At 42.3% G+C, this 119,111-nt stretch overlaps 1 protein-coding gene across 4 annotated transcripts; it reads right to left on the reverse strand.

Annotated features, from left to right (window-relative positions):
• Positions 1–4,527: 4,527 nt before the first annotated feature.
• On the reverse strand, positions 4,528–95,222 carry pcloa (piccolo presynaptic cytomatrix protein a). 4 transcript variants are annotated; one of them, XM_033615012.2, is made up of 26 exons: positions 94,743–95,222; positions 90,304–91,408; positions 86,063–87,094; positions 62,732–62,941; positions 54,252–58,356; positions 52,370–53,910; positions 48,484–50,551; positions 45,305–45,352; positions 44,666–44,748; positions 44,364–44,439; positions 42,760–42,885; positions 36,082–36,190; positions 33,808–33,872; positions 33,291–33,475; positions 31,461–31,511; positions 31,104–31,234; positions 25,987–26,013; positions 24,858–24,951; positions 22,669–22,740; positions 22,334–22,580; positions 21,503–21,763; positions 16,380–16,521; positions 16,207–16,268; positions 14,237–14,371; positions 9,413–9,558; positions 4,528–8,881 (listed from the first exon to the last, which is right to left on the reverse strand). In XM_033615012.2, exons 1-26 carry the CDS (start codon positions 94,952–94,954, stop codon positions 8,738–8,740), a joined length of 12,477 nt encoding a protein of 4,158 aa, XP_033470903.1. In that variant the 5' UTR covers positions 94,955–95,222; the 3' UTR covers positions 4,528–8,737. The 4 variants fall into 4 exon arrangements, with proteins under 4 accessions (XP_033470903.1, XP_033470907.1, XP_078021274.1 ...); XM_033615016.2 differs by lacking the exon at positions 45,305–45,352; XM_078165148.1 differs by lacking the exon at positions 25,987–26,013.
• Positions 95,223–119,111: the final 23,889 nt, after the last annotated feature.

Genomic DNA, 119,111 nt, shown 5'->3' on the forward strand with positions numbered 1-119,111 from the left:
TATGAGTTCAGGAGTGTGAAATGAGCACTTGGCTGTTAATACTTAGCTCCCATTAAACAATCAGCTTTTAAGAAAAAAAATCTGCTCAAAATGTGAAACATTTTAAGATCAATATAAGATGTTAGTATTGAAAATGCGCAATGTTTTTAAACTTGTGCAATATGATGACAGCCGAGAAGCCAGAGGGAATGAGAGTAGAATAAGCAAATTATTGAGAAACACAAAATTGTAACGTTGAGAAAAAAATACACAAATGTTCTCAGTGTACTGTGCAAAATTGTATTTTAAGCCAACAGATCATTATCAGGCATAAAACAATCCAAAAATACTTCATTTAAACACACGACAAACTCATGAAGTAAACAACACATGTCCAGTCTTTCAAGCAACTGGCTGCAATTCAAAGTAATTAATTCCTTTTCATCAGCGTCATCGTATTTCACCAGCGTTCATCAGCTGCTGCTGCTGCACCCCGGCTACAGGCACATTCTTCAAGTCTTTATGATTTGACACAACTGTAAGCTGCCCACGGCTCCATCTCTGATAAAGTCCTGATCACACACTGCGAGCCAGCACTCTACAACTGCTGTTTATCTTTCAGAGCCCTCTCTACCCAATGAAAGCTGGCTCTCAAAATAAAGATTGACCTCTAAGATTTGAACAGAGGACAGGACAGTACTCAGCTGCTCCTTTCTACAAACTTTGAAAGATCCCTTCGTACCAACTCACAGCACACAAATCAGCCCTGCCATGTTCAGACTGCCAGCGACCAATAACACTCAGGATTTATGAGATCACTTAAAAAGTACACACAAGGAGGCGGATATATATATTCTCTGGCTCATTGTTCCTGTGATTTACTGGAGCAACAAAGAGGGCATTTTTCATTAGTACTGAGTGGTCGAGAGGCATATGATCTTATGCCTTTGGAAACAAGCACGGAAGAATAGTGTCACTGTTGTTTTAACCAAGCTCAAGGAAAGAAGACAAGGAAGAAGAGGAGGAGACCACCCGTGAGTTGTATCCACGAAAACAAAGAAATGATGCTTTTTTTTACCTAGCTAAAACAGGAAATTAGAAAACTATCAAAAGTGGAAACATGTTGAATGGACTGATGGAACATTTAGGGGATTTTTTCGGTGATGCATGAATGAGTAGCAAATGTGTTGTGGTGTTGCCAAAGGAGTGAAAAGAAGACTGTTACTTGACCAGCTGAATTGCGTCTCCCTGATTAATTGATTCTGCCCTTCATTCTTTAGCAAAGAGAGATCGTAGATGGAAGGCTGTCCACAGAATGTGTCAAAAGACTCACGTCACAGGAAAGCACAACACTGGCTGAATTCCAGTTACCTTCAGTTTCAGGGTCCTGGTGGCTCACTTGTCACTCTCTCATGGCTCATACTGAGACACCTGAACACAACAGAGCCTTTGTTAATATTATTAGGAACACCTGTGCTCTCCCTTTATGAGAAATAACTGAGGGCATCTAAAGCCAACCCAGTCGCCAGAATAGATTTTGGCATTGTATGTTTCTGCAAACCTTTAGTACCTTACATTGGTGTTATTATGCAGTGAATATGCTGAAACTTTACATTTAAACAAGGCAGTGGTTAATGAGTGGTTAGGTTCGGGGACAAAACCTTAGGGTTTAGTAAAGAAAAGATAACGTTTGGTGTAAAATAGCCTGTTTTTCTAAAAAAAATTCACTTCCGACCTCGTCACATATCGACGTTTGGTCATGGACTTTCCACGTCAAGATACAACGTGAAAGGTACCCTGGGTGCATTGCTTGTTGACGCTCTGGGACACTGTGTCAAGTTCTGCCTGTTACATGCATTGTCTTCCTTCAAAATACACATCTGTTTTCACAGGAAATTTATCGTTTACATACAGCATCTTTCAAAATAAATGCACTATGTCAGTACAACAATGTGAATTGAAGTTTTTCTTCCTCCAATTTACAGGAATGTGGTTAGGGTTAGGAAAAAGAACAGGGTTTGGCTTTAGAATCTTATGGGACACCAACACTGCTTTCCCAGTTGGAAGTTGATGTTTGTTGGACCCATCCACTGCCACTCCACCCTACTTGGACTTTCGCCACCTCAACTTTTGTTCTCATCCCGCTGTGTTTCCCCCTGACACCGCCTGCTCCATTAAACTATAACAGTGACTGGCAGGGAGGTTTGTGCTCTCTGCCTCAAAATTTCCCTGTTTGCGCATGGAAGGGCAGAGAGGTTTTTTTTTTTTTTTAAACTAGCCAAGTAGGCCTACTTTTGAAGTGCGACGTCAGACAAGTCACTGCCTAAGCGCCGGATTTTAATGACTTCGGAGTGAGACTGGGTTGCTTTTACTGGCACAGTTCCTGCTGGAAATGCAGTTATATCGCTGTAAAAAAAAAAAGGTGCTTTTCCTGGTGCTTTTAGTGATAGGTCACTAAATACACCTATGTTTGGTGGCTAAAAACACTGCGATGATTTACTTAAAAAACACCTGGTTTTGTTTTAGTGTTGGTCCTACACATTGCTCTGCAGCTTGGCATGCATCTGGCCCAGTCGTTACCCCATCCACCATGCCCTCCACCACCTGCATACAAAGTTAGTTCATGGTATTCTATGTCACTTTAGAAACACTGATATAATACTATAAAACCAAGTGGCAACCTCTGGCTGAAGGTAAAACCAATGCAGAAGTGCCAAAAAACTGCAGTTCCTTGAATGTCCACTTGAGGCTGGATCCAAGAGTGAGTCGGTCCTTGTTGACCCCCATGTTAAAATGCCCAACTTTACAGCAGAAATAAACATGTTGACAGCCTGGTACAAAAAACAAACAAACATGATGTTTTTCCAAGCAACGTTGATGTCGGGGCTTCAGAACACTTGGATCACTACAGATGAGCAGTATGGAGATATTTTGTGGTTTCAGTTATGTGTTTTTGGATGTTTTAATCTGGGGCACTGTAAGCCTCCATTAGGTGGAGTCGTGTTGCTACCCACTCTCCCCTGGGATCTCCGCAAGGGATGTGAGGACTCTAAAACTTCACCTGAGCCTCCCTCGGCATATGGGTGAGTAGATAATGGCTGAATTTTTTGGGTGCACTATCCCTTTAAAGTTACACATAATTAAGGGCGTGGTGGCTTTGAATGGCAGATGGTTGCCATCCCTGAACAAGTTGCTCCCACAGTGACAGCATTGGTGAGGGATATGTTACGGCTTTATTTATTATTATTATCATTAGTATTGGTCAAAATTGACTCTTGATAGTAAAGGTTGATGACCCCTGCTTTAGGGAGTTTGCTGTTCAGATTTTCTGTTAAGTACATTTAGCTTGAATAGTTTTATGCCTGATTATTTTGCTAGCCAAAATCTGCATTAGCATTGTCTCGCAGGTTCCCTTGAATCACGGCTGCACCTCGATTGTGGGTCTTGGTACTACTGCTATTACAGTATCATACTTCTACTATTATTGTACACGTAGGATTATTAGTGTCACATAGATATAATGTTATATACTAATATATGCTACCAAAATATTAATATTACTATTTTTATATTATAGCTATTGTTATTGCTGTCTGCCCTGCAGCTCTATCTGTCTCATTTTTTCATACGGATTACTGCAAATTTATTATGTTGCTGTGTTCTGTATGACATCTATTGCACGTCTGTCTGTCCTGGAAGAGGGATCCCTCCTCAGTTGCTCTTCCTGAGGTTTCTACCATTTTTTCCCGTTAAAGGTTTTTTTTGAGGGTCCAAGAACAGAGGGATATCGTATGTTGTAAAGCCATCTCAGGCAAATTTTACTGAATTATCAGTTAATCGTAGCTTTAAATGCTAATACTAACCAAGCTAGTAGATAGGGTCAGTGTTAGCTCCACCCACTTGTCCAAATATGGACACTTCTGGCCCCAAATATCCAAGATGGCGATGGCCAAAATGCCAAATTTCAGGTTTACAAACCAATGGGTGATGTCACAGTAGCTATGTACATTATTTTATACAGTCTAATATGTACAAATGTAATGTATCCTTGTAAAAACTTACAAGGCCAACAATTTCTTTTGGCAACTGGGCTGTTAAAACACTGTGAGCAGCAGCAAAAACAACCATGTATGATGTCATAGAAATCACATATTACCCATTTCATCAATGGAAACATTTGGTCTGCCTTTGCAAACAAATCATGGACTAACATATGGGTGTGCAAAGGCCCTGCACACACACCAGGTGCTAATTAAACCTCGTCTCACCTTGAAGTTGGAGACATACCACGGGAGAGAGGAGCTGTCGGTCAGACACACCTGCACACACCATCACAGCCTTAACTTATCAACCGGTAAGTGAAAACACCTGTGTGGATGAACCACAGCTGTGCAGGCTCCATGAGGCTTCTTGGTCAAAATGAAAGCAAATGGCGCCATCTTGTGGTTGAATTCTGGTACTGCACATCCCTGGTCACACATCATCTGCAAAAATAACCCCGTTTTCCCAAATAAAACTGTGTTAAGGTCAATAATGCAGCGCACAAGGTTTAATTTGTACTGATATTTAATATTTAGACATGGGGCAACAGCCATTTTTACAGCACAATTTGCATAATTTATCAATACCTCCTGTATACAATCACAAAACCATGACAGTATATTTTTTTTCAGTTTACTTACAAGTGAAAAACCAGACGGGTTTTACAAGCATAATCTTTGTACAGTCAGCATACATCATCAATAATTTTAATAGGTTTTTATTCATAATTTCCCCCTCTATAACATTTTGTACTATATCTTCCTCTACCTCATTCTTTTTTTTTTGTTTACTTTAATAATATCTGGACACAAAAATAGTATGAACCACCAACAAAACATGCAACATCCAGTGTGAGCACATTTAAATTCTCCTGCGACTGCTCCGAGTTGTTACGATAGACTTCTGTGTAGTTAGACTCTGGTAAACCTTTAGTGTTTGGTGCGAAGGGGGTTGGGGTAAATCTGGGTCCCTACAGACAGACATAAGGTCGTTTCTCAGTCTATCCGCTGTACATTGATCGAGAGAAAAACAACGTCCTTTAACTTCTATCATCACACACCTTTTTTTTTTTTATGTCTACTAAAAGACCTATTGCTCCCCAAATCCCAGTATAAAAAGCGATGTATTTACAAGGTTGGAAATAGAGAGATGGCATCTGTGTGTGTGTGTGTGTGTGTGTGTGTGTGTGTGTGTGTGTGTGTGTGTGTGTGCGTGTGTGTGAGAGAATGCATGTATTTCTGTGTGTTATTTTAAAGTTTTCGACAGACAACACTTAAAAGAAGAGATATGCATTAGAGCCAATGACATGCATGGACTTGATGTGAAGATGCTACACACAAGCACGTGGGTATAAAAAGAAGGAAAACCAAAAAACACACACCGACTTTAAATCTCAGGCAAATGTCCAGTGATTATAATGAAGTCTTTTTTGGTAATTTCTCATACACAACTGTTCAAACAAGGGGTGCAGAAAAAGAATAGGAATGTTATTTTTTCTTCTCTCGACTCATAACTATGTGAAATTTGGGATCTATGTGAGTGTGTTTGTGCACAAGGACGATGAGAAAGTTGGTTCTCTGAGTTTCAGGCTCTCTACACCTTGTAAACAAGCTACTACATTGTGTATAAAAACAAAAAAGTTCTCCACTTTTTTTATGTACACCTGATATGTACTGTAAACAAATATAATACAACGTGTGAAATAGTCTCACAGGCAATAAATAAAAAGTACAAAATAACACACAAAAGTCACATTAAAGCAGTCGTCGTTTCATGGAGGACATGAAAACACAGCAGTGCAAAGAAAAAAGTCGATATAAATGCTTCCTTTCGTCTCATGTTTCCGGCGAGTCAAGATGCAGTTACCACCTTTATATGGTAGATGTTGCATAGAAATCACTCAGATATTAAGTTTCACTGCTAAGTTGGACTGGAAATGTTGAATGGACCAGCTGTTCTGCTTCTTGACCCCCGTACAAGTGCACGTGATGACCTTTATCAAGACGTAACGGACAGATTCTTAAAGACGTTGATGATTTGGATTAGAAGAGGTAAATGACAACACATATGTCAAAACAAAACATAAGCATGCTACTATAATAGCATTGTCATGTCTTAGAATGGTAACAGTCAGTGGTGTAGTGGAGGATATATACGCCATAGGGTGTACCTGCCTCTTTTTCTGGCTGTTTACTGCAGTGGTTCCCAACCTTTTCCTTGGGTAAACTGACGACTCCTGACTAAGTGAAATCAGCAAGGCGTTCTCATCCCCATTGGTCGAATACTGCTGTTTTGTCAGTGGACCTGAAAGTCAAAGTAAGACATGCTAGCTAGCTCCCTGCATCAGTTTTGGACGTTCTTGGAAGGCTTGTCTTTTCAAAATACACTTCAGTTTTCACAGGAAATGTGCAGTTTCTGCTCCTTAGATGAATACAGCCTTTTTCAAAATAGACTTAAAGTGCAGGCGAAACGCTTCATTTTTACATTGATGTCTTTAAGGGTGCTTTCAGACCTAGAGTTGTCTTGCTTTGGTCTGAATCAGGGACTAATTTGGTCACCAAGTTGTACAATTACCTAGAGTGTGTTCGTGTTCTCACGGCAGCATTTACAAGTGGACCAGATCAAATGTCTTGCACGAGAAATCTGCTCTTGATAGGTCAGAATTTCCATGTGGGAAAAATCCAGGAAGTAAACAAAACACTGAAGAAGAGTACACTTGCAAGATAAATGTGACACTTTCTAATGTCACAATGGAGGGACAACTACGCAGGTTGATTTTAGCGCTGCTCATCGTGGACTATATTGCTGTCATTGTTCATTTTAGTCAAACCATACAGTTTGAAAACGAGGCGCGGCTCCAACTAGAAAACAATGTTTTGATGCATTGGATGTGCTGAATGTGCATATTAAGGCAGTACAGGAGGAGGTGCACATTAATAATCCTCCAGGACTGTAACATGCTCATGTTTAACCCAAACAATGTGTCATGTGACTGCAGTTGGTTCAGATCCAGGTCAGAACACGTTCTCACCACAAACGAAAAGCACCAGAGTTTGTTTGTAACCGGACAAAGGGCACCTGCCCGAATTAACTGCACTTAGGGGGCAAACAAACTTGAGTTTGATTGAACCAAACCAAACAGGGCAGGCATCTACTTTAAATTGTCTTACACCTTTTCAAATCAAGAAGGCCTTGTGACCTCCGTGAAGCTTTATTAACCTCTAGTGAGGGTTGAGAACCAGTGCGTTACAGCATACCCACCAGTATAAATCCCGCTTACATTGTACACCCAACTCATCATCTACCACTACACCACTGATAACAGTTTTCATGGATAGTTTCCGACACCTTTGTCTCTTGTTCGCTGCAAAATCTCCTGATATTGTCGTCCTTCTACTTCACCTCTCTACTCCCTCCCCTAGGAAAGAAAAAAAATCTCTCGCTGTCTCATTTTTAGCAGGATGATGACGTCAGTTTTACATTCTATGCAGAAAAAGTGCAAAATACCACAAAAGCGTGCTCCTATGAACAAAAGCAGGACTGATATGGGATTCGTCATGTGCCTGGATCTCACAAAAGAAAAACAAGAAATACTTAAATCTCATCTGGTTAACGTGTCACATTCTAAAGGGGCATCGTGGGTAAATAAAACCTCTATGTCACAATCATCAAGACTCGATTGTCCGTGATAAAGATATCTATATATCTATCTATATATGTTATAATTAATTTCCAGCTATGACACTTCACTATATACAAAGTGAACCTTGGAGGTGATTTTTTTTTCTGTGCTGAACATGTGGCACTGCATACCAAATAGATAAACTCATGCGCACAATATATAGTGTCCAATTTGATATATATCAATATCGATCCATTATCAAACAATGATAATCATTTGATAGTTTACACGTATGGAGAGAAAAGATGTCAACGAGGAGATGTTTTTAATAAATTCATGCTTGCTGAGGTTCCTTTTTTCCTCTGGAACTGGAATGCTAGGTAGTGTGTTAGAAAATATACTATGCTTTCTTCCCAGGATAGATTTTTAAATAATCGAGGAGGAGACAAATGATAGAACTCTACGCTAGTATAATAATACAAAAATAAATAGGAGGTCTCCGTAGCGGAGTCTTCAATATTTCATTCCCAAAATGCTTTGTAAATCAATAAAACTCTGCGCTCATAATAAAGCAATGAGGAAAATCTTTCATGGATAAAACATCTTAATAAATAAATTTGAATCCACAAGTGTGTCCATTCCCTGTAGAATTAAAATGTCTCTTCTGCGTGAATGAGTGTGCAAAGTTGTCTTGGATAATCGTGTGTGTGTGCATGTGTGTGTGTGTGTTGTGATTTGAAGTGTGTAATACCTGGTTGACTCCGTGTCTGACCTCTGAACTCAGCACCTGTGTTCTCCTCAGCCCCGGCTTCACTACTGTACACTGTACGTCCTGTAAACTTGTGTTCGTTTCCTGTAAACGCAAAACTACTTCCTCAAAACCTCCTGCACGACAGAAATCATCGTCACAGCTGCTCTTACGAACGAAAGCGTCCTCCAAAACTCTGAGCCCTGAAATAAAGATTGAAGAAAGAGATATTTTCGCCCCCTCCCGTACCCACACCACCCTCTCCCCCACCCGTCAAGAGTGGATCGATGACAGACACCTCTTTGTGCCCTCTCAGGCTTAGTTTGTTTTTTAGATTGAGTCTCCTTCTATGAGTGGATCTGGGCGGTGCTGGTGAGCAGCTTGTGCCAGCTCACCACTCGCTTGCGTAGGTCGACTTTGTCCAGCCACACGTAGGCCTCCCCGATCAGGGTCTTCTTCATGAACTTTCCACCGTTGGACACCAGGAAGAGCTTATGTGGAAAGAACAGAGAGCAGTATGTTATATGACTGAATCTTTAAAGTAATCTACCAGGTGTACAACAGATTGATATCCATAGTTTAACAGGGGGAGGTGTGCGTGAGGGGCTGAGGAGTCAAGAGGAAGAATCTGAATGAGGGAGGACACTTTTGCACAGGCAGTGAACAGTATTGGAGTACATCAAAATACTCTAGTTTAACAGCAATAAAAATATATTTTTATGGATTCACATAATCTGTTTTTTCATGCCTAAAGAGGAATAAAAACACTTGACTGAAATAGTCCTAATTCATGCATGGAAGGGTTAGATGTTTTCCCTGTTTCCAGGCTTTATGCTAAGCTAAGCTAACCATGTCAAGGTTCTAGCATCATATTTAGAAGACATACACAAGTGGTACCCAGCTTCTCATCTAACTCTTGGCAAGAAAACAACAAACAACAACATATTCAAATAAGAAGCATTACTTGATACGTTAGTGTCCGAATGATTACAGAATGAATTCAACGACCGGATTAGGATTACCTGTAGAGAGTGTCCTGCGGGGTTCATACAGAAGCGGAAGGTTTCATTAAAAGATGGCTCGCGGTCATGACGACACACTCTGGTCTTCTTCTTGATGATCCTTTTCTGGGTGGCGATGTTCACCACATAGAGCTTCACATATAGATCTGTGGACACACACACACACACACACACACACACAAATCAGTGTAAAGCTGACATCACACTGAATAAATGTGATTCTGGGTGAAGCCCAGAGGCAAGAAGAGCTGTCCCTGTTGTAGCTGTTAGTGTCCTTATTCAAAGTATTGTATTTCAACTCGAGTCATACAAGAGATGTAAATAGATTGTGATTGTTTCATGTTTCTTTCCCGATCCTGTATATTGTTTGTGTATGAATTTTACCAACTTTGTCAAATCTGTGTGGATGCTTTTGCTATTATATGTCACACCCAGACGCTAATGTTCACCACCTTTTCACAGATTAAGTATGAAATCAGTTAACCATGGAGGGAAACACGAGTGACCGAATTTGAAATTGGGCCTACGCATAAAAAAAAAAAAAAAAAAAGATTCTGAGAAAAATCTCAGGATTTCCATGATTTAAGTTGTAAATCTGCAAAAAAATAAAAACAAACAAATAAAAAAACATATTACTACTACTGCTATGACTACTACTACTACTACTAGTAATAATAATGATAATAATAGATACAGAGTCGCTGGGAGATGGGGGTAATATTCAAAGAAAACAAATGTCATTTTCTGTAAAAAACAAAAACAAAAAAACAAACAAAAAACACAACAACTATTTTCCTGATTTTTTTTTTCAGTAATTTGTGGCTTTCATCTCTGAATATTATAGTTATATATAAGTTTTATTTTTTCTTGCAAATTTGTAATTATTTGCTCATAAATTTACCACTTAAATCTCAGAGAGTGCTTACTTTTTTGTGTCTGTAAATTTACAACTTAAATCAAGGAAATCCTGAGATATTTCTAAGAATATAACCCCTTCAATTCAGTTCAGGTCAATTAAATTGAACATTTTTTTTTTTTATCCCAAAGGAAATTCTTGTGCCAGAGATTGCTTCAAACTACAGTTACACTAAGTACAGTTACCAGTGGGTTCCCCAGGTCAGGGTCACTAACTGGGCCCAGTTTTATTACAATAGAGTATTAAATATCTGGCAAAATATACAAATATACAAGATAGAAGTGTTTTCAAGGAGCAAAACCAAAAGCCAGTGCCTAATAGAGTAACAATAGGAGTATGATAAATACAAGAGTTACTAAAAATGAACTAAAATGGTGGAAAAAAACAGACTGCGCCTGATAATCATTGTTATAATGAATATGATGCAATTTGATGGCCACAGGTAGAAAAGATCTCCTGTGACATTGTGTGATCCTCCCTCACCCTGCTCAGTATTTCTTTCTTTTATCTACAATGGCTCTAATATGCCAGTCTGGGTCAGTCATACTTGTTGGGTGAGTGGAGTTGGGTGGAGTTTATTTTTCTCCTGCAGACAGCCACTAGAGGGCAGTAAGAAGGCTGTAACTCCAAAGATGTCGAGGCCACTTAACATGTAGAGAAGAAACGCTTCAGAAATAGTCACAGATGCATTCTGTGCTTTCTACATAAACCTTTGTGTGCACGTTCCATCTGGAAGCAAAAGCACATCAAACAAGTGGCCGGCAGCTTGGGTTTTAGGATGTAAATATGACTGGAGGAGGCGCGGTGGGTGGCAAGCTGCGGTCTGTCGAGGGAAGATAAGTCTGATTTTACTGTGTGCACCAGCGACAGGACTGTGCAGTGTTAATAGAGTCACATGTAATCTAAATACTGTTATACATACTGTGGATACCACTGGTTAGATTACACAGTAGTACTTGTTACTCAGGGTGCTGCTGATTTTCTAAACTATAAGATTAGAGTAACAGTAATAAGATTAAGTTTTCATCCTGGGTGCCAGAGGCCTCTTCCTCCTCTGCTGCAGCACAGGAGCTCTTAAGCACCTCCTCCATGCCAGGTGTGATGCACCTTGTTAAGTAATGCAGCACACCTGGGGAGATCTACAAGGGAGGGAAAGGGACAGCAGTACAGAACACATGAACACAGTCACAACAGACTTGACCGCTGCCTTAGATACAGTCAATCACTCGATTTCTTTATCTCATCTTAAAGAGTGTGTGGGTATTAAGGGTATGGCCCTTGAATGGTTCAAGGCTCATCTGTTAAAAAGGAGTTTCTCTGTCCAACTTGGTGAATTTTCTCCTGTGGGGTACCCCAGGGGTCCATTTTGGGCCCCTTACTGTTTTCCCTATATATACTGCCCCTGGGTTCCATTTTCAAAAAATATGCTATCTCCTTCCATTGTTTTGTGGACAATGTGCAGATTTATTTGCCGTTTAAAATCAATAATACAGACTCACTGCAAGCCCTGTTAAACTGTTTGAGAGATCTAAAAACTTGGCTGGATTTGAACTTTCAGTGCTTGAATGAAAATAAGACTGAAGTTATTGTGGTTGGTTGTTCTGATCAGGCAAACTCACTCCGAAGTCGTCGAAATCCTGCACTTGGGCAATAAAGGCATCCTTTAACGTCGGCATGATACTCGGCTGGTTGCCGTTATAGTTTAACGGTGCCTGGACGAAAGTTAAGGTGGCGGGCGGGAGTGGTGGTGGGTGGGTCCAACAGTAACACACCCAGGGTACCTTGCACGTTGTATTTAGATGTGGAGAGTCCATGACCAAACATGTCAATATGTGACGAGGTCAGATTGAGAATGTGTTGCTGTGGCAAGGACAGTGCCTTTACATGTATACATGGGGTGCCTGCTCTACCCCCTGAGCCACTGGGCGACCCTAATACTGTGAGATAATATTGGAAGGTTAGATATTCAGATATCTAGATATTCACTGCTGCTGATAGTCAGTGTTGCAGTTCTTGTCCAAGTGCACACACAGTGACACGTCAAACCTCTGCTACTGTACAGTATGTCCACAGTGTGCCCCTTTTTTATGTGTCACTTACGAGGTAGAGTGCAAGATTAGCGGTTCGATCCCCGGCTCCTCCAGTATCCTTGGGCGAGATACTGAACCCCAAATTGCTCCCAGTGGCTGTTACATCAGTGTGTGAGTGCGTGTGAATGGTTACTGAGTAGCAGGTGGCACCAGGTATGCTAGCCTTGGCCACCAGTGTGTGACTGGGTCAATGTGACATGTAGTGTAGAAGCACTAGAAAAGCGCTACACAAGTGCAGCCCATTACTCCTGTCTCTGTGGTGTTTTTAACCCTGCGCCGATACATTACTGCAGACTGGGTTAAGTGAATGTCTAATGCTGCTTTCCAAGGGACTGTTGGCTGGAAAACACTATCTCAACACCTGTGGTTCTGCACTGAGACAAACTGGCAAGGATTTTGTGGTTATGTCAGATGCCAGTTTTTCTAAACAGTGTGGGCTGTGTGGGCCTCCCAGCTGTCAAATATTAAAATTATGAAAATGATATGTATTGCATATTATTGTTTCTGAAGGCTGTGAAGGGATTGTGAAGAGTTCTGACAGAAGTGTGAACAAAAGTGGAAATAACTTTTTGAAAAGTCCTGCATGTTGAGCTGTAAAGTTTTTTTTTAATGAAGTTATTATAAATAAGGTTCAGGAACAATATCACACTGCTATCACTCATGATTAACTAAATTCCTTTTCTGTCAGTCCTGTCATCCTTCAGTCTTTTATTGAGAGCCTCCTGTGTTTTTCATTTATCTGCTGGTTTCACAGCCTCACACTGAAAGACAGAAACAGTCTAAATAGCACTGTTAAAATCTGCTCTGAGATCACAGGAGTGACACAACAGGACTTGTCCGTTTTTTACAATCAACAAATCCTCCTGAAAGCCAAAACTACTTGTATTTTATCTTCTTCTGGAACGTGTTCTTGCAGGCGAATTTTCCCTGTTGCCGTCAGGGAGTCGTTACACTTTACCTGCTTGTAAAACTATCCGGTATTGAAAATTTTTTGCACATATTGACGTTTAGTCATATACAGCATGCGAGGTATCCTGGGTGCGTTGGTTGTTGACCATCTGGGACGCCTTGTGAAGTTTTCTCCTTTCAAGATACATTTCCGTTTTCACAGGAAATTTGCCGTTTACATACAGTCTCTTTCAAAATAAAAGCACTACGTCAGTACAACAACACACTAAAAATTGACTTTTTTTCCCTCCAACAACAAACACACATGGTTAGGTTTTGGAAAAAAGAACAGGTTTTGGCTTTAGAATCTTACGGGATGCAAACTCTGCTCTCTTGGGTGAAAGTCTGCAGTTGTTGGACCCATCTACCACCACTCCTGCCCGCCCTACTGCCTTAACTTTTGTCCCTATTCCACTTCGTTTCCCCCTGATGCTGCCGGACACCGTTAAACTATAACAGCTACTGGCCACGTATCATGCCGACATTCAAGGACGCCTTTTCTCGTTGGTTTCTGACGCGGCAAGTCTCTGCCCAAGCATGGTGGCCCAGCTGCACTGGAGGGGAGATGGCGAAGCCTGAAACTCAACGACACCCTCCAGCCACACCACAACTCAGTCCAAACCCCTTTTTATCCCTCTCCTCGACCCCCACCCACATCATCCAATCATACGTGACCCCAACCAACCTTGTCCACCAGTAAACAACCCCCTTCTCATCCCTCCCCTAGACCCTGATCATCCCATCGAACACTCTCCTCACCCCATCTTTCCCTTATCCTGTAGACACCCTACATAAAACTACTTGCATAATATACACGTCATGGACACATGGAAAGGTGTGCGTGCTGTGTGTGCACTTATATTAAATTACCAGGCAGGTGGTCTGGAGTCTTGAACTTGTAGGTGATGTTGCGACATTGAAGAATCTCAAGGACCAGTTGCTCACCCTCCGTCTTCACCTCCTTCTTCAGAGCGATCTTGATCTCCCCCATCACCTGGGACTTACCTGAACACACACACACACAAATTCAATCAGCACAGTTAGATACACACCACACATGAGTTTGAGTATCTCAGCTGCACATATTCAATGCCATCAATGTGCGTCTCTCACTGCCTCTTGTGTTTGTGAATGCCCTCCGCTGGAGACAAAGTGTACTGCAGTGATGAGTAATATCAAACATGGCCTGCGAGCAATCACATTTATTTGTTTAACAAGGATGGTGAGAAGTTATGAGGAGCTCTGCCTGGCTTTTGGTTGCCGTGGAAACTGAATGGAAATTACAGTTTTGAAAGCTGGGTCAACAAGACCCTGGCAAACGGTGAGGGTAGCCTCTGTGTGTGTGTGTGTGTGTGTGTGTGTGTGTGTGTGTGTGTGTGTATGATACCAGAGGACAGACACATTGACAAAAAGAGTCAGAGTCAGAGGGAAGAGAGAGCAAATGATAAAGAGATTAAAAGCCATGTGGATAAGAATAACTGCATTAATGTGATCATCAGTGTGTGTGTGTGTGTGTGTGTGTGTTTTAAGCTACCGTCTCACACTTTGTCGGAAATGTGAAAGTGAGATAACAAACCTCCTTCTAGCTTTTAAAGGTCATCTTTGCACATTTGCATTAGTCAGAACTACTTGACTCAAACTTCACAGGCAGGAGAGAGAAGTTAGGAAGGAAAATTGATAAAAAAATAATCTGTAAATTAGTTAGTTAATAAATCTACATATGATGTGAATGATGCATATGAACATTTTAATACCAGCGATGGAAAGAGTCAAGTAAACATACAAAGAGACTAGATTTTCAAGCTAAAAAAACATGACACAGGTAAAATAGTAATCTGTGAACAGCATTACTAATCTTGAAACCTATTTTTTTTAAATTTGAATCCATGCCATAATAATCTGGGCTGCTCTAACCTGCTCTGACCCTTCACTATGTACTGCCCCTGGACGCAGAGCGGCCAATCATAACGTAACATCGGGCCGGCTCAGACCAGGGTCCAACAACAACACAGCTGTGCTCCACTGACTCTAATGCAGTCATTCCTTCATTTTCAGGCTGGTTTTGTGGATTTGGAGCTAAATGTTGTGCCTGGGGCACGTCATGTATTAATGATACTCGTTACCTGGAGAGGTTGGAGAAAGATATACGCTTCTTCCCTGTTCCGAAGCCAAAACCGACCCTGCTGTACAGGAACCAGTGAAGAGAAGCAGGGAAAGTTTGCTGATATTCAACCAGCTCTGTGTCATCACAGTGTGTGCAGATGAATGTTGTTTGGCTTACCCCGGAGATCCTTGCCCGTCCTGTGGCAGAGGTCCTAGTGCTGGCAGCGGCACGGTGGCAAAGCCAAACACGGTCCATCTGCACACACTGCGATGCCACACAGCTGGTTCAATATCAGCAAAGTTTCCCTTTATATTCATTGTCTTGTGTGGCGATCAGCAGTGATGTGGTGGTTCACTTTTACACTGTGATCTGTAGCCTATAGTTCGGCTTTAGCTTCTAACTATCTTTGTCTTTTTAACCTGTTGTTGCTGCTGAGTCAGTTTGACGTCCTGGATATATCCTTCAAACACAGACTGTAGACCCCTCTGTCTGCTTCTCTCTGGAATCACTCTTTCATTTCTATATGTGTATTTCTGAAGTGGCAATCTGAATCTGTTACAAGAGCCTGTTCTCTGGCCAACATGCTGTTGGAGGGCCTGCTCTCTCTACAAGCCCCCCATCCCATGGGCCCCAGTGCAACTGCACTGCCTGCACTGCAAACAATGTATGTGTGAGTGTGTGTGTGTGTGTGTGTGTATGAATGTATCAACACCCATGCATGTATAGTATGTCTAACCTTCAGCGTCACCAAGTCCCATTGATGATTTCATCGCGTCTGTGCCGTTGGGAATCTTTCCACTAAAGAGAGGGAAAACAAAATCCTGGAAATTTACAGAACTATACAAGAGTTTATATCACACTCTATGTCTTCTGTTTTTTAAGATAAAGGAATTAAGAAAGCTGACTCACAATCGGGGCACCTGGAAGATGGCACTGTCCACCTCGTTCGTCTCTCCTTCTTCGTCCAGCAGGCTGTAGGCGCTGCCGCTCAGGCCGCTGTCCAACGAGGCTGCTGTGACCGGGGCATCGCTGGATCTGTAGCTCGACCGAGCTGTGCAGAGATACGACCACACCCATCACGACAAAGAGACAGGAAGAAAAATTGCACCTCTGCCGGATTCAAGATTGTAAAAACTAGGGCCAAGAAGCATGAGTTAATATCTGCAGCGACTAACATCCATCATAATCAACTTCATCCTTCATTTATGTTGCAGTCAGAAGAGGAGCTTTATCGGAGCACAGAAGACTGGATTGTAATGAATAGCACACAAACACTGCGGACTAGTGAGAAGCACATTAACAAACAGAGTACTTAGAGTCTTTCTCTCAGACAGAGACAGGACGGTAATATCTGACATGTAAAGCTAGAACATGAAACAGACAAATAAATCCAGAGAACATCACATATATATGTTTATGCAAAAGTAGACCAAACAAGAGGCACATAGACCCTGCTGACATTGTTAGTCATCTGTATGAACTATTGATAATCTCAATCTCAGCATTAGTTTAATTTAAAATTACATGAATATAGTTCCTGTTTAAAGTCTGTTTATGAGTGTAGCTTTTCTTTTAATAAATATATTTAAAAACCTGTTTATATGCAACATATTTTAAAAGTATTCCTTTAAAAAAAGTCTTTAAATGTCAACATTTAATTGTCAAACAGCTGATCAGGCAGTGTGATAGAGTATGAATGATGTGAGATGCGTGGATGTGGTGCAGAACAGGATCCATGCCGACACGTTTTTCTCTCAGGCCACTCAACACGTCATCACTGGCTGACTACTAAAGCTCACTAATACCATTTCAATGAAGCACTGGGCGAGTCGTGACCACGGGCGGATTATGAGACAACGTCTCCCTGGGCACTGTTATGCAAAAGGCCCCACCACCTCTCCTACACAGAATCAAGACACATAGACTCTGTGGTGGTTTTGCTTCTTTTATTGTTGTTTGTGTCTCTTTGTAGTTGTTTTGCTCCTTTTTTAGGTTATTTTATTCTATTTATAGTTAGTTTGTTTTTCATTGTAGTCGCTTTGCATATCTCTGCGGTTGCTTTGCCTGTTTTTTTTGTAGTTCGTTTGTGTCTCTGTGTCACCAATTTATGTCTCTCCGTAGTTGTTTTGCCTATTTCTTAGTTATTTTGTGTCTCTTTGTAGTTGTTTTGTGTCCCTCTGTAGTCATTTTCCGTCTCTCTGTAGTCATTTTCCGTCTCTCTGTAGTTGTTTTGTGTCTCTCTGTAGTTACTTTGTGTCTCTCTGTAGTTATTTTGCGTCTCTATATAGTGATTTTGTGTCTCTCTCTGTAGCTGTTTGTGTTTCTCTGTAGTTGTTTTGTGTCTCTATGTAGTCATTTTGTGTCTCTCTCTGTAGCTGTTTGTGTCTCTCTGTAGTTGTTTTGTGTCTCGATGTAGTCATTTTGTGTCTCTTTGTAGTTGTTTTGTGTCTCTATGTAGTCATTTTGTGTCTCTCTCTGTAGCTGTTTGTGTCTCTCTGTAGCTGTTTGTGTCTCTCTGTAGTTGTTTTGTGTCTCTATGTTGTCATTTTGTGTCTCTCTCTGTAGCTGTTTGTGTCTCTCTGTAGTTGTTTTGTGTCTCTCTGTAGTTACTTTGTGTCTCTCTGTAGTTATTTTGCGTCTCTATGTAGTCATTTTGTGTCTCTCTCTGTAGCTGTTTGTGTCTCTCTGTAGTTGTTTTGTGTCTCTCTGTAGTTATTTTGCATCTCTATGTAGTCATTTTGTGTCTCTCTCTGTAGCTGTTTGTCTTTGTAGTTGTTTTGTGTATCTTTGTAGTTATTTTGTGTCTCTTTGTAGTTGTTATGTGTATCTTTGTATTTATTTTGTGTCTCTATGTAGTCATTTTGTGTCTCTTTATAGTCATTTTGTGTCTCTATGTAGTTGTTTTGTGTCTCTATGTAGTTGTTTTGTGTCTCTTTATAGTCATTTTGTGTCTCTATGTAGTTGTTTTGTGTCTCTATGTAGTCATTTTGTATCTCTGTAGTTATTCTGTGTCTATGTAGTTGTTTTGTGTCTCTGTAGTTTTTTTGTGTCTCTATGTAGTCATTTTGTATCTCTGTAGTTATTCTGTCTCTATGTAGTTGTTTTGTGTCTCTATGTAGTCATTTTGTATCTCTGTAGTTATTCTGTGTCTATGTAGTTGTTTTGTGTCTCTGTAGTTTTTTTGTGTCTCTCTGTAGTTGTTTTGTGTCTCTGTAGTTGTTTTGTGTCTCTCTGTAGTTGTTTTGTGTCTCTTTGTAGTTGTTTTGCCTATTTCTTAGTTATTTTGTGTCTCTGTGTCCCCAATTTGTGTCTTTTTGTAGTTGTTTAGTGTCTCTCTGTGCTTGGTATGCCCAGTCCTGTAATTCTTTTGTCTCTTTGTAATCAGTTTGTTTCACTTTGTAGTTGTTTTGTGTCTCTTTGTAGTTGTTTTGCCCATTTTTTTGTTCTTTTGTGTCTCTGTGTCATCAATTTGTCTCTTCGTAGTCGTTTTGTGTCTCTCTGTAGTTGTTTTGTGTCTCTTTGTAGTTGTTTTGTGTCTCTCTGTAGTTATTTTGTGTCTCTATGTAGTTGTTTTGTGTCTCTCTGTAGTTGTTTTGTGTCTCTTTGTAGTTGTTTTGCCTATTTCTTAGTTATTTTGTGTCTCTGTGTCCCCAATTTGTGTCTTTTTGTAGTTGTTTAGTGTCTCTCTGTGCTTGGTATGCCCAGTCCTGTAATTCTTTTATGTCTCTTTGTAATCAGTTTGTTTCACTTTGTAGTTGTTTTGTGTCTCTTTGTAGTTGTTTTGCCCATTTTTTTGTTCTTTTGTGTCTCTGTGTCATCAATTTGTCTCTTCGTAGTTGTTTTGTGTCTCTCTGTAGTTATTTTGTGTCTCTATGTAGTCATTTTGTGTCTCTTTGTAGTTGTTATGTGTCTCTCTGTAGTCATTTTGTGTCTCTATGTAGTCATTTTGTATCTCTTTGTAGTTGTTTTGTGTCTCTCTGTAGTTATTTTGTGTCTCTATATAGTTGTTTTGTGTCTCTGTAGTTGTTTTGTATCTCTTTGTAGTTGTTTTGCCTATTTCTTAGTTATTTTGTGTCTCTGTGTCCCAAATTTGTGTCTTGTTGTAGTTGTGTAGTGTCTCTCTGTGCTTGGTATGCCCATTCCTGTAATTCTTTTATGTCTCTTTGTAATCAGTTTGTTTCACTTTGTTGTCTCGTTGTAGTTGTTTTGTGTCTGTAGTTGTTTTGTGTCTCTTCCTGGTCACTACCTGTTAATTTAAGTTACATTTTGCCAATGAAAGGCCGAAGGCCGGGGTAGGCCCATTCAGTAATCCATCCATGGTCATGACGCAGCAGATGTGGCAGCAGCACTGTGTTAACTCTCAGTGACTCACACGACAGTTTGAGACATTTATTTCCTGGTATTAGCGAGCTGTGTTGGGGGCCGTTAAGAAAAGCGTGTCTCGCTGCATGAATCTCTGGTGATGTGGTGCAACTTTCTCTCTGTCTTCCTGGCTCTTTTTTTTTTTTTTTAGCTTGTAAGACTCCCCTCTCTCTTTCTGCAGGTGTGCGTTAGTAGCATCGCATCCTCTCTTTCTTTCACTCTCTCTCTCTCTCTCTCCGTGCTCCATCTGTGCGTCAGTCACACGACAGAGAGGAGACTCTTGGGCAAACTCTCACCTCCAATGCTCTGCGGCCTCTCTTCTGACACAGCCTTCCTGAGGGTCAGGTGTCGGCCGTCTGCTCTGCTCCCTTTGGCCGACACAACCGATGGCAGGGCCGGCAGCCAATCAGACTGGGCTCTCTGTATGGTGAGCACGCCCACTACGCTGTGTCTCTGGTGCCTCAGCGAGAGGCGGCCTCTTTGGCCTGGTTTGTTTGCGCAGGGTCAGGTGTCAGAGGGGTCAACGCCAGGAAACAAAGGTCATGGGGGTCGAAGTTTTTTTAAGATGGAAGGAGGGAGGAGCGAGATGGAGATTCAGAGAGCGGTTTATCTTCACCATGGCAACCAGCTTGACTGTCAATCACATGCAGCCACAGTGTGCAGTGCACATTCGCCCCCCTCCTGCATGTCACTAAGAGGCGGGCTGTGCAGCATTGACTGAGGTGCATCGTGAGTCCGATAGTTGTTCAAACAAAAAAGGGGGGTGTTAGCGGACTGCATGCACAGCCATCTCAGTGGAGGAGCTTCAGAAAAGCTGGTCGTTGTTTGTTAACAAAAAAAGGAAATAAAACAGAAGTCCAAAAAATAAAATGAAAAGAAAACTACCAAAAGAGGTTAATGATATTTCGGGGAGGTGGGGGTGGGATTGCAACTTTCTTCTGTTTCACTGTTTGGATCAATCAGTCCAAAATGTGTAACTGCTACCTGGTGGCAGAAACCTCTCGAGTAGGCAGAAACTTCTTTCCGGCGAACTCGGCTTCATTAACTGAACTTGTAGCAACAAAATTTGCTAGTCTTGTCATTTGAGAGAGCTGGAGCTGACAGTTACTGACAGATTTTGCTGATTTGTTCCATCAGAATATGTCGTGTAACTCTGCTGTCACTGTTCCAGATATGACCTTTTTTTCCCATACTGTCATCATATGTAAGGCTACTATATTTAAAACAGAAAGGAAATACTTCAACGTAGGTAAAAGCGATTATTTCTGTTTAACCTTATATTAAAGTAATATTAGAGAATACATTTTTGCCTGTTTAGTTGGTTTTAAAGTGGTTAAACTGGCCTTCATAAGCAACCATTACGCCTCTTTGGGTTCTTTAAAAAAGGAAAACTTAAGAAGGTCAAAGACAGTGTGCTACAGTACAGGTGAGGGCTCTACACACTTGTGAGTACATACAGAAGAGAAGCGGTGAGAGGTCGACACACTGTGAATACAACGGGGGGGGAGGGGGGGGGGGGGAGGGGGGGTACCAGAGGGTGTAAAAGGGTGAAGGGAAACCAAGAATAGAAGAAAGGAAACTAAAGGAACAGAAAAAAAAAATAACAGAAGGTAGAACAGATGAGTGCGAGGAGGCCATGCTGCGTGGGCTTTATTTGCGTCTTGGTTTACTTGGTTGGAGGCGTTGCGGCGGCGGCTGCTGCTGTGACTGCTGTGGGGCATCGCCCGTCGCTACGGCAGCGCCTCCGCTGCTTCCCGCGCTGCCGTCCTGATGGTGTTGCCGCGCGGCACTTTTGCTGGAGCGTGAAGCGCCGTGCGAGCGAGAGTGTTGGCTGTGTCCGTGGCTGTGGCTTTGGCTCTGGCCCTCGGACGGGGAAGGCTTCGATGTGCCAGGGCTACTGTGAGATTTCTCGATAGTGGGCACCTGCGTGTCTAAAACAACCAGATTCACCAAATTACCAAAAAAAGCTGCTTTAACTTTACTTAACTTGTGTAACCATCAGTGGCTAATTCAGCCATGGTAACTGCCTTATATACGTCTATGATCTCAAAGCATCCTCATTAAATTTGAAGGTTATTTTTGCTACATTAGGGGTGCATTCAAAGCCTTCCACGGCCCTGTTACCCTCTGTGTTAGAAGAAAGATAGAGGGAAGCTAAGGCTAGGCCTCTGAGCTGGGTGACATCATGGCAACCAAGAAAACAGACCATGAGAAAGCAAAAAGCATGAAGCTGAAGCTACGATGGGGGCGCAAAAATGGGCATAGGAAGGTGCTGGTAGAAGGAAAAGACTGTGAGAGAGAAACAGGCGCACAGACACCGAGATAGTGGGGAGAAACAGACGAGAGAAGCAGTGACAGAGTAAGTGAGAGTGCGAGGAGGAGAGAAAAACAAGAAGACAAGGAGAGAAGAGGGAAACAGCAGAAGCAGCAGAGTACAGACGGTTTGTTAGGGGATGATGGTGAGAAAGTCGAGCAGGTGAGGGAAGTTCATCGTGTCCTACCCTTGGCCGGATCTGGAAAGATCCCGTGGCTTCGGCTCTTGATGACAGATGATTTTGGGGAATCCTGATTGTCATGTGCGGAGCCGGCGGTTTTAGGGGAGGAATGCTGTGACGAGGGTTTGGAGGAACCGTGTCGGCTCTGTCCTGAGTGGGAGCGCCGGTGGTGGTCCCCCTCGCTCTGCTCCTTCAGGGGGAGCCACCGCGGGACATTGTCCAGCTGGGTTGTGTTGGACAGGTCAATAAGAACCTGGGAACAAACACAATTCTTTAATAGGCATATGCATAAAACATGTATCTGTACACCAGTGAGCTGAACATATTGTCAGTGCTTTTACCTCCCCTAAGAAATCATTCGAGGAGCCCTTGTCGTAGTCCCACACGCTCACTTCCAGGGTCTTCTTCCTCAGCTGACACACACACACACACACACACACACACACACAAACACAGTCAAAGAGTTCGTCTTTATAATGACTAACTATCTTGGCTGGGCGCATAATGAAAAAACAAAAATAAACCTTAAAGACGGAAACATATGATCGGGGCTTAAAGTGGGAGCAGACATCCAGCAGCTTAAAACAACAGAAGTCCACAGATTTGCTCCGACTGATATGGGTCCAATGCATCTAAAATGGGATCTAAAATGATATAATTAAATCCCAATGGCATATCCATCTGCTCCGCTAAAACCAATGGCCACAATGCTAGAAGGCATGCCAGCAGAGACGAGGCAATATCATCGCTTTAACATGGACACTGTGAGCTCTCTTGCCTGACATACCCTGACTATTGGGGAGTTATAGAAAGTACACTGCACAATATTCACATTCCTTTGTCAGGTTATTAATACACAGTCATTTAAAGTTCCTCTCCTGGCATCCCTTCGTGACTTAAAATGGCTTAGATGTAACTCATTAAAACTCATTAAATTGTCGTGTAAATATCTTGCCTTTTATTTTACTTCCTGTTTGCTTTACCGTCAGCCAGCCAGCTAGCCATTTTAATTTGTGAAACAGTGACCACTACCCACCCTCGGGTCTCCACTGGTTAGCTAATGTTAGCCTTGGCCTCTCCACACTTTGCACCACCCTGGTTAGATGAGAGCTAAGTTAGCTAGTGGCGCAGCTCATGGGAACTGCCCATTGGTCCGACAGCCCATTGGTTCAACATCCCATTGTTCCAACCATATTAAACCCATTGTTCCGAAGTCCGTTCCGAAATCATCATGATGCCCTGTGGTTAAGGTCTGGTTAGGTTTAGGCACAAAAACCACTTGGTTAGGGTCAGGAAAAGATCATGGTGTGGGTTAAAATGAAAAAGAAAGTGACAAACACATAAGCCGTGAGCCTGCTCCGCCTCAAGTCTTTCCCAGCTGACCCAGAGCCGGTCGCGGCGCACCATACGCCTGCCGTGAGCCGTTCAGCACCGCAGACAGTCGGACTAATGGGATGTCGAACCAATGGGCTGTCGGACCAATGACATGGACCCCAGCTCATTCGCGATTACCACTGCTAACACTATCCAAGTGGTGGGATGATGCTGGTGCAGCAACATGGTGGCCACCCTCAAGTCTCCCCCTGGTAGCCCTGGTAAGTCAGTGGCATTATTTTGAGATGCGAAAACCCTTTAGCACTGTTAACTATTTCAGCACCACAAGGATACTGACGCTGCTAACAGTGCTAACAGTGCTAGTTAGCAATGCTAAAGGGGGATTGCAGATCAAAATTGAGCTACTTACTCACCGGGCGACCTAGGGGAAGGCTGGAGGGTGGGCACAATGTTTCCCCGGCAACATTTTTGGGCCAGGATGGCATTGGTAGTAGCAGTTATAACCAAATGAGCAATACTGCTAATTAGCACCCGCCTGACCCAGGGAAGCGCAACTGCAGCCAAGGCTAGCTATCCAGTGGAGAGCTAGCCAGCTGTCTGTCCCCCACCAGCCCCGGATGGTGCACCATGTAGTACATATGAGTAGCGGAATTAACCCATAGACCAACATGTGTAACTGGTCAAAAACACTTCCAGTGGTTAACCGATTAGCTTGACTATGGTATCAAACAGCTAATAACGTGTTGCTAATGTACAATAAACCTCGTTCCTGATCACCAGCTCTGACAAGTTGAAGAAAAAGTAGAACTTATTTGGCAACATACAGATACATAGCGTGGCTTCTCCTCTGATAACTATTGTTTCGCAGTAACTTGATGCTAATATGGAAAGCTCCACCCTGCAAATTGACAGGATTGGCTCCTTAGGTGTGTGATGTCACAAACCCTGGCTTTCAGAGTCTGTGTTGTTAAGACTGTCATGGATACACTGCAGTTCCAAGGCAGAAATGCTCAGCCATGGCGTTGACAGCTTATTTCGCTCATGATATATCTAATGGCATACACAAAACCCCATATGCACAAGTCTGGTTAAGAACTTGATTTTCACTAGAGGGGGTCTTTAAGATAATACAACCCAGGTCTGTGACATTGGACGTGTGTCTGTGCCTGCAAGAAATTTGTGTATGACCACATACTTGCTCCAGGTGGATGTTTTTATAGATGACAGTCTGGTTCCACTCCGGGTTGAGACTCTTTCCTGCGTGTTTGGACCTCCTCTTGTTCTCAGCACTGGGGGAACACATCACAACAAGACACACTTGGTAACAGACACGCGAAAGCCCTGGAGGAAAGCGGACCACCACAATGCAGTGAGCACAATATATTGGGCACAATGTAAGACAGTAGAAGGGAGAGAATGAATGTGATGCACATTGTTCGAACGGCAACAATGTATGGGCCTACGTGCATGGACGGCAGGGTACGATGTCAGGGCGGGCTGCAAAAAAGTCCACTTTGATGTCCATCAAGTCATTTAGTCTCAGAAAAATTTGACGTCCTAAAACAGGTGAAAGTGTTGCCCTAATTCTTGTTTTGTTAAGCACCAATACAAAACCCTTGAAGATGTAAATTTGCAGTCTGACTTCACCTGTTTTAGGAGAAAGTATTTTACATCACAGCAGACTGACTGGAACATAATGACTTGTTAAGGTGGATGTTTTTTGCAGTGTGTGGGGTTAGAGTTAAGATCGTAGGATATGGGTAAGTCTGTCAGAGTTAGTTTGGTAAAGACAAGGACAATCTACTGTATATTGGAAAATAATGGGATGGATAAGGACTGCATAGCAAAATAATGGGAGTGTGTACTGAATGTGACGGGGCATCGAAGGTACGGTATGATGTCAGGGCACGATGTAGGACATTACTGAGGGGTTTTAAATCACAAAACAGGGACAAACTAAAGGGTGTCAGATTCAATGTTGGGATATCAAATTACAATGGGAACAAAAACAGACCATCTACCAGGAAAACACAACAGTCAGCCGGGAAAATGTTAATCATCAGCACAGGGGAATATACGTTTATTAATGTTATATTAAGGAGATGAGAAGATATTTAGGTATTCTACTAGGCCTAAAGGTGGGTGGAACATCATGAGAATATGGGGACCGGGGGAAAATGCACAGTTTAAGGGAGTTAGTGGAACTAAACAAACTGATTTGTATCAACAAGCTTCCGAAAACAAATTTAGGACGTTTTGTTACCTCCACCAAACTGTCCACCAAATTTCAACCAAAACAGAACCAAAGTGGTCAAGTCACATACCTGGCATTCTGGACAACCATGACCTGACTGAGGGGGTCCAGCATGCATTAAATATAGAGAACAACATACAGAAACAATCGTCAGAGGGAGGGAGGGGGGTCAAAGAGTGTCTGTGGACTGTGAGTGTGTGTGTGTGGGAAGGGGAGATTATTGTAGGTTTAGGTTCAGAGTGTGATTCATTGAGTGCGTGTTCAGGACAAGGGCAAGAGCGGGGGACTGTAGTGTGCTGCAGCGGTGGATTGAATCTGTGCTTGAGTGTCTCATGAGTTGTGTTGAGAGGGCTTTCAGGTGATGTAACGCATCCATTGGCAACCGTGGTGGAGATCTGCTGCTCGTGGAACAGCTGTGGACAGCTGGTTGCATTTATAAATCTTCCCTGGTGCTACGACTGGGGCTGCATCCTTCTGTGTGCAAACACAAAATCCCATCTAATTTGTGTTTACATAGTTTGTTAGCTGTAAAATCATCATTTCTTTACATAGCACGACTGTGTAGAGCTGAAAGACTGTTTTTCAAAATGTGAAAATCACAGCAATTAACACTATCTTGGCTGATACCACATGTTACAGTGCGACAGATTCCTGCAGAACAAGCCAAATTTGGACACTAATGTACGATAATTTATCAAACTTTGCACTTTCAGCAGGAGTTATGCTTCTGTAGAAATTTGCGTAAAGGCTTAAAGCGAAGGTAGTTACGCTCCGACAGAAAGTGTGACCATCGCCATAGGAGTGTGCATGCATTCAGTGAAGATCAATCTACATTACCTTACTTCAATTTCACCTAAGTAAATGAAAAACAGCAACATGTGGATTGTTTCATTCATCGTTTTAGTACCGTTGTTTTATCTCCGAGGCTTTGTAAAGTAACTTAGCTCATCTATAATAATGGATGCTTTTTATTCTTCTGTCCAGTGTAGTTTTTTAATCCACAAAACTCGTTCGGGGTATCGGAGGATAACAGCTAGCCGGGAATAACAGCAACACTTGAAGTGCACGGAACCCACATTTTGAAAATGTATTAAAACTCTGCTAATATATTTCAGAAACGTCAGAACGGCTCATCCGTCGTAATCCAAGTGCCCTGAAGCCTTGAAAAGACATGACTTGAAAAGACGTAATTTACTCCACTTTTGTAGCATCATGATGGCTGATGGCTAGTGGTGGTGCTAGTTCTCGAGTCTCGCGCGAGTTGCCATGTAAACACAGTACGCCCGCAGGCTAACTGACCACGGTGAGAAATTATGCTATAAAAGTGGAGTAAATTACGTCTTTTCAAGTCAGTTTTGCATGCCGCGGCTTCAGGGCACTTGGATTACGATGGGCGAGCTGATCTGACGTTTTTGAAATGCAGTAGCAGAGTTTTATTACATTTTCAAAATGTGGGTTCTGTGCACTTCAAGTGTATGGAAAAATCTGGCTAGCTGTTATCTCCGATACCCCGAACGAGTTTTGTGGATTAAAAAACTACACTGGACTTCTTGTCGGCATGAGGGTGAGCAAGTACTGCCTACATTTTCATTCTAAAGTGGCCATTTCCTTTAACTAACTTTGTCTACCGAAAAAACCAAGGCAATCATATATTTTCCTCATAAAGCAAATGTGTTTAATGTTATAATTTACCATGCGGTTGATTACTTGGCTATCTTATGTTACTGTTTGGGAGCCAGACCCAGACATGCTGTCAATCAGCCTACTGAAAGGAATTTCCCAACTGACATCTGTGTGTGGAGCCAATGTGGGTACAAAATGGGCTGAAAAATGCATCCTATATAGGACTGTTCACAGTGGTGTAGTGGTAATTGATGAGGTGGGTGTACTACTAGGTAGATGTTACTAATGAGGAAGTGGGCATACTCTCCTATATATTACAATGGCTTTTTAGCTGATAGGTGGGTATACTGTAACTGGATAGAAAATGAAGTGGGTATACCCTGTATACCTGGGTATACCCTCCACTAAACCACTGACTGTTCACAGGTTCCATATTGACCCCATGTTAATTACCCACATGAGTGGGTTTACCCAAGTGAGCCCCAGATAAGGTACCCATTTTGGGCCCATCACAGTTGTTACCCAGGTTAGCCCTAGCATATCTGGTGTGGAGCTCACTTGGGTGAACCGACCCATGTGGGCAATTGACCTATGGCTAAGCTCCGCCCTCAAATGCGATGCGCCAGTCACAGTGTGTATAGCCATTCCCATACACTCGGACATTCTCTGCCTGGATGTCCACTGAATTAGAAAGTCAGTTTCGTTCGGTTTTATGAGCTTTTTCTGAGATTTGAAGTTTAAAAATGTTCAAACGGTGTGCATGGGGTACATGCAACTCCGACACAAGGTATCCTGAGAGGCTGGGTGACGAGGTGTATTTTTTACCCTTTAAACCACATCTCAACCGAGAAAAGTGTCTCCTTTGGATAAAGTTGTGCTGTAATATTACACCACAACATCAACTCAACGTGAATAAGATTAACAATGATGTCTACATCTGTTCTAAGGTAAGTCAACATTGTGTTTGAGACAACATATTGTCACTTTGCTGGAAAGAAATATAAAGTTATCTTTAACATCTCTAGCTAACGTTAGCTAAAGTTAGCCTAATATTAGCTCCTGCGTTGTTCATCATGTCACCTTGTTTGCTGGGAGTTCATTTTGTTCTAGTTTTTGTACTTTGGTGATCGTACATCATTGTTAGCTGTTGTCCAAAGGGCTATAGTTAAGCTAGCGTTAACTTCTGGAGCTTAGCTTCATTAACTTATCTGTAATTGCAGAGATAACAAAGGTTGGCAATCGTTATGCTGAATGATTCAATGTAAATACTGTAGCACCAAACTAACAGAGAGACACTCTTGGTAAAGATGGTAAAAAGGCCGTTATCCTTTTCTCATATTCTGAGCCAAAAACCTTAACTTCAGTGGCACTGTGATGCACCAAAATTTGATCGTTATGTCTCCAAAAATCATCAGTTGCCTCCTGCGAAATGCCGTGTACTGTGACACCTGCCATAGCGCCGGTCACTGAATGTTGATAGTTTGTCCGAGTGAGTGGAGGGGGCGTGGCTTAGCCATAGGTCAATTTGCACGGGATCAATATAGAACCCATGGACAATGCCATATGGGACCCAGTTTTCAGCCCATTTTGTACCCACTTGGGCCCGGGTCCATGTCATTGGTTCGACAGCCCATTGGTTCGACATCCCATTAGTCCGACTGTCCGCGGTGCTGAACGGCTCACGGTGGGCGTATGGTGCGCCGTGACTGGCTTGAGGCGGAGCAGGCTCACAGCTTATGTGTTTGCCACTTTCTTTTTCATTTTAACCCACACCATGATCTTTTCCTGACCCTAACCAAGTGGTTTTTGTGCCTAAACCTAACCAGACCTTAACCACAGGGCATCATGATGATTTCGGAACGGACTTAGGAACAATGAGTTTAATATGGTCGGAACAATGGGATGTCGAACCAATGGGCAGTTCCCCTTGGGCCCCACATACAAATGTTGGTTGGGTTGTTCATTCAATGTGTGGTTGATTCTGTAAATTCAATGTCTCTAATCAGTTTAAGACATTACTCACCTCAATTATGTCTATTTTACTCGAAATGTACATTTAACTGAATGCAGAATTATGAACAAAATTTTCTTCTTGTGATCCACATTTCCATCACAAATGATAATCTACCTTTGGATATTCAGGTAAATTACATGCATTGCATTTTGACTTCAGATCATGTTCAATAACCTGAGAAATGTCTTCTTTCCTATAGGGTGATACAGATTCTTTCATGTTTGTCTCACAGATAAAGACATTTGTTTACACTGTCTCCAAGATGTATTGATTTCCTGATTCCTCCTATGTTTTCTTCTATGTTGTTGTTTGCTAAACCTGATAATCCGTACAGGTATGACAGAAACACACACGCAAACGTGTCCCCTGCTGAGACCCACGTCACTTAGGTGCAGCCTGGAGAAGCATAACTCCGCTTTATGCATGCTGACATGTATTACTTTTGCTAAATCACGACATTTCCCCTTTTGTCCCAGTTCCTATGTATTAAAATCTTATTTATAACCACCCGTTTCACTGCAGCAGCTCCATGTGGTTGCCAGGAGATCTGTGATGCAACTGAAAAGCCTCTGTATGGATTGCAGTCGGTGCTCTGACAGCTGTGAGCATGTCCATGTATACACACATGTAGCATATACACGGGTATTTGCACGCATGTGCTTGTAAGTGTGCATGTCTCCGTAACCACTTCCACTATGGCGGCTGCGGGGCTTGTGGGTGCCGCTCTCCCAGAACCTTTAGCATAACCCTTTGCCTGTCTAAAAACCCCACAGTGGTGTTTGCATCTGCACATGTCAGACTGAAGGCCTGTGAGAGTGGCGGCTGCAAAGCCCACAGACGTATATTACTGCTTTTATCTGAAACAATCCCAGGAAAAAAATAAAAACACTCTCTCAAGGGACCTCAAACAGAAGAAGAGGTGGGAGTCAATTACATTACAGTGCTATCACAGTGGGAAAGGGAGCTCTGGACTTATGAGAGAGTGTGGATCGTATTGCAGGTAAATATGAGAGCTATTGATTTTGACTGCACTCACACCTACAGTAGAGCTCCCATCAACGGGGGCGACATCAACACAAGTACACCAGCAACTTCATATCATTTACATAATGTTTGTGTCATTCAGGGGCTGATGAGTCCCGTAACAGGAAGTTCATATCACATACTGCTGGAACTACATTATAAAACATAGCATACGATGGACCTGATGTAGGTGCTATGGAACTGATACCAAAGACAGGCCATGTGCTGCACATTGAAAGATGTCATGGTAAGCCAAAATCAATCGTAAATCGATTTTAAAATGAATGGAAATTAGGTTTGAGCTTAACGAACTGGCTACCTTTGTAGCCTGGATGTAAAATGGGGATATCTAAGCAGGTGTATCACTCAAACTCCTTCTCTAAAAGTGGCTGAAAAAGACAGTAAACTATAAGAACAGTCACATTTTACACACTCTTTTCTTATTCTGTATCATTCATCCTAAAATGGCCTTGCTCCTGTTCTGAACTACTTAAGGTGTGCTCGCAGGCTCTAGGCCCTTGACTCACCCTCTCCCTGGCAGAAGATACACTTTAACAAACGGGTCAGAGTAGCCATTGTTGTCCCGCGGGGAGAGGTTTCTAGCCTGCAGGACGTGGACGATCAAGTTGCCAAGCTGCTTGTCGTAGTGGATTTGAAGCTGTGGAAAGAAACACATTGAATTACAATGGATTCCAATGCATCCGTGGAGAGAAACAGTGTGAGAGAACTGTGTGAAACTCACTTTACTCCGTATATTTATTCAATGTAATGTTTTTTGAAATGCGGAAAGACACAGTAAAACTAACAGTGATCACATTCTGTACTACATCTAAAATATCAACTAAATTTAAACGTGGCAGAGCTCATCCTTTTGTTTCACAGACCTGGATCTCTCCGGAGACGGGGTGGGACTGGGTTTTCGTTCCCTCTGCAGTCTGTAAGAAATAAAAGCAACATGCTTAGATACCGCTGTAGGTGGATCTGGTGGGTGTTCATACTGTACACTATGTACTATATCTACTTTGCTGTGCTTCCTGCAGTGCTTGAGGCTAATCAAGTTAAACTCTTGATGCATGTTTTACTTTTTATTTTAGGTAAATTATAAGTGGTGAATTCTAACATAACAATTCTTCGCTAAATGTTATATTGATAATAAAAGAAGAGCTGTCCTATGAGGCAGATTTTAAAGGAGCTCTATGTGATTTTCAGAGCGTATTTATGATTCAGAGGTTGTCTGCACATGGTTCTCATCATGGAGGTGGCTAAGCCGGCAGCTAACGGTGCAAACAGCACTAACAATAGCAAAAGTGCTGACAGAGCTAACGGTGTTAACAGGTGGGGAACCAGAGGACAATTTTTTTTTGCTTGGATGGTAAAGGCATGACCCTCCCTCAAACCATTTCCCTCTGTGGAAACGAAGCTTTTATTTCCTTTAATTTCACAGATAAGAAACAATAAATTGTGAAGACAATAAAGCCTCCACAAAAACAGCATTTTAATTCTTGTGTGTGATTTATCCTGGCTTCATATGAGCAGAGGAAATCTCCGCTTGTTGCTAAGCTAATTTATACAATGTAAAATGCCATAGGCTTGTGCTAATAACGCTAGCATGTTATATTTGTTTGGAAAACATGTATAATGTATAAGACAGTTGTTTTGTAGGTGAACCTTGTGAGTTGTAATGGAGACGAATTTTGTAACGTTACCTTTGTTAAATGTTGCTGTTGTCCCTGGTTTTATATGAGTAGAGGAAATGTCTGCTAGCCACTAGGCTAATTTATACAATGTAAATTGCCATAGGCTTGTGCTAAAAACATTAGCATGTTGTATTTGTGGGGAAAATGTGTCCAGATAAAGACAAGTGTTTGTCTGAGTTATAGTGAAGCTGATTTGTGTACTTGCGTTTGAAATTGTCTCTGTTAAGCCATGTTTAATGTGTGTTTTGAATCAACTAAACTTTACAGCACTTCACAGAAACCCCGCCACACTAGTGTTTTGGAGGTGTAACTGCAGAGTGACAAAGAGACACTCCACCGCACAAGTATAAATGCTCACAACAGTGTAGGCCATATGCGTCGGCTACGGTGTAGGCTCTGCTTAGCACTGACACGCAAGTATAAATCCTGCATAAAGGGGCTAAAATTCATGCGTTCAACCGGGTGTTGTGTTTCCATCAACGCTGATCAGAGCTGGAGCTGATAAATACTTGTGACTCCTGCAGTGTCATTTGACCAAGGTTTGAATGCTGATTGTAACCTTTCACATGACATAAAGAAGCCACATGTTAGCCGGTGTTAGCAGGTTTTTTGTACAGATGAAAAGCTGCTAGATTGGTAAAATGTCATGTGACAATCTGACATCTCAGACTGTTCATCAGCCTCTGATATAAAGCTCCTTTATCAAACCCTGTGTAATGTGTAAACAAATATGTTCCCCAGCTTTTATGTTTGAACTGGGAAAACAGGAAACTATAAATAGGAAATGAGTTTAAACAGTGATAATGGCTGCCAAAGCTCCCTGGGAACTGGGAAGTTAACAGTGTTGTAAGGACTAAATGGAAACTGCAGATGTATGAATAATGAGAAAGCAATTTGTCCAGCAATTCATAATGATACTGCACTTCAGGGATGTACTGTAAGGCGTGACGAAAACTACAAATTCTTAAAATGTTCATGCTCAATCTATTCTCAGCTGAACATGACAAACGGACTCGCCTTGCTGCTGTGGCGTTTCTTGCTTACGGACGGTGATCCTGGCTGACCGGGGCTGGAGGTCGCTGAGGTGGTGGGGGGCAGACCGGAGGAAGAGGTGGAGGTGGGAGCCTGCTGCTGGGACACCTTCTGCAGCTCAGCCGCCAGCTGCTTGGGGTCAACACCTGGAGACCTGGGAGGTCTGTCACCTAGAGGGAGTCACACCAGACACACAAGATCACCATTACGCATCCACAGGGAGAGGGCGACAGGAAACCTTTACAGGGTGGGAGCTCTTTTTAAAACAATCTAATAGTCCTAGTGTAATGCAGACAGAAAGAGGAAATAGGCCACCAGTAATACATGTCTGAGCTGGAGAAAAGAGAGAATTGTAGATGAAAGCATTATGACAAGAGAATCTAAAAATTGCAAGAGACAAAAGTTAATTGGGAAATACTGAGAAGGCAGAGACGGCAGTGGGGAGGAAGTGAGAAGCAGCATCACATGCTGGGATTGGAGTTATAAAAATACTTGAGCTTACTTTTGCTGTGCTCCTGGAAATCTAGGTGCTCTGAACTGTCTGACTCAGCCAGCATGTTGAGATCACTGAAACACAGGAAGTTAATGTGCCATATTATTATTCAAAGGAGAAAAAAAATAAGTAGAGGAAAACCGAAGGACATGCACTGTTCTTATGTTTTGATATGAAAAGTAAATGCACAACAAGTCGTATATAACCCAGTTAATCATGAGCAAGTAATTCCTGTACAACCCATGTTATCAGGAAGGCTGCGATCATGTAAACCTCTGCCACCCGGGACTTTCCCCAGGAGACTGGTGTTCGGATTCATCTGAAATCTCTTGAGTGCTTTCAAACCTCCTACAAAGTTGCCTAGAGTCGGTTCGTGTTCTCACGGCAGCATTTACAAGCGGACCAGATCAAATGTCTTGCGCGAGAAAGCTGCTCTTGATTGGTCAGAATTTCCATGCAGGAAAAATCCAGGAAGTAAACAAAACGTTGAAGAAGAGTACACTTGCAAGATAAATGTGACAATTTCTAATGTCACAATGGAGGGACAACTACGCAGGTTGATTTTAGCGCTGCTCATCGTGGACTATATTGCTGTCATTGTTCATTTTAGTCAAACCATACAGTTTGAAAACGAGGCGCGGCTCCAACTAGAAAACAATGTTTTGATGCATTGGATGTGCTGAATGTGCATATTAAGGCAGTACAGGAGGAGGTGCACATTAATAATCCTCCAGGACTGTAACATGCTCATGTTTAACCCAAACAATGTGTCATGTGACAGCAGTTGGTTCAGATCCAGGTCGGAACACGTTCTCACCACAAACGAACCGCACCAGAGTTCATTTGTAACCGGACTGAGACCACCTCTTCAAGAAAGTCTCAATCCGGTTGTTTTGGCGGAGTGTGATTGCTGTGTTCACACCTGCCCAAATGAACCGCACTTAGGGGGCAAATGAACCTGAATTCAACTGAACCGAACCAAACAGGGCAGGTGTGAAAGCACCCTTAGGGTACGTTATCACCATGTTTCTTTCTCCTATGTGACTTTACTTGCCGAAAGCCTGGTTTACAGTTTTGTTGTGTGTCCATATTTCCGTACAGTATACAGTGTGCAACCATAGTGTTCAGAGAAGGGAAATGCATCTCTTTTTGGACGTATAGAAACGAAGAATAAACGAGACATAAACCAAACCTACACGACTTTACCGTAAGTAGCCTGAGTGACTTTAAGTTAAGTATGTAACGTCATTCAAGGGGCGTTAATTAATTTGCGATCATAGGAACCATTAAAGGCGCTGTATGTAAGAATGTGGCCAAAACGGTTACTGCACTCAAATTCAAAATACTGCCGTGAGCCGTGTCCGCCCCCCCCTCCCCTACAGATTCGAGGTTGCTGGACAGCGTCACGCTGGAGACTGATTTGTTTGCCCACGGGCGGCTGCCGTGGCAGGGCTGCGTCGCCGCGTCCTTGATCTTCGGTTTTCCAGCGGACCGTTCGAGCAAGTCCAGCTTCTCTGCTGCTAACGCTGCTGCCAGGATACAGCTGAGGAGGAGCCGGCTGCTAATGCTATGTACCGGGACACTGCTAACGCTGCTTGCCGTGCTGCTGTAGCTCAGTCATAACTGTAACTGATTCTGAGACTCTACTGACTGCATGACTGGTAGACGGCGGTGGGTGGCGCAACAGGCCAAAACACAAATTCAAAACATAAACATGATTTGCGGACCGTAAAAACGTTTTTTAAATGCAAATATTCTGGCTGTACTATTGTTGTCGGTGAGATCAGTATGTTATATGAACATTATTCCTTAGTCTCTGTGACATATTAGGATGATTTTATGACTACTTGCTTTAGATTTCTTACATATAGCTCCTTTAAGATAAGATAAGGATACAATGGATGAAGATGAAGACAAGGAAAACAGGACTGATTAGTTAACTCAATCAGGGTGGGCAGAGTTAGCAATCATGACCTTACTTTGAAATATTGAAAATGAGAAATCAGATTATATTTTAAAGGTGGATGTTTTGTAGAATTGAATGTGTAATTTGGAATATTAAGCTTTTGCAAGTCATGATAATGAATGGAAAAAAGAAAAAAATAGTACAGGGAGACATCAGGGAGATAACGAGACAGGAAATGTAAGAGATGCAATAATGGGTGATGATTACAGTGAAAGAGTGATGCTGAAGGAAATAAAGAAATAACAGGAGGATGAGTACGACAAACTAAAAATAGAACGCAGGAGAGAAAGATAGAAAGTGACAAAGATTATACTCACAGTCTGACACACACTTCTGCTTCATTGCACGGCTGCCCAACGAGCCCTTGCACCTCTTCGTAGGTTTTCCCCGTCAGAAGAACACCATTCCACTCCAGGACTTGCATTCCTGTACACAAGTATTTACACACACAAGGAAACAATCAAAAATACAGTACACTGAATGTCTGAAGCAAATGTTTCACCTCAAACCAAAACCAAAATCTTGAAGTGAGCAGACAAAGATCAATTCATAAGGATGGGGAACAGATCAGGGTCTAACATCCATCCCTTGATTAGATTCACAGGGAAAAAACAAGCTTCTTGTACTCAAACGTCGTATGCATCAGACTGCAAGCCAAAACTGGAGCAATAAATGCTGCTGACAGCCCAAACAGCAGCTGTGTGACAAAGCTGCTCGTGGAGCGTTCGGGCGCAGAACTGGGTTAAAAGGAATGTGAAATTGACCTCATGTTATTTCAGCTAAAAAACTATCATTAACAGGACAACATTTTAAATATGATGCATTATGGCCTGGGAAAAACACAGAAAACCAATAAGATGCTAGTTTCAAGTCAAGCAAAAGACAAACGGGCCATTTATTTATATTTAATACAGCAGTGAGAGCTCATATGAATCCACACGGCACTGCAAACACACGGCATCCTCCAAAACACACCCTGCCCACTGGCAGGACTTACACGGATTGAAACAGCTCATCAGGAGGGTCCGTTTGCGACGATACTCTCGAGCTGCATGTGTGAATGACAAGAGAAGCTACTGTAGTTTCTCCATGATATCATTCATGCCAACTCAATCGCCAGAAAAAAATGTTGGCATTGTATGTTTCTGCATATGCATATGTTACATCTGCATGTTAATATGTACAGTTAACAACCCTGTGGTTCAACACATTCTCACTCCCACCTCGTCACATATCAACATTTGGTCATGGATGTTCCACGTCCAGATACGACATGGAAGGTACCCTGGGCGCGTTGGTTGTTGATGTTCTGGGACGCTGTATCAAGTTCTGCCTGTTACATGCATTGTCTTCTTTCAAGATACACTTTCGTTAATAAATGCACTACGTCAGTACAACAACGCAAATTGATGTTTTTTTCCCCCCCAACATCTAACGCACGTGGTTAGGTTTAGGCAACAAAAACATGTGGTTAGGTTTAGGAAAAAAAAAACAGGGTTTGGCGTTATGATCTTACAGGACACAAACACCGCTCTCCTGGGTGAAAGTTGCTGCTGGACCCACCCACCACCACTCCAGCCCGCCCTTCTCAGACTTTCGCCGCCTTAACTTTCATTCTTGTCTCACTGTGTTCCCCCCGATGCTGCCAAGTGCCGTTAAACCCCTGGCATCTGGTCGCGTATGATGCTGACGTTTAAGGACGGCTTCTTTTGTCAGTGTCTGACTCAAGTCACTGCAAAGATGCCAGATTTTGACGACTCTGGGGTGAGTCCAGGCTCTGTGGTTTATGTGTGGTAGGTTTAGGCACATAAACCACTTGGTTATGGTTCAGAAAAGATGTTTTGGCTTAAAACACCCAGCAACATCTATGCAAAAGCAATCACTTTTAGAAGCTGCTGGAACAAGTGATGGGTCGCTACAAAACCCCCACCTTTGGCACCTAAAAAGCTGCTGGGAATAAAGCAATGACTCGCTAAATCACAACCTGTTTTGTTGTTGGTCTCGAACAGTGTTCTGCAGTGGTCTACAGCTTGATCGGCATCTTGTCTAGGTGTCATTCCATCGACCATCCCCTCCACCTCCACGTGAATAAGACAGCTTATATATTATGTAATGTACAGAACATAATGTAATGTTTCATGGTTTGGAGAAACATACAATGCCAGTATTTTCTTCTGCCGACTGAATTGTCACACTTTATTGTTGAATGTGAGTTACAGTTTGCACAAATTTAAAGAGACTTGAACTCTGGTGATCAGAAAAACAGGCATGTATTCATACACTTAGCGTCCCTCTGTGACAGTAAGCCTCTGACAACATTTCTCCATATTCACACCACGGAGGGTGAGGCGCCGTGTTCCCACTGGCGGAACCAAAGTACTTTGCAGCCATTCTGCTCAGTGTTGATGACAGGGTTACGGCTGTTATCATGGTTGAGCTGTCCTCGCAGCTAACAACACCGCAGATGCATCTTGACTCTTGGACTGCGGCGATCATGAACAGCCTCGGCCTATACCTTTGACTTGTGTCTGTACATGGAATGACAATGTGTGAGACAAGCACAGAGAGGGCTGGACGACAACTGCAGAGACAGAATAAGATGACAGTGAGACGTAGCAAAGGATTATAGCAAGAAGCAGGGTAGAGATGCATATGAAACTTTACTGACCCAAATGTTTCCTTGAGTTTATTAGAAGGAAATTATGCTTAATTATGGGTGGGCTGCTTTGAGTGACAGGCTGTCTGTCAATAGTGTCCTTGGCTTCTTAGTCAGATCCACCCCTAGCCCCTCCACTGCGACCGTCTCTTGTCCAAATATGGTCACTTCTGGCTCAAAAAAAAAACAAGACAGCGACAGCCAAAATGCCTTTTTGGTCCACAAACCAATGGATGACGTCTCGGTAGCTATGTATATTAGTTTTATGGTCTGTGGTCAAGAAACTAAGTGTTGATGATAGTAAAAAATCTCTTGCTCTTAAAGGATAGGGCAAGTAGTTAAATAAAACCAATGACAGTCTAGCTTACTTAATGGAGAAGTCCATGGTATAGGTTGGCAGTCTGAAAAGAATCCGAGGCACTCTGCTTTTTCCTCATGTTTAATTCCTTGGTTTTTCACTCTGCTTGGATTGATGGGCTTTTCTGTGTTTTCCCTGAATGGATTTATCTGCCTTTGCCAACGTGTACGACCCCTGACCTCCTCAGTTAAGATTTGGATTCGAGAAACGGTTCTTGACGTTCGTGTTTCTCTCTGCATATGGGTACCAGTTATGTACTAAATCGTTACATACAGGGCCTGGAAAGTGAACATTCCTATAAAGGGTGAGGAAGGTGTACTTTCAAAGGCTAATGAGGAATCACCCTAGATAATAAATGTCCAAAGCCATATCAACAACAGTACTGAACACTGAGAGGAAGGTATAATGTAAAAATACACAGAATAAATCACCCTCAGTAGAGTCAGCACCTCCAAGATGAGACCATGGTCCTCTGTCGGAAACTGGTGGTTTGCCCTGTCCAGGTTGGGAGAGAGTTACTGCCTCAAGCGAGGGAGTTCAAGTATCTTGGGGTCTTGCTCACGAGTGAGGGTAGAAGGATTAGCGGGATGGTGTGGCTTCTGCAGTGATGCGGGCACTGCGCCGCTCTGTCGTGGTGAAGAAGGAGCTGAGCCAGAAGGCAAAGCTTTCAATTTACTGGTCCATCTACATCCCAACCCTCACCTATGGTCATGAACTCTGGGTAGTGACCGAAAGAATGAGATTGTGGATACAAGCGGTGGAAATGACTTTCCTCCGTGGGGTGGCTGGGCTCAGCCTTAGAGACAGGGTGAGGAACTCGGACATCCGGAGGGAGTTCGGAGTGGAGCCGCTGCTCCTTTGAGTCGAAAAGGGTCAGTTGAGGTGGTTCGGGCATCTGATCAGGATGCTTCCTGGGCGCCTCCTGTTAGAGGTGTTCTGGGCACGTCCCACTGGTAGGAGGCCCCGGGACAGACCCAGAACACGCTGGAGGGATTACATATCTCATCTGGCCGGGAACACCTTGGGGTCTCCCAGGAGGAGCTGGGAAGTGTTGCCAGGGAGAGGGACATCTGAGGTGCTTTGCTTGGCCTTGGTCGCCCCCGCGACCCAGCCCCAGATAAGCGGATGAAAATGGATGGATGGATGGATGGATGGATGGAATACTTATCCATAACCATAACAGCAACAAGAATATGAGATGCAGAGGAAGAAAGACAAAACTACTGATGTTATTTCATATTGAACCAGGAGTGATTAATCCTCATTAAGCGATAGAAAGCTAATTTTTCATACTCATTTTAAAAGATTTGTTCTGTATTGGGTTTTGTTGACACTCCGGCAGCGTGGCTCCTGGGATGGTAATGTTGAACAGGTGTGGATTGCTGTGAAATTTGCTACAGATTGCTGTGAAACCTATTGCACATATTGGAGGTCCTCAGAGAAGAAATTCTAATAACTTTTGGGATCCTCAGACTGTTCATCTGGCACCATCACGATGCCCGAATTTGAATCTGCAATACCTGCAAAACTAATAACGTTCCTGCCAGCCTCAGCTGCGCTTTGTGTTCGGTGCTAATTAGCAAATGGCAAATGTTAATATGACGAACGCAGTGAACAACGCCTGCAAAACATCTGCATGTTAAAACATTGCTCGTGTTAGCATTTAGCTCAAAGCACTGCCGTGTTTAATTAGTAGATGTATCATTTTACAACAGGGATCTCGTAACTTCCACTATGTTGTAAAAAGCCCCAATATTTCACAATGGTTCCCAACTGGATTTGTTTTATTTGTATTTTTTCATTAAGAAGTTTTTACTGGAAACATTTTAGAATGTCCTGATACAGACGTAGAGGGAGGAAAAGAAGAGAAAAGGCAATGTGAAAGGAAAAAAAGGAAACAGAGGGAGAGACAAACAAGAACAGAAAGTGCGAGGAGATTTGCCCACGCTCACACACACACACACACACACACACACACAGACAGATGGATAGCACACTACCCAGGTCCAAACCGAGCCATAATTCTCCCTCTCCCTATCTCACCGTCCATAGATCACCAGCGTGGCGGCCTCAAAAAAGCGCAGGGCACAGCTTTACTGATTGTCTGACGCACTTGATGTGGCTCAACATGGAGATTAAAGGGGACTGTGAGCAGACAGATGGACTGGGAGGGTGAGAGAGGGTTAACTGTTCCCAGACTCCCCCATGTGAAATCAATACCACCTCATGAAATGTGTTCCCGTTAATATACCACACAGCAATTTATCCTGAGGTGGCGTCAGTGAGAGGTGTGTAAGGGTGAACTCACAGGTCATACATCTGTGGGTTAGTGCGCAATGGGCACATGGTGAAATAGCTAACTGTGGCAGCTGGAGTTTCGATCGTCTGTATATGAAACAGAAGTAGAAAGTCCGAGAACAGTCTAGGACATAAGCTCTTGTAAAACCACATTGTGATGTTTTTAAACTTTGGTATTTGTATGAATCAAATAAAGGAGATATACCACACTGCATGGCAGGTTTTGATATGTTTCCTTAGACAGATCAAGGTTAGTATCCCCTGTTTACAGTCTGTGTTAAGCTAAGCTCATCTTCATATTTAACGTCACCCAGTCGTCAGAATAAATTTTGGCATTGTACATTTTTGCAAACCACAGATACACATTTGTACGTTTCATTTGTTGAATTTGTATGTTTCATATCTAGCAGATACCTGTTGCAGCTCATTCCCTCTTCCAACTCTTCAAATACTGACGCTTGGTCTATGACCCTCGCCTGTAGACACCAATGCACAGAGACAGTCTTAGTGGTATTATGACACGCCAAGGAGCAGCAGCACTTTCTGGTGCAACTACTGTAGTATAAAGAGTGAGAAAGTTTGCATAAGGTGGAGAGAGCACACCTCTCTGCCCTTCCACGCGCTTGCATGAAAAGACATAAGGCAAAGAGAGCACACCTCTCTGACCTTCTGTATGCTTATGTGGAAAGCCTGAGGCAGAGAGATCAAACCTCTCTGCCCTTCCATGCGCAAACAAGGAAAGCCAAAGGCAAAGAGAGCACACCTCCCTGCCCTTCCATGCGCCTACATGTAAAGCCTATGGGAGGAAGAGCAGCAGCAAAGACCCCCCAGGAACAGAACAGAGCAGCATCAATGACAAACAGAAATGACATTGATAAGTCAGACACAGCGTGAAAAGGAGGAGCTGGGGTGGAGGCGGGTTGCAAAGCAGCTTGCAGAGGAAGCAGCAACAGTAGGCAGGCCAGAGCAGTTTAAATAGGGCGCCCTGAATGAGATTCACTGGTTGGTTGCATAGAAAGGAATCATGTGATCTATCAGCTGACTCCCTTCCATCAATCAGCTGCTCCATCAGTTGATAGGGCAGTTTGAGATCAGCTGATGTAGCTGGGATGTGAGCTGAGTTTGTCCTGCCTGAACTAACGCTATGCTCAATGTGTTTTAGGTAAATTCATTTTGAAAAAGACTGCATGCATTTATGCATTTGTGTCCCTTAACATCCAACACTGACACAGGAGGCTACCTAGCGTGTCATATTTTGACGTGTCAGGCCGCTGACCATGCGCTGTTATCATCATCATTAAAAAACAGCCTGTTTTGTCAGCTTTTTTTGTTTGTTGGTCTCATCTGCTGCCATGTGCTGCCATTTTGCCGAGGTGTCACATCAAAAATCCCTCCTCCCTCTTACTTGGCTCATACACATGTAACCTGAACTATCTCACTTTTGAAATGTCGACATGATTGATATGAAACGTACAAATTTAACTGTGGTTTACAAAAACATTCAATGTCAAGATTTTATTTTGGTGACTGGGTGGCATAAAACCTTGCAAAAGAAAATCCTTTCTGGTTGATTTTCTTTATATCTAGCCAACAAATTATGCTGATTTTTAATTTATTGTAATTTATTTATTCATTCATTTATTTATTGCACAAGGGGAAGTTTAATTTGGCAACAGAGCTTACCTTCGAGAATCTTCCCTGTTTGTTCTGCAGCTCCTCCTGGTAGCACTTTGGCAACGTAGGCTCCGATGTCTCCATTACTGCCTGGGACCTCTTTCCCTCCAACTACACGGATACCCAGACCATTTCCTGCTTAGGACCAACAACAAAGAAGCGGCATCATTAATTAGTCTATAGCATCATTGGCATTTAGAAAGAATTATAAAGTATAGACACATATATAGTCTACCCTATGAAGCCAAAACACATTGACTACAATGGGGCTAATGAAAGGTGTACAGTTGACCTTAAGAGTACAACAGTTAATACACGTTATATGTATTTACATGAAAAATAAATGTATTTTTATAGTTGTTGTAGTTCAATGTGCCATCTGATACCAACCCCACTAACCAACCCCTGCTAAATGTGCTAAGTTTTGGCGACGGAATAAGGAACGCTGCCATTTAAAAAAAAAAAAAATGCTGTATTCAAATATTTCTGCATACTGGGGTCCCTATACTGTCTTTAAATTACATAACTTGTGTATGACTGGAAAACGGAGTTGACAGCCTTATACTCTTTATACTATTTCAGATCTGCACACAGTTTGACCAGTATTTAATTTAAGTAGCCTCAAAATAAAATTAATAAATTAAGAAAACAATTAATTGTTCACCCCTAAATTGAACTATTGATTAAATACCATGCAGTCAATATTTAATTTTTCTTTTTTGTGACTACCTCTGCTTTCTAAAAAAGAAAATAAGGCCTTAACACAGAGTAGATACAAAATACATGTGGAAATATGATTAATTGGATTATATTTGCAGCCACTGGGTGTGGATGAGGGGCCCACTTCTGAAAATGTTGTCCCCCTGCCCATATTTCCTAACACTAGCCTGCCGATTATTCACAAATCCCTCGACAGGTCACACATAAAGAACTTCACCTACACAGAGGCACAACCCCCCCTTCACTTTTTACACTATTTAACACGGTTGTGGAAGCAAGAACAAAATGACTGAGGCAAAATGACTCAGTTCAGCAGCGGGTCCTCGTAAACAAAACGCTTCCTTTGTGGGCTGTCTGTTAATTGCGTAAGATAATCCTGAGTGTGAGGGATACGCCATTTTGAGCATTTGCAATGACTGATGAGCGTGGAAAAGAGCCAAATCAAAAGGGAAGCCAGGAAATGAAATGTCTGCCTGCTTTGAGCCTGGAGGAATGGTGTGATGGAACGTAATGGCAGGGGAAGTGACTCGCCAGTTTGTTGAGATCTGGCATGAATATCAAGCAAACAGAATGCATGATGCACACTTGTCATGCTCTGCGGAGCTAATGGGACGTCATGATCCATATTAATGTGTACTTTTTACTGTCTTCATCTTTATTTTGAATCTATTTCACGATCATTTAAATTCAATCGGGGGAAACAATGCGCATGCTGTAAACAGTGCATATTTGATGCAGTCAGTAAGCAACGGGGTCAATAAAATCTGATGCATGCATCACTGTCAATAATGCATTAGCTTGTAATACATGCCTCTTTAAATCCACATTATCCCACTCTTTGCATGCTGCTTTTGTTGTTAGTGGATGAAACGTAGTAAAGTGTGGTACTGTACCTGAGACACTGCGATCTTTGGGATCCCTCTGCAGTTTGACCCTGAGGTGAGGGAAGGGGTAGTACGGGCCTTTTCCCTGTGGCCCATACACAATGGTGAGATGTCATGTATGTACAAGGTAAATGGGAAACAGTTCAGTATGGAAGCTTTGCAACATGGACATATATGCGGCATTTAAGTGCCTCGCGTTATCATGAGCGTACATACCACATATAGATATCCACGTGAGTGTGGATGCATGCAACAGTACATGTGAGAACTTGACATCAGTATATGCTTGTGTTTTTCCCCCCCTCTTTCACCTGTCTCTTCTCTTGTCCGTTCTCTGGCCGTCCGTCTCTTGGCTTGTCAAACCAGTCTGTCTCCTCTCGTCTAAGATGGTAGGCTTCAGGGATAAAAACAAGCACGACTTTAGAGCCAATCTGAGGAGACAATCCATCACACTCTATAGGATGGGTGTCTTCACTTCATATAAAGGCTAATAATTGCCGTTAAGCAAAATTATAGTCATAAAAAGTGTAGTATACTAATCAAATAATAAAAACAAAAATAAAAAAGAGGAAAAAAGGGGCATAAAAAGAAGTATTTAATTTTCTTGTGAAAAGGGGAAAGGATGCCAAGCAACACATTTTTCACAGATATTATAAAATAAGCAGAAAAATATGCAGTTCAAGAGTAAATAAAAACAGTATTAGTACAGTAGCATAATCTAAACCTTTGGTGCAGTAATTTTCTCTAAATGTAAATGTTAGCTATGTCTTTTAATAAATTGTTAGTAAAATTAGTGTTTATTCATTGAAAGTTGTTTTAACCGTTGCAAATTAAGGTGGTATTTATTCCTTATTTGGTCATCATTTCATGGTGATTATGGTGCATTTGTGTGGTGCAGGTTAATGTGTTAATAGCTAATACATGACTAGAGAACTGAACTAATACTCTACCATTGGTCGCATCGTCTCTGTTCAAAGCCACCAGGGAATCACTTAGGGCTGGAATCAAGGCAAATGGGTTTATATTGCAAAATGATGGGTTCCAAATTTCTTAACAAATAGTTATGTTGCATTCAAGACTCCTCATATCACTTTATTAAACAATGGTTCCTCTATTAGAATCTGAACTTACTAACACTGTCACATTTTGCATCCCTTTTCAGGACTGAAATGCTCTCAGCTCGGAGACTAATCAAGTCGTTGCTGCGTAAGTGCCCCATAAAACACATTAAATAATGTGATAAAGTGGTTTTAGTAATAACTGGAGTACGCATCAACAATATATTGCATGTAAATTAAATTGATGGTTTATGGTTTTTACGAGGCAAAACAGCAGTAAACTGAGATCTACCCAAAATTCATGTTCTTGCTTAATTAAAAAAAAATTCAAAAATATATATTTTATATAAAAACAGTGTCCTCTGGGGGAAAAAGAGAAAAAAATGGAAAAATCTAAGTACATGTTTGCTCAGCAAATTATCATTTCAATAGTGTTCTTGTAATATTATCATTATTGTTTTTTTATCAAATTGTTTCCTTTTAAAACCAAATATACAGAAAATGCAATACAACCTTTAGGAAATTCAGTTCAAGGATGTTTTCACACTTGGTCCTTTTCAGCCCTCTAAGCAGACTCAGACACATTTTTTAAGGCATATGTAAACACTCCAAGAGAACTCAGACCCCTTTGAAGTGAACCAAACTCAGACCACCCCCTTCAAGTTCATGGGGAGGTTCACTTAATCTGTGCCATGTGAACACAAAGCGCTCCAGGTTCACTTCACACTGCTCTTTGCCATTGTATTTAGCCCTCTAGATCACAATCTACTGCACTGGGACGCTTGGAAAAACAGACAAAACCATGTTGGCTTGTAATGCTTGCAAGGACGCAGGACAAGGAGTAGTTTGGTCCACAGAAGAAAGTCTCCAGATGTGGAATGTACAACACGTCAAACGGCAACAGTGTACAGCAGAGAAACGCTAAGGTTTTCCTCCAATTTTAAGTTCAACTAAAGGGGAGGGGCGTCATAACTGCAATGCAGTGCTACGTCAAAGTAAAAAAAAAAAACTACTGCTGTGTCTCAAATCACATACTTCCATTAGCACACTTCCATGTAGTATACTATGTGCACTATGTACTTATTGGCGTAGAGTGCAAATTTCGACAGGGTAGTGTTGTCTCAAACCAAACAAGGCTGTTGTGCACTCACTGGAATGTGACGACTGCAAATTAGCGAGTTAGCAAACTAGCATTAGCATTCGCGTTATCGTTCGTGGTGCCAAATCATTACAGACTGCTAAATTAACCCAATAAACACTGCTGGCTCATACCCGACAACAGTATAGTGGTGCTTAGTGCAAAAAAACACATGTATTTGTACAATGCAGCGACGTTCACGGTTGCACAGTCCTCGGCCCCCATTTCCAGTTTGAAAAGTGGTCCCTCCCCTTCTACTACGTAGCTAAAATGGCGACCATTGGGGGCGAGAAGTGTCCATAGTTCCACAATCAACTTCTTGACCGTTTTGAGTGCACCATCCGGGTACTCATAGTGCACTGCATTTTTCCGTACTCCTCAGTGTGAACGCACTTATGCACTCAAAATACTAAGTGTAAGTACAGAAGTGCGCGATTTGAGACACAGCATATGTCAATATATAGTGGAAACAGAAAGAGGACTGAGGCCCCATTAGAGCTGAAGTTGACCAGAAAGAGAACAGAGTCCTCTGAACTGAGTCCCTTTTCTGTTGGTCCACTTTTTGCGCCACTGTAATTGGACTGAGTTTGGTTCATTTAAAAAGGACTATATGTGAAAACACCCTAAATAAACTGTTCAAAAAGGTTAATATGGCATAAATGTATTCCATGCAACATAAAGACATGGATGTATCACAATACATACAAGCAAGTATTCACGACAAGACATGCAAGTTAAAGTTGTATATTTATTACACACATATAACTGTTGCAAACAGATACCATGCATTTCAATAAAGTATGACAGCATCCTGATTTAAAGGTCCATTGTGTAAGATTAAGGGGGATACATTGACAAATATGGGATATAATATTCATATCAATGTTTTCATTAGTGTATAATCACCCAAATCTAAGAAATATTGTATTTTTCGTTGCCTCAGAATGATTTGCTTATATCTGCATAGGAAGGGGGTCCTCCTCCATGGAGTCCACCATGTTGTTTCTACAGTAACCCAGAAAGGACAAACCAAACACTTGCTCAAGATAGGGCCGTATTGTTTTTTTTGCATTAGCCACAGTAGTTCTCCACATGCATGGCACACAGGAGAAATTTCAGTTGGACACTAGATGGCACTAAATCCGACACGCTAGCCCTTTAAATTATTGTCTTTTAGTAAGGGTCATCTTGCCTATCGTTTAGTATCATAACAGTTTAACCCCTAGATATATTTATACACTTTAATATTATGTAAGTAAAGCAACACTAACCACCAGTAAAAGAACTGGTTTAACTGAGAGATATCTGTACCAATTATGTAAATTGTGTAACTGGGGGAGGCACTTTTTCAGTTTATCATTTGTGTGGGGGAGAAAGTTTCCAAAATCTGACCTGAATTGTGAAGGATTTTTTAAGCCTTATATGCTTAACAAGCAGAAAATGAAAGACCGTGAAAATCTTTAAGTGTTGAAAGAGCTACAAATGACAGCATGCAGACTACCACAAGTGAGCAATTGCTATTTGAGGAGGGGAACCTCCCACACAATGTAGCTGTAACAGAAAGTTAGACTGTGCGGTGTCATGCAGTGCACTAATATAGGAAAGTGTTACACAATATCTGGAATGCAGATGGAAACACAGTACATGCATTAAAATACATTCAAGCAAACCCTATAAGACATAGAAGTGTACAAAGGCATGCATGCACACTATATCTCAACTAAGTGACCACAAGTACTGACACCAGAAAACAAAAAGAGGATACATTCACCAGAGTTAAGGTTAGACACATGCAGACTTTGAATAAACACACAAAACCTAAGTATTACACACATTAGTACTGAATGCAAGCAAGACAAACCATAACCAGACACTCTCAAGGATGAGATATTAAAAAGGAAAAGAGCGACAGTGTGACAAGTCTGTTTTTTACCTTCACTATCTGACATGGTGCCCTGAAGGTCATCCAGTAGCACATAACCCCTACCCCTGGTTGGCTCTTCCCTGATATGTTGCTGCTGGGAGTCCTGCAACGATAAGCAGGAACCAAACTGGTCCCTTGAATCAGCTGAGATGGGTGGCAGAGGTCCCGCTGACGCACGGGCCATGCCCATAGGCTGCCCTACAGGGCTCAATGGACTCTCCTCCTCCGAGTTTTGGGCCACTATGGGTATTCGACCACGACCACTTTGCACAATGGGAAGGCTGGTGGGTTTGGTGCGACCAGATGGGGTTTGATAGCTGGGTACATCTCCGGATGTTTCGCCGTCCCCTTTAAGCCTCAGTGAGGAGCTTGAGGGGTCTCTTTTGATAGACAGGTCCAAGCCATAGCAGGATGTGGGCCTGGATGAGGGTCTTGAGCGACTACCGCTAGGATAGGCAGAGTCCAAACCCAAGCTCTGGCCCAAGTTCAGTGACCCAGCCAAGTTGGCACCCAAGGTGGACCCTAGGTATTTTTGTTGCTCAGCAATATTCTTACGAAGGCCGAAGGTAATCTCATCTTGCGAGAGCCGGCTAGATCTTGCCGATGCACTGGTTGACCCAAGATAGCTGGTATAGTCTGTCTCCAAAGCTCTGCTGTCTGTCATAGAAGAATACTTTGAAGAGATCTTAGGATCTAATAATGGAGTCTTGTGTTTTTGGTACAACATGGATGCTGGGAGTTGTTTAGCTGCTTGTTTCTCAAGAGTAAGTCGACTGATGCTGTACTTGTCTGTCTTTGGATAGTGTCTTTGGGAGTAACCAGAGATGCTCGAGCTTGGGGTATAGTAGTGCTGGGAGAGGCCTGTCAGTTGTTCTAAGTTTTCTGTCCCACCTGTACTTCTCCTAAACTCTTGCTTGAGCTGCTGCTTCAGGAGTTTCAGTTCATACGGCTCCTCCATTGTATCCTCTTCATCAGGGGTCTTTCCAAAAGTATGGAGTCTAGAGGTGGATCCCAGATAGTCAGTAGACCCCAGATCTGCAGCACTCCTGCGCAGCAGCTTCTCTGCCTTGGCCAACTCCCTCTCAGCCAGACTGTAAGATGAAGACAGACCTGTGGAGCCCTTAGCCAGTTCTGCAGCATCTTCCAGCAGCATGTAACTCCGAGGTGTATGGTGATCTACATCTGTGTAATAGGAATCGGAGACAGCTGACATGGGGCTACGTGCTATACTTCCCACTTCCAAGGCTCTGAGGTCAAGGTGGTTGCCATATTTGTCATACTTGACTCCCAGGTAAGCTGATGATGTGGGATCAGGTTGGCGGCTAATGACATCATACTTGGTTGCATCCAGCTCTGAGAGGAGGGCGGCTTGTCTGGCGGCTTTCTGCTGCAACAGGAGCATCTGGTGGTAACTCTGCTGCTGGGAGCTAGTGAGCGATGGGACAGAGGAGTAAAGAGAATGAGATTGGTAGGACTGGGTAGGTTGGTAGAGAGACTGCTGGTATTGGCTTTGATTGTATTGGTACTGGGAGTATTTTCCATACTCATGCTTGGTTTGAGGTGGGACAAAGTCATCCAGTTCTGACTGGGGAGCTGTCCTGGGACGTTCAAGACCATGACCTTCAATCTCTTCATCTTCACCAGCTCCAAGCCCACCTCTTGTCTCTCGGATGTTACTAACCTCACTGTCCGACATGTAGTCTCTGTCCTCTGCAACACTCTGTAAATAGGCCCTTTCCCTCTTCTCTCTTTCCTTCAGCAGCACATCTTTTCTACGATTAATACCCATCTCCAAGTACCTAAGCTTGGCATCAATCTCTTTCTCTTCCTCATCTAACTCTGCTTGTCTTTTGCGGAGCTTGGAAGACTCACGCTCCACCAGATCTAGCTCACGATCAATGTCTTGCAGGATCTTGGCACGTGCCATGTTGGAATTGCGGCACATTCTTCTGCGGGCCGAGCCAGTGCTGTATGCCGTCTGGCCAGTCGTTGTTGACTCATCCTCTGATGGTGGATTGGGGAGAGTTCTCTTCACCTTCTTTTGAGTGCCTGTTGGTGTGCCACCTGAGCTTTTCCCCTGTAGGAGGAGTAAACAAAAAACTGATTAGGAATTCAAACAGGTTTCTTAATCCTCAAAATAAATGAGGCAGCTGGTTATGTGTTCCAAAGAATTTGAAAAATGGCTTTCTCTGAACCACATTACTCAGATAAAATTAACCTGAGATGACTGCTAAGGGCATCAACTAAAGCCATGACTATAAATTAGGATATGACCATGGTGTTTTTGAGTGTATGAAAGGTTATTGCAAAACACACCTTTTGTGCATCCCAGTAGAATATGTATTCCTGCCCCTAAAAGTTACCCACTACTCACTAAATTGCACATGCCTAAGTTTGGTTTAAAAAAGTAATTTATTCACATTAAGCCTCTGTGGATCTCTGACAGCTCAGTATTTTTTCTGCAAGCTCAGCTCATTTCCCATCCTTTTATGTATGAGATTCTCACCAGTGAATTGCCCAGGCAGAAAACTGACTTCCATATTCCATGAGGGCCAGGAGCAACATGGATACCTAAGTGGGTATATGTAACCTATTCAGTTGTTTCATATACTTCCCTTTGTGTATACTTTTCCCTCTGTATATCCACAAACAAAATGAAATAACAGCTTGCTTGTTTTGTTTACGTTACACACAATAAAGTAAGGATGCATAATGTAATACACTACTTCTAAGGCTGGCTGTGTGGTGAAGAAAATAGCAGCAGTATACCAAGTGACAGTGTGGTGTTCAAGCTTCTTCATGCAAACATGGAGAGAACATGCAAACTCTTGCTGTGGGGCAGGATAACTAACCATTGAGACATCATGTCACTTGCGCTACATGAGCATGACATGACAAAGAATGGTTTCATTTGTGTTGCAAGACGCTTGACTAACCATTAGTTTTACATGGAGCAGTGATTCTTGGAATGTATTATTTCACAGGACAATTATCTGAAAACTGAATTTCTATGAGGAATAAGGTGTTTTTGTCTTGTTTCATGTTTGAAACAGACAAATATTTACTCATGTATGAGTAAAACAGTCAAATTCAAAGGCTAAGAATTGCCGTGCTGCCACTTTTTTTAATGCCATTATTTCAAGATAACAGGTTAATTAATGTATTATCTTAAGAAAACACGCTTTGTTATCCAGTTATCCCAAGAAAACAAAAGGTTGTTTATTCTGTCATCTCAATAGAACAAGCTCTGTTATCTCTAGGTAATGAGATAATTACAAAAATGTCTTTTCCCCTTATTAGGCTTCTTAAAATGTTTATCAGAGATTAGGGGTGGCATGCCAGTATGCAGAGGTGGGAACTGTAGCAACTGATTTAAGGTCACAGGGTAAGATCAAGGAGTACCTATTATTGATAATAGTGATCGCAACAGACGGTATTGGTAATAAAGACTATCTAATGCAAAATAAAATAAATAATATTAATAAACAACCTTTTGTTTTCTCATGATAATGGGTTATTATCTCATTATCACGAGATAACAAGCCTCATTTTCTTGAAATAACAAAATAATTATCTCAAGATAATTGCATTAAATAAATAATATTTGGCATTGCAATTCTTGGCCTCTGTACAAAACAAACCTAATCTGAGAAACACTGCCATCATTAGAGCTGCTGCCTGCTCGTATTTTGTGAAAACTGGACTGAAGATGGAAATACGTCTCCAGAAACATCTAAATTAGTTTTGCACATTATTAACCAAAAGACTAGTTTAAACACAGATAACATTCTTATCATCTTCCAGTTAAAATAAACCCATATTTGTGTTTTTGCTAGCCAGCACCCATGTTCTTTCATGTATTTATGTCATGTAAAGTGATACATGTAGTACTCACAGTATAACTATCACCACACTGGGTGCCAGATGTTGCCCTTTCTTCTCCTGTTGGACTCATGGGCTTAGGGTCAGACATAGATCTCTGCATGGCTTTTGGTCCCCTTGGACTTGCTGGAGAGGCTTTTGATGGATCTGTACCTCCTCTTAGCTTTTGTGGGCTTGTATCACCCAGTGATTTGTCATAGGACACAAACTCAAGGGATTTGCTAGGGGATATGCAGGGGGATATGGGGGAATAGAGCACTTTGGGAGATTTAGGTGGGGCTTGAAGCATTGAGGACTCAACTTTGAGGTTAGGAGACTGGCCTATTTCTAAGGGGGTAGGTCGTTTCTTTGGTGAAGTCCTCTCAGAGTCAGACAGCTCCATCCTGGTGTCCATTCTAATGTTCCCCTCTGTATCAGTTTGTATAGAAATCTCAGTGTGGGCTTGAAGAGACATCTCTGACTGCCCACCCCTATCACCCCTGGCGGTGCGTGGTCGGCTTTGTCGGCTTCTGGTCTGAGCCTCCCATTCATCTTGGTCCTCATCGTCAGTCTGTACACAGCTGTCAACGCTCTTTTTAGCACTTCTCTTTTTTCGTCCTGCTGTGTAAGCTTTGCTGACCGTCTCATCCTCTTCATCTGTCTGGCACCCACTATCCGTGATCTTTCGGGACAGCACTGTGCCATCAGGTCCTAGGACAACTGCCTCCTGCACACCATGTCCTGGTAAGTCCCCACTTGGGTACATCTGACGAAGCTTCTGCTCTTCCAGTTGCATGCGCAGCTGCTCTTGGAGTCTCTGAATCTGCTCAAGCTGCTGTTGTTGCTGGGCATAGGTTTCTTTCTGCATCATAAGGTGAGCCTGTCTTTCTTCTTCTTGCTGGGACAGGATCTGCTGCTTCATGGCCTGCAGCTCCTCCAGTTCCTTCTGCACCAAGAGCTGTTCTTGCTCTCGGAACCGCTGAATCTCTTGGCGCTCCCACTCTAATTCCTCAGCTAGGCGCTGTTGCTTGAGTTTCTCCATCTCTAGCCTCTCACGCTCTGCCTGATACTGGCCATCCCCAGGAACCATGGGTGAAGACAGAGCTTCTAGTGACGCAGCTATAGCCTCCAGGGATGCATCAGTGTAGGTGTCAAGGGATAAAGAGGTTGTTGCTGTAGCGGCACCAGCAGTAGTAGTACCCCCTCTAGAGATCTCCAGATTGAGTGGGGCATCTCCTTGTTCTTCTGGTGCGGTAGTGGAGATGGTGGACAGGAAACTATGGGACCGTGTTAGTGGCAAATTCTGGAGGTTGGACAAGGAAGGCATGGTGTCGCTGGTATGCATACCTGACAGAGTGTTGTATGTTGTACTAAATATGGATCCAGGCTGGGTGGTAATGGCATACGTAGATGGGATTGGTGCTGCAACAGAGGAATAGACCACCCCATTTGATGACCTCAAGACGCTGCTTGTACCAAAGAGTGTACCAACAGCACTTGTGACTCTGGATTGGGAATAGGGTGGAATTGTCATTCCTGCGTAAGTCCCTTTCTTGGAGTAGTCAACAGCTTCACCTGTCAAAGTCAAAAAATATCAGTTGAGTCCAAATAATGCAGACTTATTCAATGTTGAAGCAAGCCATGCCTTATCCAAATAATGAAAAAAGGTGGAAAAGGGAAAAAAACCCTCCAATGTTGATAAGTGCAACAAGTATAAACAAGATGTACAGTAATAGCATGCAGGCACATGCAAAATGTATTACGATGAAAGGGCAAAAAAAAGAACAAAAAATGAAGTGTCCATGCAAAACAAAAAGAAAAGCAAAAACAAACAAAAATGCCACGTTAGCCAAGAATGAGTTGAGGCAGTTCAAAGTGACATTTAAGTGACAGGTCTGCAATGTCACTCCACTGACCTGCATCAGAAATCTTTGCAGCGGTAAGATCTACTGCACCCTCTGTGGTGCCACTGAAATTATAGCTGTTCTTACTCTTGTAAAAGAACAGACCAGCTTCTGCTAGGTTAGTGTCTGACATTGACGGTTTAATTCCACCAAACCCTCTCATGCCGTAAGGTGATCGGTCATACTGGTAATGGTCATCACGATATCCAAAGCGGTCTTCAGGCAGGGGTGTGGTAGGTTGCTGAGTAGTGCAGACTCCTGCAAATGGGAGCTTGTACACAACATCACAGCATACAGCTCTTTTTCCTGCAGTCAGATCAACTGGTTTGCCATCATCATCTGTGATGACAGCTGTGACCACCTCTGCAGAAGCAGCATCCACTGATACCACAGTGTTGAATGGTTTTGTTGTGCTAAGGTCAACAGCTCCTGCCACTGTGGTTGTACCCGTAGTTAATCCATTGGCAACACAATTTGCAACAGAAGTGGGTGCAATAGTGACAGGGATAGTCTGGAAAGTTCCTATACCTGTGCTTGATCCAACTGAGAGGTTAATAGGAATCTCTGTACCGGCATTAGTGGAGGGCTGAGAGTCTATGGGCCGATATATAATTTGAGAAACAGGCTCAAATGCTTTGTTTTTTGTTAGCTGAAGGGGCACTGAGGATACTTGAGCGGTGTCTAAATTGTCACATTGCTGGATTGTGGCAGAACAGGTCACAATGGTGATACTATCAGTCATTATAGAAACAGTAGACGATTCAGCACTGAGGTTGACCACAGGTGACTGCACTGCACTGTTCTGACGACTGACATCAGTTGCAAAAGACTGACGTCTTGGGTCTGGGCCAGCAGACAGATCCACACCATTCATGTCTGATCCTGGGTCCACCTTCATAGTCCTAAGATCTACCACCTCAGAAGGTTGAACAGCCTGTCCATTCTGTGCTGGCAAATGAGGCTTAGGTTTCTCCATAGAGATTGGGACACCATTTGCCCTTGGAGCTGGCACTGGTGGTGGTGTCCTTTCATGAACAACAGAGACGGTGGTCCTTTGAACTTCAGTGGTGACCACTTGAGAGATCAGGTTAGGCATAACAACAGGTGGCTGTGCCGAGGCAGATATAGCCTCAATTATGTGACAAGAGCTAGACACATGTTTTTCTGGGCCACAAATCTCTTGACTTTCAATGGATTCTGTGACTCGTGTGTATGCCAGAGGCACCCTGGTTGTTGTAGGAGGGGTTGGTTGTGGGTGCTGCTGTGGATATGATTGAGGTTGAGGCTGTGGTTGGTGATAACTTTGGGGCTGAGCTTGACGTGAAGGCGATGCCGGGCCAGGGCTGGAGGGAGCTTGAGTTGAGACAGTGTCTACTGGAGAGCTGGGCTGAGATGGCAGTGTGATGACGACATACGTGTCACGAAGATTGCTGGCATATCTTGGAGAAGAAGGAGACTTTGGTGACGGTTGAAATGGCTTGCTCTCAGAAGAAGGGCTCAGATTCAGGACATTGTCACTAGGACCAGTGGGAAGTACAGTGGGTCTTGGTGGATGTGGGGCATGGGCAGGTGAAGAAGGCTGTGACCCAGGCTTTGGTGCAATTGGTGGTTTAACACCATGTCCTGGTCGGTGACCATCTCCAATCCCTGCATGAATGGTTGGCTTTGGGGCAACAGGAGGGGGAACATGAGGCTTGTACATTGGTGTAACTGTTTGTCTTGTAGATGGTCCCTGGGCTGCGGTCATAGCTGCTGTCTCTGGCCTGACTGGAGTTACTGAAGCCTGAGGTGGAAGTGGAATTGGAGCTTTCCTGGGGAAAACAGTAGGTTTTGGTGGGGTGGGAGGAGGCAGTGGTGGTGCAACAGGTACTTCTGTTTTTTCCTGAGAATTAGCCCTACGCAGGACACTTGGCTTGGGGGGTATAGGTGGGGCAGTTGACACCACGCTGGGAATACTGGGTGTGTACTGAGGGACTGTGGGCAAGGGTGATACACTGGCAATCACAGGGGCTGATGTTCTTGGGAGTGCACTAGATAAGTCCACAATATCAGCCTGGGATTCTGCGATTGTTGTGTGAGGTTGCTGATCAGATGTTGATGATGGAGGGGGCTCGGCAACCACTGTCACAGGCTCAGTTTCCATCACTGATGTTGTGTCTGATACTGTGACTGTATCCTCTTCCTTTTTAATCACACTCTCGTCATCAGAAGATAGTTCTCCTGAAGAGCACTGTGTCACCTTTAAGTCTGGAATGGGATGGAGTGCCCTTTTAGAAGCAGTGGCTTCTACATCTGGCTCCTGCTGTGTTGGACTTGTTCCAGGAGTGAGCACTCTTTTAATTAGCTCTTCATAGGCAGTTTCAGCATCCAACAATGGTTTCCCATCTTTGCCTAATGTTACTGTGCTGCTTTTGGAGACGATATTCTCAGCAGGTTGAAACACAATTTTTGGGGTAGCACTTTCCTTTGTTGGCTGCATATTTTGATATTCCTGCTCAAGCTGCATGAATTCCTTCCTCTTCTTTATCATGTCTTCATAAACCTCATCTGGTGATCTTAGTTTTTTGGGCTGAGCAGGAACAACAATCTTCTCTGGTTCCGCTTGATCAGCTGTTGTATTATCAATAAGAGATGCATAGGCATAGTCTTCAATGAGCATGCCTCCATAAAGGGACTCTTTGCCCGGCTGAATCTCGCCTTTGTCGAGTGTCGGAGACTTAACCTTCAGCATTATTTCCTCATAAGCCTCATCAGCAGATTTGAGAGGTTTTTTCTGTGGTTTATCAGTATTTTGATCATCTGTCGGGGAGTGAAGAGATACTGATACAGGCAGTTGATATGTTTTCTGAACTGCTGCAATCTTTGAGGCATGGATTTCAAATCCCTCAGGGTCTGATTCAATACTAGGGGAGAAATCAGAGCAGGAGGATCGTCTGATTTCTTCCATCTCAGCTTCTTGCCTCAATTCCTCAGTTGGTGAGGCATCTTCAATGGGGGATAGGTTGCTTGGTGGTGTCTTTGGATGCTCTCGCCTCCTCTGGGCACGAATCTCATCTTTGTCTTTCTTGGATTTTTTCCCAGAGCCCTTTTGTTTTTCTTGCTCCTTAAGCAGCTCCTCTTCTTCTCTTAACTCTTCTTCCTCTGAGGAGTCTTCAATAGTTGGTAACATTTGACCAGGCTGTCTATGTTTGGCTTTTCTGTGTTGTTTACCCTCACCAGAACGGATATGGCTGGGACTACTACTGTCACTGTCTTCATCCAGTGATGAGAGGGATGTTGGGGATGTACCAGGAGTGAAACTGGATGCATGTAGACTGGATGATCCCTCACCTCTCGAACGATCGTCTGGAGAGTCTGTGAGGCTTTCCATTTCAGGCTCTCCATCATCATTAGGTATACGCATAGGGCTGCTGGTTGAATTTAGCTCCATAGTTTGGAATTTGCGAACTGCAGTACCACTCTGATGCTCCTCTTGTTTTGGTTCTTGTCCCTCCTCTTTCTGTAAATCAGGTTTATCCTGTGAGCCGTGGAGTAGCTTATCTTCTTCATCATCTGGACTTATAGTGCTTTTCTTAGTAAGTCGCCTGCCTTTTCCTGATGTACTCTTCTCTACAGCTTCTGTTGTCTTCTGTTCCATTTGCTTTTTCTCATTCTCTCTGATCTTGCGCCGGACTAGGTTTTCCTCATCAGACGGGGAAGCATCCTCATTCTCACTCATTTCCATTATCTGTTTTCGGATAAATTCCTCATCATCCCCAGACATTGGGCTCTCTTTTCCAAAGCTTTCACTGCTATCATCCAGAGAATCTGCCCTGATATCCATGGGTACAAGGAGCTTTTTCTTTGTGGTACCTTTGGCATTTTTCTCAGTAAGTTCTCTGTCATCTTCTGAGCTGGGTGAGTCAGGTGAGAGAGGAAGCACCTCTAATTTACGTCTCTTCTTTAGAGTGTCTGTTAGTTTCTCCTCGTCATCCTTTGGTTGCGTGATTGCCTGGGCCTCAAGAATGGGAAGGACTGTGCTTTCCAGCTTGGCTAGGTCTGATGGGCTGGTGGGACTGCTGTCCTTGGCAGCCATTTCTTTCTCTCCAGGTTCTTTCAAGGTCTCCACTGTTTTCACCTGTTGGATTGAAATAAGGCACAATTATTATTTTTACTCAGACACTACACTAAAAAAACTGGAATATATAAACTGGGATTTTTGACCTCATTACATGTGAACCATGTAGGTGCATATGAATTCTTGAGGAATACCAAATGGAAATGGAAATATGCTTTCTAGAGCTCCATTAATTTGTTACAAAAACTGTATTTTTCCAATACCTGAAAGAAATAGTAATGACAGCAAAACCAAATCAATTTGGTATAGACAGAATCACAATATTTCTTTACAATAACCTGGTAGAAAATCCCCGCATCACGTACATAAAATGAAACAGCACTTCCGTCATTGATTAATTTTTAGCAACCTAAAAAATGGCTACCTGGAAAAATCAGTATCAGTTTAAGTGTACACTATATTTGGAATATTTTCACCCCTTTACCTTGCTGTCACACAGTTCTTTCCAACGGGTAACTGAAGCTGTTTTCTCAAAACCATCAGACTCCAGTGACAAAAACAATAATTTGACTTCACAGAAGTTGCAGGTCTACCACAGCCTCGATTAGTCACTGGGTAAGGTACAGTGGAGGAAATATTCTAAATGTAGTGTGTCTAAAGTAATTTTTTCAGTTGGCTAAAATATATTTTTCTGCAGCCCCCAATGCAATACCTTGCCTAGCTTCTATGTTGGTAGAGTTGGTTTATCAAAGACACTAACAAAGCAACACAGTACATAAAATAAGCGCAGCAGAAACATCAGATTGGTTGGACCAACATGTTTACCTATGTAGCTTTAAATTTTACAGCTAGGATTGAAAATGGCAATGGAAATAAACAAGTATGCCGATTTCACATATCTCTGCGTTTAAAATCAATTAACCTTTCACTAAACCCTGCCCCTTTGTGATGATTCAACGTTCGTCTGCACTAATGCGATGCCACACAGCTGGTTGAATATCAGCAAAGTTTCCCTGCTTCCCTTCACTGGTTCCTGTACAGCAGGGTCGGTCTTTGTTTCACTGTTATAATCATTAAAAAGCAAAAGCAGCATGTGTATACATTCAGTAGGCTATATCTTCAGTAGCTATCTAGCTAACACTACACTTTTCAGGGTTTGATTTTGGTTTTGGAACAGGGAAGAAATGTTTATCTTTTTCCAACCTCTCCAGGTAACGAGTATCATTAAAAAGTGATGTTTTTAGCGCAACATCATGGCGTTTCCTTCTGCGAAGTACAGACCAGAATCACCTGGAAATGATTGTAAACAGTCATTGTGATTTGATCAATAGACTGTTTCACTGCTACTCTGTTGCTATGGGAACAGCTTTGGTCCCTGTTTACTTCCTGTCAGCTACTGCATTAACAAACACTCCAACAGGAATTAGAGAGGGATCCTCCTGGATTGTTAATGCTGTCAAGTTTGAGACGGTCTTTAATTTAGTAAATTTCTTTTTTGGACTAAGTTCAAGTACTGAGTATTTACCTTGGCGTGGAGGATGGACATCTTAGGTATTTTCAAATGCTTTTTAGATAATCACTGAAGTTGCCAGTGTGTACAGAATCACAATTTAATTTATTTAGCCAGCTTTCACTCTTCAAGAATGTGATACATGCAGTCTGTAATCTAAATGTACTGCTGTATAATGCAGTGTTGAGATATTAATTTCAATATGGTGCAATGTTACATTCAGCCATTTCCATATAACTGACCTCCACATGTATCTGAACGTATTTAAGTAAACAATGTGCAAAGATAATCATAAAATCTACCTCTACTTGTGCTAAACACTATGATCACCTCAACGACTGCGTCTTCATCACTGGGCTTTCCCAGAGCCTCCTTTTTCTCCTCACTGTTCGTATTCTCCGCTGGGCCTTTGTCCTGCTCACTTACTACTGGGATTTCAGGTTCTGCTACAGGGACTGAAGCTACTGACACAGACACACCTCCATTTTCCAAAGCCGTCTCTAATACTTCATCGTTCTTTGATACTGTGTGCTTTTCTACATCAAACTCTGCAGTGCCATCTTTGTCACAGGCTGTGCTCGTCTCTGATACTGAAATAAGTTCCTGGGTGTTTCCAGCAGGAGGTTGTGACTCAACCTCTCTTTTGTCAAGTTTGCCTTCCTCCTCTTTAATTGACACCTTTTGCTCTGAAACTTTCTCCAGTGGTTTCTCATCACTGCCTGTCAGAGCTAATGTCTCCCTCCCTGCTTCATGTTGATTTTCAGCAATACTGTTTGTATTTTGTGAGCCGGCTTCCGTCTCATCTTGAATGACTTTCTCCTCACAGGTTGCGTCTCTGACATGTGTCTCGCTAATGACAGCTGAGGATGACACCATCTCTACGTTTTGCACTGATGGCTCAACACTGTCGGTTTCTTGCCCTTTAGAATCAGGAGTTGGGGGAATAGATGTAACCACAGCCTTCTCAGATTTATCATCTGCTTTTAACGTTGTATCTACAGGTGTCTGCTTTTCCTCTTCCTGAGCTATGATCTCTGCTTCAACCACAGGTTTTTCTTTCTCCTCTGACTTCTCAGGCAATGACACTGTCCCACTAAGGCTTTCTTTAGCAGGTGATGGCTCACACTTTGTTTCTGATTCTATCTCTTTATTTATTAGGATCTCTTCTTTTGGGATTTCTTCAGCGACAGTCAGAGCTGACTCACTTGCCATTTCTGACTCTTTCTGCTCTATTAGAGGGCAGACGTTCTCTGTTTCAGTAGAGGAAGGTGCTGGACCTGATTCAGCTTTAACAACCTTCTCCTCCAGAGTTTTCACCTCACTTGCTTTTTCAACTATTATCTGTTCAGTTGCTTCTTCTTCTAAAGCTTTCCCTTCATCAGCTTTTACCTCAGTAGCCCTTTCTGCTGCTTCATTCTTCTGAGCTCCCTCCTCTTCAAAGGCTTTGTCATTAGATGATTTATTCTCACTTCCTACCACCTCAATGGTTTCTTTTTCAACAGCTTTCTCCTCAGTATTTTTTTCCTCAGCAGCATCCCTCACTGTTTCCATCTTAGCTGGTTGTTCCTCATCAGGTACTTGCTCCTTAGCTGTTTCTCCTGCAGTAATACCTTTTTCAATGTTCTCTTTTGCTTCCTCTACAGCTTTGGTTTCTCCATCAACAGGAGCAACAGGAGGTGACTTATCTGCTGGGTCAAGCGGCTTCTCCTCTTTTTCTATGGGTTTGTTTTCGACTTTGTTAGCCTGACTTTCCTCGTCTGAAGCTGAGACAGGATGTTTGTTTTCTGACACTACTGCATAACTTTCAGATGCTGCACATTTTTCTGGCTCTGGTTTTAAGTCTTGCTGAGTCTCATCAGGTTTAGGTATCTCAACATTGTCAACAGGAGCTGAATTTTCTGCAACTGCAGAAGGAGTAGCATCTTCTTTGGATACTGGCTTCTCTAATATAGGTTCTGGTTCTGCCTTTATTTCTGCAGGTACTTCATTTTTTACCTCAGGTGCTACACTGTCAGCCTCAGGTTTTGAAGTGTTGTCTGTTTGCTCCACATTAATAGCTGCGTCTACCATATCTGATGGAGCTTGATCTGCAGCAGTAGCTTCGTCTATCTGTGGTTCTTCACTTGGCTTAGCAATTTCTACTTCTGTTATTTTCTCCTCATTAGCATTTGTAGGTGAAGAATCTGGCTTTGGATCAACCTGAACAGGAACTTCCTGTGAGACTGCATCTGGGATCGAGGCGGCTTTTGGCTCAACTGAATTAGTTGTCTCTTCTGAAAGCTTTTCTGGAGCAGGCTCCACTGTGTTGTCAACTGTCAGGGGAGCTGCAGCCTCACTCTGGGTAATCTTGGGATTTGGCTCTGTTTCTACCTCAGCGGGGACTGTTGGCTTGTCTAAACCTGTATTAGTCAATAGATTTTGCGTCTCACTTTCTACAGAGGGAGAAGGTTCCTCTGTTGCATTCTCAGAGCCACTCTGTTGCTGACCTGCTGGGATTTCACTGACAGGTGCACTCTGCGCTTGTTGCTCGACATTAGGTGGCTCCTCTGCTGCTTTCTCGGAGCTGCTCTGCTGTTGCTCAACTGCTGGGATTTCACTGACAGTTGCACTTTGTTTATCAGCATCTGATGGCTCTATCTCAGGATGAGACTGGTCCTCTGCTATTTTCTCAGAGCTGTTATGCTCTTGCTCAACTGCTGGGATTGCAGGGATACTCTCAGCTACACTCTCTGAAATTTGAGAAGGTTGTTCAGGGTGAATTACAGGCTCAGACACCGGTTCGGCTGCGAGTGGTTGTGTTTGTTCTTCTGACTGTGGTGTTTCCTGATGGGTGCTATCAGGAGGAGGAGTGCTAACAGAGAGAGGGGCATCGGGAGGAGGTGAAGTTAATGCACTATCAGGTGTAGGAATGGTTTCGGGCACTACCTTGGTATCAGGAGTTGATGGGGTTAGGTCTGCTGCTTCTACTATAGGTTTGCTATCTACAGCAGCGGGGGCAGGGGTGGAAGAGGGAGCAGGAGAAGGAGCAGGAGTAGGTGGTTGCTTCTTTGGGGAAGCCATGGCTGGAGGTGGCACGTCTCCCAGCTGGCCTGACATGGCTCTTTGGGTCTGGCAGTTGAGGCAAAGCCATTCTTTCTGTAAGACAAAGTTAAAAACAAATTGTTAGTTCTTAAGAATACACATAATGACGGTTTCCTGCGACATGATTTCTACTACTACATTCGAAAATAAGTAAATGTCTCTACGTGGGTAAAACGTCACTGTGACAACACAGCAGTGTAACTTCTTCTATTTCAAGGGAAGCTTTTACATTTATGGGACTTAAGAGACAGGCCTATGTATAATGCATGGTAATGGGACAGGGGTTTACCAATGCATGTCAGAGAGGCGTGGGTGGCCTGTGCAGACATTTCATGTAGCAGACTTACCAAAGAGACTGTGTTTGAATGTGTAGTATGTGTTATTATGATTGTATAACTTGGTATGCATATGTGTTGGCATAATTTAACCATGACAGTGAACATGCACATATCCTAAATGTGTTTTTAACCCCAACCTGTTCATTAGATTATTTACAAACATTCAAGACTGACAAAACAAGGATTTTCTGCAGGACTATAATGCAAGTCAGCGAACTGCAAATGTTTTTCCCAAGACTCTGTACTCCCTGAACATCTTATTTAGCTCCAATTACACCTCTATCCAAACGCTGAGGCACAGCACAGGCCAATTTAAAGAATCGGCCAGTGCTGTTTATTCTTTAAGTACCATAATTTCCTCCTTGGAAACACCTGGGATGTAGTCCTTACCCAAATCTTAACGGCATTGCTGCTTGCAATGGAAAAAGAAACACACTTCTGGCACAGCTGCTCTCATCTGTCATCTCAGAGCTCTGCGAAATCTGTCCTGTCATGGCGGTCTTAGTATTGCTGTTTGTTCCCAGGTACTCACTTAAACACAGGGCTCTGGAGGAACATACCGTAACACCAAAGGCCCTGCTGAGGGCTATAATTCAAGAGCTGCAGCTATTATTGGAGTTTAATATCCAGCACTGTTTTGCTTTAAGTGGTTGTAAAAGTGCTGATAAACAATCAACATGTTGGGGTTGAAAAAAAACTACATACTGGAGCTATAAACAGTGTAAACACACATACACACCTACACAATGTGGGGACACCATGCCACAATGTGCGTTATGGGGACCACACGCGCAAATGCTAATCTGCCTCATGCAAAACTTGCACACACACACATAAACAGTGACTCTAAGAAGAGGTAACAGTTAGCATGTTTTCAACCATCCTCAACTCTGACGTAAACACCTCATTTCACATTTCGCCAAGTGCTCCCCCCCATCCCCCACCCCTCGTATAAATGCCGTTGCCTGGCTTAACAGTGGGGTTTATGCTAAATTCGGGCATCAGAGAAGATTGCAACCCGCATGTTAAGCCATGCAGCAGACAAGCCACCTCTCTCCAAGCAGAGAAAGAGGGAGACAGAAGGAGGACGGAGGAAGAAGACTGAGGAAATGTCGCAGCAGAAAAAGTCGGGGTAAATAAGGCATGAGCCGCCCTGTTTTAGTCCATGCCTAAGAAGTAGGATGCTTGCACTCTTGAGAGAATGACACACCTGCAAACACATCTCAGTGGCATGTACCCAAACATAAAAAAAGAAGCACAAATGTTTTGACAAGGCAAATATTTATATATGTGGAATCGTGACTCACAAGATGAAAGAAGCATTAATGAAAGAGACGATTTTAATATCTGGAAGAAGAGAAGGAAACAGAGACATGGAGGGAAGCCAATGAAAGACATAAAAAAACAACAGAGATGTGTCTGCTGAGGTTTGCTGACGTTTGTGAGTTACATTCCCAACTTGACAGAAATCCAGTTAATCCTCAGACATGATGATGGACACAGCACAGATGCGAATTTGTGTGCGTGTGTATGTGCGCGAACAAGCACGCGCTATCAACATCCGTCCCTGCTGGGAGAACTTGAGATGGGAGTTTCTCCAGCTTGATGGCTCTATCAGTTAAAGCAGAGAGACCAGGAACTGAGAGCCGGAGAGATGGCCGCCAGATACAAAAAGCTGAAAACCCACTCAGTCAGACAGTCGGTCAGCCTCAGCCTCTTCAGAGCCAGTCATCACCGATGTTATCAACACAACACAACAGGCACACTTAAAGCTTTTACTGCCCCCTCAAAAACACACTTGGTCTGTGTGTTTCTTATAGCTACTGTGCAGAACTAAATCACCCCTTTATTTGGAATAACCTCTCTGTTAAAGCAGATATGTTACTTTACTCACTGCTGCTAAGTGGCCATCTCCAATTCCTACTGACATGTCTTACAGCAATCACCCTAAAAGGCCATCAAGTCATTAAGTGTCTTTCTGGCTTCACTTAAAGTTACACAAGGCAACTTTGGCAGCTCTGACCCCAATAAATTTCAGATGGCTGTACACAGTACGCCTTTGTTTTCTTTCCCAGGTAGCCCAAGAATACAGAGAGATAAGAAAAGTGAATAATGTTATGCCAGTTGATACAGCCTGCGCTCTTTTTTTCAAATAGTACTGAAATTATTCATGCATTTCATCTGCAGTTACTTAGTATTGTACTTAGGGACAGTCAGCAGTCAGACAGGGTCAGGTTACAAACCAATCACAGCCGACAGATATCTTTCCCTTCTTCTGTAAATATTCAGTCTGATAAATACGGAAAAGTTGATCATGTTAGTGCAGGGCTACCCAGAGCTTTTCATCTGTCCCACGGATGATAGGCCTACACATTTATAAACAGCGCCTGGAAGAAGATCAGCTCTGCACTCAGGATTTCAGGTAAATAGGATGCAACCTGCTTCTGTGCTCTTGATTGCTGGCACAAAAGGGGCACTCAGCACCTTCCTTGCACTCTCCAGGTGGCTAAAGATGCGGCATGTGTACGGCCTCTAATTTCCAGGGCTGGTACCTGCAGTTATTCCACAGGCTAGTTACTAACATGTCGGGCAGGAAATCCAAAGTGTGGGATCATTTTGAGAAGGTGAAGGACGAACCCAAGGTGATATGTAAACTCATCTTCATTGGTCGACTACAAACATGACGTATCATCTGAAACATGGAAGTAGCTACATGCCCATTAGCCCACAGCGTCATTAACAGGCGGCTCGCTCAGTGTGTGACGTGCACTTATAGATAAAATATAGGCCTATATTAATGAAGGTTCATTAGTACGGTTTTGTATTTCTCTGTAATGTAGCACAGTGTAAACAATGTTACTGATGCTATTCTTTCTCACACATTCAACTCAAACCACTGTGTTGCCCCGCCCAAAATATATCATTTAATAATTAAATCAATAAACACGCAGGCGACTAGTCGACTAATGGCCCTAAATGATGACTATTGGTAGACTAGGAAAATTCTTAGTCTTGGGCAGCCCTACTGGTAACACAATATTTTTATAGTGTGGTAAAGGATCTAAAGACTTCCACCACCACTGATCTGAACCAAAAGTCATGACAATACATCCACTAAAAATAAAGATGGAAGCACTTCTTGGATCTGATGCACACAATCAGTGTCCAAAATAAGGGGGGAATGGATTCCCCTGAAAAAAAAATGTCCCATAGTTGTTAAGATATTTGGCTAAAATACAAATATGTCAACCTCACTGGGGTGCTGCTCATAAGGCTTCGTCTTCTGGGGACCATGAATTCCTACACTAAATTTCATGGCAATCCATGATGGAAATTTCCATCTGGGCTAAAGTGGTGGATGAATCAACCTACTGATGGACCAATATCATCTGCTAGTATGGCTATATTGAATGAAAAGATTAACTAACTAACCCCTGATAATGACAGTGATTGATCATTAGTTACAGTCCTAGTTAGAACTAGCTTTATAAGAATTGTCTTACTCTGTCACCAGAGATGATTTCTCCCCGGAACCAACACACACATCAAAAATTTTATTAATAGAGGGAATCCACAGGGTCTAAATTAGTGCGAATGGTACGCTCATCTCTTGCAGCTTTGCCTTGTAATTAAAGCTAATGAGACAGGTGCATTTTTATATAACAATCTTTCCTGCTGCAAGCTTTCAAATAAATGTGACATGCCTGTTTGCTTTTCTGTCTGTCTGCTGTGACTCGCTCTTCAAACAGGAGCATGGATGATTCATAAAAGCATGGGAGTCACCCGCTCACATCACCACCTCACAAGGACATATTCTAGCATCACATGTGTAGGGGTACCAAAAGGTTGACACACACCAACACCCACGCAGATGAGGTTGTGACGAGTTTGATGTCATACAAACACTCAGATGAAAGGCATGAGATACCTCGGAAAGAAACAACAACTTGCTCCTTCTCTTCCCACATGATATTTCTCAAACAAAAACAAGCTCATGCATGAATGAATTAGGCCAGATTCTGTGTGAGCGTTTCCATCTCGCTTTCATCTCCAACTTTCCATCCTCGTCAAACTTCCTCCAAGGACACAGAAAGAAGACAAACTAAAAAACCGCAGACGGCAACCAGATATTGAGACGAGATGGGCTGTAGCCATGCCCATGTTCAGTTATTGTATCCAACTGGGAATCGGAGTGTTGTGAAGGTCGGTGGAGCTCTTTGATTGAGACTTACACCCTACGAGGGTTTTACCAATCTAAATTTAGACAGAGCCTGGCACTGAGAGTGGGAGAGGATCTAGAGGAGGATGGGACAGATGGATAAAGACAGATGAGAGGATGGAGAATGAGAAGAGCCAGAAGAATTGCAAGAATATGCGAGAAACAAAGGGTGATAATGGTGTGAGAGACAAGAAGAAAAATCAGGAAGATGAGAGGAACAAAAGCAGGGAGACGCAGACAGACTGAAACAAAAGGCGGTAGGAGAAAAGGCGGATTTTGTAAAGAGGAAAAGGGTGACGCAGTAGAAGCGAAGGAGCTTTATGGTCATCGGAGGTGATTCAACACCAGCTCCTGCCAACAAGCTTGACATTATCACCATGTAAATCTGCTAATCAATTGCCGGGAAATCAGGACAAGCTTCAGTTCATCATGACTGCCAGGAACAGCCTTAAAATGTTACAGTACAGAGAATTAAATTGACGTCATTTCCACATACAGTGGCACGACTTCTTGCCCTGCCTCTGACTTGACTTCTGTTCAACCAGCTCTAATTGCTCAGTGTTATTTCTCAGTGAAGGTGTCTTTTATCATTCCATCTGAAAAGTTTAAAGAAACAGTTCAACATTGTCCAAAATACGTTAATTTGTTTCCCTGCTGAGGGATATTTTTACAGCCTTTACAGATTTTTACAGCTATGCTGGTGAGTTTAGCTTAGCATTAAGACAGAAAATAGGTGCTAAGCTAGCCTGGCTCCATCCAAAATTAATAAAAATCGGCCATGAGGAACTCGAGTCTTCCTGAATGTATTAAAGTTAGCATTAAATGGCTAACAGAGTGCTTTTTGATTCGGCATACCGTAAAACTTCACTTCGTAGCCCAGGCTATTATTTGCTTAAATCACTGATATCAACGTGCCTATATTTGGGACAGGTGTCCATATGGGACAGGCCTTTAATTCCTTTCACAGGAAACTGTTGCTCAACAAAGATGGGAAATACAATCAAATTGTTCATTTAAACCAGTATGAATATTCATACTTACATAAAAATTAGGCTTTAGATGATACATCAATTGTGAATCATTTATTTGTTCCATCTCCAACAAACAGCACATCAGAGAGAGAGAAGGTTATGGCACCCAGCATACTGACACAACACTGCGTCATTGTGTTAAAACAATACTCTAAACTTGAAATAATTTTTATGAAAAATCCTTTTGATTCTTTTGATTTAAGAAAACCTTGTAGACTAAACTAATATTAATAACTTACAGGGTAATCGAGGAATGGACACATAATTTGAGGTGGCTAACAACCTGGTTTTATACATCTGAATAACTTCTGTAAAGAAAAGAAGTGCTTGGCATCCAGACCAGGCCTCTAATTGAGACAGGCATTAATTTATCAAAATGTGTGGTCACACCGGGCTAGTAAAAGGGACTGGTCCTTTAAAGGTAGGGTCTGGAGGATTTTCCAGTTGCTGTTTCTAAACACACATTCAAATTTGGCCCCTCCTATCAGGCTCAACTCTCCTGGGTGTACGGAGCCCGGAGGTACGGAAGAAGGCTTCACAGAAGAGGTTCAGGCAAGGCTCGCTCTGGTGTACGCTCGGGCATGGCACCTGCGCTCTCTCATTGGCTGGGGAAATCTCCGCCCAGAAGCGGTCCGAGCTCACAAAAACATCAAAATACAGTTAAAGGGCAGGAGCTCTGCAAACAGAGTCACCACCACACATGAGTAGAAGCCCATAGGTGATGATTAAGCAGGATTTCATTTGTATATGTCTATACCTTTAATTAGGACTAGGCTTTTATTTGAAAATTTTATGGTATTTAAATGTCCCTTGTAAAAATAGGAAGCTTCCAACATTATCTGCCTTTTATTTGAGTTAAAATACTAGTGTGCAGTATTTATTTACCTGTGCAGTAGCAGATACCCATGTATCTTGGGTTGAAAACACCAGTATCATATTAAAAGGCATGGTTTGTCTTTTTGGAAAATGTAATATGTTTTCTTGCTGGGAGTTGGATGAGAAGATTGATCCCACTCTTATGTCATATTAAATATAAAGCTACAGCTAGGAGATAGTTAGATTAGCTTAGCTTAGCGTATTGACTGAGGTCTTGCTGAGATGTTAATGGGGGGACATGTGAGGAATGGGAAGGTGGACGTTACACTTCATTGTGGCGGGAAATTGCCGCCACTGTGACAGCGTTATCAGCAGTAAACACCATATGAGCGGCACTGTTCCATAACTGCTAGCTAGCTTGTCGATACTGTATACCAGTCCATAACTTTAGGTAGAAACAGGAAAATAGGGAGGGACTTGTCGCTGGATACTGATTGGCGTTTACAGCAGGCAATTTGACGCCGCAAGCAATGGGACGAATGAGGTGGCTGGGATTAAATGGTGGCAGCTAGCTAAGCTAATGCTGCTGGGATCTGCCCATTGGTCTGACAGCCCATCATTCCGACAACCCATTGGTTCGACATCCCATTGTTCCGACCATATTAAACCCATTGTTCCGAAGTCCCGTTGTTCCGAAATCATCATGATGCCCTGTGGTTAAGGTCTTGTTAGGTTTAGGCACCAAAACCACTTGGTTAGGGTTAGGAAAAGATCATGGTGTGGGTTAAAATGAAAAAGAAAGTGACAAACACATAAGCCGTGAGCCTGCTTCGCCTCAAGCCTTTCCCAGCTGACCCAGAGCCGGTCGCGGCGCACCATCAAGGCAGAAATACGCCCGCCGGGAGCCGTTCAGCACCGTAGAGAGCTGCCCACACAACTCCAACCCCAGAGTTAATAACAGGAGGTTATGGTGTTTCACTCTCTTCTCTCTATGAGGCTTGTATCTCGACCAGTAGCTTACTTCTGTTGCGTTTGCTGATCCTCTATGGTACACAAAGTATAGCCTACAGTATAGCCTAGTACAGTATAATCACATATCGGAACAACGGGACATCGGACTAATGGGATGTCGGACCAATGACATGGACCCATGCTGCTAACAGTGCTAACATTGCTAACAAAGACAAAAGTGCTGACGGAGCTAAAAGTGTTAATGGGGTGACTTGGGGGGAATGGGAGGCTGGGTGTTATGCTTCCATGACGATGCAGGCCTACCACCTTTTGTTAGAACAGCATTTTTCAGCGGTAACCGCCATATGAGCGGCACCGCTCCACAACTGTTAGCTAGCTCATCGGTCCTATGTGCAGGTCCGTAACTGGTAGAATTTAATGTCATGAAGTAGGAACATAACAATTCAAGGAAGTGTTTCTCTGACTGCAAATTAGTTTACACCCTTGAGTGCAGGATGAGTCATCAACATTCGTAAATTGCTTCCCAGGAAATGAAAACTCTAATATACCATTAAAAATACCCCCAAAACAACTTTTTGATCGTTAGGCCAGATATTGGTGTATAGAGGGTGTATGGGCTAGATGTTTCCCTGTCTCAAGTCTTTACACCAAGCTAAGCTAAGCTAAGATAACATCTGCTGGCTGTGGCTAAGTATTCAGTGGTAAAATCTTCTTATCTAACTTTCAACAAGAAAGAGAGAACAAAAAAATTTGAAAAAGATCTACTATTTCTTAAAACATGATAGGCCTGCTGGTGTTTTCAGTCCAAGATACACAGATAACTACTAATATTCAGGTAAATAAATACCACACATGCAAAATAAAGGCTGATAATGTTGTTATAATCCTAATCATATGAATAATAAGGCTGTTGAAAGACTAATGTCCTTTCTCAAGTCACCTTTCAGTGCTAAAGGTCTTGGACAAAGTAACGTCTGGAAGTCACTGCCTTTTCTCATTGATGAGTGTTGCTGAGTGGCCAACTTAATTATAATGCACTAAGACTGCGAGCAGAACATCACAGCATCAGCTCCTTTGCAAGCCAAAAAAGATCTTTGTCCTAATAAATGTCCAGCTGTTATAAATGTTCCTGTCACGGGTTCAATGTGCTGCTTGCACCCTTCTCAAGTGAACCATGCTCATGTGTTGATGTAATTCTCGTTTTGAATCACGAAACTAAATGTTATGTGAGCGTCGATAGCCTTAAGGCTGGAGAACTGGGCTTCGGACCAGGAGATTGTTGGCTTTAATCCCAAAATAAGCAGCAAGATCTGAGCGTGGAAGTTGAATAAATCGAATGCTGCTGTCAAAAAGCCCTCGGAGAAAAAGTACTTTTAACCCCCAGCTGCTTAGTAACCAGCACTAGAGGACTGTGGCTGCACTGGGCAGATCCTAGATGGGTATGTGTGTAAGTGAATATGAGTGAAGCAGAGTGCTGCAGGAAACCGCAGCAAGCCATCTGAGCAAACATTCACTGGGTAAATGAAGGTTGAATAAAAGTTAATTATCCAGTTCTGTATAGAAATCTTTTCCCCAACGGATGCCGAACAAGAGCCTGAATGTTTTCTCTTGACGAGAGTGTCAGGCTGTGTCAGCACATTGTGGATTGATGTCCCAATGCCAGGTGAGTGAAAGAGTGCCGGAAGAAAGAAAGAAAGAAAGAAAGAAAGAAAGAGAAAAGTGTGCGATCGTGTGTATGAGTCTATATTTTCAAAGTGGATCTGACACAAAGGAAGAGGTGTGTGACGGCGCCTATATATACTCTGAGCCCAGGGATTAAGGAGAGGGAGAGAGACGTTTGTTTCAGGGCATTTTCTGTCTGCATCTGTGTTCGTTTAACTGCAACCCACTTCATAATCTGTCTGCATGTGTCAGCCTCCCATCTCAAAGAGAAGGAGTTGAGTTTTGTCTAAGACACTCAAGGATTTTCGGATGCTTTTCTCTCAATCTTTTGTTTAAAAAGACTCATGCTTCCAGTCAGCCTACATATCATCTGCCACGTTTATCCAAAGAGCCATACAGCAAAGTAAAAGAATGCATATTTAGCCTGATCCTTGTTATGCTACCTCTTTAGGGCTCCATACATTAATATTTATATTTTAAAACACATTTGCTATATCATGATAATTGTGCTCGGCCTCTTGTCAGTTGTTTGCTAACATAATATATGTATAACATGCCTGGGTCGTGTCAGCTCATTTGGCAGTTTATACACATTATAATGACCGGTTACTTCATACATGTCAATTTGCATCAGCTGTAGGTTTGTGTAACCTCCTCCTCTGCTGATAAGAGTGTTTGTTTTCCATACAAAGCCTTTGCGCCGCTAAGCTCTGATGACTAAGCTCATCAGTGCAGGTGGACGGAGGAATGGTGCCAGAAGAGGGGAGCGGAGAGAGGAAAAGGAAAGAGGACAGGGAGGTGGGGAGGGAGGGGAGGAAGATTCCCAACCTCCTTCTCCATTCGGTGGAAAGGCTAGGCCTAATGAGCTGTGGGCTTCGGTTGACAACATTTGGAAGCTTTTCATTGTTTAAAGGAGGTTTGGTGTTAAGAGGTGGAGACATACCAGTAGATTGAAAGGACAGGGGCTGTGATTTCATTTATGCTAATTACTGTGGCTGTGTATGAATCAGCCGTGTTTAAAGGGAAATTTCGGTTTATTTCAACCTGTCTCCTATTGTCCTAAATTTGTTTCAAGTGACTAGTGACATAAAAAAAATAGTTAGCTGTTAGCTGTTAGCCTAAATACAGCCGGGGCGCATAGTAGCGTCAGACCTGTTAAAACGTAAGTGAACGGGCAACCTTCAAGTGCAAAGTTAGTTAGTAGTATCTTGCGAGCTCTAGATAAAGCCCAGCTGGATACTGCTCCAGGTGGAGGTGTCTCGTCCTCGGTCACATCCAGACCTTGAAAATAAGGCTGCAACCGGTCCCATTCATTGCAACAGAGGCATTCCTCTTCTGTGGGCACTGGGTCACAGCATTCACAGGTAACGTTACACCACCAATCTCCAGAGCTACGCAGCCTTGCAGCAGCCATTCCTCCTCTCTCGTCCTCTACCTGTTGTGCCTCTCTCTCTCCTCCTTCGTTCTTCAATTTCACAAAGCTCTTCATCAGTGTATTCTGGCTCAAATAAATAAGGGTGGCCATCAAACTCTGCAAAATCAAATTCCTCCTCCACAAAGTCGAAGTCTGGCAAAAAGTCAGCCATTATTCTATAAATCTTTCATAAAATAAATGAATGAACTTTTCAGGCTACTGTCCAGTTCTGCCTTCCAGCTGTTGCTGCTTGTTCTCGCGAGATTTCAGGCACGCTATGAGATCGCTGCTTGTTCTCACAATATTTCAGCTGCGTTTTGGAAAGCAGAGCTAAATTGTAAACAAACATGGCAGCACACCAGTAAGGTAAGACAACACATTTACATGTTTTCTATATGTTCTCTGACATTTATCCTAATGATATGAGGCAGTCTTTGTGGAAAAAAAGCTTGTTTAGTGGACTAACTTTGCACTTGAAGGTTGCCCATTCACTTATGTTTTAACAGGTCTGACGCTACTAATGCGCCCCGGCTGTATCTAGGCTAACGGCTAACATGCTAACTATTATTTTTATGTCACTAGTCACTTGAAACAAATTTAGGACGATAGGAGACACGTTGAAATAAAATGAAATTTCCCTTTAAGTGGACCATCTTTAAATTATACACTCTATGTATTAACATTATACAGCACCACATAGTCTACATAGTATGTAGACAGCTAATCAGCCAACCAAGTGTCAGCAGCTCAATGCATTAAGGCATGTAGACATGGTGAAGACGACCTGCTGAAGTTCAAACTGAGCATCAGAATGGAGAAGAAAGGTGATTTAAGTGACTTTGAACGTGGCATGGTTGTTGATGCCTGGGATTTTCAAACACAACCATCTCTAGGGTTTACAGAGGATGGTCCCAAAAAGAGGAAATATCCAGTGAGCAGCAGTTCTCTGGGTGAAAACGCCTTGTTGATGCCAGAGGTCAGAGGAGAATGGCCAGACTGGTTCAAGATGACAGAAAGGCAACAGTAACTCAAATAACCACTGGTTCCAACCAAGGTCTGCAGAACCATCTCTGAACCAACAACACGTCCAACCTTGAAGCAGATGGGCTACAGCAGCAGAAGACCACACCAGGTGCCACTCCTGCCAGCTAACAACAGGAAACTGAGGCTACAGTTCACACAGGCTCACCAAAACTGGACAATAGAAGATTGGAAAAACGTTGCCTTGTCTGATGAGTCTGGATTTCTGCTGCCACATTAAGGCCCTGCCCTGACAGACTCTACGAGATGACAGTGAATATGTCACAGTATGTACAACTGAAGTCCACAAGGGCTCAGTTCACAAGTCCAGAGGGTGGACATTTGGATTCAGCCCTTCTTTGAAATCACATAGGCCACACGTCTGGGGCCATATTCACAAACTTTCTGAGAATACTCTCATAGAGTTCCTAACTTAGCCTAAAGGTTAGGAATCCTAGCTTAGGAGTGATTTAAGAACGTTCTTAGAGCAACTCTGAGCAAAGAAGGAATAGAAACTTTGACCTCAGTGTGGAGGTGTGGTTGACCCCATTGCTAGGTGTGATGCATTCTTTTAACAGGTGTGATTGGTTGTCACAGACATGCCCTTTTATGAGCCTGCAAGGTGTGGACACCCTTTGTGAATATGGCCCCTAGAGTTTAATTGACAGAAAATGTGCACAAAATTTAAAAAGAAAAACTTAATCTAGTAGCAGCAAAGAACATTTCTACGAGCCTAACTGGCCACACAGATTCAATTCAGCCCTTCACAGACCTTAATTAAACCAACACATGCCACATAGAGCTGCTGCTACGCTAAATCTGGTTACAATTCTTGCATCATCACGTTTTTTTTTCTGCCTGACAGTAAATTCTGCCTATAGGTGCTGCTAATGTGACTCAGAGGCGTGAGTCATGAGTGCTACGACAAACCACAACAGTCAGGTTGTCATGAATTGCACTGCTTAGGGCAGAGCTGGCCTGCACCCATATCCTTTGTGACACCCCCCCATGCTCTCGACTCCCGTGTTGGACTCCTCCTCACAGTATTGTCTCTGGTCTCTGCTCTGTTTTGGGCCTGTCCTCCTCCACTACACCCTCACATGTAGTCTGTCTGCACATTCACAGCTCTTTCACGTTGTTTCTTCCTACATTGTCGGACAGGACGTGCATGTTTTCAGCTTGGATAATGCATGTCTGTATTTGTTGATTCCACACCTTTCTATTTGACTGTGAATGAATAAAAAGGGATAGTTTGTGACTTGGATCTTGGGTCTTGATCTGTCAATCCAATAAGTGCCTTCCAGCTGCACTCCCTTCACCAGTTTCTATCCAATAAAGATGAAAGGTGCAACTTTAAACATGGGGGTAGAAAAAAGCTAATCCACTTTCCTCCCAGGTTTTTTAATGCATGGAAATGATTTTTGGAGGCGAAGCCACTTCCTAATCCAGGCTCTGCTGTTGCCCACACCTATTGAATATCAATTTTTCGGGAGAGTGTCAAAGTCAGACACTCCATCCGCAACTTGCTTTTTCAACTCAAATCAGAAGCTCCGCTGTCACTCTAGTAAAGCCTGCGTTCAAGGGGAGACGGAGCAGCAACCGTCAGGATGTAAACACAACAGCCTGTGCTAACTAGATGAGGCCGGTGCCAGAAAGTGTGTGCTGTCAAGTGTCTGTGTGTCTCCGCCCGCCTGTCCTTGCCTCTCTGTCTCACCAGGGCTCAGCGCTGGCAAACACGATGTCTTGGCTTTTTTCCCCCCTTCTTCTTGGCGCTGAAGGCTCAGTGGCTAAAACGTGGCCCTCGCTAAGCTTGCAAGCACCAGTAAATTAGAAATGGGATAATTGGAAATCATTCTGGAGTGGAGCTGGAGGGCGAGCTGTGTAAGAAGGAAGAGAAGAGGCCGTTTGTGATGCCTGAGGACAGTTCGTTTCAATCATAGCAATTTCTAAAACAATGGTAAACCACTTGTCACGGCTTGAACAACAAGGTCCTGGACCTGGTAAACAGGGCAAAGAAGACGGTACTCATTCACCCTGTGTGTGCAATCACTCAGGCAAAACATGAATATAACATGAACAACAGCATCCACGCTGCCAAATTAACTAAAATACTTCTCCAAAAGACGGGCCAACGCTCTGCATCCACACACACACACCTTAGTGTCTAAAAATACCATCCATTTCAAGCCTTCCAAGGTGGCCGTGTGGGGGACTCTGTGGGTTGCCTGGTGCAACAGAAATACCCTTTTAGAGGAGGAAATATGAAAGAGGGAACACAAAAGAGCCAGAGAGACAGAGAGAGAGAGAGAGAGAGGGGGAGAGGGAGAGATGCCCTGCAGTAGCTTGTGTTCTCCGCTTTGTGACTCTTTTGTGACTGTGACTATTTTTGTACACTTCAGCCTCCTGGGCAAGCAATGGCAGAGCTGTGAGGCAACTGGACTGTACAGGCCTGATACAGACTAACCTGGATTATACACTGAATGGACTCAAAATACAGTAAAATACCAGATTCATATCACAGCCGGGCTGGATATGCAAGATGAGAACGACGAGGAGAATAAGCGACACCAGGCCAAGGTTTTGAGAGGGCGTATGACAGCCAGATGATACCACAGGCTGTTAGTGCACATGCGTGTATTGTATGTATTACCATAGAGCACGGCTTTATCTGCCAGTGCAGACTCAGGAGGGTTCAGACTGTGGGAGGGTATTGTTATTCTGTGGCACCACCACAGAATAACAATGAGGGAAGAGGACACAGGAAACACCATATATTGAGTGGGTGTTAGGACACCGAGCCTCACAGGCATGAGGATGCGCAAGACGTGGGCATAAAACAAAAACTGCAAGCTAAACACACACCAAACATATTAGATTAACTTTTCATTCACTGAAGAACACAGCGAACCTGAAGTGTAAGAGTTATGGGCCTTAATCCAATCCTCAGAGGGGTACTTTAACGATTTTCAACCAGGTCTGTGTCACCATGGTATTGTGAGTGTGTTCAAAGGTCAACATCGTAAAGCCCCCCTGCCTACAGGGTTGGGAGCTTCCTGTCTGTGCCATGAACAAAAATCAGCCCAATATCATTTAATAGATTTCAGCCGGTGGACGGTTGGGATATCCGGGAGCTTTGCACACACTCCCACATTGTGGTGACACAGCAACCCGGTCTCACTCTAAAGTCGTCAAAATCCGGTGCTTGGGCAGTCACTTACGGCGTCAGATACTGATGAAAAAAGGCATCCTTTTACGTCAGCGTGATACGTGGCTGGTTGCTGTTATAGGTAACGCTGCTCGGCGGCATCAGGGAAAAATGTGGCAGGACAAAAACGGAAGTTAAGTTGATGAAAGTAGAAGAAGACAATGCATGTAACAAACATAACTTGACACGGCGTCCCAGAACGTCAACAACCAACGCACCCACGGTACCTTTCACGTCGTATCTGCACGTGAAAAGTCCATGACTAAACGTTGATATGTGACGAGGTCGGAGTGAGAATGTGTTGGACACAGACCTGGTTGAAAATCAGCATAGGATCCCTTTAAGGGTGCTGTATGTGACATTAAGAACATAAATAAAGACCATTTAACTGGAGTTGCATTGCTAGGCAACAGCTTGGGTCTATGATTACTTGCTGTCATCTGATGTCATTCACATACACTGCAAAAAATTCCAACAGGAAATATAAAGGACGTATCATCCTGACATTTTAAGACTCCTACGTAGCCTACAGCCCTGTGGTGGCGAGTCGTGTTTTGCCTCCAGCTAATAAACTGACGTCATTGTGACATCGGCCCTAAAAGGGTCTATAGAAGAGTGGTGGAGTGTTGTTATGGAGCCTTGTTAAAATGTTCCTCTGTTTCCTGGTTTTGATGTTAAACAAATCCTGAAGATGAATATGATGTAAATCTTCTAACCTTTACAGCATTCAACAGCCAGGATTCTTTCTTCCCCACAGCCTTACAGTGTTTAATAATTAAGGCCAGAGAGACCATTTGATATATTACAGCAAAGCACAATCTTCTGGTGAGTAAAATACTTTGCCCCTGATAATGTAGTGGTAAATATAAAGGTGAGTGAACTCCCAGTCAAACATTATAGCGCACATTAGGTTAATATTTATGTCAGACTTTGCGAGAACACTGGGCACAGGTGCACTCACCCTTAACTATATCACTGTATCTATGATTGGATTTAAGCTGCAGAGGACATAGACAGAGATTGTTATTAAGCTTCACAATGGGAAAAAAATTCAGCTGTGACTCCAAATATTCCACAGTTTGGTAAGAAAGGTAAGATTTTAATTGGTTCTCCTTGGTGTAGGTGATACAGGATGGATCTTGCGGCCTCCTCTCTTAGCTCAGATCCCCACATTCGTGCTTGTTAGCAAAGTGGTGCCTCTCCCATTTTACGTAAGACTTCCCCGACGAGCACACTCATTACTGATAAGGGCAACATGACATGGAGCCTGAGCTGCAGCAACATCGCCGAGCAGCAGCGCTAGACACACACATCTACAGACTCTCCCTACATCAAAGGGAGCGACAATGAGGAAGGCAAAGGGATAGCACCACTAAGGGAGAGTCTGACACAGAGAAAACACTGTGTTTAAGAGGAGGATAAGCACCGAAAAAAACACTGGTATTAACTGTGTCTCCTCAAGGCCTTATAAAGATTAAAGGATATAGCAAACTAAGACATAAAACTGAAGGAAATGATATAGAGATTCGGGGAAAAATGTGACAGAAAATCAACAGAGGGGAAAAGATAGAAAGACATGGAGAGCTTTATAATAGAAATAAAAAAAGAAAGAAATAACCCATGAAGGTGAGTGCTTTTTCTTCCAGGGGGCCTTTTTCCATGACTCGTATTGATGAGGATTAAACACAGACACTTGAGTCCAGGATCAAGCCTCAATAGAAACGAAAGGCCTCCTGTTGCTTTTAAATCCTTTTAAGTAACAGAGATTACACCTACACACACGCACACGTGTTGACACATATGATATGCATGCACTCTTAACCTTAATTTCAGTGAACATACAGAACTGTGGCTAAATAAAGCCCAAATAACTACACTCTAAAATCTGACATGGTGATCTGAAGTTCGGGAAACTGATTATCTGATTATCTATTGTTAAGTGTACTTAAAATTTAGTTGTATGTACTTAATTTCGTGAAGTTGTTGCAACTTAAAAATGACTAGTGCAATTAACTTGTTCTTTTTAGTTGTGATAAAATCTTAAATTAAGTTGGAGAGAAAGATTTACTATGAGTATTTATGTCGCTGAATAGAGCCCAAATAACTACACAAAAATCTGACAACTTGATCTCACTTAAAAAAGTCTAAGAAAATGATTGCCTCGATAAGATTAGTAAATATAACCATTAGTTTTAAAGGGCAACTTTGGTATTTTTCAACCTGGACCCCATTTTCACATTTTTGTGTCCAAGTGACTTATAGCAACAACATTTTTTAAAAAAAAAAAAAAATTGGTCCAGTTTTTAGTGAGACTGCTGCAACTGGCAGCAGAGAAACAGGCTGCAGTGTTACCACTTGGGGCAATTGTGCATCGTCATTTTACGTCCACTAGGCGTGCTTGTTTTTACACTGATAGTTTCACATTGTTGTTCTAAGTGTCTCACAACATAATGAAAAGAATCACTACAGCGATAGACCTTATGGTAACACTTTCTATGAAGACCACATCTATAATGCACATATAAGTAGCTAACGTTAGCTTACAAGTAGGCTAACCTTGTTTGGGATGGGAATGTTAAGGGCTGCAACAATGTCCGTCCACTTTTTTTTTTTCTTTTTGAAGCTAACAATCTTGTAAATAGTGGCTCTGCAAGATACCCAGTTTTTGCAAAATCTTTTTTTTGTGACTAAAAGCTCTCTGACTCATGACAAATTGTCTTTAGGGTGTCTTTTCAAAGTGGCCTAGCATATGATAGCTATTAATCAATCAATTACGATGCATCATAGATTCTTTTAAATAAATATGAATGAAAATGCTTCACACTTTATTAAACACCAACAATGAAACATTATGATGAAGCATCCATTATTATAGATGCATCAATAAGTACTTCCCTTTACTTAACACATACAATAACTCATGATACCGTAAGGACTGTTATACTATGAATCCTTAATGCAGTTGATTGTGAGTATAAGTATTCATAATGCATTAAAGGCCCAATCAGTCAACCTCTATAATGCATTATAGTGTTACCAACCTTTTTTGTTAAAGAGTGACGTCCTTTGTGTTCAACCAGAAACAGCCTCAAAATTGCCATTGCTAAAGCCACCAGACTCCATGCAAAGAAAGAGTAATTTTATTATCATAAAACACGCCTCATTCAAAGTCCACAAAAACAAAATAAAACCCACAAAAGCCGTCTTGGTTCGTCTTTCCACTGCTCCAACAATCACCAACTCTGGTTTGGTTGAATTAAACCCTTGTTTCACCCAGTTAGATGTGAAAATATCCTGGCTCTTTACACACTTAAATTACTGTTTATTTAAATGGAGTCTGGTGGGTTTGGCTATGGTAATTTTGGGGCTATTTTGGGTCAAATAACTCTTTACAAGAAAGGTCTATCTCTGTGAGGACTTTCCATAATGTTGTTAGACACTTAAAATAATAATCTGAGCCTGTCTGTGGCAAAAACAAGCACTTAAAGTGGACATACACTGAGGGTGCGCAATTGCCCCCACTGATTACATTGCACCCTGTTTCACTGCTGCCAACTGCAGCCCTCTCACTCAATACAGTACCCTTTCAAAAACTTTTGTTGCCACTAGTCTCTTAGACACAACCATCTGGGAAAACAGAGTCTAGGATGAAAAATACCAGAGTTACCCTTTAAGTTATGTCTTCTCTATATCTAATTAAGTTTAATTAAAAAGTAGTTTTATTTACTAAATTTTGTCAAACTGTTGCAACTTAAAAATCACCTGTGAAACTCACTTATTCTTATTTAGTGTTAGTAACTTAAACCAAATTAGTCTGACTTACCAGAACAGTTGTGTTCACTCTCTTTTAAGCCTTACAAAATAATCTCCTTAACAAATCTGACTTTGTTTAAGATTTCATCACACTTAAAAAGACCAAGTAAATTTCACTTGTTATTTTTAAACTGCAACAACTTCAAAAAAAAAGAAAGAATTAAATACAACTAAAACATCAAGTAAGATCAACTTGTATGATTTTACAGTATAGTTATCTGGGCTCCTTTTTAGCCATAGTTCTGTCTGTCCATTGAAATACTAAAGGTTGAAGGTGAATGCATATCGTATGTGTCATCACGTGTGCGTGCGTAGGCGTAATCTCTGTTCCTTAAAAGGATTTAAAGGGCAACAGGAAGCCTGTTATTTCTATCGAGGCTTGATCCTGGACACGTACTGTAGTGATGAAAAATCATTCAAACACACAACACACCTGCAGTATGCACGCTCACACCAGCCCAGTCTCAGTCTCGCAAATAAAACATACTGCGTAGTTCCCACACACCCACGCACACACACTCTGACCCACTCACATGCGTCAGCAAGTCAACCCCTCCTGACAGCCGACATTGTGACAGCGAATGACACAGAAGCGAGGCACAGTACGTAGGGGGTATATGACTCAACCAAGGTGTTGTGTATGTCTCCTGCAGACGTACTCCACAAGGTGCTGCTTTTTTAAGATTTAACTGTTCAACCGAATCACTGAATTATTAATTGCATTCAGTCCCACATGAGTCAAAAATGATTCATCCGTCTTGAACCAATTTGTAGCAACATCAGTCTTAAAAACAAAACTGAGCTGATGGCTCTGGCTTTAAGACGAGATGGTGTTCAAAAGATTAATCTATATCCAATTAGAGCATCAGTGGCTTGGATGCCCATCTCTCCAGTATAATTACATTTTTCTCCATGCTTGGCCTCAATTAAGTGATTGTGCAGTTCAGCTCCTCATTATCCTAGCAAGTGCACGCAATTAAGTGCTGCAGAAAAGGACAAGAATCCGAAAAACTTAAAAGAAATCAAGTCTTTAATAGTGCTGTCACTGTTAACTGCTTCCTGGCAGAGGGTAAGATGAGGAGATCAATACCACTCTCATGTCTGCACAATAAATAAAGCTACAGCCGACAGCTGGTTAACTTAGCATAGCACAAAAACTGGAAACAGCATACAAGCACTTCTAAAGCTCAATTCGATTTAAATTTTGTTTGCATAATCGTCAGAGGAAGAGAAAGGGACTCTATGCAAAATACAGAGCGTATGAGTTTTCTGGACATGGTTCTCAACATGGACATGGCTAGAAGCTAACGTTGCTAACTCCATAAACAGCAACAGTGCTAGCAGAGCTCAGGGTGTTAACTGTTGCTACACTTCCGCAACGACCCCGTCCCAGTATCAGCAATAACCTCTGTATGAATGCAATGCAAAGCAGAGGAAATGAACTAGCCAGTGGGATACACACATGCACTAGGATGCACTTACCACAAAACAAACCACCAGGCCTGAGGAAGTGCACCAGGCTTTGAAGCCAGATTTTGTAGTGGCCAAAAAGTGGAATTACACCATCACAAACATTTTGTCCCATTGACTTACATGTCCAAAAAGACATCTTTAAATCACTGAATATATTTTTTAAGCATCACAACCCCGCAAAAACTCTCGTTTCGCTATCTGAATTTGATCCATGCCATCCAATAACAACAGAAAGTCTAGAAGAGCCACATGACTAAATCATTTTTCCCAACTGAAGTTGGTAGTGTTCTTGGCTGACAAAAGTCTCTGCTGGGCCTGCTTTCAGTGTGGAAGTAGCGGTGACCTTCCAGGTAGTTTTTATACATGGCAACTGAACTTTTTTGGCCTAAAGCACCACTAAGCAAGGAATGAACGGGGCCCCGCCTCTAACGCTATATCCAGTTCTCTTTATACTGTACATCCATGCAAACTACAGACAAGCCTGGATTACAACACACAGAGCGGTATCGTGATTTCATTCTCTGCTCAGAACACTAACACTCTACTATATCTTTACATAGTAAATAGTGACTTGTCGCTGTATTAAGGCTCTAAATGTCACATACTAAATGTTTAAGGGTGGTTATATGTGACAGTTAGTGCACCATGCCAAGAAATGCCTGCTTTTCCCTCCTTAAAGTGTTTATGCTAAGATAAGCTAACTAGCTGAAAAGAATACTGAAAAGAAAAAGAATAAGTGCATTTCTAAAAACATTATAGGACTCCTTTGAAAAGTAAATCTGCACTGTACTGACACAAATCTGAGACCTGTAACAGAAAGTAAAGGAAAGTATATATACTTCTCAGGGTGCTTTCAGACCTAGAGTTGGTTCGTGTTCTCACGGCAGCATTTACAAGCGGACCAGATCAAATGCTTTGCGTGAAAAAGCTGCTCTTGATTGGTCAGAATTTCCATGCAGGAAAAATCCAGGAAGTAAACCAAACGTTGAAGAAGAGTACACTTGCAAGATAAATGTGACACTTTCTAATGTCACAATGGAGGAACAACTACGCAGGTTGATTTTAGCGCTGGTCATCGTGGACTATATTGCTGTCATTGTTCATTTTAGTCAAACCATACAGTTTGAAAATGAGGCGCGGCTCCAACTCAAAAACAATGTTTTGATGCATTGGATGTGCTGAATGTGCATATTAAGGCAGTACAGGAGGAGGTGCACATTAATAATCCTCCAGGACTGTAACATGCTCATGTTTAACCGAAACATTAGCCATGTTTCCATCAGCCTGTTTAAATGTGCATCTATAAGTATCGCATCGGAAAATTATGATGGAAACGGCAAAATTCGAATTAAGATGCCCTGATTCGCACAAACTAAAATACGCTCGTTTTAGTCAGGTTTTGGTTGATTCGAAAAAATGTTGATTCACAAAACGGGGGATGGAAACAGTTATGTTCGAATTAAGTCTGACGTAGCGCACCTCTCTCCATGGTGATATCCACACTCCGGGTCAGGAAGGCAGTAATGCATTTACAAGCTGGTTGCGAACCGCCAGAAAACATAGAAGAAGAAGAATGCGAGACTCTGTGGAAAACTTGCGCAAGTTCGTAGTTTTCACCAAAGTCCGTACATTTAATGGAAACAGACAGGATTAGTATTTCTTTTAATGCGCATTTCCCAATGATTTGAATCACTTTTGGATGGAAACATAGCTAATGTGTCATGTGACTACAGTTGGTTCGGATCGAGGTCAGAACACGTTCTCATCACAAGCGAACCGCACCAGAGTTTCTTTGTAACCAGGCTGAGACCACCTCTTTAAGAAGGTCTCGGTCTGGTTGTTTTGGTGCGCACCTGAGTGTGATTGCTGTGTTCACACCTGCTCAAATGAACCTCACTTAGGGGGCAAACGAACTTGAGTTCAACTGAACCGAATCAAACAGGGCAGGTGTGAAAGCACCCTTAGGGTCAGCAGTCCTTTGCCAAAGAAAAAGTTGATTTCCCCCGAGAATTTAGCACTTCCTGTACATAGATACAGTAGAGTCCACTCCCAGCTTAGTTACAGAAGGCTCTTCAGTGAGATGGAAATACACAGCAGATTACCAAAGACACACTTAAACCATCGGCTGACAAAGCAGGTGACACGTGAAGCCAGGATAGAGCTGCTGGTTGACAAACACGTGATTGTGCCCCAGCTCAAGAGGATATGACCAAACACCACACTGTATGTGACCAACGGCTCCAATTAATGTAACCATCCATGTTTAATTCTCAGTAAATGTGTAGGTTATGACTGACTGGCATATAGACAATTTAAAAATGATGCTTCATATGGGATATTAAGTGAGTGTAGCATATGTGAATATGTTTTGCCTGCGTGCTGAGAGACCACTCAACCGAACGCCCTTTTTGGCCTTTATTCCCATAATATACTGATCCTACACCATCGAGCACCATCTGTTCTGTGAAACTCAACGCAGTCTTGTGATGTTGCCTCCACGTGAGACAAAACACCACGGTAACACCAGCAAGCCGGTCCCCCGCACCTTGGGAGATAAACAGGCCAAAAGTGTTTGGTTTCCACATCATCATTAGACAAGCTAAGACAATAACTCTCATATACACAACCACACATGAGCTAACATACAAGTATCATACCAACATAGAAGTGTGCATCCAATTCAACAATAACAGAATAGTTAATAGGAAAACATTTGTGCATTCAGATGCAGACGTTGCCACAAACACATATAGTGTACACACACATGCTGAGTATTCAGTTTCAGAGTCAAGTGTCAATTGTTTGAAGTGCTCTTTGATGATGAGACGTCCATTTAAACAACCTAATTTATCTCTCTGGCCGACCTCCCCACTAAAGAAAGCTTAACAGTAATGAGAGTGGCGTTTTAAAATGCAGCATAACTGACCACATCCATTCATTCAGTGGTCAGACGTGTGCAGATGTCATGATTGCAGTCTAAATGAATGTACTCAGTAAAACTAATAACGTGATAAGCTCCTTTCAGTTGCCAGATGCTAGTGGGGAAAAATGCAGAGCTGAAACTCCTGATGGTATCTTTACAGTGACCTATTTCAATGAAACATCTAGAGAATGTTTGCGTTCTATTTATACACGACAGATTGCATAAATTACTGGTAGGTGCAGTGTGTTGAAAGGCGAAGCTGCGGGGCTTAGAGAACTGTAGTTCTTACCTCTCCTAAATGGGGAGTAGGATTAAATCCACAAAGATTGCAAACTGTCTTCTTGCACTCGGTGCAGAAGCTGTAGTTGGGCGTGTCTGCTGATCCAACGTTCAGTTCCACATTACAGAGAGGGCAGCTTTCCTTGGTGACTGAGGCCGGGGCAGGTGGAGGTGGAGGTGTGGCCCGTGGCGCCTTCTCTTCCTGCTCCACAGAAATGCCTCTGAGGGGTTTCTTGGACTTTGCAGGTGGCGTGTCAGGAGCAGAGTCCGAATCAGGAGGAGACCCAGGAGCAGAGAAGGGGGAGTCAGGTGGTGAGCCAGGGCCAGAATCCGGAGGGGAACCTGGTCCGGAGTCCGGCGGTGACCCCGGTGGAGAGTCCAGTGCCTTCTCCTCCTCTCCTGTGACAAGGTTAGTGGCTGAACTCAAGAGTGACGATCCGAAGCTGAACATCGTTGAGGCAGCTGCGGGAGGTTTTGCTGTTTCCGTCAACCCTCCAAAACCTCCGAACAACTTCCCAGCCACCGACTCCTCCTGCTTTGGCGCGGCCTGCGCTTGAGGCTTTGACGATTCCATCAAACCGCCAAACCCGCCAAACAGCTTCCCTGTAACAGACTCGGCAGCTTGTGAAGCAGCTGCGGGAGGTTTGGCTGCGTCTGTCAAGCCTCCCAAACTGATACCTCCCAAGCCCCCAAAAAAGCTGGACTCCTGTTTGGGTTTAGCTGGAGACTGCTGGGGACTGGACTTGGGCTGAATGGAGCGGCCCGTCTTGGGGTCAATCTTAGGGGATCCGCCCATTGAAGAGCCGGGGGAAAGTGGCCCAGGGGAGGTAGTGCCTGGGGATTTCTGCCTGGGTGTGGTTGGTGGCGTCAACCCTTGGTCGCTGGTACTCTGCTGCTTTATCAGCAGCTTGCCAGGCTTGCCAGATGCCTGTCTCTGGGGCGAGGGTGGGGCCGAGCCTTGCTTGGGCTTTGTCATGCCAGGGGGATCCATACCTCCCATCGCTCGCTGCATCTGGCAGTTCAGACACAGCCACTCTTTACCCTGCGCATGGAACAAAAGATGGGTTAGATTTGACTGGAACAAATCTCCACACTGTTATGAGCACAGACATCAATAGTACGTGTAATTACAGTATATACACAGGCAAGCGTAACCAATTAAACCTCTAAAATAACCATTTTCTTTTTGCTCAGCGTAAAATAAAGACAAATTTAGAGACATGTCCACTAATTAGTGTTTCAAATGATGTTGAATTTCCCGAGCTAAATGCCTCTTACAACATGAGAGAATCAAATCTGGCAGCGGTTACATAAATACTAATCATAACGATATTTAATGTTTGTTTTTAACCGAATTAGAATAAAAAACTGTCATTGCTTCACATAATTGCTTCAGTTCAGCAGTAAGTCTGTTACATTTTCAGCAGAAAGGCAAATACTCTTCATGTATCAATGATGTTTGCTCTTTGTTCGTGGGTACTGTAAATATTAGACCATCATAAACAGTTGCATTTCATTGTCTCTGTTCTGACCGTACAAACACCTGTTCCCAAAAAAGGCCTGGCTTCACCACAGTGCTCTTTGTTTACAGGGTATCTCGGTTTCCACTGTGTGCAAACCACAGTGTTTAAAAGGGCCAATGTTGACAATCTGATCACTATCAAGAACAGAACAATGCGTTGGTTTTTTGTGTGTAATGGTGCTTATTGCATGTCAGGTAAACACAGATGAGGTCAATTCACCCAACCTAACACGTCCACTACAGTACAGCATACTGTAACTGCTAACAGAGTTATATTTGTAGATTATTCTGACCAGCTTTGATCTGCACGATACTAAATCCGAAGGAGAGGCTGAAACAGAAGGAACCAGTCATTCTGCTGCGCTGTAATCACGGCCCACCAGCGTTTTTACCGTCCATGTGTGACGGAGTGTCCTCACTGGCTGGCACAGTATCTTCCTGTGGCCATGACATGAGTCACCTTGATCAACATTCCCTGGGCCCATATGGTCTCTCTGTTCCTCAAATCATGTGCCACTCTTATGAGGTGCACTCACTTTGCTAGGCTCAGAGAACAGGCTGTTGTTGAATTCAATGATGTCTTTTGTAAATCTACTTGTTTTATTCAACATGCCAAACTAATTCCCACTGCTTCCGTCACAGTTACGTCACAGCAGTTGCGTGCGCATACTGGTGGCAGAAAACAGTGGATATCGGAGACATACGGTCGACATACCCGGAATAAAAAGGTCTTCTTGTGCCATTGGATGTCAGAACAGGAATATAGAATAAGATAGCTTTCATTTTAATAGAAAACCATCGCAGAGGACGCCACAGTAACAAATAAAGTTTTGTCTCCAGTTAATTATAATATCGATATTCAGGCTATAATCGTTGCCGGATACTCCATAGAGGAGTGTGTGTTTGGTTTACATGAACAGAATTAGTGATTGTAAAAATTTGCATTTGTCAAGCATGGATTTGGCATATTGTCTTTGGTTAGAACTTGTGGAGATGCTCACGCTATCTGCTTATTAATTCCTTGATCATAACAGAATAGTGTAACTTGTATTACTGCTCATTTTACAAAGTACACCACAAGAAACATGTTATTTTTTAGATTCTAAAATGGACAATGAATCGTGGAGCCTTGTTTCTAGCTGTCAGCAATGAACTATATCTAGTGCACTAACTACATTAGATACATCGCTAATGTTAGCATGCCTTTCACTTTCCCTGCCTGGATGCAGATGGGAACCGATCTAAATGCATATTATAGGCGATAAGCTAACATAAACAAAGAAGGTGTTTTCTTGCGAATGTGCAGTGGTGTTAATTGATTCAAAACACACCTAAAACACACATTAAACACACATTAAACACACATTAAACATGGCTTAACAGAGACAGTTTCAAACACAAGTACACAAATCAGCTTCACTATAACTCACAGCATTCACAGACAAACACTTGTCTTTATCTGGACACATTTTCCCCACAAATACAACATGCTAATGTTTTTAGCTCAAGCCTATGGCATTTTACATTGTATAAATTAGCCTAGCGGCTAGTGGACTTTTGCTCTACTCATATGAAGCCAGGGACAACAGCAGCATTTAACAAAGGTAATGTTACAAATTCGGCTCCATTACAACTCACAAGGTTCACCGACAAAACAACTGTCTTATACTGAACACATTTTCCAAACAAATATAACATGCTAACGTTATTAGCACAAGCCTTTGGCATACTACATGTTTTAATTATAATTTAATTAGCCATACTACATGTTTTAATTAGCCTAGCAACTAGCAGAGATTTCCTCTGCTCATATGAAGCCAGGTCAAATCATAAGAATTAAAAAGCTATTTTGTGGAGGCTTTATTGTCTTCACAATTTATTGTTTCATAAATAAAAGCTTGTAGCTTGTTGTACTTCCACATTAAATCATTTTAACATGGGGAAATCTCCACAACTATTTATCAAGGATATCAATACATTCCGACAAACCTGAGTTTTTACAATTCTTTCACAACGTAAATAATTAAAATAGGCTGAAAACACACTCCTCTACTGAGCATTGAGCAGCCATGATTATAGCCTAAATATCAAAATTCTAATTAACTGGAGACAAATCTTTTTTTCCCCCACTACACGCAGATCATAAACTCATGGATATAAAAACGAGTCAGTGCAACCGGTTAAGAAATATAAACATTATAGTGCCTTTTATGTTTTATTTGGCGCTCACAGCAACTCCCCTATGGTCCTTCTCAACCACCAGTTTGGCTCCGTCCACAAAATATGTCATCACGGTTTACAAACACAAAAAGGGAGAGAATTGTATCACAAAATAATTTTGAGATGTTAATCAACCTGTAACTTTTTGTGAAGGAAAACTACATTTTAATCAGAATATTGGAGTAAATAAGCTTTGAGGATTATATTTTTGCAATGTTTGAGCAAACTTTGATATTTTACATGCAGAGAATTGAATAATATGTGACCTACCCCCTGACATTAATGACATGGACTGTATCATTAGATAAACGTCAGTATCGTCAGCAGTGGACCCGGATTTTGTTTGACCATTGAATATTTAGCATTTAGAGAACTGACAGCTCCTGATACAAAATGCTTACATCAGTGGAGGTCATTTCAGGAACTTACTGAAGAAATGCTAAACAGTTCTGAAACTTTGAAAAGAAACCTAAAACAAAGGAACAAAAAGAAAAAGATCAGTGTCTTACCGCTGAGTCTGGGGGGCTGAACCCACAGAGGCTGCAGACCTGGTTCTTACACTCTGTGCAGTTACTGTAATTAGGTGGATCCTTAGACCCAGTGTTCAGCTGGGTGGTCTTACACAGCGGACAGAGTCCACCTCCAGGCTTTCCAGCCCCCTGCTGACCAGGAGGCCCTGTGCTCTTAGCTGTCTCTCCAGGATGAGCCCCAGGGCCTGGTGGCCCTTGCTGTTTGGGTCCAGGCTTCCCAGGTCCTTGTTGAGGGGGTCCACCTGTTTGCTGGGGTGGGCCACCCTGTCTGGCGCCTTGACCTGGTGGTCCTTGACCTGGTTTGGGGGCCTGTTGGCCTGGAGGTCCCTGGCCTGGTTTGGGGGCCTGTTGGCCTGGAGGTCCCTGTCCTGGTTTGGGGGCCTGTTGGCCTGGAGGTCCTTGGCTTGGTGGACCCTGACCTTGCCTGGGGGCCTGCCCAGGGGGTCCTTGGCCAGGAGGACCCTGGCCAGGTTTGGGCCCCTGGCCTGGTGGTCCCTGACCCTGCCTGGGTCCCTGCCCAGGGGGTCCTTGCCCTGGCTTTGGCCCCTGTCCTGGAGGGCCCTGACCTTGCCTGGGTCCCTGCCCAGGGGGTCCTTGCCCTTGCTTTGGCCCTTGTCCAGGGGGGCCCTGACCCTGTTTCTGAGGTCCTCCTTGTTGAGGTCCCTTTGGACCTGGCCCTTGCTGTGGGCCCTTGCCTGGTGGCTTTCCTCCCTGCTTGGCCTCAGGTGGTGCATCTCCCTCCTCCTCGTCCCCAAATAGTCCAAACTTGGGGATGTTGACATTATCGCCCATGGACGATATGGAGGAGGAGACAGATGAGGTCATAGACGACACGGCACTGAGGGGGTTGGCCCCGCTGAGGAAGCTGGAGCCAAACATGCCGGACGACTTGGCCTCTGGGTCTTTAGGCTCCTGCCGGAATCTAGATTCAAAAAGGCTGAGGGACGAGGGGCTGCGGCCCGGGGCAGCCTTGCCAGGTGGACCCTGATTGAAGGCGTCTACAGTGCGACTCTTACTGAGACCTGAAGGGCCCCTGGAGGCCCCTACCTGCTGGGAACGCTGATGTGTATCAGATTCAGACGGTCTGGAAAAGAGAAAAACAGAGAGAGTACTTGTTAGCAGTGCTTGTATTGATTTGTGTTTACTTTGGCGATGTGTGAAAATCTTAGAAGCCAAGTCCAAACCAACCCTCAGCTGATTCACTGCCAAAATAAAAACAACACACCAACATATACTTTAGCTCCTTTACCTTATCCCTTAATGTGTCACTGTAATTTGCTCGGTGAATTATTCACAGAACTGGAAGACTCAAAAAACAAACACTCATGCTGTCTGAAATAACACCAACATTAACAAACGATCAGTATTCTGTCCTCATTGGTCTCCCTCTCAAGTGTCTACAGAAACTTCAGTTGGTCCAGTATTCAGCCACCAATACCATTACCAGAACTCCCTCCATAGATCATATCACTCCTGTTCTCCAGAAATTTCACTGACACACTGATTTCAAGATACTGCTTCTCACCTTTACAGCCCTTCATAATCAAGTCCCTCTTACCTGTCTGAACTCCTTCATATCTAAGTACAATTAAGCATACTGTAAGTTCAGACAGGACACAATGTCAAGCTCGGCTCACATCCCAGCTACATCAGCTGATCTCAAACAGCCCAATCAACTGATGGAGCAGCTGACTGATGAAAGGGAGTCAGCTAATAGATCACATGATTCCTTTCTATGCAACCAATTGGCAAATCTGCAACCTGCCTCCACCCCAGCTCCTCCTTTTCATGCTGTGCCTGACTTATCGAGGTCATTTCTGTTTGTCATTGATGCTGCTCTGTTCTGTTCCTGGGGGTCTTTGCTGCTGCTGTCCGCATGACAGGGCAGGGAGGTTTGCTTTCTTTGCCTTAGGCTGTCCGTGTAGGCGCATGGAAGGGCAGGGAGGTGTGATTTCCCTCTCTTAGGCTTTCCACTTAGGCTTGTAGAAGAGGCTTGCTTTCTGTGTAGACCTAGGAAAGGCAGAGGCCCCAGAACAGAGCCATAACACCAAATATAATACTGCAAATGGAAAGTTTTCTTTGACTAAAGTGGTCCTGACCGAACCGCAGTTTTTGGCACTTCCTGCACTGGCTTCATTTTTCAGCCTCCGATGTTGCTGCTTGCCTGGAGCATGTCATTTTATTTAAAGCTATATTTATCATTAATTGTAAAATGTTCATCTTGATACAGGCCACAGACAGGCCTCCACAAAAACAAACAAAACATAAAATGTGCCTTGACAAAAGGGCAATTTGGACATCAAGGAGCAAAGGTGCAGCCTCCCTCTCTGCATGTGCCCATTTTACACATTTCATGTCATAAAATCTCAGAGACATTAATTTAAGGTTTTTGTCAGTTCAGTGCACACGTCTTCTTCACACTGCGTACTGGTGCCTTTTTGTATTTGTGCTGCCGTGTACTTGTATAAAAGTGCACATGGAAGGGCAGACAGGTGTGCTCTCTCTGCCCTTTCTCTGCAGGCGTGTGGAAGGGCAGAGGTGTGCTCTCTCAACCTTAGGCTTTCCACGTAGGTTTAAGGTGGAGAGGCCCCTGAACAGAGCCATACCCCCAAATATAATACTGCAAATGGACATAAAGTTTTCTTTGACTAAAGTGTTCCTGACTGACGTGAATTTCTGGCATGGAGCTTTTATTTTCCTGCTGTAGAGTGACTGAATAACAGACAGCTACTTGACAGAGACAGCAAACTAGCTCGACAACATGGCCAGACTCAAGTACGATGCTGAATATACTGAACTGTCTGGACCTTGAACTAACGAAGAAATCTGGACCAGTTGGGAACCACTGGCTCAGGATGTTGTTGTTTTTTACCTCCTCTTCCTCTACTGTAGCTTCATTGTGCTAAATTAAGACCACACAACTTGCTCTTTGTTAATCCCAGGCCCTCTCAACACATCAGTGCACACAGAATGTGTAGCTCGCAGCCCTGGGGTAAAGCTGACAGGAAAGTGAATACCGCTGAATGACAGAGTGTAGATCACTGAGATAGAAAAGGGAAGCGCTCGCCTCCACCGGGGTAAGCGGAGACATCTTTGTTAGCTCAGGCTGCGAGGCGACGTACACAACCTACACACGCTGCTTCACACAAAGTCCACGGGATCCTCAGAGAAATGCATCGACGCACTAATGGGCTGATGTTTTGTTATCGTACGATGATATGCGACATACACACCAAGTGGTTGCAAAGTCCCTGGTGCTTCTAAATCACATTACCAGGCTGTAAAGTTGATGCTGTAATGAAAACAGCATTTGATTTTTGATTTTTTTTTGACTTTGCATGGTGAAAGCAGAGCAAACAGTCGGAGTAGTGCTCGCTGTTGCAATGCCAGCCACCGGCCAATGCACTGCAGCGTGTTTTTCAGCACCAAGGTGGGTTTCAGCACCGTGGACAGCAACCAGGCTGCCTCAGCAGCACCAGATGCAAAAAACCAAACACACAAAAACAAGCATGAAGCAGCAGGAGGGAAGCCTGGGAGTGATGACATTAACTGCTGTGCTATTTATAGACATATTAATATTGATGCACCCCACCCCCCCATCTTCAGCTCAGATATAAATAACAATCCCCCCCCTCCCTCAATTTGGAGCCAATTAGCAGCACTGCATCTGATGTGATTTCTATCACACATCGAGGAATATTCCACTCCTATATGAGTAATATTTACAGCATTATATTGTTTCCAGTGTCAGCTCTCCTTCCACAACACTGTGTGCCGATTAAAATCCAATCCATGCCACATTCAGAGGTCTAATTGGCGACATTAGAGAGCACACACACAGCTGGGAGAGGTGGCGGATTTGTTTAGCTGGGTGTTCAAGCGTCGCTCAGATGGAAGAAGAGAGAGGGGAAAAAAACACTGGGCACGACAGATTTTCTTACCCAGCAGGCATTTCGAGATTTTCGCACAAATAGCTACTGGAGGTGTGTCTCTTTACTCTCTGATCTCACACTGAGGGACACACCAAGGAGCCAAAGCATCTTAATCAGACTCATTTCACACATTAAGCGTTAGAATATTATATATAATATGTCGACAGTTTAATAGAGGCTGCAGATAATATAAAGCTGCACATTATCAGCCATTTTACAGCTGTATTAAAATGAGATTTTTGTTGTAATGCAGATGATCAGATGTTAATGATAATCCATTTCACTGAGCTCTAAGAATAGATTTCTTGGTGCGGGCTGGGAGGATCAAAAATGGGCGTGAACGCGCGCTCAGCCTCCTTACAGCATCTTCCCAAATGATGCTCCACACATCACAACACACCCTCTCCGTCACGTATCACAGCCGTGTCAGTGAGGGTATTTTAGGTGCAAATTAAAAAAGGAAAAATGCTGGATATGAAGCCCTGCCTTCGTGCAGCTGCTGCGCCTCCGGGCTGCCTGCCTTGCGCCCTTGACATCGCGGCGGAGAGCTGCCTCCTCTGCTCCTCGCTGAGTTCACTCAGGTTGACCGGAGTCCCGTCGGAGACCCGGACGAAGCCGCCCTTCCCGTCCGGTGCCAGCCCCTCCGGCAGCCCAGACGGCGGCCCTTCGCCTCCTTCCAGGCTCGCTTCGTTCCCCATGATCGACCCCTCCCGTCCCCTGTGTTCGGATCAATGTACGATCCGAGCCCCCTCTCCGGTGCTTTTATGTCCACAGACGGTGTCCCTTGGTGTCTCGGAGCATCTCAGATCATGTGTGGGCTTTATTTTTCAGTGGTTACTTCCCTTCCCTGTGCTGGGTCTCCATTTCCCTCCTTTCTCCTTGTTTTTCTGTGTCGCGCATCTCTGCAGCTGTACACCACAGTTACCACAGTTTTCCGTGAGGGGGGTCTCTGTCTTACTACTGCTCACAGGCGCACAGGGTGGCTTCCGGTTGGCTTTACAAAATAAAATCCCAATTCACCAGCACTGATGTGGGTATTCAACCCTGTTTCTCCTTTTGTATTTTTAAAAAAATATAGGCCTAAATAATATATATAAAATTACAAATTGGCAAAAACGATTTAGTCATTTCAGTTTAAGTCCTTTTGCTTAGCAAGAAAGTTTTTGTCGTTGCTGTGTCTTTCTTTTTGCTATATTTTCTTCATTTGTTGTACAACTGAATTTGTTTTCACATTATTATTCTTTTTTATAACTTTTTAAATAAAAATCCGGGTCTTGCATACCCCCTGTAATAAGTGTATTCAATAATTTTAAATTTATAAACAACATAATAATCTAGAAAATAAAATAAATTGAATTAAAATAAAATAAATAAATAAATAAATGCTATTGCTCACAGTCACAGAGGGTGGTTACTGGTAGATTTTATAAAAAAAGAAAAAGAAAAGTAAAATTCCTATTATCAGGCATTAATTTAAAACGCAGTACTTGGCCACTATTGAAAATTTGAAATTAAAAGTTACAAATTTATCGATTTATTTGTTGTACTATTGAATTTATTTTTACATTATTTTTGTAACTTTTAAATAAAAATCTGGAACTCACATATCCCCTGTAATGAATGTATTCAATAAAGCTGAATTTATAAATAAAATACAATAAAATAATAAATAAATACTATTGCTCACAGTTACAGAGGGTGGTTTCTGGTAGATTCTACAAAAAAAAAAATCCCAATTAACAGGCATTACTTTAGGTATTCGACCCCAACTTTCCTTATGTATTTCTAAAGATACAAAAACATGGTACTTGACGACTATTGAGATTTTAAAACTTGAAAATCACAAATTTTTTGATTTATTTGTTGTACAATTGAAATAATATCTACATTATCTTTGTAACTTTTAAATAAAAACCCTGATCTCACATACTCCCTATAATGATTGTATTCAACAGAACTGAATTTATACATAAAAACATATTAAACAATTACATTAAAAAATAATACATTAATACATTAAACATCATTTGGATTTTTTGTAGATTTCAAAAAATATAGCCATAATTAACTAGCATTAATATTTAGAATTCAACCCTTACCCTCCTTTTATATTTCAATGATACTATCTTAAAACAAACTTGATTACTATTGAAAACTTAAAACTCAAAATTATAAATTGGTAAACACCATTAGGAGATTTAGACATTAAAGTTTTACTCTGATGTTTTGTGTGTCTGTGCATGTCTGTGTGTGTTTCTTCCTTTTCCCTTCATTTTATCTATTTGTTGTACAATTGAATTTATTTTTGTATTATTTTTATACTGCAAAATAGATTTTTCTACAACTTTTATAATAACAATCTAGATCATACACGCTTCCTATAGAATAATGAAAGTATTAAATAAAGTTGAGCTTAAAACTTAGTAGGTACTTGATTACTATTGAAAATTAAAAACTCAAAAATAGTAAATTTGCAAAAACTATTACACTAAATAGACATTTCAGTTTTCCCCCCTTTATCTAGCAGACCTTTAAAGTTTTTGTTGTATAATGTTTCTTTCTTATCCCTACATTTTATTTATTTATTTATTGTACAATTGAACTTATCTTTATATCATTTTTTTATATTATGAAAAGGATTTTTTTACATAAATAAAATCAAATAAACTAGTCACAGTCACAGAAGGTGTTTTCTGGTAGATTTTACAAAACAAAATAAATAAATCATAATTACCTGGCATTTAAAAGCATCTTAACGACATAATGCAGATAAATCCAAACATTTAAAAACAATACAATACTTGATATAAATTATACACAACACCTCACAGAGAATAAGCTGTGTAGGTTGTATACCAGATAAGTGTAAAATAAGTCAAAGCTTCACCTAAAAATACTGGACTCAGTTTTTAATTTTGCTCCTAAACCCTTGCACTATTCATTATACTGCCTACTAAACATTTGAGGCTTTTACATTGAAACCAAACTTTGACTACTTCCGGTCTTCTCTGTGTAACCCTGGTTATCTCGACGCAGATTCTCCGGCAGCGTCTTGGCTCTGCTGCTCAGCGCGCATGTTCCGCCTCTGACAGGTGATCAGAAGACATCAGCGGAGGAAAATATGGTTTTAAAGGGGACTTACTCACATTAATGTGTCTGCTCTGATTGTGTAAAGACTTGAGGCTGAGGTGGGATTACTGATGCATTTATATTATTATGATTTTAAAGACTAAACGCAGAGAGTTGTCAGCGACCTATTGTTTGTGGGTCAAGTATCTGGGGTTCCAGCTAAAGGCTGGTGGAAGTTCATGTATACTGTATGAACACACACACACACACACACACACACACACACACATACACACACATACACCTCCCCACAAAGTGTGTTGTGATGTCCCAGGATGAGAAAAATGCTTTCCAGGCTTTATGTATAATTAGTAACTCTATGTGCGTCTCTATCCACCCAGACCTACATGTAGGTCACAGAGCAACAAAAACATTACAGCAACGTCATTCAGTGTGCCATATATTTAATTTCAAGGGGAACAGCTGCCATTAAATATTAAAAAACACAGATAAGCATCTGCGAATGTCTTCAGATGACTCATATCATTAATAATATCTCTATCCTTTGTTCTCTCTCTCTAGGTGGCAGCTGTAGGACGTCTTACTTTATATCTAAACCCTTTATATTCTTAAATATGTTCACGTGCAGCACAAGGCAAAGCATGCTGGCTCCAGACATGTATGGAGGACAAAAAATGACATAAGTTTAAATAAATAAATACAGAATTAAATAAATAAACAAAAGAATAAATATATGCTGAAATAAATATGGGAATAAATAAATTCATGCATAGATAAATAAATGCAGCGGTTAGGGTAACCTCATTAACATACAGAAACAGAAATACAGAAAATAATTGTAGTGTAGCGAAATGTAAGATATTTATGTCTTGTTTAAATATATTTTCTATTTATTCATGTATGTATTTTTCTAGTTATGTCCATATTTATTTCAACACTTGTTATTTTATTTATTATTTTTAATTTATGTCAGCATTTTTATTTAAATTTATTTTATTTTTATTATTTTTTGCAATAATTTATTCCCATATTTATTAATATATTACCATATTTATTTATACATTACATTTATTGATGCCTGTATTTATGTATTTTTATTCCTGTATTTATTGTAATATTTATTTATTTATTTATGTTTTTTATTTATATATTAAGTTTATTCATGCCTGAATGTATTTATTTTTATTCCTGTATTTATTGTAATATTTATTTATGTATTTACATTTTTATTTATTCCTGTATTTATTTATGCTTTTATTTTTTTTTATTATTTTTTCCTGTCCTTATTGTAATGTTTATTTATATATTTTAATTTATTTTTTTATTCATATATTTATTTATTTATTTATACATTACATTTATTTATGCCTGTATTTATTTATTTTTATTCTTGTATTGATTGTAACATTTATTTATCATCCATTTTTATTCCTGTATCTATTGTAATATTTATTTATTCCTGTTTTTATTTATGTATTAAATTTACTCATGCATGAATGTATTTAGTTATATTCCTGTATTTATTGCAATATTTCTTTATTTATTAACATTTTCATTTATTCCTGTATTTATTTATACAATACATATATTTATGCCTGTATTTGTTTATTATTTATTCATATCTTTATTGTAATGTTTATTTATTTATTTTATCTTTTATCTCCTGTCCTCTTCTGAAGATTGCTGGTGTTATTATAGAGAACACTGCATGTGATCGAATGAGTGTGAAATCAAAGCTCACTAATGAAAAGACAACACGGAGGCTGCAGTACGCACATAAGCTCACGTACCAATATATAAACCTGAGAGCAAAATGATGTACAACTGCATTAAATCAGCCCACATGCTGAAAGTGAGTGCAGAGCAACCCTACAGTATATTTAGCTCCACTGTACTGAGAATATGCACAGCCAGTCACCAGACCCAGTGAGGAGGATATTAAAATATGTCGGCTATGCTGTACATCAAGCTGACGCGTTGCAATATGACAGCGAGTGCTCATTTGCTGTGTTGTCTGTGGAGCTCTGGGGCAGATGTGTCCTCTATTCACCCAGCGCTGAGCCCTCAGTACCTGAGCAGGGGCGGAGGGGAACACTGGGTGACTCGTCTGTACCGAGGGGAACTCAGCCAGAGAACAATATTTATGTGTTTTCATTCTGTTTCTTACTACGCAGAGAAGCTTCTGAATCAAAGCATTAGGGGCCATGTGACACTCCAGATCAGCATTTAAACCAAATTAGATGTGATGACTGCTCCTGCAAGAGCGATGTTAGATGTCAGTGTGTGTTTTGTGGCTCTCTGCTGCTGGGAACTGTGAGTTTAAGTGTTTGAGTTTTGCTAAAATGACAAAGCAAAATGTGAATGTGAAGCAGGAGATGGTTAGCGTAGCTTAGCATAAAGACTGGGAGCAGAGGGAAACAGCTAGCTTGGCTCTGTCCAAAAGTCCCTGAATCTACCTCTCAGCATCTTGTTTGTTTAATCTGTGCTGTTACTGAAATGTCAAAAGGGCAATTAATATTTTTACAAGAGGTTATGGGCGAGACTTTTATTGGAGTTCCCACTGGTTGCCAAGAAAGTCACTCTCTCAAATAATAGTTTGGCTCATAACCCCTGAAAAGCCCTCAACACATTCTCACTCCGATCTCATCACATATCGACGTTTGGTCATGGACTTGCTACATCCAGATACGACGTGCAAGGTACCCTGGGTGCGTTGGTTGTGTAAGTTCTGGGACACCGTGTCAAGTTCTGCCTGTTACATGCATTGACTTCTTTCAAAATAAACTTCGGTTATCAAAAACAAATGCACATGGTTGGGTTTTGGCAACAAAAAACATGGTTTGGTTTTATCATCCTACAGATTGTGAACATCGCTAAAAAATAAAAACAAAATAGAATATGTTGAATTTTGAGCCTTAGGGGTGTGTGTAGGCAGATTTTACTTCATTCTGGTCTCATTACGAAGTCGTCAAATACCAGCGCATGGGCAGTGACTTAAAAAAAACCCTGTCCTTTCACATGCCATCAGTTATATTGGGGTTTGGGTCAACCCGGTCTCACTACAAAGTCGTCGAAATGCGACGCTTGGGCAGTGACTTGCGGCATGAAGACAGCAATGAAAAAAGCTGCCCTTTAACGTCGGCATAATACGTAGCCAGTCGCCGTTATATTTTAACCCTGTAAGACCCAGATATAGAAAAAAATGAGCAAAATGTTTTTTGACCTCTCAGATATTGTTTTAGGAGGCCTCTGATGTAGAAATCAAAGAGTTTTCAAATTTTTTACATTTTAGTAAGTTTTTAGGGAAATGTTGTAAATTTGCAACATTGGGCACAGTTGGGAGCAGAACTTCTGTGTTTGTACTCACTTTGTCTGAACAGATATACAGAACATTTAAGTATTCATTTGCAGGGTTGATTGCTTACTTAGCCCCATAACAGTATATATCATGAGTAATAATCACACAACAATCATAGTTTTATGAATAAGCATTTATAAATAAAAATATTGGAAAAAAATATATTTACAAAACTTTTTCCTCCATCACTTTCAATGTGGTTTACTACATTCAAACAATACTGTCTGGCTGGCCTAGTATGCTCTCTACTTATCATACTAAAAGGAACACATGCATCCCCCCAGAGCACTTACAGGTTCACATTCAAGACCATGCGCACCTGTCCCTGAACAATGCAACAGGCATTGGATCGTTAAATTCATGGGTATAAAGAGATACTGTTGGATCCACTGATCCCAGTTAAGATGATAAAAACCTTTGGATAATAGCAAATACATTCAGTTTCTTATTTTCATTTTCAAGACCATATCACATTACATACAATAACAGAAGGATGGCACACGGCGTGGCCAAAGTACAACCAATGTTACTCAAACAGAGGAAGAACGTTCTTTAGACAAAACACCCAGTTAACAGATGACTTTAGATGGACGGTTCAAATAATACTTTGGCTAATATCTTTCTCTGGAAGTCATTAAGCTTCATTCTGACATTCAAACTGAATATGAACCTCATGTCCCACACCATCATCATCATCGTCATCATCATCACAGAGGTTACAGATCCTCTGGTTTCTGTCCAGCCCGTCACATCTTCACTGACTTCAGGACTTCTGGTGTTATTTACTCTTACGTTACAAACAGCCTTTTTTTATTTTCATGCCACAGATCCTTCTCCAGTTTAAACTCTTGTTTAAATATATATTATATACCACATGATGTCACACTGCTGAGCTCACTTTACCACTTTTGTATTAGCCTCTGTTCATCAGTTAGTTTGAACCAGCTGATGTTGTTACACTTTGGTGTAGCGATGGGCAAAGCAGTTCTTTAGATGTTACTGAATCACTAAAGGAACACATGCATCCCCCCACAGAGCACTTACAGGTTCACATTCAAGACCATTCGCACCTGTCCCTGAACAATGCAACAGACATCCCCCCAACAAATCCAGTACATTCAGAATCTGTTTTTCTATCTCCTAATGCTACAAACTGCTGCTTAGGCAACACTGAGAAAAATAGCTCAGGATCATTTAGAAGTTAAAAAACAAACAAAAAACTACAAAGATACAGGGAGTTTCAAATACTGCTATAGATGTTTGAGTTTCAAATACCCCATACAATTTATTCATGTGTTTAATTATTGTCTAAGCTAAACTAAGTAAAAATTTAACAGAAAAGCACATTTAGAGCTTCGTTACAATGAATCATCTAATAGTTTAAATTTCTACTACATTTTTTTTTTTCAATTTGTGACCATGTGAGAAGTGCAGTGACCTTATGTAATGTGTAAGGAGGAGCACAGGCTATTTTGACTACCACACTGACCCAACGTTGTAGAATTACAACATAGACATAACAAGCTATAAATCAAATTTGATGAATGTTTTCCAAAATAACTAAATATGTACATGTTCTAGACATTGTAATAAACACAAAAAAAATATTTAAGGAATTTTACTTACTTTAATCCTGACAAATCCAGTCATGCAAAAAAAGGAGATGAGCTCAACGGGAAGTTTGCAGGTAGAGTGAGTTCATGGCCAGATGACCAGACCTATAAACACTTCTTCTATCCAATAGCATTGTGAGGACAAACAATAGGACCCATTAACTATGTAAATGTGGTCTTGAGAAAAAAAAATTTTGCAGGCCTTTTTTTTAGAATTGTTAAAAGTGATGTTGTAAATTTGCAACAGTGGGTTTTACAGGGTTAACAGCATTTTGCAGCATCAGGGGGAAACACTGCGGGACAAGAACGGAAGTTACAGTGGTGAAAGTCCAAGTAGGGCTGGTGGAAGTGGTGGTGGATGGGTCACCTGGGAGAGCAGTGTTGCCATCCCATAGAATTATAAAGCCAAACGCTGTTCTGTTTTTAAATCACGTGTTTTTGTTGCCTAAACCCAACCACGTTAATGTGTAGGCTAAACATAAACACATGCCTTAGTTGCTAACGTCATTTTGCGTTTTTGTACCGTCATAGTGCTTTTATTTTGTATTGCATGTATACGTTACATTTCCTGTGAAGTATGTTTTGAAAGAAGACAATGCATGTAACAGGCAGAACATGACATGGCACCCAAGGACGTCAACAACTAACACACTCCGGGTACCTTTCACGTCATATCTGGCAAGGAAAGCCCATGACCAAATGCCGATACGTGACGAGATCGGAGTGAGAGTGTTGTTCGGATTGGTTTCCTTCTTCCACCAGTCCTTGTGCTAAGCTAAGCTAAGCTAAGCTAAGCTAAGCTAAGCTAAGTGTCTCAGTAGCTTTAAATGTAACTTATAGACATCTTCTCCTCATCTCTCAGCAAGACAGAACAGAAGTACTTTGGTAAAACATATTTCCCAAAGTGTCAGAAGTTTCCATTCACACAAGTAGAGGGGAAATGGCCACATGTGAATATGCTGTTGACCTTGATGGGTGTTGCAGCTGCAGGGTTCAACTCCCAGCTTCACTGTCACCCTCACTGTTTCCTTCTGTGCTTTACTTTTAACATGCCTTTTTTCTTCCTTATGTGGACATTTAGCATCATACGTTCTTCACCCCTGCATCATCTCCGTGGCCTTCCTATGTATAGATATGCCTCATGTTTTTCTAGTTGTCTCTGTTTCCTTTCAGTCTTTCTCCTCCACCTCCTCCTCACCTGAGTGTGAGTGTACATGTGGGCAGAGGTGAGTCTTGGTTTCTGTCTTCAGTGATAAACGATGGTAGTGTAGCGATTGCTCCGCTCCTCCCCTTCTTCCCACTGATCGCTGAAGCATGGCCTGATTGTCTCTATGCTGTGAGGTGGAAGCAGCCCATACATGCATGCTCGCTCTCTCTCTCTCTCTCTCTCTCTCTCTCTCTCTCTCGCTCTCTCTCTCTCTCTTTCTCTCCGTCTCCCTCTGCAACTCACCCACACACTCACATAAACACAGTGACTGAAGCATCCAGTCATGCAAAGCAAACACATTCACCCAGACAGACAGACAGACAGACAGACAGACACACAAACACACACACAGGTGTAAACACACAACATCAAACACAGGCCTGGGGACAAGCACTCTCTGAGGCATGTGCAAACCCAGCAGTTTATACACACACACACACACACACACACAAACACACACACGCACTAAGTGTACACAGAGTAGACTCACTAGTACAATGCTATCAGGGCCCCTTTAGCAGTTTTTAAGTGAACAACACATTAGATTTTTATCTGCTATTGAAACGTGTTCAGTGGTTGAAGACGTTGTCAGAGCTCAAATATGGATGCATTCAAAGTCCTACATTAATAAATATACTTGTTATCAGTAACATGTACTTGAAGTACTCATTCTGCAGAAAATGACCTCAGTGACTGATAAATTATTATTTATGACATAAGATTCATCAGTGTGTAAGGGCTCACAAGCCAAAAAGCTTGGAAAGCACATGGTTAAATCTCTGTTAATGCATTGGGATGTTTGTTTTTTTGTTTGTTTGTTTATTTGTCCAGCTTAACATGTTTTTACTGATGTAAAATATTAATGTAAATTGTAACTAGTGAATACAGCTGTCAGATAAATTAAGTGTTGCTACAATATCTCCCTCTAAAATGTAGTTAAGTAGAAGTATAGTAAAGTACAGTTACCTTAAAACTGTACTCATGTAAACAAAAATGGCGCTAAACAGCAGAGGTGTGGACTTGAATCACATGACTTGGACTCAAGTCACAAACTTGATGACTTTAGACCAGACTTGACAAAATCAAACAAGACTTTAAACTTGACGTTGACTTTAAAGGTCCAGTTTGTAGGATTTAAAGGGATACTGGGGCAGAAATGGAATAGAATATAAGAAGTATGTTTTCTGTCATGTACAACGGGTCGGCAACCTTCACCAACAAAAGAGCTATTTTTGTCTAAAAATAGATTTTAAAAATCTGTGCAAATGCAAAGACATTCCTTTGGACAGTAAAAATATAGCTGCTTGTCACACCGTACCAGCGAGACAAAACAACAGGCCAAACATCATTTGATGTGTGAGTTGCAAACATAAAATTGAAGTGCTACAGCTTGCAAAAAAGCTGAACGGCTAAGGTGTTTGTTAATGAGCAATATTCTGGGTTATCCTATTCCTATTCCTTTTCTCACTTACTGTGTGAGAGAAAATTTGTGGGAAATAATCTTTGCCTCTCCAGAGGTATATAACCAAAAATAAATAAATTCATTCATTCATTCATTCATTCATTCATAATACCATGGATGAGTCAATATACTTCTCAATGACCCTTTTACTTAAAATATGAATGATTATTAAACATTTCTTACAGATTGTCGGACAGGTTGTTGTGTCTTCTGTGGGGAGACACTGGAATATTTCTGTGCACATGGTGACAGACAGTTGAGAGCCACCGCTTTAATGTGTTATTCTCTAGGAATACACTGTTTGTCGGCCATTTTAATGTAGTGTTTAACTAAACTAAGCTGAAGAACCAGTAGAGAACCTCCCAAGAGCCATATAAGGGTTTAAAGAGTTCTTTGTGTGGCAGTCCCACACCAAAGAACCACCAAGAAAATGTATTGCTGTAGTTTGTCAGTGAAGATTCTCAGTCATCCAGGTCATGGTAATCGTAAGTGCTAATATCGTAGGCAGCTGGAAGCGCAAGCAAGTCCAGTTCCCTACGGTATTAGCACTTACGAATATTGCTGTAGTTTAAAGAGTGAGAAAGTGGGCAGGAGGGAGTGGAGGTGGATGAGTCATACAAACTCCGGACTTTCGCCAGAGAGACCACTGTCAATCAAGTTATTTCAATAACAACGTAGTGTGCTAGTATGTGTAACAAATATGCTAGTGATGTATGTGATTACATTACGTAAAGCCAGGCCAAGATATTTTTCCTGAAACCAAACCACGTTCTTTTGTTGCCTATACCAAAACAAATAAACCTAAAACCTAAACAAACTGCAAGCACTTGGTCTGGGAGCCCCTCTGTGTCAGTGGATTAAAGACTGTCCCTCCAACAGACCCCAGCGCTTCAGGATCAGCCACCACCTCACCACCATCATTCTCAATACCGGCGTCCCCCAAGGCTGCGTCCTCAGTCCAGCCTTCTTCTTGCTTCTTACCCATGCCTGCACTCCCTCCCACAACACGAACTGCCTTATCACATCCGCAGATGACACAACCATAATGGGACTCTTATCAAACAATAATGAAACAGCTCACAGGGAAGAAGTCCAGACCCTGTGTGCCTGGAGCAAGGACAACGACCTCATCCTCAATACAAAAAAAAAAAAAAAAAACATAATCGGGGAAGAGGTAGAGAGGGTTTATATATTTTTTTTTTTTTACAGATTGTTGGACAGGTTATGGTGTCCTCTGTGGGGAGGCACTGGAGTATTTCTGTGCACATGGTGGCAGACAGTTGAGAGCCACTGCTTTAATGTGTTATCCTCAGTTTAACTCTTTGGAAAGCTGGGGATGTGCCGACTTTTAAGAGCTGGTTGGCAGGGATCACCAACTTGTTACACATGGAGAGAGTTAGACACAACGTTTCCCTCAGCTCTGTAATCTTTGATGTGACATGGCAACCATTCATGTCCTATTTATCAAGAATGGCTTCATGTGTAGATACTTGTTCATAATGGGTTGGACAAACAACATGTATACACTCGTACTATATGTATATGTACAGACATCCATTCTGTCATTGGTGCTGAACTTCTTGCTGGTCGTACTACGTTTAAGAGTAGTATCCTCTAAACTAGTAAATCAAACTAAGCTGAAGAGCCATTAGAGAACCTCCCAAGAACCATTTAAAGAGTAGTGTGGCAGTCCAACGCCAAAGAACCACCAAGGAACCAACATTTTTCCCTGTGTCCAGTAGTTGCACTTCTTTTACTGTATTTATGTTTGACAGTTACAGTTTGTGTGAGGTGTATTGGTGCTGTGTAGCCTGGCAGATGTAACTTGAGTCTGGTAACCAGATAACACACAGCGCGCCGTGTTCATTAAATTTGAATACTCAGTTGGGGTATGAGGCAAGGACACTAACAAAGGCAATTTCTTTTGCTGGAGAGATCAGTGGCTGCAAAACCGAGCTTTGAAATACTAACAATATCCTCCTAAAACACAACAAGTTGCACGTTAACATGGCAAAACAATTCACCAAAGACCTATTATACTTTTAAGACATGTATGTACCACAACAGGTCCTTTCCCCCCTGTGATAAGGTTCTCGTCTCTAACAGTCTACTAGAACTTTCCCTTGACAGCTTCAACTCCATGATCCTCTTTCTACCCAGAAATAAAAGACAGTCAAAAAAGAGTGACATACCTTCACTTGAGTGTGTTAATGTGCAGGAGTATGTATCCTCAGAGTCAGTGTGTGATGAGGGGAGGCAGCTCCCAGGTGACGCCGTACTTGCACGTGATGTTTAATTTCTGGTATATTAGGGCTGAGCCTTCTTCATCCCTATTAGCAACCTGGCACGCGCCTGATGCCGCCCCTCAATGCCAATTTCTCCCGACCAGTGAGACACTGTGGACTAAAAATACCTTTAAAGTCACAGAGGCTTCCTTCCTCTCCTTACTCAATCTTACTATCTGCTATCCACATGCCTGCGCACAGGCACACGCGGGCAGGCGAGCTGTGGGCGCACCTGCTGCCAACACGCACACACTCATGCAGACACAAGCTCTCACACAAAGACGCACTCATGCACAGACATAAGAGGTCCCTCTAATCCTCTTTTCTTCTGAGAGATAGGCCAATCACGCAGCGCTCTGCACTGTAAGCTGTTTTCTTGTACACACAGTGCATGGAGTCCTGCTGGAACTCTGTGCCATGGTTGAGGCTCAGGTTAACTCTCTGGCAATCAACTGAAACAACAAAACAAACGAGCAGAAAAAAGGCTCTCCAATAAATTATTTATCCCCTTCGCCAAACTACATTTTACCCACAGAATACTTTCCCTCGCAGCGGCCACAAAGCTGCGCTGAGAAGCCATAACACCACCATCTGTTGAGCCCAGTAAATACAAACAAGGGAAGTGGATGACATAAGGAAAACATCGCAGGAAACATACACTATTTCTCTGCAGTGTTTCAGAAACTGGCTGTATTTCTCTCCCATAGCATGTAGAGGCAGTTTCCTTCCAGCTAGAGTCTCTGAATAATGTTCCTTGCTCCCTGAGGACGCACAAAGGCGTCTGATTCAGAGACTCGGCACAATGATGGAGTTACACAAGTCCCCTTTTGTTTCATACAAACACACAGCAGCACAAATACAAAAGGCAGCAGGGCGCAGAGTGAAGGAGACATGTGTGTGTGCACTGTACTGACAAAAAGCTTGAATTAATGTATGTCTCTGAGATTTTATGATATGAGATGTGTAAAACAGGCACGTGCAGTGAAGCTGGCCGCACCTTTGCCCCCTCATGTCCAAAGTACCCTTTGTTAAGGCGCATTTTATGTTTTGTTTTTGTGAAGTCCTACCCATGGTTCTTATCAGGACGATCATTCAACAGTTAATGATAAAGTTAGCTTTAAATAAAATGACATGGTCCAGCCAAGCAGCAACCTCCAAGACTGAAAAATTAAGCCAGTGCAGGAGGTGCCAAAAACTGCAGTTCCTCTTGTGGCCACTTGAGGCTGGCTCCACGAGTGAATCAATCCAACCCGGTCTCACTCTGAAGTCGTTGAAATCTAGTGCTTGGGCAGCGACTTCCGGCGTCAAGACACTGATGGAAAAAGCCATCCTGTAACATTGGTGTTATACGCGGTCGATCGCCATTTTAGTTTAACGGTGCTCAGAAACACATCAGGACAAGAATGAGAGTAAAGGTGGCGAAAGTCCAAGTAGGGCGGGCGGGTGAGAGGGGTGATGGATGGGTCTAACAAACCCCCATTTTTACCCGGGAGAGCGGTGTTTGCATCCAAACCAAACCCTGCTGTATTTTGATAAACCCAACCATGTGCCTTAGTTGCTGGAGGAGAAAAACGTCAATTCGTGGTGTTTCCCACAACGTCAACAACCAACCTACCCAGGGTACCTTTCATGTCGTATCTGGACGTGAAAAGTCGATGACCAAATGTGGATATGTGACGAGGTCGGACTGAGAATGTGTTGATCAATCCCCATAGACCCCCATGTTAAAATACCAACCTTACAGCAGAAATAAACATGTTTACAGTCTGGTACAAAAACAGTTTTGGTCTCTACAGCTAATTTTGACATTCATAACAACAGCACAGTAGGCGCATTTGTTTTTATAACTCACCCATTCACATTTTATTAACACACATTTAAGGGTGAGGTGTTGCTACAGTCAGTGAGTCCAATCCAGCCCTCAAACCTCCACAGCTCCACCCTCCTGTCCAAATATGGTCCCTTCAAGCTCCAAAATCCAAGATGGCGACGGCAGAAACGTGGAACTTGAGCTTCAAAACGGGACCAGTGGGTGATGTCACTGTGGCTACGTCCAGTATTTTATACGATCAATGGGTCAGGCCAGCGACCACTTGGATTTTGATGCTAACGGGTGTTTTGAGCGGCAAAAAAAAAAGCTCAAAGAAAACCCAGAATTTCAGCAAAGAAGCCTCACATTTGATATACAAAATAAAATGACATTAATTTGCACATTATATGAAATGCAATTATAGTTTTAATTTCTTGTACTGAACTAAATTTTGGGCACCTCCCTCTCTAAAGGTCTCTGCACGGCCCTGGTGTAAAATATATACATCACACATTACGTGCTTCAGCTGTCTGGCAGCTTAACAGTCTCTGTTGCACATCTCTCGTCCTCATCTGCATCTTGTCGTCATGAGTCAGGTGGATTTAAAAGAGGTGCATTGAGTCACTAAGGGATCATAGTGTTCACCTCCACTTCTCCTGTCAGTCTAAATCACTGTCAGAGAGTCTCCAGATTTAATCTTTCCAGGGTGAAGATTGTAATTTTTGGACAGTGAGACAGATCTGAAATCAGTGTCTGCAGGATTTACTCCAAGGAGGTTGTTATGGTGCTTTGGTGAAGGGCATGGGAAGGACACTTTAACTGGTAACAGGACGGTTAATAGGATTTACTGGTTACAGTCTGAAAGCCAATCTCCAAAGCCACTAGTCCAGTGGCTGATTGATGTAACAGCAGCGTGACCTCTTTGCCAGGGAGAGGAGCAGGGGTGAGACCACAGTGAGGTGAGACCATTGTAAAACTGTAGTTACATATCTAAAAATCCCTCCAAGTAACCACAGTGTCATCCCCGATTTAGCGGTTTCCACTTTATGCTGGGTCTCTCTGAGATCACTCAGACAGTGTGACAGTTCTCTGATGTCTTGTTCCTTGGAAGTTTTAATTCCTGGGAGTATACCAGTCATTTTCTTTGTCTCTTCAGTGTTGGCTGCTGATGCTAATTAGCAAGGTTTTCCACCCAGTGTTTTCCACCCGAGCTGCTGCCAGAGATGAACACACATCACAGGAGAAACACTACCTCAACTACTAATGTACAGTTTTCACACCGTGTGAAACTGTATGTGGGCAACTGTGCACTCAATGGGTATGAACTAGTTCTCATATTATTCTTCAGGCAGTATACTTCTTGAACAGAACAGTGGTGTTGCTCGTGATATGTAATTGCTTTCTAAACTAACTTGGTGTTTTTATCAAACATCACATCAGGTACATCGTGCTGCCGCAGCTCCCATCTGACTCATGCCTTACATTTCTTTACATCTGCAATTTATTTTCCTTTGGAGAGATGTGGTATTTGAGAGAAACCTTCAGAGGCATTGCTCACCAGCATAATGGACACATTGTGTTGTCTCCTCCTCTCCTCATCACCCACTCTCACTCCACATTAATTTTTGTGAGTGAATTGACAGCAGCTGACATCTTAACTAATGCTGCTCTGAGGTCTAATGGGCTGATTCATCAGGAGTGGAAGACGATTGTCTGGGAGTAGTCCTTTAGAAAAAAAAAGAAAAAGAAGCTCATTTTAGAAAGAAAAGGATGAGAGATAATGTCAAAGGGATGTGGGTTTGAATGCCAGTCAAGTCATACACACCCCCACAGCTCATGAATCATTAACAACACACACACACCTGTTGTCAAGGTAGTGCGTCATAGCCAGTGACATCATCACTTTGAAACAAGGGGGTAAGTCCCCTGGGTTAAGATAGACCAAACACAGATGAGTCATACTGACGGAAAATTCAAATGTGTGCACGTAAATACACAAACATCACATTAGGAAGCTAACAAGGGGGTTACATAAAATACTCCGAAGCCGACTGTCTCTATAGGGCTTGGGGGAATTTTCCAAATGCTGCCTCAGCTTTAATGTAGTCTTTTTCTTGGCTTGTTACTAAAGTGACGTTTGGACCTGAAAGCTTTGGCAGTCCTTGATGATTTACCAAGTCCTTGAACGTAACCCTGCAGCCTGCAGTGAATCAGTATTCTCTCCAGAGACGGACAGGAATAGGGCATTGATCACCTCATCAATCCCGAGCAATCAGTGAATGGAGAGGTCAAACTGGTGTGAGTCAGTCTCTATCTCTCCCCTGCGAACGTGCCCCGGCTGTGCTGCTGTGTGAAGTGTCTCTGTTTATGACTCCCAACCTTGTAGCTGGGTGTTGAGGAGGCGGGATGACTGTCATAAATCATGGCTTCTTAACAACAGGCAGTGAAACAGCACTCCCAGAGGGCACTGTATATACAGTGAACCCCCGAGGAGTGTATGTGCAGAGAGACGGAGTGCTTGGTTGTGTAATTAGTTTTTGAAAATGAAGGTAAACAAAGCCGAGAAGCTTTTATTTTAATCCAGATAAAAAAAAATTGGAGGTCAAATTGTAGCTCAGTTATTGTTATTTTAAGGGACTGTATCATTAACCTCGTGGTTCGAACCTCGTGTTTCACTTATAAAAGAAAAAAGAACAAAAGAATAAAGACTTAAACAAATGGATTATCTGCGGGTCTGAAAAGTGAGGCCAATACAAAGTGCCTTAAAACTGCATTCTTTCTAAAGGCCTGCAGGGGGCGACTGAGAAAAGAAATGTATGAAAATCTAACAGAAAATGGCCCTACTTCTCACATGATTTATTATCAAAGTAAAAATTTTCCTAATGACATTATGGGTTTGATCTCTAGTTTCAAGTCTTCTTTAATACAGCATGATGTTTGTAAATTACAGTTTCATTTAGAGTAAAATAGACAATAATGCAAGTTGCTACCATGGCGATAGCCTCGTGTCCTGAGTAAAGCCTTGTCTCAGCCTATCCTTATTTCAAACTTGTCTAATATCGATGCTTTGCCAGTAATTTTGGCATCAGATAGCGATGCAAATGGCACCTTTCACAGCAGTATCATACACCGCTGGTAACAACATAATATAAGGACCTGGAAAGTCCCTGTCAGACAGGGAGGAGGGGAGGTGTACGGGCCTAGCAAACCTGGGACTTTCACCTGAGAACACACTGTTTGCTTCCCGTGTGAGTGGAGAACCAATCCATGATGTTTTTTTCTAAACCTACGCACATGCCTTTGGTACATAAGGAAATAAAGGTAAAAATAAAGTGTTTTGCCTACATTGTAAGCAGCGTTGCCAGGTGTACGATAATTATCGTATTTGTACGATAATTTGGCCCTCTGTACGATGTACGATCAGTAATCCCTAAAAAGGCCAAATGTACGATAATTTGACCATATCATGAATGTGTGGTTGTAATCAGCACGCCAGAGTTTTTTTGTGGGCCCTGAAGGCATCTATTCCCATGTGACATGTTTCCAGCCAATCGCACTTTGCTTAGCGTGAGATACGGGTGACGTTTATCTCTGAACAATGAGCACGATTGGCTGAATGGTCAGCTGTACCCGCCCCACAAGGCGCTAGGACCCGTCAGGAAGTCGAGCGAGAATGAGATTCAAAACAGAAGAAGAAGAAGAAAAACAGAAGCAAGGAAAATGGAAAAAAGTAAACCAAAAAAGTAAACACTAGAGTGACTATATTTGCCTATAGCGCATCAGTAGGATTGTTATTTTGGTTATGACGGATGTACGATAATTTCCCTCATACTACGATGATTTTGAGTCTCTGGTATGATAATCCTACATTTCCCACCTGGCAATGCTGATTGTAAGTGTATTTCGAAAAAGACTGTCCGCATCTAATGTGCAGAAACTAAACATTTCCTGTGAAAACAGAAGTGTATTTTAAAAAGACACAATACATGTATGACCTGAAAGTCGGGTTGGGATGAGAATGCGTTGTTTGACCACACGTAGATGGGTATTTTTTAAATGGAGCTATTTCTATGCGTTTTCATTTTTTGTCCAGACGCAAATTGTGTTTAAGTTTACTGAAAATGTATCCTTTGTTAAATTCTGTTCTAGCCTGGAGATTTTCAGAAACTCCATTTTCAATGACGACATGTAGACAAGCGCTCTAATCAGGCCCCCCAACAAATCAGGCCTGACTCTACAGTAACCGGTAACAGTCTTTGTCCAAGCTCACCAGACACCTTCTGTCAGCCTATCATCTTACTGCTCCTTATTTTAAATACAGTTCTTTCTTACTGCAGTCTTGTGCTCCCTCCACCTCCCCATCACAGCCTAATCTTTACGTATTCATCAGCCTCATACGCCCCAACAGTCATCAGCCTCAGAGTCATCAGCCACCACCACCCCCACCAGTGTCTACACTTCATGGGGGGATTTATCCTGCTGCTGCTCAGATGTCCCTCGATCACAAAATATCTCCCTCTGGTGTCCAAGCGCCAAAGACTTCTGTCAAAACTTAATCAGCACAAATCATCTGCTAATCTGTACACTCATATTCTGTATTGAATATTATCTTTCCTTCATTCTTCTGTCTCTCCTGATTGAAAGTGTTTCTAATATTAAAACATTTATTACAAACTAAGTGCTGCCATGGTTCCTCACACTTCTTCTCCTCCTTCTGTTATTTCAAGACTTCGTGAGTGTCCATCTTCAAATTTGCACATCAGTCCATGATGATGCAAGGCACAGATGATGACAATAACAGCTCTCCGCTACTTGTTACACTCATCTCTCTCAATGCTGGGGAAGCAGATTCAAACACTGCCAACCGTCTCTCTTTCTCTCGTTTCACCTCCAGTCCAGTGCAGCTCTTGCCATTTATGCATGAGAACTGCCAGTTTCATGCCTCTCCTTTACAGCGCACTGGAGTTTGTGTATGAACCTGACCTGTTTGAAGCCTGAGGGGATTTTGAGAAATTACAGCACGGCCGATTCTCAGACAGGGGATCAAAGCTCTAGAGCAGACAGGGAACACTGAGTTTTTGGCTTGAGACATCTGAATGTATGTCCTTATCTACTTTTCGAGGTGTCACAAACAGGGCAACCTTTCATGCAATGGGACCAAATCCCTGCTGTACTTCCATTATATTGAGAAACAGAGCCATCAGAATTTGATACGCAGCTCACTGCTCCAGCTTTTATTAGGCTTCTGACTGGCCAACTTCTTTTCTATGAGGTTTCAGGGTCAGGCTTATATCACTGCCTGTAGGTTTGGCGTGCTCTTGACAGTACTTCAATTGTGTTTTTATTTGGATCTTTTTTTCAAATAGAGCTTGTGTGGACAGGATATTTTTAGAGGACGAAGAAAGAGAGGGGAAAACAGTTCCATGTGTCCGTGTGGACGAGGCCTCGCTCCTCCATAGCTCCACCCTCTCGTCCAAATATGGTCACTTCTGGCTCCAAAAAACCAAGATGGCGACGGCGACGATCCCAAATTTGAGATTCAAAACAGATGTCCACAAACCAATGCATGCCTACTTCTTTTTAAGGGCTTCAACTAATTGAGCATAGGGTTAGTTCAGGCAGGACACGGTGTAAAGTTCAGCTCACATCTCAGCTACATCAGCTGATCTCAAACAGCCCAATCAACAGATGCTGCTGCTCTCCCTGCCTTAGGATTTGCATGTAGGCGCATGGAAGGGCAGGGAGGTGTGCTCTCACTGCCTCAGGCTTTCCTTATTTGCGCATGGAAGGGCAGAGGTGTGCTCTCTCTGCCTTAGGCTTTCCATGTAGGCGCATGAAAGAGGCTTTCTCGAGGCCTAGAAAAAGCGGAGGCCCCAGAACAGAGCCATACTGAAAATGGAACTTGATAAAAATGTTCCTGACTGAAATGATTATTTTCATCCTCAATTAATCTGCTGACTATTTTCTCCATTAAGCCTTTTGTCAATAAAATACAAGAACATATGTTCCCACCACATGACATGCTGACAGAGATTTTTCTAAGTCTGAAGGCTGAAGGCAATCAGTGAGGAGGTAAGCACAGAAAGTTGCACCTGGCGATCGCAGTTGTGGCTCAGCGGGGTTCAGTCTTGATGGGAAATGTCATCGATCATCAACGGGAGCTGCTCTGTGTCTAAACCCTCCCCGGTTGCCATGGTTTCTGCAGCAGCTGCCACTCACCTGCTGGGTCCCTAATTATGTGATTGCTTAAGGATGAGTGCGATGCACATTACAGTTTGTTACAGTCTAGTGCAGCACACCTACAAAGCCCGCAGCTGTAAGCCTCCATGTATGTATACATCATGTGTGTCATCACTTTTCACAGCAGCTTACTCAGTGAGGAATGGATGAATGGAGTCACATTTACAGATGTTTGAACCTCAGCTCAACAGAAAGAGATCGGCAGGGGCTTACAGAGGAATCAAGGAAGAATAAAAAGATGGAGAGTGATGAGAAACTCAGAGCAGAGAAAGGAAATTATGCAAAAGAAGAAAAACAGAGTTGGAGGAAGCGAAGCAGGACATTCTGTATATTTAATATGCCGTATGCTGTAGTGGGAGAGGGGGTGGGGGTGGGGGACAGTGAGTTCAGCTGCTGTCCTGCCGTTGCCCTAAATCTCCTCCTCCCTGCTTGCCCACAGACTTGATTTCCCACAGTCCCTTGGGCTAGCTCCTGGGCAAGAAGGAATGAGTCAGAGCTTCTGAATAGAGCCGACTTTCAAGAGTCGTGAGGAGCTTGGGATGTGCATACACACATACTGCAAGTGCACACACACTGATTCAAATCAAGCATGTGTAGCTGGCGGCAACACGAGGATGTGTGGGTATCAATGTCGCTCTTTTCTCTCTGCTGTCTTGAACATCCAACTGAGCACAAGCACACATAAACACAGTGTAAACAGTGGGATATAAATCATGGGCTGATCAGGATGTTGTGTGCTGATCACTGGTTTTGAGGATTTTTGCTAAAAATTAACAAGGTGCTGGAAACATTCCTCAGAGATGCTGTCGGCTGCATATCCATGATGTGAATCTCCTGTTCCACCACATCCCAAAGGTGCTCTATTGGATTGAGATCTGGTGACTGTGGAGGCCATTGGAGTACAGTGAACTCATTGTCATGTTCAAGAAACCAGTTTGAGATGATTTGAGCTTTGTGACATGGTGCGTTATCCTGCTGGAAGTAGCCATCAGAAGATGGGTACACTGTGGTCATAAAGGGATGGACACGGTCAGCAACAATACTCAGGTAGGCTGTAGTGTTTAAACCATGCTCAGTTGGTACTAAGGGGCCCAAAGTGTGCCAAGAAAATATCCCCCACACTATTACACCACCACCACCAGCCTGAACCGTTGATACAAGGCAGGATGGATCCATGACGCCAAATTCTGACCCTATCATCTGAATGTGGCAGCAGAAATCCAGACTCATCAGACCAGGCAACGTTTTTCCAATCTTCTATTGTCCAGTTTTGGTGAGCCTGTGTGAACTGTAGCCTCAGTTTCCTGTTGTTAGCTGACAGGAGTGGCACCTGGTGTGGTCTTCTGCTGCTGTAGCCCATCTGCTTCAAGGTTGGACGTGTTGTTGGTTCAGAGATGGTCTTCTGCAGACCTTGGTTGTAACCAGTGGTTATTTGAGTTCCTGTTGCCTTTCTATCATCTTGAAGCAGTCTGGCCATTCTCCTCTGACCTCTGGCATCAACAAGGCATTTTCACCCAGAGAACTGCTGCTCACTGGATATTTCCTCTTCTTCGGACCATCCTCTGTAAACCCTAGAGATGGTTGTGTGTGAAAATCCCAGTAGATCAGCAGTTTCTGGCACCAACAACCATGCCACGTTCAAAGTCACTTAAATTACCTTTCTTCCCCATTCTGATGCTCGGTTTGAGCTTCAGCAGGTCGTCTTCACCATGTCTACAGAGCTATGAATATTATACACAATGTCTGCCAACTCATCTCCCTTAATCCTCCACACCAGACCTTCGAGAATGGCTCAAATTCTATGTCATATATTTCAGATTAGGAAAGAAAAGGGAAAAATCCCAAACAAATAATCTATCTCAATTGATTTTCTGTTAAAATCATGCCTTTAAAATGTTGAATGTGCGTGTATCTTGTGCCAGCTATGTTGGGAGCTGACTGTTGCTGTTAAGATGAATCTCCTGCTGAAATAAAATGTTGTGCCAAACAGAAACGCAGCTGTGAAGAGACACGAAGAGAAAAGCGCTTCAGACAGTGAAGAAGCTCCCCTCGACACAAAGGACAGTAACAAAACCCTCCAACATAATGGTCAAGACAAGACTCCTCTCTACAGCTGAAAATGTGTATTTTTAAGACTCAGACAGACACACAGGACATTCAAGGACAGTTGCCATGGTAACAGGAGCAGCAAATTCGTAACACGTGTGTGAAACTTAAGCGGGCGGACATGATTGCAGCGCTCTAATCACTTCAGCTGACGAGCACGTGCACGTACACACATGTCAACATGTGTGACTGTGAAAGACGTCTCTATAAAAATATGACAACATGTAGATGGTAACAGCCTCCACTCAGGCCTCACCACAAGACTCTGATGGGGTTTGACAAGCAGGCTGCAGAGGCGGTTAGACAACAGCGACATCTGGTGGTGACTCATGAGAATGATCGTGTTCTCTGCAGGCCATCATCCTCTTAACTGTTTGAGTTTGCAGGGCTTTTTCATGCAGGATATTTAGGCATGTCAGGGTAGAACAATCACAGATTCAAACTTTAATATTAATTATGCAGAATTTTATTTAACTAATTTAATTTCAGGGTGTTGGTATGCACATGCTGGCTCACTCTCATGGGTTACTGGCACACTACAATTTATTAGAAACGCCGGTGCTTTTCCTACAAAGTCAAAATATCTGTTGTGGAACAATTTTAAATTAACATGAATATTAATTGCAAGAAAAAGAAAGTTAGCAGCGAGAGCCCCAAGTGAACTTCTTGTTTAATCCTTGGAACAACATCACTTTTCTTGTGCTGCTTTTAGATGCCTTTTGCAAGTACTGAAACCTTTGAACCCTGGGAAAATTGGTGCGATTAAAGAAAATTATAATAATAAATGCAATTTATTTATTATATATTATATTTTTTAAATAAATCAATAAATTTAAAGATTTTTAAAAAAAATATTTTGAAAAAAGTGACAAAAGAAAAAGCTACTTTTATTACATTTTAAAATTATATTACATAATTATTTGAATTTTTAAGCACTCTTTCCAGGTCATTTGTGTTTTTCCATTTTTACATTTTTTTTCTTATTTTTTTAACTAACGTAATTAATTCTTTTTTATTTTTTAACATTTAATTCATTTTTTTAAATTTAATTTTAATTAATTTAATCTCTTTTTACTCATTTTTTTTGCTATTTTTTGGGGTCATTTCCTCTTTCATCGCTCGTCGCCTTCTTCCCATGTTTATTAAAAGAAATCAAGCCACTTGCTCAGGGTTTCAAAGGGTTAACTGTGGAGGTTCACTTACATTACAAACATCCCAAACAGCACGTGACTCACCTCTGGTGGAATCAAGCCGTGCAGAGTTTGTGTCATTTGCTCAGCTTTCTGCCTCCATCACAATACAATAACAGTAAATCCATTTCTGCAGCACTACAGATATTACATTTGAAAAAAAAAGCAACCTTTGCAGCTCTCTACACTGCATCTTTTCCCACAGCAGATATTTGGAGTTGTCGCAGCAGGGAGAGCACAGGTGGAACTAATTTTGTTAACGATGGCTCAGCTCCATCAAGTATCTCAGGCCTGCCAGTGAGCCAGCATGCTCCCCACACACGCTCACCTAAATGGAATGCGGTTGACTTTAATGTTATCAATTACACCTGTGTTTTCCCTGCTATGACACGCCAACATTTCTGCTGTGTAGAAAAAAAAGGTTATTCGTCATGATTAGCTGTGATTAGTCTTGGTAATCAAAGAGCTTGCTGTGATTCATTCACAATAAATCC

The sequence above is a fragment of the Epinephelus lanceolatus genome, chromosome 23, assembly GCF_041903045.1.
Source record: "Epinephelus lanceolatus isolate andai-2023 chromosome 23, ASM4190304v1, whole genome shotgun sequence".
Lineage (NCBI taxonomy): Eukaryota > Metazoa > Chordata > Actinopteri > Perciformes > Serranidae > Epinephelus > Epinephelus lanceolatus.

What these genes read in the sequence shown, in the direction of transcription:
- pcloa (XM_033615012.2), bottom strand. Translation starts at nt 94,954, where the DNA reads ATGGGGAACGAAGCGAGCCTGGAAGGAGGCGAAGGGCCGCCGTCTGGG. An exon ending in TCAGCCCCCCAGACTCAGCG is followed by an intron (nt 87,095 to 90,303) that starts GTAAGACACTGA and finishes TTCCATGCGCAG; the next exon opens with GGTAAAGAGTGGCTGTGTCT. An exon ending in CAGAGACGATGCGACCAATG is followed by an intron (nt 44,749 to 45,304) that starts GTAGAGTATTAG and finishes TTATCCCTGAAG; the next exon opens with CCTACCATCTTAGACGAGAG.